Raw genomic sequence first — 144,179 nt, 5'->3', positions numbered from 1 at the left:
ACACCCCAGATGTTGTACATGCAATAAGGGGAGCTGGCTATATTGCCCTACATTCCCAATGAAACAATGCATGGGTATAAATTAACTCATTACTAACAAAAGTCAACTTCTTGTGCTGTTGGCTTTTGACCTGTACTTTTCACCCCAAAAAAGTTAGGGGAAGCTGGAGGACACTGGTACTTAGGCAAACTGAGCACATTTTGTACATACAGTATATTTGCAACTTATATCCTTTAATGTTGGCATGTGGGGGTGATAGGGTTAAAGTAGGAGTTTGGTTACAGGAGGTGAGGTGCAGCTTAGTAGTGAGCGCACACAAAGCTCTATCGGATGGCACTTTATTGCCGCTTGTTCCTAGCCTGGGGCCGGACAATTACTAGGCACATTGTTGTCTGGCAGTTTCCTGCTGAAAGACAGACACTTCTGGTTCTGCTGCTTTTCAGGATCACAGGCTAAAGAATGTGCATTTGTGGGGCTGTGTGTGGACTCGTTCATTGTAATCGTGACCGGCCCCTGGTAACTGGACACTCATCTTTTGATGGGGCTGTTATGGGTCTGCAGATTGTTATGGCTAAGTCAATGCGATAATCGACTTGGCAGGAGTGGGGCGTATTTAACATAAGCGACTGCCTGTGCCAAAGTGAACAGTAATAACTAGCGGTGTTTGGGGCCCTGAAACTAACAGAGCCAAGTACAAGTTGGACATGACTGGGCTCCTATAGACCCATCTGCAAACTTCTTGTTGCAGAGAATGGGTTAATATGTGATGATAATGCCATCTGCAGTTCTACTGGGGCAACTATATAGTCAGCATATAGGCAATTGCACAGGAACAGAATAGCATCTTACCTTTTGGCACAGAGATGACACAGTTCTGTCGTGGGAGGTTTCCATGATAAAGACAGGTTCTCAGAGTAAGTCTTCCTCACAAGTAATATGACACCAAATTCACATTTGCCCTGTACAGGTATGGGATTCCTTATCCGGAAATCTGTTAGTCAGAAAACTCAGAATTATGGACCCATAGACCCAAACTAATCAAATAATTGTAATATTTACATTATTTCCTTTTTCTGTTATAATAAAGCAGTACCTTGTACTTGATTCTAACTAAGATATAATTGTTATCAAAAGTAAAACAATCTTATTGGGTTTAACACCAGGCCCTGAGTATTCTGGATAATAGTTCCTATACCTGTACAATTAAAAGGTCTGTCTGCCCGTTTCCCTGACACAGCTGAATGAAACACAACTCAAAACTAACTTCAGCTGACTCAGATAGCAGAAAGGCACAAGCTTCATGCATGTAGATCTGGCACAGGGCTGGAAATGCTGAAGGAAATGGTTCAAGTATTAGGTAGATGGCAGGAAATAGAAGCTGATATATGCAGATACCCTAGAAATAAAAACCTATAACAGGTAAGTATTATACAAAACTCATGATGGTTAAGTCTGGAGTCAAAGAACCCCACTTTGGCACGTTGTTTGATTCCAACTTGAGCACTATCTGCAATCTTTGTAAGTTTTCTCTATGTCTGTGTGGGTTTCCTCTGGGTACTACAGTGGCCTCCCACCAGGCCCAGACTGGCAATCTGTGGATTCTGGCAAATGCCAGAGGGGCTGCTGTAAGATGCCATAGACACTCACTATTTATTGGACTAGGGGGCAGTTTGGGCCTCTGTGTACTTGAAATGCCAGGGCCTATATTCAGTCTCAGTCCTGACACTCCAAAAACTGTCTCCATATAAAACTCACCCTACTCAGGGTCGGACTGGGCCGCCAGGACACCGGGAAAAATCCCAGTGGGCCCCGGCGGGCCAGACCCGACCCTTGCCAGTGCTCCCCCTCCCAATCGCTCCTCCCCTGACGCGTCAAATTTACGCGCTCGGAGGAGGACTTCGGGAGGGGGGCCCTGCGAGGGGGGTTAGTGGGGAGGGTTAGGGGATGCACCTGGCTGGGGGCACCTGCAGGACCCCTGGGACAGGAGCCCAGGTGGGCCCTTCACCCCCCAGTCCGACCCTGACCCTGCTGTTTGTGCGAATGTGACAGGGACCTTAGATTGTAAGTTCCACTGGGACAGGGAAAATGTGTATGATAAACCATCTCTGTTTAAACGTGCTGGTGCTATACAAATAAAGATTAATACAAATAAAGTCACATTATATGTGGTATGAGAAAAGAGTCTGTCTTGACCTTTATATGTTGTTGGACTACAATTTCCAGTGTCACTTGGGGAACTTCACCTAAACACAACATAAGCTTTTTGAAAAGTAAACATAATTTCAACTAATACTGCAATATTCATAAATTAAATGCAAAAAATGCAGCCTTTTCACGAATTGAAATGTAATAATATAGTCGGAACTTTAATCCAACCTCAGCACTTACAAAAAAATTGTGTTAACACACAGTATTCAGGTATGGGATCTGTCAGAAACACTTGAGAAAGGCCATCTCCCTTAGACTCCATTGTAACCAAACAATTCTAATTTTTAAAACTGATTTCCTTTTTCTCTGTATTAATAAAACAGTACCTTGTACTTGATCCCAACTAAGATATAATCAGGGGCGGGCCAAGCCGACCGGGCGCCCTAGGCAACCCGGTCGGCGATTAGATCGGTCATTGCCTCCGCCGCTAATGACAAGTGGCGGAGGCAATGACAAAATAGCACTAGGGGTAGGCAGGAGAGGCTCCTGCCTGGCGCCCCCCAATGGTTGCGCCCTAGGCAGCTGCCTCTTCTGCCTACCCCTAGTTCCGGCCCTGGATATAATTTATCCTTACTGGAGGCAAAACAATCCTATTGGGTTTATTTAATGTTTATATGATTGTTTAGTAGACAAAGTACAGATATACCCCTTATGCAGAAAACCCTCGGTCCCAATCATCCCTGATTACAGATCCTGTACCTGTAGAACCAGAAAGTAAATGATGATCAGAAATACAGGCACCAGAGCAATTTTCTATGAACGCTGCACCTTCTAGTTAGGGGAAGTTGGCGTTAGTTAATGCGCGAGGGTGTTTGCAAGAGTGATTATGTGCAAATGAGCATTTGAAATATTTATAGGGACACTGAATAATAATGGTGGATCTCAGGACCCTGCTAATGAGCTTGCCTTCCTTAGCAATGACATTAGCAGTTAGCCATGCTCTGATAATGAGCAGATTGTTTTTTTTTTTTACAGAATGTGAGTCTATGCGGGGCTTATAAGCACCCTGCCTGGTATAATGACAGGATATCTATATGCTGATAATGGAAGTGCCATGCTGTATATTGATGCAAAGTATGCACTTAGTCTAGATGAGCAGTGCTGTATAATGACGGAGAATATGTATCACCCTGCTCTTACCGAGAGCGCCGCTCAGTACAATGCAGCTTATCTGTGTACTTAAAATAATTGTGCTGCTCTGTATAATGATGTGGGATATCTATAAACTTACATAAAGCATGCAGCACTCCAGAATAGAGATTTGTATCGATGTACTGGTGTTAAGGATTCCTGCAGTCGGAAACCAATTATACAAAGATAATCAGCTTACCTGTCTGAGAGGGTAATTTCATATGGCAACATTATACACAAAATGACCTACATATTTACCACTAGTTCTCTTTGGGTGAGTTACTGTGTATATTCCAGAGGGCACTCATATGTTGCAGCTCTACAAATGCCAACGGGCTGCAGTAAGATGCCATAGACAGTCACTATTTATTGGGATGGTGAGGAACTTTTTGGGCCTTTCTGTACCTGAAATGGCAGGGCCTATTTTGAATCCTGATGAGTATTCCAAGCGTAACCCCTCTGTTACCAACAAGGCAAAGGTCCCTGATCAGAGAAGTGGCTTGGATTGCAAAAGATTCTTGATCATAAAGAACCCCTGACCTCGAAAGAGGATAGCATTTAATCCAAGCGAGATGTGGACTAAAGATCTCTATAAATGGAGAGATACACACCTGTAGGGTGCACTACAAGTTGGAATGAGTTTTTGTTGACCTTTTTATAGGATCAGGAAATCTGTGAGTTAAAACAGAGCACAACAACCCTTTCCATGCTTTTACCTGGCTTGTTCCTTTGCTCACCTGTGCATAGTGATGAAGAGAATGAGTTGAAACGATCAATCCTTGCATTTATGCATTCTCTTTTGCAAATTGCTTGCAAAACACTTTCTAGCTGCCAATTCAGGATCTAAAAATATTGCAACTTGTTTGCGATGTAAAACACTTTTCTATTAAACATGTCAAATACATGTTCAAGAGCGACGTTACTAAACAGGTCATTGGCCAACTAGGATTGCTGACTCCATGATGTGCAAGAAGCACCCGCACCCTGTGCTAGGGAGTTTACACAAAGTGGCAGAGAAAGGACCAACTCGCTGAGTGAGTAGATTCTATTGATTACCTGGGCGTTATCCTTACAGGTTTAGGAATAACAACTCACACAGGGGCACAAAGGATCAAATAAACACATGAAATGGTAATTATCATTCAGCAAACACTCAGTTACAATGAGCAGTCCCACCCTCCCCCATAGAACTGCATTTCCTTGTCCGACCTAATTGTGCCATCTGTCCTCACTCTGTCAATATGTCACCCTGCAGGGACAGGGATGGGATATCTGGCAACTACCTGTAATGTCTAGACTCCAACTTTCTCTGTACCCTAAGGAAATGTTCTTGTGTAAAATACTTGTTTGGATTGGGTAATTCCTTGTGAATCATGCAATTTCGCCTCTTATAACTTTCTAGAACAAGTCATGGCACGGCTGTACCGCAGGTGCCCACTTATTTCACACAGTTTGCTCATGTCCAGTCAGGCTTGGACTGGGATACAAAATAGGCCCTACCATTTACGTACACAGAGGCCCCCCACCAGCCGGGCCATTGTCCAGCTAAACCATATGATCCACACTGCTTGCACAGCTTTCCTAGTCATAATTTGGTTTGATCAAGCTCTGGTGCTCTGGAGTAAAAGCTACCCAAGAATGACCAATGACCATTGCTATATGGCAGCTGTGTGAACTTTTTGTTATGTTCCTCTGCATAGCAACAAATGAACAGGCAAGTCAGCACTTTATCTTGCTTTTCATGAATGTGGGTAATTAAACAATTTGTCCCTGCTATAAAGTGAGTGGAGAACTTTACTCTAGGCCAGTGATCCCCAACTAGTGGCTTGTGAGCAACATGTTTCTCACCAATCCCTTTGATGTTGCTCCCAGTGCACTTAAGGAGGTGCTTTTTAGGTTCCTGACCTGGAGGCAAGTTTTGGTTGCATAAAAACAAGGTATACTGCCAAACAGAGCCTCTTGTAGGCTGCCAGTCCACACAGGGGCTACCAAATAGCCAATCACAGCCCTTGTTTGGCAACCCAAAAACATTTTTCATGCTTGTGTTGCTCCCCAACACTTTTTACATTTGAGTGCAGCTCATGGGTAAAAAAGGTTGGGGATCCCTGCTCTAAAATTGGCCAGATCTCGATCGGGCAGGTTTGATTTTTCCGTCGGATTGGGGACCACATTGGCTTGTTGATGTGGTGCCTGGCGTTTTACCATTTAGTCGCCATGTAACCAGACTATGCAACAGAATGAACAGATTCTGCCAGCATCCCTGTCTTTTACCAGGGTCCTTTGTAGTAATATTTCCTTTATTTTACTTGTCATATCAGAACTTTGGCCTGAGAATTAATGGCATGTCAGAGGGGTTTCTGTGTTGGGGCACATTAGCTGAGCTCTGGTTACATATTTCCTGCTGTTGACTAATAACAGGGGAAATTCAGCATTTGAGGTTCAGCCTCGGGGAGAAAAGACTGCAACTCTTTAGTTTATTTTAACACAAACAAATAAATTGGCTGCTGAAAGGGGGTGAGAGTCAGCAGGATTGGGGCAGAGACATCTCTTGAGGATGAAACCTGATCTTCATATTGACTCCAGGTATTTAATATTGAGAGGTTATGGGAGGGTAGACCTTCCTTTGAGGAAAGCCACGAAGGGCAAATTAGGCCAAATAAATCAGATTTTTCTTCTTTCTTGCTGATTGGTAGCAAATATACAGCACAAATGTTTTTCTTAATAAGATATGAGCAGTTTTAAAGCTGTTCTAGGTTTTTAGTTCATAAATAGGGCTTACATGCTACTTAATTGTCTATAAATAAATAATAAGTAGTTTGTGTGCACAAAATAGTCTTTCTTATTATTTATTCCATCAAAAAAGATTCCAAATGGATGTTGTCAAAATCACATGACCCGATTTCTTTTTTTAACATGGCACACACACAGGTTTTCAGCATACAAAACTGCACTTATTTTAAGCTCTTGTTTGTTGAAATTTATTGTCAATTGCTACATAATTTGCTGGCGCTATATAAATAAATGATGATGATCATCATCATTTATTTATATGGAGCCAAAGTATTACACCGCATAATACAGAGAATAAGTCACATTAGTCCCTGCACCGGTGGAACTTCCATCCAACGCACCTAGGTCAGTTTTATCAGGAGTCATTTAGCTTAAGTTATGTTTTTTGAGCATCGTAGGAAACTGGAGCACCTGGAGGAACCTCACCGAAACACAGGGTGAACATCCAATGGTGGTGACCTTGTTGGAATCAAATCCCCACTTGCAAAGCACTGCACCCTGTGCACCCATACTTTGACCAAGAGCTTTGTTGATGTCAGAAAGGGGTGTGATCAGGTTTTGACTGGGAGTCAAAATAGGCCCTGGCATTTCAAGTACACAGAGGCCCAAACAGCCCCCCACCAGCCCAATAAATAGCGACTGTCTGTGGCATTTACAGCCCCTCTGGCATTTGCCAGAATCCACAGATTGGCAGTCTGGTCCTGAGGTATGGTTACATACAAATAGCTGTCACTCACTCACTGACAGGCTATTCATGGTATCTCCAAGCCTGTAGTTCCCAAACTGTGGGCTGGCTTATAGACAGTGACTGGGAAGGACCAGCCTGAAGCCCACTAATAAGATTTGAGAAGAATTCATATTTGCTTCAATAGATACCCCTAAAGAGTGAGATTTGGGCAGAATTCCTATATGCTTTCCTAGATACCCACGGAAGGCCATCTTGAAGGACAATCAGTTTTTTTAAGCTTTAAATATTCACAAAACTATGGCTGAAACCCTGAAAAGCAATGTTTTGATCTCTGTATCACCCTGTTATCAGACGGGCTATAAGCTTAAGGACCATGGACCTTTGGGGTCAAGTTCAAGTTCACAGAGGCCCAAACAGCCCCCCACCAGCTCAATAAAGTAACCGTCTATGGCATCTTACCAATGCCCCTCTGGCATTTGCCAAAACCAACAGATTGTCCAACCTGCTCATAATAGTCATCAACGATTTGGTTCACCAACGATTGAATCACTTTGAGCAGACATCTGTCTCACCAATACATGGCGCAGTGTTCTGCATTCATCCTTAGGCTGTTGTGCTACAACTCCCAACATCCCACAGTATTTTAAGGCTTATGGAGGATGCTGGATGGATGTTTCTGCCCTACAGCAACATGCTACGAGGTTAATAAATAACTGGCCAGCGTTTACACAGGCACATGATATTATCCGAGCCGTCAGTATGATCAGTGGTTGTGTGGAGATCTCTTAATCCCTCCAGTTTTTCTCACCGCCTCTCTCGACGTACACTTTGCAAAACAAGCCTTTGAAATTCGCACATCTCTCTTCTGAACCTTTTTTCATCTCGCCAGGTGGAAGGAGACAGATTGCTTTCATTTCTAAATGCAATTTCACTTTATTATACTTTATTCTCCCCCTCCCTGGCCTCCGAGGATTCATTCTTAACCTCATATCCTTTCCTCGCATCCACGTGGGCAAGTAATCAGCTCTGTTTGCTTCGCCTTCCTGACTACAGGCCAGTTTAATTAAAATCTAATTTGTTGCCCGTGACAACTGGATGCAGATATTTCATTCTGTTTTCATGCTGAGCTCATTGTTTGGAGCGCTGGCTTGGCATATCAGGGCAAACTGGTTTGTGGGTATTCCCTGATAATTTGGCCAGGCATCGTTTTTTTTGTCACTCGTTTGCCCAGTCCAAGTCGATGATATTCAGTGCAATAATTGTGATGTTATTCTCAGTCCTTAGACACATTTGTTATGTTGACTGAGCACAAGTTGGTTCTGTTGAGTGAGATTCCCTCCGGATGAGTTAAACAGCCGCTGTAAAAAGCCAGTCTCATTTCTCTGGTGTGGGCTGCTGGCTGAGTGTCTTGTGTTCTGTAAAACGTACTCCAAATTAGACGCGTTCGCTGCCAAATGACTTTAGGAGCATGAAACATTTAAGATCATTACGTTTTATCCCACATTTCTCTCTAGGCCCAGCAGCCTTTTTGCTTTGAAGGTATAGTCATAATGTTCAGCTGCTGTCCCTTCTGGGATCCAATATGCTGCTTAGCAAGCTCCGATTCCCCCCCTCATTTTATATATACACAGCTTCACCTGCTTCAAGGGAACATGTAAAAAAACCAGAATAAGTCAGAAAATATTTGGAGAAAATCCCTAGGGTCGCATAGTGTGTATTGATGCCATTTATTAAATGTACCTGTGTTTACTCTTTCCCATAATTGTGCCCAGTGCTGGTGCATCTGTCCTTCTTTTCTGAATCATATGCAATGGTGGCCATACACAGGCAGATTTAAGCTGCTGATTTAGACCAATTTGGCAACTTATTTGCCCATAAATGGGCCCCCCTGGCCTACCCTATCGATATCTAGCCTAAAATGAGCCAAATCTCTATAGGGCAGGTTTAATTTTTCCATTGTATCAGGGACTGCATTGGCTTGTTGATGCGGTCCTTGGTCCAACAGCCCGTTTTAATTAGAACACTTCTATGTATTTGTTTGTATATGTATGAGAGTTAGCTATTTACCTAGCTTTGACATACACCTTAGAAGGAAAGTTTGGCCCCTGAAACATTTTTTACCCCTGCATCACTTTAATGTGAGCAAATTCTCATTTATAGACACTATTTAACACTGGGCAAATTTGCACCTGGGCAGTAACCCACAGCAGTCAATCAGTGATTAGCTTTTTCCAGTTAGCTGCAAGTTGAACAATAAAAGCAAACATCTAAATGGTTGCCATGGGTTGCTGTCCAGGTGCAAATTTACACCTGGTCAGTATTTTCTGCCCCCTGGGTAAATTGAATAATTGATGCTAATGGCAATAGGGAAAGTAAAAAAAAATATATAGGAAAGACTAGTGTTTTTTATTTTTTTGCAAAAAAGTGGCAGTTATAAGGAAGGTAGTACAAGAGGGATCTCCAATAATGACAATTGGGCTTAGTTGGTAGGATGATTATAGTGTTGAAGGAGCAAATGAACATTTGTTTCCATATCTTGCCCTTATTGGCATTCAGGCTGACCCCCCCCACTTATTGTTCTGTGCCCCCAGTTTGGGAAACTCCACCCTCATGTGTCTGAAATATGACATAGCGTATGCATGACTTTCTCTTGTGCTCAGCTTCTGTACTATTTCCATTCTAACCAATACATGAATATCTTTTTCCATGTAAATGAAAACCTTTATTCCAGAACACAACTCATCTCATTCTGCGGCTTATATCTTAATAATTCCTTTAGCCTCCAATTCACAGCTAGTCTCCATCTGCCCGTTTATATCACAGCAGTGCAATACCTGCCCTTTCTGGCACCAAGCGGCGGCTCTTATCCAGAGACTAGGCCTCTGCACACCCAGGCCTCACGCTCCATTAACAACTGACAGCATGGAGGCAGCCAGAGCCGGTAGCCTGCCAAAACAACCAAAACATTTGCATGAAAGGAAAACAAAATTAGACTTTATTTTAGAACTGACATGTGTGATGAGTTCCACAGTTAAGAGAGTCATTGATGAAACAGGTGGCAAGTTGCATTACTACTATAGTTGTTACCTGCAGGAGCCAGATTCCAGCCTGAGACAAATATGTGCAGAGGGGTTTGAAACAAAACAATTGCACCACAGAAGTTGGGTTAAGAAAGGGGGTAAAATAAAAATAACCCTTTCTCTGGTATACCAATGGATGTGTGATATCTTAGAATACCATAGAACAGGGGTCCCCAAACTTTCTTACTCGTGAGTCACGGTTAAATATAAAAAGACTTGGAGGAGCCAAGTAAGGGGTAAGATTGGCTATTAGAGGCAGCCTCTATGCACACTATCAGCTTACAGGAGGCTTTATTTGGTAGAAAATCTTGTTTTTATTCAACCAAAACTTGCCCCCAAGTCAGGAATTCAAAAATAACTACCTGGTTTGGGGGCACTGAGAGCAACATCCAAGGAGTTGATGAGCAACATGTTGCCCTGGTTGGGGATCACTGCACTAGCCCAATAGGCTGATTTTTTATCTTTAATGGCTAGTGCCCCCTCCCCGCGCATGCACAAGAAGTCCTCATTGCTCCGTATGGGAGCAAAATTTCATGCTGCCCTAGGCCCAGGCCTTTGTGGCCTCTCCACAAATCCGGGCCTGCAGATTCAGGAACCATGGTGAAACTTTCTTTGAGGCTTTGATATATAGTAGCAAACATAGGGTAAGAATACTGGCAACAGACTTGACAAAGAGAAGATCCGACCACATATGTCAGGGATCCCCAACCTTTTATAATTGTGAACAATATTCAAATGGAAAAAGAGTTGGGGAGCAACACAAATATGAAAAAAGTTCCTGGGGTGCCAAATAAGAGCTATGATTGGTTATTTGGTAGCCCCTATGTGGACTGGCAGCCTACAGAAGGCTCTGTTTGGCAGTACACCTGATTTTTATGAAGTCAAAACCTTCCTCCAAGCCAGGAATTCAAAAATAAGCCCCTACTTTGAGGCCAATGGGAGCAACATCCAAGGGGTTGGGGAGCAACATGTTGCTCATGAGCCACTGGTTGGGGATCACTGCCTTAGAATAACTATGCCAAGTGTAATCTCAGCCAACAGTGGATGAATTCATAACTAGGACAATGAGAGATGGTACACCGGGCATTCTCCAGAGGTGAGACTCAGCAGGTCTAGAATGGGGAGGCTGATTATTTTAGGTAAAGGTAGCTCCTATAATCAGGGAAGAAGCAACTTCTTCACTAATGTTTACTGCTGAGTACTCAGCAATTATCCATTAAACAAGAATGCAAACTGTCAGCTGGAGGGCACTTAGTGATGGAATCACAACATGAAATATGATGCAAAAAAATGCTCAAAAGTGAAAATATGTCTTTCCCATGGCAATTTCTAGTTTTCATAATGGCAGTTCTTGGGTAGATTGCAGAATTGTAGGGAATTGCCAACTATACACCACCATCACACACAGGCATCTGTTCATTAAAGTTCATTAAAGTTGTCTGTAACTGACTGACCATAATCTCTGCAGTACCCATGCTGGTTACAGTACAATGCGCCTAAGTTGTGTCATGATAACTTGCATTATTTACTGTACACAGTGTGAGTGCTAATGGCACCATTCATCTTTGGCGAGTTGCAAGCATTTTGGCAGAAATTCAGGACAACAACTGTTTCTGCTCTAAAAATACAGCAAAACACAAAGTACTTATGAATATTAGGTCATATGAATTATGAATAAAATGTATTAATTAAGTGATTTCCAATGTATCAATTTATTATCAAATGATTATGTTCATACTAGTTATCAAATGTTTTTATTTTATATTATTAGCCGTTCATTCACTGATAATGATAGGGGTACATTCATCAAAGTACGAGTTCGAATCCCGAAATGGGAAAAATTCGGATTAGATACAATAATTTCTGATGATCGCAAATATCAAGAAAATGCTTACGAAAAAATCGGAATAGTTACTATAATATCGTATTGGCGATCCGAAAGTCACAAAATTTTCATATTAAACGATCGTAAATGGTACAAAAGCCTTTCTGACTTTGAACCTTCAGTGTATGACTCAATGGCACTCTGCAGCTCCAACCTGGCCCAAGGAAAGTCTCCCATAGGGCTCAATGGCACTCTGCAGCTCCAACCTGGCCCAAGGAAAGTCTCCCATAGGGCTCAATGGCACTCTGCAGCTCCAAACTGGCCCAAGGAAAGTCTCCCATAGGGCTCAATGGCACTCTGCAGCTCCAACCCAGCCCAAGGAAAGTCTCCCATAGGGCTCAATGGCACTCTGCAGCTCCAACCTGGCCCAAGGAAAGTCTCCCATAGGGCTCAATGGCACTCTGCAGCTCCAACCTGACCCAAGGAAAGTCTCCCATAGGGCTCAATGGCACTCTGCAGCTCCAACCTGGCCCAAGGAAAGTCTTCCATAGGGCTCAATGGCACTCTGCAGCTCCAACCTGGACCAAGGAAAGTCTCCCATAGGGCTCAATGGCACTCTGCAGCTCCAACCCGTACCAAGGAAAGTCTCCCATAGGACTCAATGGCACTCTGCAGCTCCAACCTGGCCCAAGGAAAGTCTCCCATAGGGCTCAATGGCACTCTGCAGCTCCAACCCGGCCCAAGGAAAGTCTCCCATAGGGCTCAATGGCACTCTGCAGCTCCAACCCGGCCCAAGGAAAGTCTCCCATAGGGCTCAATGGCACTCTGCAGCTCCAACCCGGCCCAAGGAAAGTCTCCCATAGGGCTCAATGGCACTCTGCAGCTCCAACCTGGCCCAAGGAAAGTCTCCCATAGGGCTCAATGGCACTCTGCAGCTCCAACCCGGCCCAAGGAAAGTCTCCCATAGGGCTCAATGGCACTCTGCAGCTCCAACCCGGCCCAAGGAAAGTCTCCCATAGGGCTCAATGGCACTCTGCAGCTCCAACCCGGCCCAAGGAAAGTCTCCCATAGGGCTCAATGGCACTCTGCAGCTCCAACCTGGACCAAGGAAAGTCTCCCATAGGGCTCAATGGCACTCTGCAGCTCCAACCTGGCCCAAGGAAAGCCTCCCATAGGGCTCAGTGGCACTCTGCAGCTCCAACCTGGCCCAAGGAAAGTCTCCCATAGGGCTCAATGGCACTCTGCAGCTCCAACCCAGCCCAAGGAAAGTCTCCCATAGGGCTCAATGGCACTCTGCAGCTCCAACCTGGCCCAAGGAAAGTCTCCCATAGGGCTCAATGGCACTCTGCAGCTCCAACCTGACCCAAGGAAAGTCTCCCATAGGGCTCAATGGCACTCTGCAGCTCCAACCTGGCCCAAGGAAAGTCTCCCATAGGGCTCAATGGCACTCTGCAGCTCCAACCCGGCCCAAGGAAAGTCTCCCATAGGGCTCAATGGCACTCTGCAGCTCCAACCCGGCCCAAGGAAAGTCTCCCATAGGGCTCAATGGCACTCTGCAGCTCCAACCTGGACCAAGGAAAGTCTCCCATAGGGCTCAATGGCACTCTGCAGCTCCAACCTGGCCCAAGGAAAGCCTCCCATAGGGCTCAGTGGCACTCTGCAGCTCCAACCTGGCCCAAGGAAAGTCTCCCATAGGGCTCAATGGCACTCTGCAGCTCCAACCTGGCCCAAGGAAAGTCTCCCATAGGGCTCAATGGCACTCTGCAGCTCCAACCTGGCCCAAGGAAAGTCTCCCATAGGGCTCAATGGCACTCTGCAGCTCCAACCCGGCCCAAGGAAAGCCTCACATAGGGCTCAATGGCACTCTGCAGCTCCAACCCGGCCCAAGGAAAGTCTCCCATAGGGCTCAATGGCACTCTGCAGCTCCAACCCGGCCCAAGGAAAGTCTCCCATAGGGCTCAATGGCACTCTGCAGCTCCAACCCGGCCCAAGGAAAGTCTCCCATAGGGCTCAATGGCACTCTGCAGCTCTAACCTGGCCCAAGGAAAGTCTCCCATAGGACTCAATGGCACTCTGCAGCTCTAACCTGGCCCAAGGAAAGTCTCCCATAGGACTCAATGGCACTCTGCAGCTTCAACCCGGCCCAAGGAAATTACACAGGGTGCGTGGTGTTCTGCTCTACACCTGCATTTTGTACACAGATCCACTCCTATCCGCACAGCGGCAGCCTAAGTGGAGAGTGGCCCAAAAACACATAAAAGTGGACCCTTTCTGGGGACCAAGCACTTGTGACTGCAGAAAGGACTTGGATAATTACAGGGAATTGTGTTCAGATTTTTAGACTTATGTTTTTATGGCAAACAAAAAACCTAAAATGTCCTTATTAAAAATAAAAAAGTCAAAACTACTATTTCCAGCAAGGAATGACTAGTTATTGGGTCCCACAGCAAGATCATTGGGCCCCTAAATGTAAAGACTGTAAGTAACTTATTGAAAAACTTATATTACTTTTGTGGAAGGCAGTGTGACAAGGGCAGGAAAAAGGGTTTAACTTATGGCAAATTTAACTGACCCCTAATGAATTTACTGATTAGTACTTTAATTAACTATTTATATGAGCTACTTATTGTAGAGTAACGTCAGCTGTTTATATTGGGATCTATTTACTGAATTATATGAGTGTCTCCTACATAAACCTTTCAGCACTGGAATAACTAGTTATTGGGCACCACAGCAACATTACTGGGCCCCTGAATTTTTAGAACAAGACCCTTCTCCTTTAACATATATAGCAGCTGCTTATCATTCCCACAGGGCCCCCTATAATTCCTGGGCCATTGCATGGTGTGTTTCCTCTATAGTCACACCCCTGCTTTTCAGTAAAATAATTGGTGAGTTTGTACCATAGTAGCTGCGGTTGAAAACAAATACATCCAAGAAGTCCCACCTTTTGTTCTAGAAAAACCTCCTTGTCTGCTAGCTGATCATTTCTGTAGCGCACACACGGTACATGCATGCTTGTGTTCATTGGGGGTCCCATATAAATAATTTGTACAGGTCACCAAAGGTTCTGATGGTGGCCCTGGCAGCCAAATGCACCTCCAGTAAGACCCTAAAGTCATCCAATCCTTATTCCACTAGGCTAGCCCCTGAACTATAAATAAATGTTAATAATAATAATGTTAATAACTATACCCTCAGTGACTTTCAGTTTTCCTTGAATCACACACTTCAAGTTCTTCCTTCTCTCTCACCAAAATTACAGGAAGTAATATCCCATGAATCCTATGGACGGAGAGCTTAATAAAACATAAAAGAGTTAAATGTTACCTCTAGGGTTACATTTGTACACATGCAATCTGCTAGGAGATAACCAATTTACTTCAGGGCTGTCCAGCTTTAGGTGATGTGGTACTCCAATGCGTAATTATGGCACCTAGTTCCTTATGGACTCCATAGACTGATTTATTAGCATTTTGGTACGATCTGGTGTGCTAATATAACCTGAATAAAACATGGAAGAATTATGACAGCACTGTTTTACATTAGAGAACCCCAAATCTGCATTTGCATTAAGAATGTCCTTGGATTGTAGAATTCCTACAGACTAAATCTACATAAGATATTAGGCAATAGGTAAGTCACTTTGCCGCAGAGGGAAACCAGACACTGACAGAATTATCTCTAGATCTGTAGACGAGTCATTTTACATCGGTCTGAAGGACAGTATTCTGAAATGGCCACCTTTAGCTAAACAGATAAGTTTTAAACCAAAATAAAAAAAAAGGTAATTTAAAGTCATGTTTATGCTGGATTAGGGGAGGATGTCGGAAAAAGCACAACTCACCATGGACACTAGGATTCTCCCATAGATTATTATTCTTTATATTTGTTATTCTTTATTATTATTCTCACATCACTGACATATTTAGGCTAATGCGTTTAATGTGAATAAACGTAGGCCGAGAATCAGCCACTCTCCTGGCATCAGCCTTCTCCCATAAATGTACCTGGAGTGATTGTGTTGGCCCAGTGCAGGCAGGCATAGTGGATTTTGACACCGAACTACACATTCATGCATTTTGCAGCCAAAATCCAATCAGTGTGCCTGCACCCAGCCCAACATAATGGCTCTGGGTGTAGGCACAGGAGAAGGCTGATGCTAGCATAGGGTAGGGTTGCCACCTGGCCGGTATTTAACTAGCCCATCCTTAAATTCAGCCCCTGATTCACCTAGAATCTAGCAGAAACCTACCCTTTCTCTTTCCCAATCCCCCTTAAATTGCCCGTGCCCATCCTAGCTCCTCCCCCTTTTACATCCCAGATGGCACACTTTTTCACTGCCCCTCTACTGGCCAGTAACTTTCTTCTAAAAAGGTGGCAACCCTAGTGTAGGGGCAGGCTGGAATCAACATCAAAACCCCAAAGATACTGCATTTTGCAACTTCTTATGAAATCTAAGCCACCCAACTGCTACCCATATTTGTAGGGGGTCCAGTTTAGTATCGGGGGGTTGGCAATGACATTTAGTTACCCCACTGTTCCAGTACTCACCCACTATAATGTGCCATGCCTGGACCCCTGCAACCACTAAATAAATGCATTAGTAGCTAAGAAGATCCAACTGATCACTGCACAACATCCCAGTGTGAATGAGGCCTTATAGATAGGACAATGAAGAGGATATTCTGTAATCGTAGAGGACGGCTGGTCAAATTAAGACAAAAGCTAAACTTTACTAAGTATTTAACTAATGTTCTACCTGGGGCTAAAGAGGGGCTATTATGCTTGTTAGCTCAGAGCATATTTCAAGTGCCATTTGAGCAGGCATTTATCATACCGCTGTGATGAATTATCAGGTTCATTATGAAGAGAAATGGGTTCTATGAAAGATTACTGCAATAAGGAGGTCATGTTCAACCTTCTGATCTGAGGTTGGACATAGGATCAAAGAGAGCGTCGAAGCCCAGCACAATAACACACACTTAGTAGATTTGTTTATTGTATGGGAGATATGAGTGAGTCACTGAGACAAACTGCAGATGGTAAGTGGAAATTCTTCTGGGAACAATGCAGGAACAGGGAAAAAAAAATGTGCGTCCTATTAATGAGACTAAATTCATCTGGAAAACATGTAATTACAGTCAAGTTAAGATTAACCGTCTCGGCTTAACTGCTGGTGCTGAGCTTGTATTATTAGGTTCATAGGTGAGATGCAGGTTGGCTTCAAATATCCATAGGGAAAGGGTGCCATTATGGCATTTTGTCTCCAAAGGAGACTTACCAGGCCTGATATTTGGGCTATTTGTTGTGCAAAGCTGGACCATGAGGATTTAGTTTTGCTTTTTGTTTTAATTCAAACAGAAAAAGCTGCCCTAAAAATGCAATTGTTTCCTGCAGCAATAAACATGGTAAGTAACGGCCTAAAATGAGATGAATTGCTTTTTGATAAGTAAGACATGTCAATGTTTAGCCAACAAGACAATTATTAGTGGACCTAGCAGTCTGGGCAACAGTTGCAAGGTCTAGCAACAACATTGCTTGCAGCACATTAGCTTATCAGCAACACTGTCAGACTAGGCAATGACCTGCTCACTTTTCCCTTTCCTCTTTACATCTCCATTTATCAAACCAACTCTTGTTTAGCATAACATTGCAGAGATACCGTCAGAATCCCAGCTTTTCCCTCTGCTGCTCTACACTAGGGTGACGTTCAGCAATGCCAGCCTTCCCTAGAGTTCCTCATGGCTGCACTGAAGACTGATCTTTGTCACATAGTTATGAATGGAGAAGACAGATGTATGTCAAACCAAGAATGTGGGGAGCACTTTGGAGAGTCCATTTTCTATTTAACTTTGTGTAAGAAATATTGTAAACTCTGTGTACTGAAAGACACCGCCGCCCCTTCTTCATTCAAAATTTCCTTTGAAGCAACTTGACAGTGAATAACTCACTTTAAACTTCACAAAGTTCCTGTTAGGAGTAAGTCTATCCCTAAATTTAGATATAATCTGAACTTTGCCATCTTACCTTGCAAATGTGCCTTTGGACTTTGCCTGTCTGACAAACCCAAAGTGAAAGATGAGCTCATTATATAGTACATGCTGTGTGAAACCTGATCAAGGGGGAATGTGTTCCAAGTGCACATCTTCATCTGCTATGAAATAATTATTAAAAGTATAAAATGATTTTTAGCATTTTGCCTTGCTACACAATACACTAATTATGATGCTGTGTTGGACAGGGGACCTTACATCAGATTTATGTAGATAATTATAAATGTTATGGTATAATATAGACCTAATTTAGGATAAAAGGGCTGATGGGAACTGTCCTTGGCTTGTGCCCTCAGGCACATTTTCTTCTGCTCTGCCAGCACTTACAGCAGCCCCTCTGGCATTTGCCAGAATCCACAGATTGCCTGTCTGAACCCCAAACATGTTATATAAAGTAAAAGGTGGCATTCGGCTCTAGTATAGTATATTATATATTATATATATGTCTATCTATCTATCTATCTATCTATCTATCTATCTATCTATCTATCTATCTATCTATGTATCTATCTATCTATGTATCTATCTATCTATGTATGTATCTATCTATCTATCATATCTATCATCTACCCAAGGCTATTGTGATAAAAAAAATAAAATCTACAGTTAGTATTGATGTTTGTATATATAGTTTATGTATGTGAGTGTATAGATTGGTAGGTGTGGGTTGTGTGTGCTGGGTTTACTTGTAAGGGTTGAACTTGATGGACTCTGGTCTTTATTCAACCCTGTGTAACTATGTAACTATATCTATGTTGGTGCTTTATAAATATGTATTAATAGTAACAGGAAGTGGGCAGTGCATATGTATGGGGTGGAAAATAAACAACTTGAAATGTATTATTTATATTTTTGTTGCTTTTGTAGCTGTAAGATATATTTCACAAGCTAAATATGCAATTTGTGCCTTCAAAAGTTATTATTTAAACAGAAAACATTTTATAGTTAAAGATTTGCCTGTGCAAAATGAATTCTATTTCTATTCTATACAAATTGAATTTTGTCAGCATAGACCTAATTTAAAGTAATACTGACACTAAAAAACTACTCTTCAAAATATTCATGTACATAAAAAGTTATTACAATGGTTCTATGACATGCAGCATTTGAGATTCATTTCTAAACAGGCAGAGGGTTTGGTGTCACTGAGGAGTGTGTAACTTTTTTTTTTTTTATTTCACCTTTACCAGATTTCTTTCCCCCTTTTCAATTACCTTCTCACCTATTTTTCCTCTACCCCTCTACATTATGTTCCCTATTCTGCTCTATATTTCCTTGTCCTTTATTCTTTCTGTACCCTCAGTTCCTATTCATCTGTTCTCTCCTCTTCTATTTTCTTTTCTTACTCCTCCTCTTAAGATCTGTTCTTAATCTTTCTCTTCTTATGCTTTAATTTTCCCACCTTCCACACCTTCTTGTCACATTTCTCTTTATCTCCTTTCTTCCTGTAGTCTTTGCTTTCTCTGCAATCCACCTTCCTATTCCCTATTTCCCCTAACTAATGCTTTACCTTATCCCCTTTCCTTTCATATCACCCAATTTCTCACTTGCCATTGAAGCTGCACATTTTCATCTGCTATATCCTCTATTAACAACTTACAAATCTAATATACAGTACATTTGTCTAGTTTTTAAGCTTTAATCAGTTTGTACACTACTAATATAATACATTTCCAACAACAGCGTCACCTGCTGACACTAACATGTAGTAAGTGAGATGATGAATGAAGATGTTGCTCTGCTTAGAACTGACCAGAGATCAGAGACATCAGATGACTCTTCTCTGCTCGCTAAATTCATTTTCTCGAGGTGCGTGTGGGATACTAAATGCATTTTTAACCTTAATGAAATGTCAGCTCTGCCTATGTGTGAATGCAAATAAGGAGAGAAAAATTGTTCTTTCCTCTGCAAGCACCTTCTACCTTTTTGCTGGTTTAGGGATAACTGCAGAATGGAGGGGGCAGAAATTGTTTCTCCGTGGGCGCATTCATTACCCCCATAAAGTTTTGCTCTGCAGAATTCATTAATCATTTATGAGTGAAGATTAATAGTGATGGGTATTAAAGTTGTGTATCTTAGCGGCTTAACCACAACACGTAACATTAAATAGATCTATGGCCTAGGGCTGGCCACAACTGTTGCTTGTTTCCAAACAAGGCTTTAAAGGAAATATTAGACCTGATATTTTCATTGACTTTGGACTGGTTGAAACGATTTATGCGCGCAGCTGGCATGGGCAGATTGATTGGGGCAGACATTTGTTAGAAGAGGAGAAGTCATTTGGAATATTTCTTGCTCTTTTTCCTAGGGAGATTTATAATGTCCAGCAGTCTCCCCTCAGCCCCCCTCACCCTTGGTACCACGGCAATTTAAACAAGCTGTAACAGCTAGGATTAAGATTAATAGGACAAAGGTTTGTATAGATCTATGGGACTGTATATGTTTATGCTGTGCCTGTATATGTTTTCCTGCTCACATTTTTTTTTTGTTCTCTTTTACTTATTTATTTATTTCCTAACAAGAAAATATATTATATCAGTACAGATAGTGAAGCAATATCACTTTTTGTGTTACAATTCTGGGTTATTGTGTGATTATCTCTAATTGGGGAGGGGGGAATTAGTATGGGGAGTCACAAAAACAAGGGGAGGGAGGTTGCTGGTACCAGTTTAATCCACCTTCCCTGATGTTTATCGCATGGCCTTATAGTAAGTGACCCATGGATTCCATATGCCCGTATGTTTCTCTATGTTATCCGCTAATAAAGCCGTTAAATACAATAATTTTTGTATAGTATTGATCCTTTCCTTTACCCCGTAGACTGTAAAAGAGGTCTGTAGCCATTGTTCGGCCAGGTTGAATCTTGCAATAGCTAGTGTTTTATTTATTTCTTTTGTAGGAAGGCCTAAGAGAGACAGACGGATATCCATTGTTATGGATTTGTTGAACACAATTTCAGAATTATTTAAAAAATATCTTTTCAATACTGGACTGCCCATGGGCAGGAACAACATATATGCATGACTTTTCCAGTGTCTGTACATCCCCTGAAACAGATAGGAGGGAGTGAATTTATGCTTTCTTTTGGGGGTAATATATCATCTTGTCATCACCTTATAGGCTCATTCCTCGATTGCTGTGTTTAGGGATATTTTGGTATCTGAGGCCCAGATTCTATCCCATTCATTTTGTAACAGAGATTGCCCTGTATCCCTTTCCCATTCCTTCATATACTATAATGGTATATAAAGGTTTTGGGACAGGAATATATATAAGGGTATATATATATATATATATATATGGTATATATATATAAGGTATATAAGGGAAAGGCTCCCTTTTTAGTCTGCCTGCTTGTTGACAGCAAGTTTCAAGAAGTGTTGGTGTCTGTTTCTTGAAGGCTGTGTTAATTGTATTTAACAAGTGTTGTATTTGGAGAAATCTAAAATTTCCCTCTCTGGCATAAATCGGGTATACTGCATATATTGGAGGGATTTGATACCCATAGAGGTAAGTAGACCTTGCGCCCCTAGTAATATGGTTGTCTTGCCAGCAGCTGAAGACATGGGTGATATAACCTGGGGGAAAGAGTGGGCTGTTGTGGATGGGGATTAATGCGCTTTCCGGTGGCAAATGGGGTATTCTGTATTATATTATGTGGATGGAATGAAGTATGACCAAATTAGCTGAAGATGGTAATTTAATTTTTGTCTTTTTCTTTCACAGAAATGCTGTCTAGTCAGATAGATGAACTAAAATGCTTTTCTAATTGTACCCAGCGGATTTCTGTGTGGGGTACATGCCATTGTGTGGCCTGGCAGAGGTGCATGGCTATATAGTAAGCATATAAATTAGGAAGCCCTAAACTTCCGTTAAATTGGGGGCCTATATATAGTTTGTTTACTTATGTGGGGCAGCTTGTTGGATCAGATACACTTGTTTATTTTTGAAATATTTACTTCCAGGCCTGATACACAAGAACATTTCTCTAGAAGGGCAAATAAGCTGGGAAGAGGTATTTAAGGAGAAGGGAAGGTAAAAATCAGTTGGTGGTGCCAAATGTTAGCAACCCCAGTAATTTTAACCTTTCCTTCTTCTTTAAGGGCATAGTGATAGTTAGTGCAAATATTGTCAGCATAGAGCAGTGATCCCCAACCAGTGGCTCAGGGGCAACATATTACTCCCCAACCCCTTGGGTTTTGCTCTCAGTGCCCCCAAACCAGGGAGTTATTTTTGAATTCCTGACTTGGAGGCAAGTTTTGGTTGAATAAAAACAAGATTTACTCCCAAATAAAACCCCTGTAAGCTGATAGTGTGCATAGAGGCTCCCTAATAGCCAATCTTAGCACTTATTTGGTACCTCCATGAACTTTTATGGTGCTTGTGTTGCTCTCCAAGTCTTTTTACATTTGACTGTGGCTCACGAGTAAGAAAGGTTGGAGACCCCTGGGCTAGAGAGATACTTTGCTTTTTGTTTGTACTCTTGAAAGTTCCTGCTCACATTTGTTAACAATAGTTTACGTTTTGGGTTGAAACAGACCATAGCTGGCATGAAGGCAAGAGATGGAGCATAGAAAGCAACATGCAGAAACTGGAGCAAGGAAAATTGGGCAAGCTGTATTGTGTTGTGGATCTATATTTTCCCGCATTCAAGTTGAACTGTGTATTTCAGGATTGTATTTAGAGTGGTGGTGTGGCCCAGGGCAAAACGTCTTGTATGGGGCCCCATTATTTATGACCCCCACTCCAGCTATCCAGCTGTTATTGAAGGACGACTTGCGCAAGGGAACCTGTGACTGATTGTGACCAAGTTTGCAGCTGAAACAGTGAACCCTTGTAGGAAGTGAGCCATATATTATTGCTGCACTGTTTATTTGTTGTAGAACTGAATTGGGATTTGAAAACTGGTTACAGACTGACAGTAATCCTGGGCATTTCTGAGCCCCTTGCTGCCCGAGGCTGCTGATGCCCTCTCAACCCCCTTGCGCTTAACATTTCCATTCTCTACCAGGGAGAAGGGGGCACTTCACTAGTGCAAAGAGCTCACTTTTGGTTTTAAAGCTTGCCTTACATGGCTGCTGGCTCAGTCCTTCCAGTTCAAAAACATTAAAAGCTTATTGACCCATGTATGTGAGGACCATATCTTTCTTTCTTTTGAATATTTAAAAGTGGGAAACTATGGTGTAACTACTGGGATGCAATCCACCCCATGGGCCCTGTGGTGTGAGGTTCATGGGAAAATGAAAGTAGTAACACAGGTGTGTGTCTGGGGGATGGAGGGGAGTTTTCAGGGGCCTGGATGGAAATCCTGCACCCGAGTCCTCAGACCCCATTTACTTTACTGGTGGGACATATTAGTTCACACCTCCAAATTTACCACGCCCACAGCCATTTCCAGACATGCCCCCATCTGCTCAAATCATTGCCCACTAAAGGGACAGTAATGTTCTAACTGGGACAATAGGGACATATGGAAGCAGTGTTTCTCTCGTGGCTAAAAAAAGGATGCAAAACCCAAAATAACATTTTGCTTAATTATAAAAAAAATGTAATGCTAAACAACACATTTCAGTAAAAGTCAACCTTGCATGTTACTTCCCAGGTCTGTTAACCCGCAGACTTCTGCTATATTGTTTCAAAAGCCAGAACCACCAGTGCAGAGAATAGAAAAGGACAGGCAGATACTGCTTCTTCTGGGGGATTTTCAGCCCAAAAAGAAATCCCTTGGCATGTGAAGGAAAGGTTTGGCATACTTGTCGGTAGGAAAGCAACAAGAAAGGAAGCACATTGCCTGCATAAGGAATAACCAAACATAACTGTGCTCTAGTGCTAGTACGTGAGCCCAGCTGCTTACAGTGTGTTTGTATCAGGGAACAAACAGGCTAAACCGCACAGTGCGGCTGCACATAAAAGAAGAGTGCAGTTTATAGGAGAGCAGATGATTAAATATCTTGCTGGGCTGTGTGTCACATTACTGGTGTTTAAATGGAAAATATACACAGGGCCTCTAGCCTTTGTGTTCTGTTAAATAAACAGTGAATAATAAGCGTATAACTGGTTGTGCTTAGAGATCATTCCTTCTCTGCTTTTATATACATACTAATATAGGTTGGGGCTGACATATTACTTGTCTTTATAGACTTCAGCAGCACCATATATTTATGACTACAAGGCTTGGGCGGCATGGCAACTCCAATGCATGTATTAGTGCAGAGAAGGAATGTGCTTTGCCCTATCTATCTATCTATCTATCTATCTATCTATCATCTATCTATCTATCTATCTATCTATCTATCATCTATCTATCTATCTCATCTCTCCCTCTCTCTTTCTCTGTCTATCTATCTCTATCTATCTATCTATCTATCTATCTATCTATCTATCTATCTATCTATCTATCTATCTCTATCTATCTATCTATCTATCTATCTATCTATCTATCTATCTATCTATCTATCTCTTCATGCTTTAAAGAGATTGTTCCTCATACATTATTTCTTGCCCCAAAATCACATTCAAACAATATTTGTGTCATTTTATTTTCTGTACTGGAACAGTGTCTGACTGAGGTGTCCAGGGTGCACTGAGGCTGCCACCATAGGTGCCCCCCACCCCATTCTCAAGCTCCTCCATGCAGAACCCTTCCTTGTTCCCTGTACCTTCCTCGTAAACAATCCGTAGGTGAGGGGAGCACCAACACCCACATTTCCCAGTGGGGATGGGGCTTGGTAGGGCCCACGAAGGTAAGGGGCCCACCAGCTTTTTTTCTGGTGTCCTGCCAGCCCACTCTGACCTTGGTCAAGACAGCTTAGTCCATGGATCCCTTGCACAAAATGGTTTAACTTTTTCTTTTTTCTGCAGAATTCTACAGTGCAATTCTAACCCATGCAACCTGGAACCACACGGCTCGGCTGATTAGTTGTATTGTGTGTAAAGCGTGAAACCTCTGACCCAGAGCAGTCAGTAATAAATGATTGGGCATGGCTTGTGTTGACAGACTTCTTTACCTGTAGTGATAAACTTTTCCCATAATTGCACGCTGGTCAGCATAATTTACGACTCAATCCGTTGGGTCAAAAGTTCCAGGCAGGGAGAAAACTACTTTCCCAGCTGTGAAAAAACAGCACATGAATTCTCCAATATCCTAAGTTCTAATAAAGTCCTAAAAATAACAAATTTGACAATGTTTTGACCATTAATAATTGCCAGACAACAATTGTACCAAAGTTTTAGGTCACCCATGGATATAGGCAATACATGCACAGATATTATTATTATCCACCGAAATTTTCTAACCTTTCTGAACGACTAAACGACCAATCACCATTGTAAAAAAATAATTAGAAGCCAACAAATTGTGCATGGTTATATTTGTTTGTGTATGGCCACTGTGCCACAGCCTATTTCTAAACTGTTTCTTTTGCACTTAAAGGACAAGGCAACCCAAAAGATATATTTTTTTTTACCTAATAAAAGAAAACATAATTCTAAGTAACTTTGCAATATACATTCATTACAAATTCGTAATGGTTTTTGAGTTATTTGTGTATATAATTGTTATTAGAAGCAGTGTTTGCCTGTCCTTTTCTATTCCCTGCCCTGGTGGCTCTGACTGTTGAATCAATGTAACACAAGGCAGCAGACTGACAGACCTGTCGTGCTGGGGGAGACTGACCTTTGCAACATTGTTTAAAAAAAATCATAACCAGGAGTTCATCAAATGCTGCTTTCAATAGCAATTACATTTACAAATAACTTTTACAGCACAAAAAAAGTTGTAATAAATTCATATTGGACAGTTGCTTATAATTGTGTTTTCTTTTATTAGGCAAACAAATTATTTTGGGGCTTGACTTGTCCTTTAATTTGTGCTACAACAGGGTTCTAGATATACCCTTCAGGGTTCCAGATTTATCCTTACAATCAAAGCATGTCTCTCAGAATACAACCAGCAGAATCAGCATTATGTTACTACACTGCTGTTTGGGGAGATCTCTAGAGGAGGGTTTTCCAGCTGGCCGGCTTATGGACCAGATATATTTTTTAAGTTATTGTAGGGCGCCTAAAAGGGTTAATTCTACTGCTCAGGAAGTCTAAGTTCTGTTCCATGGGAAGGAATTTTCTCCAAGTGGCCCTTGTGACCAGTCCTTGTCCATAGGTTATACAATGGGAAGGGACACATGGCTGTTTCTCTTTGGTCCCCACCTAGTAACTGGGGTGGATGGCTGGGAGCCTGAAGTATAAGGTCCCTGTATCAAGCTTTGAACTCTAAGGAGACCACAACCTTAAAGTGGACCTGTCACCCAGGCATAAAAAGCTGTATAATAAAAGTCCTTTTCAAATTAAACATGAAACCCATACTCATTTTTTATTAACACATCCATACCCATTATAAAAGCATTTAAAAATCCCAGCTGTCAATCATATATTGCCTGCCCCGCCTCTATGCCTAAGGCAAAGAGGCGGGGCAGACAGTTACTTTCACTTTGAATTCAGAACTTCTTAGATGTTGCTGCCCTCATCACATTCCCCCTCCCTCCTCACCATCTAATTGTGTAGCCAGTGCATCGGCATGAGCATCAGATCCCCCATACTGGCACAGAAACAAGATTTTGGCAAGATACAAAGCTTGCCTAACTAACAGTGTCCACAAAATGACGACGTCTTCTTGCTGCAATTGGGAATTCCAAGGCTAAAGAAAATAAGATTAAAATAATTTTTATAAGTGAAGGTTATTTTTTTTTTTTTTTTACAAACACAATAGAAAACAATTAAAAAAATTTTCTTAGGGTGACAGGTCCCCTTTAAAGAACTTGGGGGAACAAGGACACCAGGAACCTAAGTCACCATAGAATTATGGCGTTAAGGGCTGTGGCACATGCTCAGATTAGTCGCCCGCAACAAGGGAGATTTGTCGCGGGCGACTAATCTTAGCGTGTGCCACAGCCCTAAAACTCCAAGGCCACATCCAACAAAGTGTATGTAAGTGTAATCACAGACCGGAAAGGGATTCAGGCCAGTTTTATCTCTAGGAGGCTTCACTGGTGGAGATCCATTACATGAGAGTGATTGAGTGGCAAGACTGTTCCTTCACAAGGTCTGTCTCCTAAGAGTATTGGTGCCCAAAGCTGGCCATACACCTACAGATCTGTTCATTTGGCTCACCAAACAAGCAGATCTTTCCCTAATGTGCCCACATTAAACCAGATAATATTGGGCTGATCTGATCATTTGCCCCTGGGGCTGATGCAGTCCTCCCCCGCAGAGATTTTTAACCCCGTTCACAGTGGTGTAATTAGGTGGGTCCATACACGGGTGCAGGATGGCAGGCCCCATACATGAGTAGGACTGAAGAAGCAGCTTTTATCTGCCTGTGTATGCAAGCTGCATAACTTTTGCTATAGAACTCTATTTCATATTGCCTCATTGTACTCAGGAAGCACCTTTGCTATTGGTCACTGACGCCTCATTTTTTTCTTACAGTTCTTATATATTGAGAATTACAGTTCAGCTTACTAAAACCTTTTCTCCACTATCTTGTGAGGGCACAGCTGAGAGGGTTTCAGTGTAACAATACTATGCTTGTCATATTATAATCCCCCTTCTACTCATGACATTATTTTGATGGTTCCTGGTTTGCCCAAGGGTTAGCCTTTCCTTTGCATGACATTCAAATATGTAATATCTTCAAATATGGCCTTTAAATACGTAATATCAAATCACACAACCGGGGGTTCCTCACGCTGAATCTTGAATAAAAGCTGTTCTGCAGGGTTTTTAACCTTCAGCAATCATAGAAGGAAGCTTTTTAGGGCAGTTTTGTTTAGCATTTTTGCAAAAGATTAACCCAATAGTGAGGCCTGGGTGATACCCTCGCGGATCAAATTTGGCTTAATGCTCCTCTGACCAAGCAACCATACGCTCATTGGATCTTCATGTTATTTATCACAGTTTTGTGTTACAGGAGCAGTACATCACACTATAAAGCAAACAATACTGTGGTCATGTAAAGAAATAGTATAATCCATACTGCACCTTTACAGCAAAGGTACCATTGGGATTAGGCATTGGTGTGATTTATGGAGAAATTATATATAAATAGCACAAGAGGCATGTATTTAAGTCTTCACTGGTGCTTGAGCTGGGAGGGTTCCATGGATTCCATGAAGTTTAAGCGAGGCTTACTGGTAGAAAAAGGACATGATGGTGACCGAATCCCATAGGGTAGTTACTGTTGAAATTAAACTGATTTCCAGTTCAGCATAAGGGGTATTAGGTTGCACAAGTATAACTATACAGAAATAATGGGCTTTGTAACATTTTTCCTGCCCTAAACCTCACCAAAGTCAACTACATCCGCGGCTAGTCTTACAGGATAGTTTCTTTTCACACTCATTGCTAGTCGGTATTCTTTTTATATCTATATTTTACAAGTTGGGGTTTTGCCATTTTCTTCTAATGCCTCTATGAAGAGGGTGCTCGCTACTTCACGAGGAGTTAAGTCTAGGGTCTCTCAGGCTCTGTCCATCTGTCCTGCATCTGGCGGCCATTTCTCTTCCATGATGTGGACAGACCCCCCAGAAGAAGGCGAGTAGGTCGAAGGGAAGTGTAGGATAAACAGGGCGTCCATCCAAGGATGAGCAGAGGCCTGAACAGTCACTGTCCCCGTCACCAGGCAGCATCTGCCTCCTGTTTAAACACTGAGTGTGAGGGAAGGGGGGGGAGCCGTGTAAACAAAAAACAGGCTTTAGATAAACAGGATGCAGGAGAGTTTCTGGAAGTCTTCAATGATCGGAAATAGGATATTGGGAGCAACCCTAGTGGTTAATTCTTACACTCTACCTCAGTCTCGCCTGCTCCCAATTACTCTGCTGAGATAAGGCTGATGACACAAATGCGTCATTCCCACCTGTGACACCTGCCATCGACTATAATGGAGACAGGAATGGAAATGGAAAATGTACATGTTTGGGCCTAAAATCGTGATTCAATTAAAGGAAATGACAGGCGGCACAGGCAATTTTGGACACTTCTCCTAGGCAGAATGTGCCCCTTGTACTATAGCTATTAAATAAAGATTACAGCCTGTAGGGTAATGACAAATGACAGGCTATGACAAATGCCTACTCTGAATGGAAACCCCTAGCGCCTGTTAGATATGCTTTCAAAATTAAATAAAACATTTTAAAAAGGCACATTTGTATTGGCTGACCCTGTAAAGATTTTACATATTGATATTCTAAGATCATTTCTAGTTGGTCTTCCTTTTCTATTCCTTGGTTGTTAAGATAATAAGAGCCCTAGCAACCTAGCAACATATTATGTAGTAAAGAAATTATTAAAAAACCACAAGGAATGATAAATTAGGACCAACTGCAAATTATCTTGTAGATCATAAGATTCTAAGATAATTTGCAGTTGGTCCTAACTTATGTAGATTCTACAGCATACTTAAATTTAATTTCAGGGTGAACTGAACTAAAGCAAGTCTGTATTTGTGTATTCTGTTGCTGCCTTTTCATGGAAGATCATTTTCTCCTTTAGTTTGCTATAGGATTGTCGAGCTGATTACTAACAGCGCAGTTCTGCTCTGATCAAGACTCAAACGGAAAATCCAAGGACCATTGGAAATAATGAGCTGCATTCAGCGTCCCAAACCCACCCAGATAGTTTCACCTAATAGAAGACAACTGAACTACAGAGTGCCGTTAGTCGTTATTACAGTGCAGATCTTGGCTGGTAATCAAGGAGAGATTAGACCACAAAGCTTCAAAGCCCCATGCAGCTGCATTGCTCTGTGTATACTGGCATTGATGTTAGAATCCCCTATATATATATAAATATATATGTAATCCCCCTCCCATTGAGATGGAGAAGAGAGGCCTGTCCCCCTTATACTGCACCCCAGGAGAGTCTTTAGCGCAGTGTTGTGCTTGGATGCACACCCTTACAATAGCGCTGCACTCTCAGCAGGTCCTTCCGCTCCCATTTCCAAAAGACCACCATTAAAGACCGAACGATTAACCATCTCAGTGCTGGTATTAGGCTCCCACAGCCATGGTTTTTTAAATTTAAAGTCCACGTGACACTTTTACTTAATGAAATGTCGCGCTCGTTGTTTTTCAGCCATAGAAAAAGGAGTTTCTGATGGTGGAACACTGTCAGCTACAAACCTAAAAACAGTTTCATTTCTGTCTGCAAATGCAGTGAGCAAAGTACAAAGTACAAAAAAATCGCCATGATTTTTCCCCCCACAATGCACCATTTTTCCCACCACTAAGGCATCATTGCAGAAGCAAAGAAGTGATTCTTTTGACAAAATGAATGCAACTGTGTATGCGCTATGGCCTGGGGTACCCCACTTTAAAGCTGCTACACTTTAGTGTACGCCTCCCCCCACAAGGTACCACGCTTCCTCCTTGCTGTCGCAATTGCAGGGGGAGGTCGCAGTTATCGGTGCGTGTCGGGGGGTAGTAATGGGCCTGGGTCGGCGGAGAGGGGGGGAACGGCCCATTTCGACACTGGTCGCAAGTACCTTCAATGAAAGTGGTTTAACACACACAACTGACTGTGGGGAAAAGTACAAGTTGCCCACTGTGCTTGTGCAAGTAAATGAGCCCTAAAGTGTATTTCTATGGAAGCCAATGAGCTTGGTATGGGTGTCCAGGGAGTAGAGATAGGGATTAGAGAAAAGCCAAAGAAATACAAATTGCTGTAAAAAGTTTTAGAGCTGTCAAATTAGCAGAAGTTTAGCTGTTGAACTACAACTACCTGAATGGCACCAACACTGACAGCTACGTTTGTTATAGTTGAACAACAGGTGAAAGTTAAAGCCTGGATTTCTCCGACTGAATTGTCTTTATGAGGGCTGACAGGGATATTTAACCTGGGTCAATTACAATTTAAGGTTAATGTAATATGCAAAGGTGGCCCTTTTCTAGTAACCACAGCAACAACCCAGTAGGTAAAATGTGTGAAAACAAGCCTCTGGATACTATGAGTTACTAGACCTAGTAATGTAAAGTTACAATGTTAGTTACAATATTACAGTTATGCAACAATGTAATCTGTTATTACACTTATATCAGCCTTCAGAAGATGACGGGGACCTGCAAAGAATGTTTTGCCCCATGCACCACAAAGACTAAGTAGCAGCCTGGTCTCCAGTAAAGGCCGGAGCCTTCATGCAGTAATACATCTTAACTGGAGTTCTGCATGTTGTCATCCTACTTTACAGGCAACTAACCACTAGGCCAGGTTTGGAGTGGGACTTATTTTGTACTTTAGTACTCACAGGTTGGTCACAGGTTCTAGGGCCAATCAGCAAAAACATATAATTAGGAATTACAGTAGAGCAACACAAAGACAAAAAGCATGTTTTGCTTGCTTGAGGGACCTGTAGCTTTCCCTTGCTCTGGGAAAATGGAGGACCTATGTTTGTAGGGGTCATGTATGATTGCCCAAGCACTATGTGTGACCATTAGCATGACAATTACATAGCATTTGCATCTAGTCCCTGTGCAGAGCAGTTGCCATTGTATCTTTGATAGGGCACCCAGCACAAGGTACATAGTGCAGCACCCTCCTGGCCAGAGAGCCCTGTACTTGGCACATCCTTTAGGGAAAGTAAGTGCAGTAAGAGCAGCATTAGTAAAGAGCATTCATGTAGTTGTCCATGGGCTTTTAGGGGATGGGGGGGGGGCTTTGCAGAACATGCAGTGCCTCATTTATTTTGTAAATTCAGTCCCAAAAGCCCTCTATTTATACTTATTGGCGAGTTATTTCCCAATTTTGCATTTGCTGTTTACAGAAACTGAGATTTGGCGAGTGTTAGATTTGTGGTTTAAAGGGTGAAGGCCTGATGATAGATGTTTGGACAGGGTTCTAATCTTGCATCTTTGTCTTTAAAAGATCTTCCCATTAATTTTTTTTCCCAAATATTTGAGCTTTAGGTGTAAACCCAGAATCTGCAGGGTGTTGCGCTCAGCTGTGAAAGATGAATCAGATTGTTATTGTGCGAGTGCAGTTCCAGCTATTCATATATCAGGCAGGGAGAGGCTGACAGCGGGGCGCAAGGAACAGATAAATAAATATCTCTCGGACAATGGTATGTGAGGGAAGTCCAAAATCCACAAATAAATTCTTAGTCTGTCCAAAAAACACAAAGATTGTGTGGACTGTGCTCTTAGAGGACTCGTGGACTTTTCTGTTAGAAGACAGCAGCAGTAGAATAATAGGGAGTGCTTACATAATGATTGCTATGGACCCTGAACTCCATTCATCCCCCCATATGCTCAAGGGTCCACAGGACATGATACCCGGCCCCCACAGGGCATAACCACACACAGAGTGACTGAGATTCCAGCAAAAATTTGCTCTGCTGCTGAAGTTTCACAATGGGGTTATATCAGGCTATGGACAGACTGCCAAGCCCAGTACGCCATAGCAACCAATCATGAGAAGTATAATGCAGTTAGACTAAATGAAGGGCTCATTTATGAAGTGTAACCATTGGGTGGATTTACTCTATTCATTAAAGGTGCTTGCTTCCAAGGCCACTCCATACACTTGGTACCACTGCGTCTGACCTGTGTCCTGTTACAAATGTTGTGCCTATTGACGCTGGGGAATCCTGGACCTATGGTCACCTTGGGTGGTGCCGTCTCCAGGGTTTCTACAGCAGCCTGCATGTACTTGCGCTCAAAGAGTCAGCCGCAGATGTCATTTTCATACCAAGCACTAGAAATGGAGCAATCCCAACTTTGGTGCATTCGCCATAACAGTGTCAGGCACATCTTTCCAGTTTGGCTTTAATGATTCTGGAATTGTAGGAAGAAACACTGCTTTGTGGGTAAAAACATAGTGACTTCATGGTACACTTTGACTTGTCAATGAACCCTTCTTACAGGTTGCTAGAAGTTTCAGCCCAAGTGGTCCTCAATAATGATCATATCAATGTAGGCTTCCAGTGTGTGGCCACGAGGGGGAAGCCAATGTGAGGATCCCTGGGACCCTGGAAAACATAGTGGTGCCATGCTCAATAGATAGTACCTCAGGTGAACTTTTCAGAGACCAGAAGCACTGCCCCAGGCTATAAGGAAAATTATTATATTGACTGTAAATTGCATAATGTATAGAATTTGCCTTGACTTTTCCATCAATGGATCTCTTTTATCCGTAACTCTGCATATACAGTATAAATCACCTTCAAATAACAAACTTCCAAAATTTTTAGCCCAAAATGTAGCAATAGTGGCTAAAATCAAATGTTAGTAAGGTGAGAGGTTGAATGTTTGCCAAGAAGCATTGAAAGTGAAATGTTATTGGTCTTTGGGGGCTTATTTATTATGGCAACTCCGCAATCATATTTGGGATAGCACATGCCATGACGTACAATTTGTGCCTCCCGAGCCAGTAACCTGTGTGGCACTGTAATGCTAGGAGTATGCGCTCAGAGCTTTTGCAGGAAACACTGCACGATTACTCACCTCTTTCTAGGCCAACACTTGGCTCCATCTGCAACTCAAAGGAGGACTTTGCTTAGGCTCATGAAACAATTTCCAAGGTGGAAATTTTATGGTGACTGGTGCCAAAATCTTACTGTCTGTGTCGATTTCTGTCATCTTCTTCATAAATGCTCCTTGAGTGACCCCCTCAAACAGTGACCAGACTTGGTTTATTTCTGTTAGAGCTCCTAGTCCTACGGACATTTTTATTTTCCAGGTGCTCCACTATGATGATGTGTCTTTCACCATCTTGTCCTACTATATACTTACTAATCTACCCTGTCCTAACTTAACCTAAGTACAGGGTCCTGGGGAGACCCTTGGAAGACAACTATGAGGCCAATCATAAAATGGCTGGATGTCCAGTATAGAGAATATTTGTAACAGTAAATAAAAAGTAAACTCCTTTCAATAGTCCATGTGTATATGTTCTTTTGTTTCCCTAATCCTGCTGTTGGTGCTTTACAGTCATCAAATTATTAGTATTAAAAGCATCTACATTGCCATATACATATTATATGGCAATGTAGGCAATGTATATGTATTTATATATATATATTTCTAGGTACACTGCTATATCATAAGACATAAAAATGACAGCTTCATTCTATGGGAAAGCCAAGCTTCAGGCACTTGGGTTGATGGATTTTCCATAGAATGAAGCTGTCATTTTCATGTCTTATGATATAGCAGTGTACCTAGAAATATATATAAATACATATACATTGCCTACATTGCCATATAATGGCGTGAAAGTACTCGTGCTAAGGTGGTTTCTCTTTGCATTGTTGTTAGATGTGGCAAGTCCCAAGCTGCTTTTCATTGGACAAAGGTTAATAGTGACATAGGAATGAACTGAATGGGGTATGGAGCTGGTACAAACAATCTTATTCTCTAGTGGCTGAAATGCTAATGCTGCGTGTTGTTACGCCTTACAAGCTGTTCACACTCTGTTTTCTGGAAATGGTTATACAAGGGCACTAGTAGTAACCCTATAATCTATCAGCCCATTCCTCTCACGTCTGGTTCCCGTTAGGCACATGGAAGAGATGTTAACATTTCTTTCATGCTTCCCAAAGGGGAACGGGGATTTTGCTGTGTTACTTGTGACATTCTTTGAAAGTGAGTCTGAGGCTGCCAGTCTGGTGACCTGCTTTGTTTTTTGCTGATATCAGGTAGTAAGGTCACCAGGGTGGCACTATGGAAGGGCATAGGCTAAAAAATGTAATCAGCTATAATAACAACCTTGCTATAATAACTGTACTGCTTGCTGCTTACTGGGCATTCCTCCTGTTGGAAATCAATTTTATCTTGATTTACATTTTAATGGCCGTTCATAGATTTTACAAACAGAAGTGAGAATAGAGTAAAAGTCACAAAGTTTGCATGTTGTCTAGTAACCCATATCAGCTAATCAGCGTATTCTATTTGCTGGTCCCCTGTTTGAAACACTGGACTGTTTGGCATTCTTTCTCACTGTTTCTTAGGCACACCTAGTGACATGATAATCTCAAATTCTGAGCCGCCTCTTCTGTTTGCTGCAAAATTCACTGTCCCAGGGTATTAAGTCTAGTGAGTAACACTCCTCCATCTGCAAGTTATACACTAAATGGCAGTGTGTTGGGGGATCCTTAAGGATCTGGGGATTTTTGTGGATAACAAGCTGTGTAACTCTAGTCAGTATCATTCCATGGCTACTAAAGCAAATAAAGTGCTGTCTTGTGTAAAAAAGGATTGACTCAAGGGATAAAAACCTAATTTTGCCTCTTTATAGGTCTCTGGTAAGGCCTCACCGAGAGTATGCAGTGCATTTTTGGGCTCCAGTCCTTAAGAAGTATATTAATGAGCTGAAGAGAGTGCAGAGACATGCAACTAAACTGGTAAAAGGGGAAGGAAGATTTAAACTATGAAGTTAGATTTGGTCACAGTTGGGGTTGTTTTCTCTGGAAAAAAAAAAGGCACTTGCGAAGGGACACAGAGCAGTTTAAATTAAAAAGGAAGATGAATTGTAGAAAATAAAAAAATGAAGACCAGCTGAAAGGTTGCTTAGAAAAGGTCCATCTATAAAATACTAAAAGACAATGTAAAGTATACTTCCCCTTTAACTTTGTGCTTTATTTATAGTTACTGGTGTAAAAACTGTTCCTATCCAGGAATGTACAAAATACTGTACATAAATAATAGATCCATTGAAAGATCACAGGGAGGGGGCTGATATGGACTAATTACTCCCATGTTAGTTTTACATGTATTGCCCAAGGCGTTTAACAGGACTTAAGGGACTACATGGGAGATTATTAGTATTTTAAAAATGAGGTTGGCTGTAATATCTGTAATCATTGGCGGCAGTCACTGCATTACTTAATAACATTAGTAATCATCATGTATGTATGTTTAAAATAATCTGTTGTTTTATGGGAAAGCTGCCAGATTGTGTTAGCAAAAGAACCATAACCACCTCGTGTAGAAAACAAAACAATTCTGTTGGCATAAAAGAACCCCTGCAGTCAAATCACTCCTCCGCTCCTGCAGATTTCTTTGTATTACATTTAGTGACCTGCAAGAACAGATCGGAACTGGAGAGCCCTGAGCCCATGTAGCCTTCATAGGCTCTAGTTTATAAACTAGTTATTTTCATATGTATACAAGTACATTGAGACTACAGAAGGCACAACTTGGCACTATTATGATGTGGTCAATATGGCAGCAGTTCCCATGGGTAAAGTTACTGCTGCAGTGCTTTCTAGTGTGAGTAACAGGGCCTAGTGCCACTTAAACCATCACATTAATTAATTAATGCCCTGCAATCCAGTTATAACTGTAACCAAACCCCCACCCAAGTGTACAGTAAGGTAGAGGGTAATGGTATATAAGCTAAGGGGTTGACATTGTCCACCAAACCCACCTCCAAGCCTGCAAGCCCCAACCTCTACTCAGTCAGTGGGGCCCAGTTCAACAGTTACAGAGGATTGATGCACCATACAGTGAAATCTGTATGAGCAACAGGCATTAAATATCCACTATAATTAAAGAGCATGTTTATAGCAAAAACAAAACACCTTTTGTAGAGTGCTTAGGGGGCAAAATCGAAATTGCTGTAATGCAGTAAACAATACCTCCTGCCTGATCCACCCAGGCATGCCCAGTTATGTCCCAACACACAGCCCCAGATTTAAGCTTTGTAATTCTTGACTTTGCCAATGAAATAGGGTCCACTGGGTGGTATGATCAGAATAGGTGCTCTATCCTTACTGCCTACCGGTCCTGGACCGGCAATCTGTGGATTCTGGCAAATGCCAGGGGGCTGCTGTAAGATGCCATAGACAGTCACTATTTAGTGGGCTTTGGGGGCTCTTTGGACCTGTGTGTACTTAGAATGCCAAGGGCTATTTTGACTCCCAGTCCAAACCTGTTGCCAACCATAGGACATAAGGACAGTTGCCTTTTACCCACCAGTACTGCGCATTGTACCTCACACTGAACCCTGATGTTAATATACAGGCAAAAGCGCATTTGCCCAGGACCCACCTGGGTAGGGGGCCCACCAGCACACATTTCATGTCAGATTACTTTTGGTACTTTTGCAAAGAAAGGCAGACCCCCCATTTTAACCACTATATGGATATTTTAATTTATTTGCCTTTTTTTCTTTTGGAATCACCATTTGTAATTTCAGTAAGCGTAGACTTGTGATGAGCGAAACGCATTTGTTGCGTGATTTTTTTTTGTCGCCCGCGACTTTTCTGTCGCCCACACTTTTTGATGCATCCGCGCCCAATTTTTTTTTTTCACCAATGGCGAAATGTGGAAATTCGCTGCAAATGCATGCCTGGCAAAAATATTCGGTCATCGCTAGCACAGACCATTTCTTCATTGCCTGCCTTATTATATTTAACCATGCTTGAGGGTTATATTACAAGACATCACAAATATCTTGGGGCAGTGGGGGCCCACCTATTAAATTTTGCCTTGGGCCCACTTGTACTTTAAAGTGGACCTGCCTACCACCACCACCCTCCATTAGAAAGAAACCCCCACCTACCACCAAGTTGGTAAAGTTGAAGTTCATAGAAATAAAAAACATCCCAGTGTGACATTATACGCAATCCAATTTTTTCTTCAAAATTGTAAATTAAAACTAAAATGTCAAACATATGGAACAGCTTCCCAGAAATGCTGACACCCAATAAACAAAGCTGTGCATATGTGTGCCTTAATGTGACAATCTCTGTTCATGTTCCATATAAACTGAACCCTGACTCACCGCCTCCACTCAGCAGTATGACCTTTACTGTAATAATTCCGCTCTTGAAGGAATTCCTAGGTAGGTGGGACTTGTCATTTCTGTTTTAAGCGGAAAGTGAAACAAAAATTGCCACCTTGCCCCTCAGCAAATCACGAAAACATTTTTTTTGGAAAATAATGGGGTAATGTTTCAAATATCAGCAAGTTACAAGTGCAAGTCTCATTACTGGCTAAACAAATGTGTTTGATGGGTACTGGGTAATCCGAATGGAACTGATTAAGAGACAGCAAATGTGTAAGGAGCTTTGCTTGTCAGTTCACAGAGGGAGGTGATCCCACAGCAGGGAGCTCTTGTCATTACAAACACTCAGTCACTAGGAAATATGGAGAACTGAGCTGTGTGGCACCCCTGGACATCATTTCAGCTGGACGATATTCAACAAATAATAAATTAATACAAATATTACTTAACATGTGTTTTACAAAATATTTAAGATTAATAAATGTAGGGACCCATAGGGTTAAGCTCCCTATGGTGTTATCCCCTATCCTTATCTTATCTGTGCTGTTATAGGGCAGAGCCCTCTACACTCAGATTACAGTTATTAGGCTACCCCCTATAGGTTTAGCCAGGTTGACCACTCCCCTTGGCAAACTATATAGTGTCTTGCACAAGGAAGTGTCTTCCTCTTTGGCTGCTGTTGTCCTAAGGCTGCACGTCACTGAGCCTGAGGCATTCGGCCCCAGTAAGGAGAACCTGCCATTTTGTAAGTCGGGGACAGGGCCCCGTGAATGAGAACAAGCCAGCACAGTCAGTTATATGTAATAGCACCCTCTAGGAGTGGTGAGCATAGATAGCTTATTTAGTAAGGGCAGCACTGGCCCCATCAAAGGAGACTGTAAGGGTTTAGTCTAACCCAGGCTTTGTATGCCTTGCTGTAGGGACCACAGTTAAGACGTAGGTTTCAGGCAGTTCCTTACCCTGAACCATAGTTGGCTGGAGGGGATCCGTTCCAGTAAAGGGCATCCATTCCTGGTATACAGCTAATACTCTGCATATCCTTTCAAGTGGGTTATACTGTTCCTTAAGGGTCACATCTGCTGTTATCCTCTGTGACCATCTACTGCTGTGTCTGTGAGTATATACCCTGCTGCACTGTTCCACTTGTGCCTTGTAAATAAACCAGTTGTTAAGACATCATAAGAATTCTCTGGCGTCCATCTATTCTCTATTTGCACTACACACCTCAGCTAGTGGTAGTTCAACTACACCCTCGCTCCATCCTAATTCTCCCATTTAGCGGAGGCTCACTCCTTTGTGTTAAGTGTCGCATGTAACCCATGCTCTCCATTTCACTACTAGCCTGGATTTGTCCTTAGATAGGCCAAATAGGTGTTACATAAAGATGTAAGTTAGAAATGCTACATATTATTTTTGGGCTTCTGTGGCAGCCCAAGGCAGCCACTGCCCTTTACTGTATCTGTGCATCCAAAGAGGGGAACTCTGACTTCCAAAGCAAAATTTGTTAAGGAGCCCCACACAACATAGGAACCCCTAATATTCCTATCACTGTAATCTGTTCCTTCAAAAAGTATGTATAAATACAATTTTTACATGCTGAAATCCAGCTGCAAAACAGCCCTTCTCTTTCTGCATCATTTTTCGCAGGGGGGGAGGTACTAAAACATTGATGTTACTTGGATTGAACGGTCTATAGGGCCGGGACCTTCTTCCTACTGTGTCTCATTCCACATGGCACTTAATCTCTCTGTAGTATCAGCTACTATGACAGCAATTCTCATTTTCTACTAGATGATTTCTGACACCCCAAAGCTTAGCTTGTCAACAGCAGCCCAGACCACACTGAGCATGTGCAGTGTCACTGACACTTAAAACTAAACCCAAGATGGCAAGTTTTCCACATTTCTTTTTGTCTCTCTTTTGCCTATTGTTATCTACAACCTTAAAAGTATACTTGTGTTTTATATAAACCTATGATATGGTATAGAAAGTGACATTCTGACACGTCTGACAAGTCTTCACTTTTTGTTCAGTCAACTTCCTGGAATTTCAGCAGCTATTTGGTTGTCAGGGTCCAGTTTACTCTTGTTTGAATGAGATACTGGAAGATGAGGGCCTGAGTACAAAGACGAGTAATGAAGGGTAACAGTAACAATAGCTTGTGCCCTCACAGAGCAAATGGTTTTTTGGCTGCCTAAGCATTCCTACAGATAACTTAAAGTGAACTACACCTTTAATTTCCTGTTGCCTTTGTCTTTCTGTCTCTTCTATGTCTTTTGGCATTACCTTTTGCCCTGACTTCCACTCCTGTTATCTTCCATACATTTTTTCTTATATCTTCACTTTATTCATCCCATTTTTTCTAAACTTCTTCATCAGCTTTCTTCTGTTCCTTAATATTTTCTCCATTTGTTAGCCTCTGCTCTCTTGTTTCCCTCTTTCTTGTTCCCTCTTTTTCCTGTTTTCTGATCACTTACATTACCTTTCTCCCTTTCTCTTTTTCAGCTTCCCTTATCCCTTTTCTCTTATATTCTCACAGTATTTATCTTTTATGTTATCCCGCTTCATCACTCAAGAAGTTGATTTCATATCTGAGACAGCTTTTTGCCCAGGCTTGTCTGTGTGCATGGGAAAGTATATCCTATGTTGTGACTGGGGTGTTTGGTGTGAGAAGATGCATAAATAGAAGGATTTTGGCCATAAAGTTAGCAATGATTACTAGAAAAATAGTATTAAAGGGATTATGTTGTGATTTTTATGGTGTACTTTTTATTTTTAAATTACACTCCGCCATTTAAAATTTTATTCTTGAACCAACAAATGTATTTTTTAGTTGTAATATTGGTGTGTAGGTGCCATCTCAGTGCATTGTGCCTGAGTCTGAGCTTTCAGAAGGAGCCAGCACTACACATTAGATCTGCTTTCAGGTAACCTATTGTTTCTCCTACTCCAGTGTAACTGGAGGAGTCCCAAGCCAGACTTGGATTTCTTACTATTGAGTGCTATTCTGATATCTACTGGGAGCTGCTATCTTTCTCCCTTCCCATTGTTCAGCTGATTGGCTGCTGGGAGAGGGGAGATATCACTCCAACTTGCAGCTCAGCAGTAAAGTGTGACTGAAGTTTATCAGAGCACAGGTCACATGACTGTGGCACCCTGGGAAATCAAGAATATGGCTAGCCCCATGTGAGATTTCAAAATTAAGTATAAAAAAAAATCTGTTTGCATTTTTGAAAAATCTATTTCAGTGCATGTTTTCCCATAACAGTATTCCTTTAATAAAATGAAAGTGAATAGTTAATTAATAACTGCATATATGAAGAAATAATTTATGTTACAGACCTTTGTTTCACTAATAGGTACAGTAATGCCTAATTAAATTGGCAACACTAAGGGGCAGATTTATCAAAGCACGAGTTTGAATCCCGAATGGGAAAAATTCGTATTGGAAACGAAAATTCCTGAAGATCGCAAATATCATGAAAAAGCTTACGAAAAAATCGTATTAGTCACAATAATATCGTATTGGTGATCTGAAAGTCACAAAATTTTCGGACTGAACCATTGTAAACAGCGGCAGAGCCTTTCCGAATTTTTCGCGCTATCGTCTGAAAAATTCGTGCGGGCGGTCGAAAAAAATCGTGCGGGCATTCGAAAAAGTTGCGCGGGCGTTCGAAAAAGTTGCGCGGGCGTTCGAAAAAGTCAGCGTAAACACGCTCGGAGCATTCGGATGAACGCTCCAAGCTTTCGTGTCTTGATAAATCTCCCCCTAAGACTCTACCTTGCATCCAAGTACCATCGCCCAACAGATGCCAGATCTGCCTTACCCATACTGGTATGTATAGATGTAGTGCCAATGTGTGTATCACTTGTACAGAGGTGTCACCCTCCCAGAGGTGATTTCCAGCAGTTTTTTTGGACTCAGCCCCAATTATGCTATGCCCCATTACACAATTTAGTATATAGAATGTCCTATTTTTTAGCAAATTTTCAATTGGTCTTCATTATGTATTTTTATAGCATTTTTTTAATTATTTGCCTTCCTCTTTTGTCTTATTTCAGCTTCCAAAACTGAGGCAGTGAGGCTACAATTATTCTGTTTTTAATAAGACCAATATCAATATCTACATCATACTGAAAGTGAATATAAAGTTCCTTTTAACTGCCAGTTTAGACTGAATATATAGGGCAGACATCACAGCTCTTAACCATGTGAACAGGTAACATTTGAGAAGTGTCAGGATGCCACAGCTCAGATTGCAACATTGGGAAACTTTTGGGACCATGTATTAATGGGGATGTTTCTGTGCTACAAGTAAAAGCACTTGTGTGAGGAGGTGATGTCACTGGTCACATGACATGCGCTCAGGTTAAGCTAATGCTCCATTAAAGGTTAACCTAAAGTTGAACTTACCCTTTATTGATCTAGTTCCTATGCTCATTCACTTATATTTATATGCATAAGGAGGGAGAGCAGCCATGCAGGGAAAGTGATACAGCTATGCCATGGTGCGTGCAATGACTTTATGCAGACAGAAAAGTTTCAAGGAGAAATAGCAGAGATAGCAGATGAAAGGGAGAGGCAGAGAAGGGGGTAAAAAGTTGTTTTTGTTAGAGGAAATGTGTTAAGGAATCCAGACAAGCAGCTAAGTTAGGCATGAAAGCAGGGAGATAATGGAAGACACAATGCTGAATATTAATGGTATTTGTGGGTGATAATAATATTTTGAAGAATCTGTGATTAAAGGGCTACTAACATCAAGACCCAGAAAAGCTTCCTATGTATTCAAATATCAGATCTGCTAACTTGTATAAACAGAGCAAAGCTATTTATTATTTTTTATCATTATTTGTTTCATCCTACCAGTGTGCGCACTGCCATGAATATCATTTGTCCCTTGCCTGTTCTTCAGGTTTTGTCCCCGAGCCTGAAAAACAAAGCACAAAATCCCCTGCCCACAGATGAAGCGAGGCAAAGCAACTATGCACTTACAGTGTGACCCTTGTCACAAAAATGGGACGTATGGTTTATTTGTACGAGAACAGGGAGTGTGCGGTGACAAGCGGTGTTGGGTGCAAGAGAGGCTGGACTAGAGGTAGGCAGAAGAGGCCACAAAGGTCCGGGCCTAGGGTGGCAGAAATTTAGGGGCAGCATGCCGCCCTGCCGCATCAAAATTGTGACATTTCGCTCCCATTCGGAGCAATGGGGACTTCGCCCCACTGCTCCGTATGGGAGTCTAAATGCCCACGCATGCGCGATTGCACGGTGCGCAAATGGGGGGAGGCCTAGGGGCATCTGGATTTGAAATCTGGCGCTGCCTGCTAGCGCCCCCCCCCCCCCCCCCAATTTTTATGTGCTGGGCATATGCCTCTTCTGCCTACCCCTATTTCCAGCCCTGGGGCCTTCTATAAACTGTACAGAATTGTCAAGAATTCCATTGTACACTGTAACCCTAAGATTTACATTAAATAGAACCAGGAGACCCAGCCTAAAACAAGGAAAAACAGTCCCAGACCACTGTTCTTCCTCTGCCAAACTCTATTGCAAGCATTATGCATTCAGACAAGTAGCATTTTCCTGGGAATGAAGGTTTAGGGTTAGGTGTAGGTGTGTGGGTCTGGAAATTCCTGTTCTGCTCTTATCTGCACCCCCCTGCTGACACAAACGCTTGGGGTACAATTACACCAGTGTTCCCTGTAAACTGTGTGCTTGTGTGCACACACATTTTGAGACTAGCACACACAATAACTTGTGGTGCATACAAAGAATTTTGTATGAAAACTCAGAATTTTGTACACCGGTTTTTAAAATGTGCACAAAAGAAAGCCAGAAAGAAATGAGAGGGAACACTAAATTACACCATTTCACAGTGTGGAAGATGCAGACCAGCTGAGACAGATAAAAAGAGACAAGGCCAAGTAATGCTACTGTGCCGACCTGACTTTTTATTAAGGTGTGTTGCACTGTTATTGACAATAAAACAGCAATAAACTACAATAAACATTTTCTGGAATTGTGCCCCCCACTATTTCCCCCAAATGTTTGCGCCCTAGGAAGCTGCCTTTGCTGCCCACCCCTAGTTCCGGCCCTGCTTGCCCACAAGGCATTGTACTTGTGCATACTGTGCTCTCTTTAATAAATGAGCCCCATTCAACCTTTAATTCAAGCGCCAGAGGGAGATTGTCATTTCCATCCCGCAGGGACCCCCTATGTTTGCAATATTTAGTGTATGGTGCTGTGTATATTAAGCAGCACAACATCAGAATAAAGATAATGATAATATGAATCAGTCACGCTGTGTTCCTTAGCAGCAGCTGCAGCTTGGCGGGTGTTGGACTTGGGGATGAATGAATGTGCTGCCAACACAAGTGCTGACAAATAAAGGGTTCTTTTCTGGAGTTCAAACACAGCGAGGGCAAATACCTGGGACGTGAGGTGTTTCCAAAGCTCCTTAAGTGTGCAAGGAAATAGCCCACTTACTCCAGGCCTGACAGTAGCAGAAGTGACAAGGAATGAATGGCGTCCTGCTGCTGCTGAATATCAGCCTCGGCCCAGCAGAGCTGTTTAGCTTTGGGAGTGTTGGTTTTTATTTCAGGTGTCCTGGTTTTGACAGATTATAATCAGCCAGAGATAAGGGGTGAGCTGTTGGCAGATAAAAAGGTTTTATCTGAGGCAGGGGATCAGCGGCTGTCAGTAAATGGAACCTGAGGGATGTGGGGCATAGGGTGTCAGTGCAAGGAGGATGTTCGGCTCCCTGCGCTTGCCTGGCACACTCACAGTAATGAGGTGAGTAAAGGGAGATTAGAGGCAGGGGGCAACATTACAAGCTGAGAGCAGGCCCAGGAGGCAGAGGTGAATGGAAGTGTGGAGAGGGGGGAATGGGCTGGGGAAGCAAGCAATACACTAAGCATTTGTATTAAAGCCTATGCACTAGCCTGAGTTTTATATCAATGTCCCTATCTCAATGGACCTCAGTGAGGCTCCCTAATTGAAAACTGCAGTACAAAAGCAGAAAGGTAATGCCTGGCTGCTAATAGCACATTTTGGCCAAAAACTGCAGCCCATCACAGAGCTGCTGTATATGCTGTTAAGGTGCCCATACATGCACAATATTATCATACGAAACCAGGTTTCATATGATTTAATATAAGTGCGTGTATGGTGGATTGACGAGGTGACCGATATTACAAAAGCCTTGGATATGGGTCGTCTCATCAATCGGGCCAGACAGAAAATTTTGATTGGGCACCTTTGAAAGCGCCTGAGCAAAGGCGCTGAACAGGCAAACAGCTCACTATAATACAGATTTATACAGATAAATATATCCAGTGAATGATATCCTCTTATCACTGTTTGATTGTGCCAGAAAATTGCATGTATCCTAAGGGGTAATGTACACCCTACTGTTAGATATAAGGATATTAGAATTCACATTAGAGTCCCAATAACTGATATACAAGGACTGGCATATAAATACAGCTACATGCTTTTATATAGAACTCCTCGGTGCCTCCTAATATTTCATGTGTGTACCAACAAAGGATTACGTTATCCCTTATATTTCCATTTTATAATAGTATTCTATTTATTATAAAATGTTGTATATTATGTCCCATGTACACAGCAATGTAACGTGATGTATATGTACATGTATATTTGCGTCTATAACATTTCCTATAGGAATACCTATGCTTACAGACAACATTAAATTTGTTTCCACAACTGCTTTTATACCTGGAACTTTCTGTTACCGGCCATTTTCAGCTGTCATATCCCCAATGACACCACGTCACCTAGTGAAGAACTTATTGGGTGCACAGGAAATCAATTTAGGAACCCCCTAAACCTTCAGAACTGCTTAACAGTTATTGCTCCATATGGCCCTATATACCTCCGGGGCCACAGGCAATTCCAGGGTCTGCTGCCTTTGTAATTACACCGCATGAAGCCTCCACTCTCATGTATGTACAGTGGAGGAAATAATTATTTGACCCCTCACTGATTTTGTAAGTTTGTCCAATGACAAAGAAATGAAAAGTCTCAGAACAGTATCATTTCAATGGTAGGTTTATTTTAACAGTGGCAGATAGCACATCAAAAGGAAAATTGAAAAAATAACTTTAAATAAAAGATAGCAACTGATTTGCATTTCATTGAGTGAAATAAGTTTTTGAACCCCTACCAACCATTAAGAGTTCTGGCTCCCACAGAGTGGTTAGACACTTCTACTCAATTAGTCAACCTCATTAAGGACACCTGTCTTAACTAGTCACCTGTATAAAAGACACCTGTCCACAGAATCAATCAATCAAGCAGACTCCAAACTCTCCAACATGGGAAAGACCAAAGAGCTGTCCAAGGATGTCAGAGACAAAATTGTAGACCTGCACAAGGCTGGAATGGGCTACAAAACCATTAGCAAGAAGCTGGGAGAGAAGGTGACAACTGTTGGTGCGATTGTTCGAAAATGGAAGGAGCACAAAATGACCATCAATCGACCTCGCTCTGGGGCTCCACGCAAGATCTCACCTCGTGGGGTGTCAATGATTCTGAGAAAGGTGAAAAAGCATCCTAGAACTACACGGGAGGAGTTAGTTAATGACCTCAAATTAGCAGGGACCACAGTCACCAAGAAAACCATTGGAAACACATTACACCGCAATGGATTAAAATCCTGCAGGGCTCGCAAGGTCCCCCTGCTCAAGAAGGCACATGTGCAGGCCCGTCTGAAGTTTGCCAATGAACACCTGAATGATTCTGTGAGTGACTGGGAGAAGGTGCTGTGGTCTGATGAGACCAAAATAGAGCTCTTTGGCATTAACTCAACTCGCTGTGTTTGGAGGAAGAAAAATGCTGCCTATGACCCCCAAAACACCGTCCCCCCCGTCAAGCATGGGGGTGGAAACATTTTGCTTTGGGGGTGTTTTTCTGCTAAGGGCACAGGACAACTTATTCGCATTAACGGGAAAATGGACGGAGCCATGTATCGTGAAATCCTGAACGACAACCTCCTTCCCTCTGCCAGGAAACTGAAAATGGGTCGTGGATGGGTGTTCCAGCACGACAATGACCCAAAACATACAGCAAAGGCAACAAAGGAGTGGCTCAAGAAGAAGCACATTAAGGTCATGGAGTGGCCTAGTCAGTCTCTGGACCTTAATCCAATAGAAAACCTATGGAGGGAGCTCAAGCTCGGAGTTGCACAGAGACAGCCTCGAAACCTTAGGGATTTAGAGATGATCTGCAAAGAGGAGTGGACCAACATTCCTCCTAAAATGTGTGCAAACTTGGTCATCAATTACAAGAAACGTTTGACCTCTGTGCTTGCAAACAAGGGTTTTTCCACTAAGTATTAAGTCTTTTTTTGTTAGAGGGTTCAAAAACTTATTTCACTCAATGAAATTCAAATCAGTTGCTATCTTTTATTTAAAGTTATTTTTTCGATTTTCCTTTTGATGTGCTATCTGCCACTGTTAAAATAAACCTACCATTGAAATGATACTGTTCTGAGACTTTTCATTTCTTTGTCATTGGACAAACTTACAAAATCAGTGAGGGGTCAAATAATTATTTCCTCCACTGTATATATTTATTATTACATATATAATAAGTATGTGATCTGTTCCCTGGGAACCTGTTACCCAGAAAGCTCCAAATTATGGGCCATCTCCCATAGATTCCATTTTAATCAAATCTAATTATTAAAAATGATTGCCTTTTTCTCTGTAATAATAAAACAGTACCTTGTACTTGATACCAACTAAGATATAATTAATCCTTATTGGTGGCAAAACAATTCTATTGGGTTTATATAATGTTTAAATGATTTTTAGTGGACTTAAGGTATGGAGATCCAAATAACAGAAAACCCCTAGGTCCACTTGCATAATGCTCCTGCATACATTTACAGAGCAGACATAATATACAAATATACAAATACAAATGGGGAAGAGGGATCAACAGTGCAACAAAATAAAAATGGAGATAGTAACAAATACAGAGAATACAATAGAAATTGCACATTAGACCCTGCCCCTGTTGCCCTCTCTGCTTCAAGGCACTAGTGCAGATTTTAACTCCCTTATAAGTATAATAATGGTGTGTCATGACAAAATGTATTTGATATTCCCGTCTGTCAGTTTCCTTGTGCAGACCTGATTATTCTTGAATATTCCCAGCTCTTTTGTCTGCCACTTGCCTGCTGGGTGCCAGTAAGAGAGAGGTTAGGGCACCCCTGTCCTTGTGATTGTATTACCGATCACATACTGTGTGCAAGGGAGTAATGTCAGCAAAAGCCTGCTTAATATACATAGCTCTGCCATGTAAGCGGAAACCATAATCAGCTTAGATTTTTTAGCTTTCTTGTTAAAATTCATTTCCCAAAATATAAACGTTACTTATGTATGACAACTGATTTAATGTAGAGAGCCATGGATACTAAGAAGCCCCGATAACAATTGTTGGTGAATACATTGAGCAAATACGATTGGTAAAGGGAAAATAAATCCTATTTATATGCAGGGGTTATTTATTTTTCTATTAAGCAGATTGCATAGGAAGGTATTGCTTATTGTGTGCACAGACACTTTCCTCTTTGCATGAATATATACATGTAATACAGGAGAGCCATGAATGTACTTGTAATATATATATATATATATATATCATATATATATATATATATATATATATATATAGGAACAGGTGAAAACAGGCACTCACGTATAATGAAGTAATAATTTGCCTGGGTGCAGTATAAAGTGAGCATACAAAATTAGAAAGAATATGCCGCACACTCAGGTCTTAGATGCAAAAAACAAAATTTTTTTTTAGTCCTTGATCCAAATAAAAATTTTTTTTGTTTTTTGCATCTAAGACCTGAGTGTGCGGCATATTCTTTCTAATTTTATATATATATATATATATATTTATATAGTCTTGATATATATCTATTGTCATATATACAATAACACTGGGCTGATTATCGGCCTGCAGAGTTATCATACAACATCCTGGGCTGCAAGTTTTTATAGTCTTGTTATAAAGTGCAAGTGCCGCTATCTTGCCTTACTGTAACACACTATCACACAACAGGGCTCATTTATGCCTGAAAGTGCAGTAAGCAAAGCACAATTTCACAGCAAATATGCTGCACCTATTGACACAGGGAGCTGAGGGAACCAGCAGCATAACAACCTGGCTCTGGGCCCCGTCACAAAAATCTTCAGAGGTGACTGACCGTCTGCAAACAGGGCTACCACCAGAAAATGTTGGGCTCCGTACAAGTTATTTATATGCCCCCCCCCCCCCATAAACACAAGCGCACAGTACTAATACTAGTCAGTATTACTTCAAAATGTGTTCATAAGTCAGTCTTTAAGTTTGGGAGGGGGCAGTGGAGTTTATAAGTAAGTTGCATGGGTTTAAAGTAACACAAGTCTTTGAATAAGTTGCATAAATTGCGTAAGCATAGGGGCCCAATGATGTTGCTGTGGGGGACAAAAATCAGCCATTAACCTCCTGAATACACCGAAAACATCAATAGGCAGGCACTCCGGGATTTCAGGTATAAAAAATTGCAGAAGTTCACAAAAAATAAAGTAAAATCAAAGTATATTTATTTAAAGCTAACACATGTAACAGCAGGCCTTACGCGTTTCGTACCTTACGGTACTTAATGATTAAGTACCGTAAGGTACGAAACGCGTAAGGCCTGCTGTTACATGTGTTAGCTTTAAATAAATATACTTTGATTTTACTTTATTTTTTGTGAACTTCTGCAATTTTTTATACCTGAAATCCCGGAGTGCCTGCCTATTGATGTTTTCGGTGTATCCATGATGGCTCCCTCTGGCTGAAGGTCTGGGGCATGAGCACCTGGGCCCAACTACACTATGGGTGAGATTTGATTTAAACCCTCTCTTCTTATGAGCATATGTATCCCCCTTTTTTTGTTTCACTTATATTAACCTCCTGAGTTTATGTGGAAAATGCTCATATACCCTATATACTCGAGTATAAGCCGGTCTGAATATAAGCCGAGGTACCTAATTTTACCTAAGCAAACTGGAAAAACGTATTGATTCGAGTATAAGCCTAGGGTGGGAAATGCAGCCGCTACTGCTAAGTTTCAATAATCAAAATAAATACCAATACAATTACATTAATTGAGGCATCAGTGGGGTAAATATATATTTCAAAGAAAAACAATAAACTAGCTCTGTAAGTGGAGAAGAGGGTCAACAAAAACAATAGGCACTGGAGGGTCTGGTAGCGGGGGGCCTAATTTGCACACAAAGGACAGAGGGTGCTAGTCTGGAGGCACCCAACTCGAGTATAAGCCGAGGGTGACTTTTTCAGCGCATTTTGGGTGCTGAAAAACTAGGCTTATACTTGAGTATATACAGTAATTCAGTAAACAGATCCCACTATATTTAGCAGATGTTACTCTATCATAACAGTCCATAGAAATATAGAAATGTGCTATAAAGGTGCCCATACACCTTCAGATCCGTTCGCTTGGCGATGTCACCAAGCGAGCGGATCTTCTCCCGATATCCTCCACCTACGGGTGGGCGATATTAGGCGAATCCAGGCTAATTCAATCGTTTGGCCCTGGGACCAAACGATCGAATTATAACGTCGGGTATAGGCAAAGTCGGTCTGGGGACCGCATCAACGAGCCGATGCGGTCCCCGATCTGACTAGATTTTTTAACCTGCCCGTTCAATATCTGGCCGATTTCAGGCCAGATATCGGTCGGGCAGGCCTGTCGGTAGTGCCCATACACAGGCTGATTAGCTGCCGAATTGGTCTAAAGGACCGATATCGGCAGCTAGAATTGGCCTGTGTATGGGGACCCGTAGTCAGGCTGTTCATTGGGGTCAGTGGAACATACCTTAAGTTTTTAATTCATTAGTGGTCAGTGGAGTTTGCCCCCTGCCTGGCCACTCAAGTTTCTAGGCTGGTTATGTTAAGTTTTTGGGTAAGTTACGTAAATTGCATAGGTTTAGCCATAACTTTATATGTAGCTTCTGCAAATTGCATAACTTTCACAACATGGCTGGGCCCCCGTCACATGCAGATTTCACCGGTGCCAGCACCCCGGAAGCCCCTCTGCCTCCCTGATGGTGCTCTTTTTGCAAGTGCCTCCCTGTCCCCCAGCCTACTTGTGCACACTTCCTGCAGGCAGTAGACACATACATTTTCTCTAGGTAGGGTGATAGATGAAACTGACCCCGCAGTCTGGACCCTACTGCCCCCAGGCCTCCCTTACCATGGGGTCCGCATCCTCTATAGCTAAGCCACTGGAGGGAACCCTAGAGCTACATTCTGGCACAGTGGTGGCAGTAGCTCTAGGATGCCTATATGTCAATAGGTGCAGCAGCACTCAGTTTGGAATGGCTGGCAGAAAGGAATGAAGGTGTCGAGTACAACTATACAGAAGTACAAGGAGCGTATTTTGACCCAAATTCTTTTAGGTTTTCCTCTGGCAACTCCTATTGTTGCTGGTGGAAAGGCATTTCAGAGCGGTTAGTCACTGCGACAGCATAGATCTACCTTTGGCGACTAGACCACTCTGCGGGACATCAGCCTTAATGTACAAGTAGCAGGGACTGCAACTTCACTTGCAGACGTACATTAGCTCTAACATCTCAATGTAAAGTATTTTCTTTTTTCTCTTTGCGTTCAACAATTTCCCTGCAAGACTGCACATAGCAGGGTCCTAAGCAATTGCCCCTGTTTGCATTGCAAAAAAACAGCTTGGGGTAAAGTTTGTTGCTGAAGAATGTGTCAGATAAAGCAAGCAATATGGAAGCTCCGACAAATAGGAGAAGGGAAGGAGTACTCTGTTGACTCCTGTTCAATGCCTTATACTTATATTTTCCCTTTCACACAAATAACCATTAACTCAATGACTGCCATCCTGGCTCAGCCCCTTCAGCCTCACTGGGGGTCTCTGGTATTCACCATGGTACCTTAGCAGCTATGCCATTTTGTTCTCCGGATGTGTAAATGCATTCACAGTGGGAGAGACATTAGTGTAATGGCAAACTTTGTGGCTTTGGCTCACTACGCACGCCAGATATTTGAGGAGGATGATGCACATTAGCAGTGAAGAGCAGGGAGCGGTAACAGCAGCGTCTATCAAACACATTCACACAGCTTCCCGATCAAATATCACAGCAGATTCCCCAGCCTTTAACTTCCTCTCCACGCCTCAGCTCTCCCTTCCATCTCACATGTCCTTTATTCTGCCACATAGCTGGGTTTTAGGTTTCCTATGCCCCTTTCTTCTACTTTACAACCCTCACAACCTCTGCCCTGCTATCCAGTTTGGTCCTAAGGGATAATCTGGAGCTGGGTTCAGCCTTGTAAAGACTTTAATCTGGCTTGATGTGCCTGTAGCTGGAGGTGCCTGGGGAGCCCTTAAGGTGTTGACTGTACTCATGGATAAGCCACAAAGATGTAACTTTACACCATCAAAAGGACAAAGAGCTTTGAGCAGCAAGTTCCAGGAGATTGAGATGTGTTTGTCAAAAGGACACCTAGGACAGGCCATTAGCATCACAGAAACGCTGAGGCTTTGAGCAGCCATTCACATTGATGGGTGCCGGAAACAAGCATCACCAAAACTCTTGCGCCAAGAGGAATTAATTTTATAAGAAGCAGTTTTTTCATCCTTGTGCAGTGCCAGGAATACAGTAGCTGAAAAAAAGCTAGGTATAACCTTACAGAGATCCAATTTACACTGACATAGAGTGGCTGTTTTTGGACTTCCAATCCCCATTTGAGTTCCAACACTTAGTCAGGGCTCCCCTTAGCTCTGTATTAAGGTTACAGATACACATTGGCAGCATGGTGGTACAGTGTTTAGCATTGCTGACATGAACCCTGGGCTCAAGGTTTAATTCCAGCCAGGCTAAGGCGTCTGTGTGTGTTTCCTCTGGATGCTCTGGCTTCTTCACAGGGTACCAGTGGAACCAGTGGTCCAGCTTGGGTAATTCTAGTGTTCTCTGGCATCCATGCATGCTATTCATCGGAATATCCTGAGCAGGCACCTTGGTGCTTGCCCCAAGCTGCTGGGAGCACGTATGGGTGCAAATATCAATGCATGCTCAGTTTTTGTGTTCATTATAGTATTTTACACTTGCATTTATAAATAAGTCCAAATGTCTTTGTTTAGCATATACTGTAGCACGCATGCTTATCCAGTGCTTTGGTCATAGACCTGTGCCAGGGATTTTCAGGAAACCAGTACTCCAGAGAAGAGGTAGGCAGTCACAGTAGATCCACAACAAGGCATTGTAAAAGAACATATAAAGTACAGAAAAGCCTTACGGGTTTAATGCTCTAAGGCGTTCAATCATAGGCTTTCTTGGGAACGTAAGCACTTCAGCAGTAAGCAGTTAGCCATAAGTGCCGCCAGCATTGCCTTATACCAGGGATCTCAGAACCAGACTCTCCCTAAAAGCTATTACGTCCCTCTTCAGCCGTATCACAGTGACATAACCAGGTTTTCACTGCAGGCGTTGCAGAAAATGCATTAATCCAACTAAGCTTCTCTCCATGGCTCCAATCATTGGTGGGGGTCCCACAGCTCTAGATATTCCATTATTATGTATGAAGCAATCTAAATCTTTTGCCGCCTTGCGAACAGATGGTGCCCACAGTATGCTGCACTTTTCTAATAATTCCCCGGAATTACATGGCATTGTGTATGTATGAATGTATGCATATTCTTATTCATAGATTGTGTTGCTAAGTACACGGCACTTCGAAAAACAGAAACGGAAAAGTGCTATTGATTGGGCAGCAAGGGGACTGGCTTATAGCCAACTGTTTTGCATTGTCGTCCATATGCTGGGACTTCAAATCTGTGTCACTCTTTTCTTTGTCTTATTTGCCCACAGCCGGATTTATTACAGGGCGGAGACGGTATTTAAGCTCTGAGTCCCAAGACTCAACCCCCCCCCCCCCTTACAGTAAGATAATGTCCTTAGTAAAAGTACAAATTACATGTTAGTATTTTGAGTGAGAACTTAATTTAGTTTTTATTTATTTAAGGATCTACATATCCCAAGTGAACAACTCTCATTTATATAGTTTATTTTCAAGGGGGGCAAATCCTTTGCAATCACACTAGAGTTAAACCAGCCTAAGGGTATATGGATATCTGACCTAAAGAATGAGAAGCCCATAAGTTAAGAAGCTTGCAAATCCAATCAGTGGGGGAGAATTGTTCTGCACTATCTACAGTGGCTTGCAAAAGTATTCGGCCCCCTTGAACTTTTCCACATTTTGTCACATTACAGCCACAAACATGAATCAATTTTATTGGAATTCCACGTGAAAGACAAATACAAAGTGCTGTACACGTGAGAAGTGGAACGAAAATCATACATGATTCCAAACATTTTTTACAAATAAATAACTGCAAAGTGGGGTGTGCGTAATTATTCAGCCCCCTTTGGTCTGAGTGCAGTCAGTTGCCCATAGACATTGCCTGATGAGTGCTAATGACTAAATAGAGTGCACCTGTGTGTAATCTAATGTCAGTACAAATACAGCTGCTCTGTGACGGCCTCATAGGTTGTCTAACAGAATATTGGGAGCAACATGAATCATGAAGCTTCATGAAGCAACCATGAAGTCCAAAGAACACACCAGACAGGTCAGGGATAAAGTTATTGAGAAATTTAAAGCAGGCTTAGGCTACAAAAAGATTTCCAAAGCCTTGAACATCCCACGGAGCACTGTTCAAGCGATCATTCAGAAATGGAAGGAATATGGCACAACTGTAACCCTACCAAGACAAGGCCATCCACCTAAACTCACAGGCCGAACAAGGAGAGCGCTGATCAGAAATGCAGCCAAGAGGCCCATGGTGACTCTGGGGGAGCTGCAGAGATCTACAGCTCAGGTGGGGGAATCTGTCCATAGGACAACTATTAGTTGTGCACTGCACAAAGTTGGCCTTTATGGAAAAGTGGCAAGAAGAAAGCCATTGTTAACAGAAAACCATAAGAAGTCCCGTTTGCAGTTTGCCACAAGCCATGTGGGGGACACAGCAAACATGTGGAAGAAGGTGCTCTGGTCAGATGAGACCAAAATGGAACTTTTTGGCCAAAATGCAAAACGCTATGTGTGGCGGAAAACTAACACTGCACATCACTCTGAACACACCATCCCCACTGTCACATATGGTGGTGGCAGCATCATGCTCTGGGGGTGCTTCTCTTCAGCAGGGACAGGGAAGCTGGTCAGAGTTGATGGGAAGATGGATGGAGCCAAATACAGGGCAATCTTGGAAGAAAACCTCTTGGAGTCTGCAAAAGACTTGAGACTGGGGCGGAGGTTCACCTTCCAGCAGGACAACGACCCTAAACATAAAGCCAGGGCAACAATGGAATGGTTTAAAACAAAACATATCCATGTGTTAGAATGGCCCAGTCAAAGTCCAGATCTAAATCCAATCGAGAATCTGTGGCAAGATCTGAAAACTGCTGTTCACAAACGCTGTCCATCTAGTCTGACTGAGCTGGAGCTGTTTTGCAAAGAAGAATGGGCAAGGATTTCAGTCTCTAGATGTGCAAAGCTGGTAGAGACATACCCTAAAAGCCTGGCAGCTGTAATTGTAGCAAAAGGTGGTTCTACAAAGTATTGACTCAGGGGGCTGAATAATTACGCACACCCCACTTTGCAGTTATTTATTTGTAAAAAATGTTTGGAATCATGTATGATTTTCGTTCCACTTCTCACGTGTACACCACTTTGTATTGGTCTTTCACGTGGAATTCCAATAAAATTGATTCATATTTGTGGCTGTAATGTGACAAAATGTGGAAAAGTTCAATACTTTTGCGAGCCACTGTATAAAGGTCCCCATACAAGGGCCGATTCTAGCTGCCAATATAGGTCCCTTAGACCGATTGGCCCGTGTATGGGCAGTACCGACGGGACTGCCTGACCGATATCTGGCCTGAAATCGGCCAGATCTCAATCGGGCAGGTTTAAAAATCTAGTCGGATCGGGGACCGCATCGGCTCGTTGATGCGGTCACCAGACGATGTTTCCTATGCCCATCGTAATAATTTGATCATTTGGCCCCAGGGGGATATCGGGAGAAGATCCGCTCGCTTGGCGACATCGCCAAACGAGACGATCTTATGGTGTATTTAGCCTTGGCATGAGCAAACCTTTACACTCACACACCTATACAATATACACTATATGGCAGTGTTTTTCAACCTTTTTTGGGCAAAGGCACACTTGTTTCATGAAAAAAATCACGAGGCACACCACCATTAGAAAATGTTAAAAAATTTAACTCTGTGCCTATATTGACTATATATAAAGTAATTCTCTTGAATAGGAATCAAATAAACACAAAGAAAGTATTTTCCGGGACATTTTCTCCACAAACCCACCCCCCCACTGATTTTTTTTTTTTTTTTTTTATACACACAAAAATTTTATATTATTATTAATTGTTTTCTTACATGTCAGGCTGCGGCATCCAGGGGTGTCCCGGGATTATCCTCCGGTGGGGAGTAGGGCGGCTGTGCATGGGCCTGGCCCCTGGTGGATCTGGTCTGTCGGGGCAGGGCCTGGGCAGTTGCTCCCCCCGGTCGGGTTGTGCCAGGGCAGGATAGTGCTGCCTCTCCTCTCTGGTTGCTCCGCCCTCCTGGATCCGATGCCGGATGACGTCACAGGCAGTGACGATTTCCGGGCATCAGGGAGCCAGGAAGTGGAAGGTGTCCCAGAGGGGACCGGGGGAGTCTTGTCTTCACCTACGGCACACCAGGCAACATCTCGCGGAACAGCGGTTGAAAAACGCTGCTATATGGGATTACTCCAGTTCATTTTGCCAACAGGGGGAGCCTGGCCTATGTGGGCCTCCTAAGTTTTGATCAAGATTGGGTTTCCCCCTTTCCCAAACTCAAAATGGCAACATGTAAAATGTATGCAGGCCTATAATATTTTCTAGCCTTCCCATTCAAGTCCAATTTTTTGCCCCATACACATTTCAGTGGGCTGTTGGTTTTCACCAGGTTAGCAGGCACATATCAGCCCTTCTATTCCAATAAAAGGGTAGAATTTAGGGGGTGCAAGTGTAAAAGCACTTAAGGGGTGCAGAAGCATGCCCCTTAATGCTCATTTGTGCCACCCTGCTTGCTGTGCTCTGCACATAGCCAGATGAAAAATCTGGAGCTCGGTGCAGAGAGCAGCACCAGGACACACGGTTAAGCCCTGTCCTTACTGCCTGCCTAAAGGTGGCCATACACGGGTAGATTTCAGCTGCTGAGTTGAGTCCTTTAGACCGATTTGGCAGTTTATTTGCCCATGTAGGGGCATCCCCAAAGGGCCTACCCAACCAATATCTCCCATCAGATCGGGGAGTGCATCAGCTCGTTGAAGTGATCTTCGATCTGACGGTGCCTATGCCCGCCCTAGGGCCAAATGATTGAATTAGCCCAATATTGGCCACCTTAGGAGAAGATCTGCTAGTTTGGAAATCTCGCCAAACCAGATTGCAGTGTGTATAGCCACCTTAACACAGGTAACATTCCATTCAGGGAGCAGTCTGCAGGTCTCTGAGCTTCAAAATGGAGAGCAGAGGCCTGTGACTATTTGAAAAATGCCCTATGCAGTGGGCAAAGTGCATAAAAATGGTGAATTGTATCCTTTTTTTTAATTTTTTTTGCACTTTGCATGCTTGCCATCTTGTGTCTGCTAACATGGCAAGAGGGGTCCTATAAGAGGTTAAATCCCATAAGGGATGCATATAAAAAGGTAATAAGAGTGGCAAGAAATAAATCACTGGTATGAGCTGTATTTAGGGGAATTATAAATACATGCATATATTATATATAAGGCCAGTTAAAAGAGGACACTCTGGTTCTCGTCCATGGTGTTGGATGCCTGATAAACACAAAACCTCAGTGTGACCCAGATAGGATATGGTGTATGGGGATTGTTTTTCCTGTTTCTGTTGCACAAATAAACAGGCAATGTGATACACTTTGCAACTGATGGGGATTTGCCTGCAAAGAGTCAATATTCACTTCCGACTAGTAAAGTTTGCACAGTTGCTTACCTGGCTCTCTGGGGATGGTACAGAGGTCCCTGCTGTCCATGTGTCACAGATGCTGGCATGCTGGCTTCCATTACTTTATTGTCTAGAAACATCAGACAGATCCTGATTTGGTTAAAAGCACACAAGGGTGAATTCAGTACCTTAAAATAATTAGTACAGAAGAGCAAACGGTCATTTAAAAACAGGGCAGGGCAAGGCTGGGGCCCATATAATGTAACTCAGTGCCCTCAAGTCCATACTACCCTTGAGCAGCCTACAACAGCTGGAGGGCTGTAAGTTAAACTTGGCTGCTGGTCGGTGCGACGCTGGCCTAGGGCAAACACTCTCTCTGCCCCACCCTAAAGAATTAACAATAAGGAAGCATTTTTGACAAAGGGGGATGAACGGAATGCACAATTTGAAGCTGAAGGAAGGACAAGAGGTGGCCAAATGGTTTTATTATTAGACCCCAGAGCAGAATTGCACTACCCTTTATCTAAATGGGTAACATAATGGACCACAAGTACCTCTGCAATATCAAATTTAATTTTTATGTTTCTACATTTCCAGGATAATCCAGGGACCATAATCTGTGACCGAATGTAATTATTTGCTCACTAGAGAAATGCAAAATGTAACTTTTAATGACATACGCTCAGACGATTCATCTTGAAACGTATTAAAGGCTTGCGTTAAATTAAAAAATATGTTTGTTTTGCGGCTGTTTCTTTAGGAGCCACCGTAGCGATCATTCTTATTCCTTACCGTAACTGTTACTGAGTGTACTAGTAATATATTTGTCATCTTGTTTTGTGTAGATGTTTTTTAACTCCACACAGGGATGTTTCACAATAAGAGCTGCAACACTGATAAACGCGCGGTGCAATTGTGCATTGAGTAGGTGAGATGCGCTACATTAAAATGAATAATGCTGGCTCTACAGGCTGCACCTCATACCCAAGCACATTTTATAGAACCAGTGACCTCTTGGCTTGTATCCTGTGATCTAATCTACTTTTCTGTGTTTGATCAGTTTTTTGTGTGTGCATGTGGTCAGACATACTAGAAGAAGGAACTCAACAGGAATATTGACACAAGCACCTAATAAACTGCATCAATATGAGCTCTCCATTGCGTACATTTAAGCTCTCCATTGCGTACATTTAAAACACCTGAATTTGCAGGTGTTTTCAGAAATGACCAGTAATACTGGGAGGTACACGCAGGCCCGACATGAGGGTACTGGGGGCACTGTAGGGCCCCATGTCAGAGGAGAGGGGCACAAAATGAAAAAGAGTAATTTGAGGGCTATAAGTGGGTGGATTGTGGGTGGGGTTTTGACATAAATGGGGAGTAGTTGGGGTATATCAGGGCAATGGCAGAGTACAAGGAGAATTTTTTTTATTAGGATCCTTTTAACTTAATGGCAGTGCCTACATCCCAGGGGACCCAGGTGACCAGTGTGCTAATTATATAGGCCCCCTGGGAAGAGGGCCCTGTTAATTGAGTAGTAAGAGGCCCCATGATTACTGATGACAGCCCTGGGTACATATCTTCCTGTACTGCAAATACAAATAATGGCACACAAAAGCCCTTGAATTTCTGGCAGTTTTGGCCTGGCAGCAATTCTAGGGTCCTGGCTTGTGCCAGTGAATCGGATGCTAACCAAAACTAGTGCCGCAACTTGTGTGCAATTTACCTAAAACCAACCCCAAGTTGAGTCCAAATCGGTGTAAGCATGGGTGCAATTATGCTGGTATTCCGGGGAAAGCACTGCATGGAGGCTAAAAAACATGGCAATCACAAATGAGGTCTGTGCAAGCCACTGCTCCATAGGGGGTATGTAATAAAAGGCACTAAGTTTCCCTAGGAGCAGTAACCCATAGCAACCAATCAGCAGGCAGCATTTACTGGTCACCTGTTTAAAAGCAAACATCTAATTGGTTGCTAAGGGTTACTGCTTCTGGGCAAATTTAGTGCCTTTTTTTTTTACATATGGGGGCATATGTTTTAGTCAGAACCCATCCATTTTATTAAATTATGAGCAATGACCAGCGGACAGAAGCATCCAAACACCCCTCATGCCATTAGCCTTAGGGATTGCTGCCATAGTTTGGGGTTTTCTTTGGGTCATTTCTGTCCCTTTTAATTGTAATGTAGCACTTTTCCTTGAGAGGTCCCATGCCTTAATATGCGCCTCCTCCCCCTTCTTTTTTAATGGATTGTTTGTCTGTTCAAAAGCCCCAAATCCTGAGGACATGAAAAAAAACTCTGAAATACATCACACATCTCTCTGGTTTCAACACCATTAATCAACTCCTCATGAATAGGTCACAGGCTGTGCCCTCTGACCCGAGAAAAACTTTACAATGCCCAAGGTGTGGCTGGATCACCTCATGCTATGGAGCACATTCCAGTCCCAGAATACACTGGGGCAGGACTAAACTACCATACAGCAGATGGTTAGCATTTTAATCACAAAATATGATTTATCTTCAGGCCATGCAAAGCCAGGCGGGGCTGTGTGAAAAAAGGCGTGCGTTCTCCTTATTCCCCAACTCAGCACAACCAGCTATTAGTAACTAAATACTAAGTGGTGCAAAAGTGCTAATTCAAAGAGCACTTCTGTCCCGGGTCTGGCAGCAATCTGCATCATACGCTGGGTAACGAATCCACAGGGTATGTGGTATATACAGGATTCTCAGCCAATTCATTGATGTGCAGTGCTAGGTGCAAAGTAGAAAAAACATGGTAGTTTGTGCCCAGGGTCAGACTGGGCCACCAAGACACTGGGAAAAATACAGTGGGCCCTGGCTCTTGTAGGCTCCACCGACCCAGGCCTGAACCTTGCCAGCAATTTGGCCCTCCCTGTAAGAATGTGACACAGCTAAGGAAAGTGACACGGCGTGTAACGCTGTGACACGGTGACATGGCATAGTTACCCACCATTGATCTATGTCATCTCACACTGCTTGAGGGATATGCTGAAATTCTTTTACATTGTGAATTCTTTGGCTGAAACCTAGTTTTTTCTTTTATTTTCTGTTACTTGTCTTTGCTCTATGGTCTCATTAAAGAAAATAAATTCATTGTTTTCCTCTAGAAAGCCAAGCGCAAAAATCTTTTGAATAAGGGAAGCAATTCGCCTCTATGCTCAACATACTAATCTTCCTGCCTTCAAGCCCAGTGGCCTGTTAAAGTTTTTGGGCCCTGGTGCCATTGGAGTGGCATAGATAATTCTGCATCTATTTTTGGATATCACAAATAACCTCACAGCGATTTGCTGTTTTTAGAACTTTTTGACATTATGATTTGGTGTTTCTGTCCCTCTGTGTATTGTGCAACACATCACATTTTTAAAAATGATTTCCTTTTGCTTATTGGAGGAAAAACAATTTTTGGTTCATTTAATGCTTACATGATTTTTTAGTAGACTTATGGAGATCCAAATTATAGAAAGATCCCTTATCTGGAAAACCCCAGCTTTCTAGATAACAGGTCCCATACCTATACTTTTTACTGGCCAGTATTGCACCAGGGCATAGGATAGACAGTGCCCCCTTAGAGCAATGGTCACACAAGGTGTTTTGTTGCCTTCGTGATATCTCAGATGAAAAACACCCCAAAGTACCTTTTATTAGTTAAGCATTGTAATCACAATGTCAGTTCCAGGCCAGACTGGCAATGTGTGGATACTGGCAAATGCCAGAGGGGCTGCTGTAAGATGCCACAGACAGTCACTATTTATTGGGCTGGAGGGGGGCTGTTTGGGCATCTATGTACTTGAAATACCAGGGCCTATTTTGAATCCCAGTCCAGGCTTGGTCAGTTCAGTGCAACAGGACGGCCTATACGCCATTGCCCTTATGCATCCATATGGCTGTGCTGGACAAGGCAGGACTATAAGGTTTTGTTTGGACAGCAGCCCCCATGTACAAAATCAAACACTATTCTAGTTCTGTATTTAGTAAATGTGTTTGTAAGCATTAATGCTGTCAGAGTCCATGAAGCACTCTAATAAACACATAAAGAGAGAAAAAAGGAGTGCACAAGAGTGAGATTACACATATTATATTCCCTGTCTCCATGTAAAATATCTGTGTCTGGGAGCAGCAGGACTTTCCCTGCACTAATTGTCTGTGATTAATGAGGGAGTCAGAGAGCTGCTGTAACTGTCTGAAGGTGACACTGACAGATGGGTTCCTCTGGGCTAATGTGGAGAGGTGGGACGATGGAGCGGAGGGACACTTTTGGGAAGCACTTAAAGTGTAGGTGCCTCTGTACTGAGAGCAGTGTGGGGGTGTAAATTGTATCATAAAACTATGTATATAATTGGCACCACATGGCCTTAGGCATCCTGTGCAAATACCTATGTCCTTTGGCTCCAGTTTTTGGAGACACACTTTATGCCAAAGGCAGGGAATAAAAAATCTATTTGCTTGGGGTGGAGATGTTTGGTGCTCTCTCTTGGCATCGACCAGTTTAAACAGAGAAATGTCTGTGCGCCAGATGCTGCATAACTTTGACAGAATGCTTATGAATAACACTTTTTAAAAAATAAAATCTGTGTTGTTTATTATGCCACTTCAAACTGAACCTAACAAAAAATGAATTTTCCACCAGGTCCTACTCCCCCTTTACGGTCTCTATTGATGGCATTAACCCAGTAAAGTCTGCACATTGTCTGGGGGTAATGTTTGACTCTTCTCTCTCCTTCTCTGACCATGTTAACACCACTGTCAAAACCTGTCACTTTTTCTTATTCAATATTGCCCAAATTCATCCCTTTCTTGCACCTACAATAGCTTAGATGTTTATCCATGCTCTCTTCCTATCCCTTCTAGACTACTGTAACCTGCTGCTAATAGTGATGAGCGAATCTCTCCCATTATGCTTCACTGAAAAATTCGCGAAACTGCTGAAAAATCTGCAAAGCGCAATTGAAGTCAATAGTCGACTTCTTTTACGTGCAACATTTTTTTACACAGGCGACATCTTTTACGTACCACTTTTTTTTCAAGTCATGTCAAGTCAGTAGGCATTTTGTTTTTTTAATCCAAATGCAACGGGTATTTTTTTTCTCACTCCAATATCTTAAAGTCAATTGGGGTTTTTTTGCAGCAACATTTTTGTCTCAGCGACTTTTTCATCTCGGGGACATTTTTGTCTTGGCAAACTTTTTTCATGGAAATTTTTGCCCCAGTTTTACAAAAAAATTTGCCATTGGCAAAATGCGGAATTTCACTGTGAATCCATACCTGGCAAAAAAAAAAAAAAAAAAAAAAAATAGCTCATAACTAGCTGCTAGGCCCCCTAACTCCAGTCTCTCTCCACTAAACTGTATTAAATACTGTTGCCAGAATTTTATTCCTCTTATCCAAGAGAGAACAGGCCCCTCCTCTGCTGAAGTCCTTATTATGGCTTCCCATAACACAAAGAATAACTTATAAACTCCTTCTCATAACCTTTACAGACCTTCATTCATATGCACCTCACCACATCTCTTCTCTTGTGTCTCCATACATTCCTTGCCAATTCCTCTTAGAGCAACCCCTTGCTTGTACCCCTTTACTATTACTGCTGTGTCCCTCCTTATACCTTTCTTCCTTTATTTTGAAAACCATCTATGAATTTCTCCGGAGAAAAATCCTTCCTCAGTCTCTTCAGAGATGAACTCAAAGACCAACTTATGCGTCTTGGCACACCCACATAGCACCTGACCCAGTACTGGCACTTATAATGCATTGTATTGTATTAGTGTGATAAATAACCCCCAAAGTCTTGGAGATGGCCTATTCATTTATCAGGACCCATACAATTATTTTATTTTATTGGAGTAGGCTTGCTAAAAATAGTGCCCCAAGAAAGAGTCCTGTTAATAATTTTTTTACATGAATATATCAGGGCATGGACACATTCTTAACATTTCAGAGATGCTTCTATCATGCTTTTTTCTGATTGGCTGCAGGATTCATAAGTGTGTTTCCATAATTAAAAAAAATACTTAACTCTGGAGCGCCCTCCTCTGCCCAGACTTCCCAGATGAGGTCTTATGGGGTAAAATAAAATAATAAAATAAATAAATAAATAAATATAGCACAATACAGTAATATGATATTAATAATCACCCGTCTAAATGTGTTTGTATATAAAACAAATCTAGTGAACACCGCTACTGAATTTACTTCACTTCAATCCACTGCAAATTGTTTAAAGTTCGTGTCTATTTAAATAAGTGAACTTCCGTATTTCGACAGCAGCAGGATAAAGTGGAAAAAGAGAAACTGGGAGTTATAGTTCAACCACGAGGGAATTTGTTACAAGCTCCAAGACCATAGTGTTGGTCTGTAAGTATATGCACAATTGGTTAAGGATAAAAGGAAGTCACGGAAGAGTGTGAAATATGGAAGTTCACTTATTTAAATAGACACAAACTTTAAATAGACACGAACTTTAAACAATTTGCGGTGGATTTTATTCATGTGTTTTCACAGAAAAGTGAAGTAAATTCAGTAGCGGTGTTCACTAGATTTGTTTTAGATACAAACACGTTTAGAGGGGTGATTATTAATATCATATTACTGTATTACGCTATATATATATTTTTTTATTATTATTTTATTTTATTTTACCCCATAAGACCTCATCTGGGAAGTCTGGACAGAGGAGGGCGCTCCAGAGTTAAGTATTTTTTTTTGTTTAAACCGAAGCACAAGGTATCTGGAGTGGGTTATACATTTCATTCACACTGAAAAATTGTTGTGTTTCCATAATTAACAGAGATAATCTTAGCATTTTCAGTGAGCCAGTCATTAATAACGTATTCCTAATTGGTGAACCTATGATAAGGGCCAGGGTTCTATAAGGGTAGACCAAGAAACATCAAAAGACAAAAACTAATGCTGACATTACATAATTAGCTAGATCCCCAATGTCAGCTCTGCATCTAATGGATAACCAACACCCTAAATCTTTAATGGAAATTTATATAATTTGAATAGAATATTGGCAACATTTTTAAAGATATTTTATATTCTATATATTTAAATAAAAATTAAAGCACAATGGCATAGTTTGTTCTGTGCACACAAAAAAAGAGGGCAGCCATAGTGACCTACATGGTAGACTGCAATGAAAACAGCACACATAGTGGCACAAGCCTGGACTGGCAATCTGTGGATTCTGGCAAATGCCAGAGTAGCTGCTGTAAATTTCCATAGACAGTCACTATGTATTGGGCTGGTGGGGGCTGTTTGGGCCTCTGTGTGCTTGAGATGCCAGGGCCTATTTTGAATCCTAGTCTGGAACTCTACTGACACCAGAGATTGAAGTCATTGCCTATGGAAAATATGTCAGCTGAGGCATGAAAATGGTGGCTACTACATTTATGTAACAAATCATATATGCAGAGACTACTTTGTGGACAGAATAATTGCTAAGTAATATATACAAACTGCTCTCCAATTTTGGCCAATTTTTTTTAGGCAGATATCGTTTAGCACTTGTTGTAGTCATATTCCATGCATTCCTCAACTGCATAAGTTAAATGTCAGGGTCATCCAATAAAGTGCGGTACATTTACCCTCACTTATCGATAACGAGCAGTTAACTGGAATGTTCATTTAACATAATTGACGTCTTTGCTGCGATGTCACTGGAGAGGTGTCTGCCTTGTGCTATGCTTTCTGTGACGGGGGCTCATGCACCGACCTGCACTGGAGAGGAATTCACTGATATTATCTGCCGGCAATGAGATCCCAAGAGAAGTGGTGGGAGGAAAGGAAAGAGTAGAGAAAAATAAAACAATGCCTGGAATCCCACACGCCTGGTTGTGTTTGCACCAGAAAGGCCCAAATAACAGCTTTTTTAATTGATATTTATTTTGCAATGTACTGCAAAAGGCCATAATACTTGGCAGACGTATATATTATAGCAAGCAAGTCCATCTGGTAGACAAAGCCCTCTCCTTCTTGTTTTAATCAAATTTGGGCATTTTTAACCTAAGGATGCTGAAAGGGGCAACTGCCCTGGGATTAACTTGAAAGGGGGTTTCAGGGCCCCAGACTGGTGTTGGGTCCTCTGGCTATCCAACGGCTAATTTGGAACAGATCCCTGGCATGAACATAAACGTACATATACTGATAAATGTCTTTTGCTCTTTTTTCCTGTTATCAGTATAGGAATGGTCTGGCTTTGTACCATGGTATTTTCCTGGGGTGCAAAATGGATTAAATACAGATTTTCAACACCTACCCCTTACCCCTTCAATGTCAGATATTCATCATTTGCTCTTCTTTATATTGCTTTTTGCCCTCTCTCTTATGTATTTCTCTTGATTTGAAACTAATTGTAATTTAATGCTTCGCCGTGAATTCACCCGCCTAATCCAAGTTTTCAAGAATTCTATAAATCCTCTCCTTATGTCTCTAATTTGTGTATGTTGACAATCCGCAAGGGGGCAGTATATTCTTAAGGGCTTGCTATTTCACCTAGCCCCCGCTGTGTCCTCACCTCTGGCAGTGGGGAATGGGGAGCTTGGAGAGGAAGGACGGATGGAGTGGGGGGAGAGGAACTGGAATCCAGAGGACGGATGGAGCGGGGGGAGCTGGAAGAGAAAGGACAAAGCAGGGAGCAGGAGAGAGAGGATGCAAGAGCGGACCATAGTCTGACCCCGCAGCAGGGAGTTGTGGCTTAAGGACCATGAACTGGCCCCTTGCTTAAAAAGTCTGAGGACCTGTTAGTTCCACCATTATGCCTTTTGGGGAATAATTTGCTTATTTGTAGTTATTTTATCCATTTGAGAGGTTGCTCTTCTTCTGTTTAAGGGGAGGATTTATGGTGCTATGCTAGGGCCTAACGACTGCATTACAATGAAGAGGATACAAGAAATTGGAGGGAGGGCTGCATAAATGAGCTGATGCGGTCTTTGATTTGACAGAAAAATCAAGATTGCTTGATCGACATGCAGGATGCTGCCGCTTTGCAGAGAAATTTGACAAAATTAGAAAACTGGGCAGCAAACTGGAAAATGAGGTTCAATGTTGATAAGTGCAAAGTTATGCATTTTGGTAGGAATAATATAAACGCAAACTATCTACTGAATGGTAGTGTGTTGGGGGTTTCCTTAATGGAGAAGGGTCTAGGGGTTTTTGTTGATAACAAGTTGTCTAATTCCAGGCAGTGTCATTCTGTGGCTACTAAAGCAAATAAAGTGCTGTCTTGTATAAAAAAGGGCATTGACTCAAGGGATGAGAACATAATTTTGCCCCTTTATAGGTCCCTGGTAAGGCCTCACCTTGAGTATGCGGTGCAGTTTTGGGCTCCAGTCCTTAAGAGGGATATTAATGAGCTGGAGAGAGTGCAGAGACGTGCAACTAAACTGGTTAAGGGGATGGAAGATTTAAACTATGAGGTGAGACTGTCGAGGTTGAGGTTGTTTTCTCTGGAAAAGAGGCGCTTGCGAGGGGACATGATTACTCTGTACAAGTACATTAGAGGGGATTTTAGGCAGATGGGGGATGTTCTTTTTTCCCATAAAAACAATCAAAGCACCAGAGGTCACCCCTTTAGATTAGAGGAACAGAGCTTCCATTTGAAGCAGCGTAGGTGGTTTTTCACGGTGAGGGCAGTGAGGTTGTGGAATGCCCTTCCTAGTGATGTGGTAATGGCAGATTCTGTTAACGCCTTTAAGAGGGGCCTGGATGAGTTCTTGATCAATCAGAATATCCAAGGCTATTGTGATACTAATATCTACAGTTAGTACTAGTGGTTGTATTTATAGTTTATGTATGTGAGTGTATAGATTGGTAGGTGTGGGTTAGGTGTGCTGGGTTTACTTGGATGGGTTGAACTTGATGGACACGGGTCTTTTTTCAACCCTATGTAACTATGTAACTATGACATCTGGCCAATTTTTGCCCAGATATTTGTTGGGGAGGCCTATCAGGGGGCCCCATACATGATCAGATAAGGATTCAACATCATATAATATCTTAAGGCCCCCATACACGGGCCGATAATAGCTGCCGATATCGGTCCCTTGGACCGACTTGGCAGCTTATCTGCCCGTGTAGGGGCAGAAACGAGCGGACTGGCCGACCGATATCTGGCCTGAAATTGGCCAGATATCGATCGGCCAAGTTAAAAGATTCAGTCGGATCGGGGACCGCATCGGCTCGTTGATGCGGTCCCCGAACCGACTGCCCCATTGCCGCCTACATAATCTGGTTTTGCCCTGGGGCCAAACGATTGGATTATTTTTTTTTTTTAAACTTCAAGCTGCCCGATATCGCACACCCGTAGGTGGGGATATCGGGGGAAGATCCGCTCGCTTGGCGATCTTGCCAAGCAAGCGGATCATACCGTGTATGGGGACCTTTAGTCAGGGTAGGTAATGAGAAGGTAGCTGGAGAGTCCTTGCATATATGTAAGGTCCTTCTGCTGATCTAGCCCTTTCTTTAACCAGCAAAATTGAAACAAGCTTTAGAAGAGATGTATTCAACAAACAGAGCACAGAGAGTAGAAGAACAAAAGGTGGGGAAGATAGCAGGAGAGTACAGTGGAGAATATGAAAGACAGGGAAAGAAGAGGGAAGAGGATAGACATTATCTAAGTGTTGCTGATTTTTGAGAATTGACGAAATCCAAAGTGAAACCTCATTGAATTGGGAGAAAATCCAGTGATGGTTGTGGGTTTGCCAATATTTGAAGACTTTTAAGTAAACTGGAAAAAAGCCATAACAGAAAGTTTATGTCCTTCTGGAGCGAACTTAGAACAAGTGAATTTAAAATAGAAGTGATATTATCCCAAAATAGTTGAATTACAGGACAGTTCCAGAATATAGGGTTGATTCACTAAAGTGCGACAAAACGAGCGCTATTTATAGCATGTGTTAAAAATGTTATCGCGTCTTATTTTTCGCGTCTTAACGCACAATTCACTAAAAGGATATGTGCGTTAATTTACACGCGATGCTTTTTGCGTTATTTAAGTCACGAAGACTATTTCCGTGCGGTATTTGATGCAACGCGCACAAACTGTCGCTGCGTGCAAAAAAACACACGCCATATTAGCCATACACGCCATTACTTTTGTAAGACTACTGTTCTGAAAATGATCATTTCCCTGCAAACTGGAGGCTGCATCACTCTAGGGCCAAAACAGACTTGAATAAATCACACTGAAAAGTCCATATTGTGTTGCCAAAAGCTCATCTTTCATTGGCTATGCCTACGAACGTTAATGTGGGATAAAATAATGTGGGAGGTGTGCTTTGTAAAAGGCAACATCAAGTGTGTTGTTTTGTGTAGCAGATCTTTGACTATTACAGATGGTCGCACGATCGTCACGTGTGTGGCCACCTTTACTGTAATAGTCAAAGATCTGCTACACAAAACAACACACTTGATGTTGCCTTTTACAGATATTGTGGATAAATCACATGGAACATGTATTAAAATGTTTGAGTAATTTCAGCTTTTGGCATAGGCAAAGCACACCTCCCACATTATTTTATCCCACATTAACGTTCGTAGGCATAGCCAATGAAAGTGGTGACTTCTCCCCTGGCTACAGGTATAGGGCATCGGCACCTGGACCACCATTAAGATCAGGTGAGTTACTGCTTATTTAAAGCTTCTATGGCACCCAATCAAAATCTTTTGACCTGGCCGATCGGCGAGTCGTCCGATATCAGCAGCCTTCTGCGATACCGGTCGACTCGCCGACTTGCCATACACGCACCGAATATAGTACGAAACGAGGTTTCGTACGATATTATCGGTGCGTGTATGGCCAGCTTAAGACCTGGAGTGAAGTTCGGGTTCTTAAGATAAATAATATTTAAGGGGTACGATGATGTCAATTCATGTTTCATTTTTAGTCTGTTCCAAACACGTAAGGTGAGAGCTTAATAGCGTTGGGGAGAGGGCAAGGGGCTTGATAGTGGACCATGGTATTGAATTTAGATGCCTATTAGTAGAAAGCATGTTTTCAGTTTGGGCCCATTTGCTTGCAGGGTCCCAGTGTGACCAGGCTAATAGTCAAAGATGGGCAGCTTCATTGTATTGTATATTATGCTATAATATACAATAATAATAGGACTTGCTAGAATAGAGGTATAGGAGCTATGAGGTACTTGCTGTGGGAACATATAAATAAGTGTTGCTCCTACTCCAACTGCATTTTTATTTTTTTGCATATTCCAGTTCTGAATGCATTTCAGATATTTTTCTCTACTAAAAAGCCAATAGTGCTTTGCCTTGGTTCCTTAGAACAGTTCTGTTGGCTGTGTGCATAGTGCAAAGTGGTGCCCCCGATGGGGGCTAAACAGGGGGTACTATCAGCCCACAGACTTGAGACGGTAAGACTGCTCATATAGGGGGCTGGTCAGATACCCCTGTTCGATTATTTCAGGAGAAGGACCACAAAAAATGATATCTCACAGCATGCAAAAAGGCATTTGCCTACTAACGTTGCATCGGTGCCCGCTAACATGGCATCATCAGAGGAAATGTTCGGTTTGAACATTTGGTCTGTCAAAACTGACTTCTAAAATGCTATTCATGCCCAAAAAGTCAGGAAGTAAAATTAGCCAAACTACCCACTTAAATCTGGACCTGTAACTTCCTAAGAAGTATAAGTAAAGCATCTGGTCTTACCACAGACTTATGTCTGTGTTTAATGTAAGTAAGTACCAAGACATAAGGCTGTGCAAGTACAGTTATCTCATGTTAATTATGGTACTTGTGACTCCACAATAAACTGTTTTCAGCCTGAGTCATATGCATCACAATAAATATGGGATAACCCCACGTGTACAGCATTACATGTTGCTGCTGGCTTGTTTACAGTTCAGATGTACTTTGTTGGAATGTATATTGCACAGGTTCTTTTTATTTTTTCCTTTCTGATGTTATATGAAGGGCTCCCTTCTGTCTGTGAAACCTGTACCTTTGTACATTGCACCTTATGTAGGAAATTTGATGCCTTTGCATGCACGCAATTTACACTGAACCCTGAGTTCATTTCATAGGCCCTATATTGTACAGTTTCTAGAAGATTTACTGGGAAGTTAATAAAGGAAGTACTAAAAGTATTGTACAATTTGTTGAGGATTAGGCTTATGCCACACGTGGCGTAGGGCTGATTTTTTCGGCAAACGCTTGCCAAAAATTCAGCCCTACGCCTGCTACTTCTGCCTGCACCCGAATGAATGGAATACGCCCGGGGGCAGGCACATGTAGCCGATATACGCATGAAAACGCGAGAGAATGCAAAGTCTCGCGTTTTCATGCATATATCGGCTACATGTGCCTGCACCCGAGCGTATTCCATTCATTCGGGTGCAGGCACAAGTAGCAGGCGTAGGACCGAATTTTCGGCAAGCGTTTTTCTGCTGTGTGGCATCAGCCTTACTAAGTATACACTTGCTGACTTTTAAAGGCCATTGATATACCTTTGGGCCCCCTGCAGTAGCATCCAACCCCACTCCAGAACTGCACCAAGCCAGTGCATTTCCCTGTTTTTGTTAGTAAAATGCAGAGTAGTGCTGAGGGGTTAGGAGGTGCCATCTCTGGTTGCTGGGCTTTCTTGGTTCTAGTGGCCTGAGCATGAGCAGTTGTATCTGATCTGGTCCTGACTTCAACTGCACAAGCTCCTGGGTGGCAGTCACTGTCAAAGTGTTGGCAAAAAGAGGTCAAGTTAGACCCCAGCTGTGCTTCTAAGCATATAATTAAGGTGCGGCCAAACCAGGCAGTATTGGGGGTCCTGTATGGCATGGTTTAGGGGGGAGGCCTCAGCAGGGGGCCTAAGTTAAGTAAAATACATTTGTATTTGACCAGTATGCCTGTGGGCTAAACAGAGAGATCCTGGAAATTGTGACCATATATACAAGTTACAGCCACCAGCAAGGTGCATTAGCGGGTGAAATCTTCACATTGAACAGGCAGGTTGTGATTCTATAGTGACGCAAGATGAAACTGCCCTCTTGAGTTGACATAAATGCCTAGCTGGTCAAGCACTATGATTGGCTAAGCTCTTTTGGTCATTATGTAATTTCAGGAAGTGAAAATAAGAACTACTGTACAGTTTGGGAAAGTTACCCTGATTATTATACAGTTTGGGGAAGATGCACTGAGAAGTAGAGTACAATTAAATGAACTGTATAATTTGGGCAATGCATTTTAAAGGAGGTATGAGCATGGTGTCTGGGCACTGTATGTGCCGGAATATGAGGAGAGATAGACTAAGATGTCTTAGTGCTCTTTAGTACACATATCCCATGATGCCTACTCATTCCCCTCCAGCTGATACTGTATTGTGGTGCTGGGCTTGGGGATGTATGTACAATAGAGAAACATCACCATAATTTATGAAGAAGCTGTATGACACATAGTAATTAAAAGCAGAGAAGCACTAGCCAGATGGTGAGAGTAACAGACTGAGAGGTGGGAGAGAGCCAGGTGGGCAGGCAGAAAAAGACCACACAGAAGCCAAGTACTGTCAGTACAAAGAAATAAAAGATATCCGGACATGTACCTACACACCTGCCCTCCCTTTGCCCCAGGGCGATGTGCAGTGCTGGCAAAAGCTGAAAAGGGGCTTGGGAATAGGAAGACTGAACTGAACGGGGGTGACATAACGCACTAGGTGCCATAATGGCATATCAATCCTTGCCATGTCATTACGGACAGCAAATTGATTCAGAGAACATCATACCTATAAACAGTGATTGATAGTTTGTGTTTCAAGTTTGTGTTTCAATGTGTTTCAATATGGACTGAACAGAAACAGCAGATCTGAACTCACTGGGTCTGGGATGGGACTAACAATATAATCTGATAAGAGAAAAAGCCTCCTCCTCTATTTGCAAGCAACTAATAAGATTTGTGATAAATGAAGATACTGATCACAAAGCCTGAAAATGGCTTAATTGTGCCCAACACTCACAGACACATAAATAATCAGATCCAACTGCATGGTGCTGATCTGTGCAATTATCTCCCTTGCATGACTTCCCCTTTCTTTCCTATCTCTGGCAGACTCACTTTGTTCTGTTTCTTCCTACCACACCCACAACTTGTGTTTCTCACAGCACTGGCCTGCCATTAGTGTAGGAACACATGCAAGTCATGGGAAATCTTTTCCATTCTATATGATTCTTATGAGTATCAGCTTTTTCTGTACTCACAGGAGGTCAATGCTGGACCCAATACAATTTTGATTGTGTTCAGTTATGATGTCCTCTCCCCATCAACCTGAGCTTACTGGATCATGGGTATGTCTGGGAGTAACTGAGCATGGTTTAAACTTTCCTGATTTTTCATTTTAAATTGTTGAAAGGAAAGCATAAAAGAGGCTTATTAGCAAAAGTGCAATGTGCTAAAGACCTTGGCACTTTTGTAAATGAACCCATACATGTCCAAATCATACCTCTGTTACCGTCAGTACATTCTCTTATTGTTCTGCTGTACCTGCGCCACCTTCTGGTCACTTACTCTTACTGGGATGCCAGTGTATGTGCCCAGCTTGTCTTGTGCCAGTAACCTTTTACCTTCCATTAAATACCTAGGAAATAAAATGCCAGTCTTCTGCCGAGAGCTCGAGTGGCTGAAAAAACAAACACTGACCTGTTCTGCTGAAGTAAAAATCATCTCTTTGTGTACCACTGCTTTCTGATTGGACAGAAAGTAGTGGTAAAAACGAAAGATGGAGACCTGAATGCAAGGCCATGCCTATGGCCCCATTTGGCTCTACTGCCAATAGCTTGCCTTGATGTTGTTTTAAGCAGATCACCTTTTGCTTTAAACCTTGCATTTTTATGGGTAACTATGTGCACCATAAACTTCACTCCCAGATTTTTTACTGTTTTGAATAAAAATGAGTTGTACCATTAGTCATGTTTTGTGTTAAAGGTGTGATACTAGGTCCCAACTGCAGTTAGAATCTACCAACCCATCCTACCCTGGTTGTACCCAGTGTTTGGGGTTGAGCTTTACCTTTTGATTAATATTGTCCTTGATACTGTCTCCTCTTCTCTCCAGAACAGGTTTCTTGCTGACTTGCAGGGGTCAATTCACAAGCAAAGGAAGCATGCAGTCTATAACCTGCATTTCAACAGATGGGCCTTCTCCAGTATCTGAACTAGAAACTCTCCCTTTCTATCAATCATCTATCTATCTATCTCTCTGTTTCTCTAGCCCTAGGGAAAGGAGTAAAGTAAATATATCAAATAAAAGTATGTAAGTACAGCTTAGGGCTTGTAGGGAACTGGCCCACCACAGGTGCCCTTGTTCTGTCCAGCAAGCATGGATACTGGAGATGTTAGTGCTGCACTCATTGAAAGGGGGAAGCATCTATGGATTCTGGGTGTTTCATTGGTCGGTGCATTTTATTTATAGGACTGGCCATTGCACTGCACACTATATAGGACCTACTACAACTCTACTGTGGGTGCTGGAAGAGTGATTCCTTCTGTGCATCTTGTTGTATCCTGTCCCCTGGGAAACTCAGATGTTATCTCTCTCAGGCTTAGTCCCTGAGTCCCTGAGCAGTGGAGGCTGCTGCATTCCTGTTCTGCCTGAAGAGGCCCAGGTATGTACAAGCTTACAGCCAGCATATCATCCCCCACCCAGCCCTTCCATCATGCACTCTATACTTCACTCCCACACAAACAATCTGCCCTGCGGGAGGCTGAAATAAGAAGCTGCCTGGATAGGAAGGAAACTTCGGCCCAAATAAGCTGGATAAATAAGCTTTGTCAGTGTCCTGCGCAGCCCACATAAAGCGTACCAAGCACCCCAACAGCACACTGCAGGCTAAAGCCACACAACCCCTTAGTGTAGAGAGAATACCCATAGCCCCCACACTATACAGACATCCTCCCCACAGCCACAGCATGCTACAGGACAACCCCGGACAGCTCCTATATGTTGTATCAATTACATGCAAAGCATTCCTCTGTTATTTCCCATTCTACTATATAAAGCATTCTCTGTGTATGGGTTTCCCTTTAAGTTCACACTAAGCCTCAATTTTTATTCATGCTACTTGCATACATTCTACGCCAGGGGTCTCAAACTCGCGGGCCGCGGGCCATTTGCGGCCCTCGGTACAGTATTTTGTGGCCCGCACCAACGCCTTCTCAAAAGCAATGAATGGATCGAGATTTTTATTGCGATTCAAGGGATAATGCAAGGCACAGCGGGCGGGAGCTGCTGATTGCGGAAATGACGTTATACCATCATAACAGTTATTATGGGAAGATGTTCTGTGTGCACAATTAGCTGCTAAGGAGCTAATTGTGCACACAGAACTTCTTCCCATAATAACTGTTATGATGGCATAACGTCATTTCCGCAATCAGCAGCGCCCGCCGTGCCTTGCATTATCCCTTGAAAGACAATTTTTTGTGAAATCCCTTATGCGGCCCAGCCTCATCCTGACTTTGCCTCCTGCGGCCCCCAGGTAAATTGAGTTTGAGCCCCCTGTTCTACGCTCACAAAATTCAGTGCAGCTCTATGATACTTAGTTGGGAGGGAATGCGCTAATAATATTAAAGGGTAATGCATGTGCCTCCTGTAGTTAAAACTGGAGTTTGCATCTCAAGCAAATGACTAGTTTCAACTCTGTGTTCCAGAGTGGTTTTCTCTACATTGTCAGATTTCTGTCTTTGGGAAAAGGCAACATCGATCTGAAAAAAATTGCAGTGTATTACCTAAATGTGGCAGTTGGGAGCGCTGTTGTTCCACAATTAAGTCAACTGTGCCATGCTGAAAAAAGTGAATGACAAATTTACTCCTCTAGTACTGAAAAGGAAAATCCCAATGAGAGGGTGGAGAGAACTGGAAGATTTGGTAGAATGTATCCTGAAGGGGCTGCATTCATATCAGAGATTTATTGTTACGTTATCATTCCTTAGTAGGAGTGCTGTACAGTGGCATTAAGCAACACGCTAACATGCAGTGCAAGATAAATGTGAAAGGGAATCATTTATATCTGGACATCTTCTCCCATTGTAAAATATATACTTTTACTAGACATGCAATCATTAGATTGTAAGCTCTGTGGGCGGGAGCACAATTCCCTGTGTTTGCTCTGTACAATTAGTCTTGAGTACAATTAGTACACAGGAGCAAATACCACGGTTTATCAGCAGATTCTTTAAATACTTCCCTAATTACATATTATGGTACAGACTCTGAAAATCATTTGTCTTGTTGTTAAAAGTGAATTAACCATTTCAAAGCAATTTCAAAGCCCTGTGTATCTTAGTCCCATCTGGCCTGAGGTCAGAGGCTTTAATCCACCTATTACCTACAGAAGAGGCGGCTTTTATGGAACTGTTAGCTTTAACACCCCACAAAGGGCCTTGCAGATCCTAATCTGGGGCCTCCCAGCAGATAGCTCGTAAATCAGATACCTACCAGAGGGGACTTCCCTTCTATCAGCACTGAGATTCCAAGGCCCTCTCACTGCTTTCCTGCCTGCTGACACCCCCACCCTCCTCCTTTTCCCCACTCACTGCCTGTGGTGACTTCACAAATCACAACCGCCTGCTAATCTGTTTATCCAATGTTTTTAGCACTTTCTTAAATTCTTAACTGCTCCTCTCTCTCCTTTCCCAAGAAAGCTGGGAGTGTATTAGCGGCCTAATGGGGCCACGCTGAACCATTGTCGTCCTGCCTTAACCTGTCAGGGACGCATAAACATGGGCAAATTCATGGTGCGCTCACATTTTCCACTGTCACTTGCGCACAAATATTTAGGTCTATTTTGTGCACACAGAAAGCCACGTGCGCCTGTCTCTCGCCTCCTCGGTATTCATTTTCTTTCCAATTAGCCGACACCAGAAAATGGCCGGTTTATTTGCTTTCTCAGATGCCTGTGATTACAGTTTGTGCTACGCCAAATCATTTGTCACTTAGACAGCGGCTACGAATAGAGGGTGAGCCTGATTGGGAATGATACGAGTATTTAGTGGCTGTACAACATGCAAACGACATTCAGTGAACGGGTTTCCCTCATTTGTTAAATAGACTGCGCAGGGGCAGATCTAGGCGTTATAGGGCTCCACAGCAAAATCATTTTAGGGTTCCCTAATCATTAAGAATATTACATTTTTAATACACATGTATTAAAGATGATTTTCAGTCAGTGCCCCACTGGGCCCCCAATACCTCCTGGACCCCATGGCAGCTGCAGTACCTGTGGCATCCCTAAAACACACATACCCCACACTTTGTAAGATAAGTCTAGGGTTGCCACATTCTCTAGGAATAAAAAACAGCTTTCTGATCTCTCTTCCCTAACAATTCAAATTCAATTTAGGGTCCCAAAATATTGGTTAGTTGACCTGTTCTACCAAGATATATTGAAATAGCTCATTAATTAACCCTACTGGGCCCCCTACACTCCTGGGCCTCCTGTTATGCCCCTGCATGCACTTTAAAGAGACATAAAACATACCAAACTGTATCTGCTTTATGGCAGAGCATCCAACCACTTCAAGGGTGTTGCCTTATTTTAAATACATGCAAATATATAAATGAATTAATATTTAGGCCAATGCCCTCTTGTTTTCCATTCTATTTAAAGGACACACAGAAGATTAAGGAATATTCCACATTTTTTGGGTGGAATAAAGGAGATCAATGTACAGGGGGAACCTTCTGTCTGTTTGCAATAAAAATACTTTCACTGCAAGGAAACCACACAAACACAATCCCTAGCAAGTCCCGGCACCTGGATGTGAGCTTATAAATCAGAGGCATAAAACAGTCACCCGGGCATCTTTTAATCCCTCTAATGTGACCTCAAAATCAAGGAAGCCTTTAATACGCCTATAAACGTGTCATTATTTACCAGGGAGATTCAGACCTCACCTAGCGGGAATTGCGTTGCTGCAGATTCTAAGGCATACATATGGGAAATCCACCCCCCCCAACAAAACTCCAAAAATATATAGGGTGCACGACCTGTTTTATTGGGGTCACCAAGCTGCAAAAAGACATTAGTATCTGTTGTATAAAGAAGCTGATTACTGCTACCCACTGTTATCTAGTGGAATTCTGGCAAGTTTATAGAGTGGTCGGCTTATTGTTATGGCATCCCATGACTTTCTCTGGCCCACCCATTGGGTATCATATATGGAAAGCCATGCTCTGATTTTCTAGTCACAGTGACCTGGCCAAGGAGTATGGGAACAGGAGGGAGGCCAGGGGAGTTATTACTGCCACATTCACAGGATGTAGAAGTGCAGCCACTATAATTATTGCCATTAACTGCTGTAAGGATTCAGGTTTCCTGGGAAAGGTGAGGAGATACCTGAGAGGGATCCCTGGCTGCCTGATTAGGGTGTGGAATGACAAGGAGCTCAACCAACAAGTTTACACAGGGTTGAAAGGCTCTTCCTCTGTGCAGGGGCCTGGGAGAGAAGGGGCCAGGCAAGAACACGGCTACTGAGGAAATGGCAATAAAGCTAATGGCATGAGTAATATACTGTTAGTATTGTAATGCATGGGACTCCCGGGCAAGTCCGGACTGAGGTTCCTAACAGGCCCTTGCGGTGCATTTCAAGTCCCCAAACAGTGACCCTCTATGGCAGCCTACAGTAGCCCCCCTGGCATTGGCCAGTCACATGTGCCCACACGGTAAAGGAAGAGGAATACGCTAATGTGGCATGTTATTTCATTTTCCCAAACTGCTGCCCTTCAGGTGCTCAGCCATTGTCCGTGCCCAGGGCAGGACATGAGCATCTCCTTGGCTTGTCAGCGATTACGTTAGATGCACTGGGGCAGGCTGCGCTGAATTCCGTCGATGTACGCACTACCTATAGAGATTAGTAATACTAATAAAGAATAGGCAGCAATCCCTCAGAGCCCATAGACTATCGCCGTCCCTAATGATACTATCTCACCCTAGAGAAAAGCGTACGCAACAAGACGCTGAGTGCGCCACAACCTCAAGCCCGGAACATTAGAGTTTCTCACAAGCAAACTGGCACTTCGCTACCTACAACTCCTCAGCGGGCGCTTTTAGGGGGAGGTTCTTCCCGCTCCAATCACGCCCTGATACAACCTAATAAGGCGTGGCCTCGCTGCTAGCCCCCAACTACTGCGCTCTGATTGGCCCATAATATAGAAATGGAGGGAACGCCTAATAGGGGCGGGAGTTGGAGAGAGTTGCTGGAGCTCTGTGCCTCAGTCTGAGCCGGGAGGCTGGAAAGGAAAGGACTTGCTGCACTTGGCTCCTGTCATTCTGGGATCGCTGGGACGCGCTGGGCTCGCTAGGACCTTACAGTGTGTGTCTGTGTGAGTTGGGACTCGGTAAAGCGCCGGAGCCGTGTGACAGGGAATAACATTAAGGAAAAGTCCCGGGCACGGAATGGAGCCGTGAGGAGCTCCCGGGAGTAAGGCGGATAGTACAAAGCTCGTTTCGGAGCCAGGGGATGGGAAGTGCGGATACCTAAGGGAGTTCTCTCCGGGCCCGGATCGGATTTTACAGCTGAGGGGAAGTTTCGGATCCACGTTGAGCCACCTGTGCGGATGGAGGGGCTCCGGCAGCTTCTCGGGCTTCTGCTCGTTCTCTACCGGCTCTGCTCGGCGCTGGGAAAGAACTTGGAGCCGGTGACATGGCACTCCCAGAACCCGCGGTAAGGGGCGCCTCTAACCTGCCCTGGGTCTCCAGGGCTCTGCGATCAACTCACTTAGGTTGGCTGAGGATGCTGGGAGTTGTATTTCCACATGAGTTTTCTCTTTATGCCCCCTCCCTGGTGGAGGGCCCTTCAGCTGTCTGTACGCTGCAGCACCCCTAACACCCAAAGGCTTGCCAGGGGATGCTGGGAGTTGTAGTAAAGCAACAACAGGAGTCTGGTTGGTCATATCTGCTGTAAATTCCCTGTAAGCCTTGTTCACACTACAGCTATTATTCAGAATATTGTGCCTGTCTGATTCCAGTGGCATGGAAATCGCATCCGACTGATCCTCCTGCCATGCACCCTGTGCCTAGGGCTGATCTTGGATTTTGTTTGAGATGTATGGAAAGTCTGGCTGGTTAGTCGCAGCTGCCTGCAGCTTTATTGCGATTTCCGTGCAACTCAGAAGGACAGTGCAACTGCCCCAATGTTCCCTTAGCGCTCACAAGTTCTCTGTGTTCTTCAACTCTTGTCACCTGCATAGGGGGAACCAGCAGCGTAACTGGGACTTACTGGGCCCCAAAGCAAAAAAAATCAATTTTTAGGGTCTCTTTAAACTTTGGATAGAAGGCATTGTTCACTGCTTATTGGTGTTTCACTGTGGCCCCTTGTTCCCCCCACTGGTGGCTGGGACTGATTCCTTTCTAGTTAAGCCCCACTGTGAACTGACCAGTGAAACAGTCATAGAAGTAAATGGGATCTAGCGAGTCAATCTGTAGTGGGGATAAGGCCTTGTGGAAATACAGCTTCCATCGTTCTCAAGGGGCTATGGCTGAATCTGTCTAACCTTCACTATAAGGGGCTGCTGGGAGTTGCAGCGAAACAGCCTCTTAGGGGGACGGCTGGCTGCACAGTCTGCTCTCTTCAGCCTGTGTGTATAGGCCCTTCTTATTACTAGTTATTATCTTCCATTACATCTCTTATCTTGCCCGTTCCTCCTTGAGAAACCATACAATGCCCCTTGCTTTTGCAAACCCTTCTATACCCTTGGCAGTCCATTACCAAGCCCAGTGTGCGCTTTCAGAACTCTCATGTATCTCAGAGGATGCAGATGCTGGCACTTTCGCAGAAAGAACAAGTAATACAACCTTTCATCCTTTATAGGCTGCATGCTAGAGCTCACCATCTTTCTAGGGCATTATCCTTTTGGGCTTATTTTGTTATTTTAAAAATAACAAGTCACATTTCCATACCTGTTTTTTTATGTACTGTGGATATAGGTATATATTAATATGTAGGAAGATCTATATCTGGTGTTTAGCACTTTCTTATGTAGTGGTTGTAAGGTTAGATTAGTATTAGAATGGCATTGGTTGTACCCTGAAACTCATCTTGGTCTTTAATACCCCGCTCAGTGGCTGGAGAAAAGACCCTGGCTACATAATGGTGAAGTTGTGTCCTTGTATATCTTTATGGTGTGATGGCAACCTATTGTACAGTGTTGCTCTGTAAGAACCTCTGCCAGCACACACACACATATATATATATATATATAATAAATATAGAATGCTTGAACAAATAGTTGTAAAACCTTGTTGCCTCCAAAATAATGTCTGGCTTGATTTCAATGAAATAAGCTTGTAGATGGGTGTGGGATCTCCTTTGTGTCCTTGTGCAAGGGAGCTTACACTCTGGGGAATCTGTGAGAAGGCTGCTGCAAATGTGATATTTACATGGAAAGTGGGCCTGTGCTGGCCCCATAATGTGTCCCGCTTAAGGTGACCTCTAAACATTAGTAGGAATATTTGCTATGTTTGCGCTACAGGGTCCTCAGATATGTGTTATCAAACAGACATTAAATTGTTAGATAGTTAAAGGCAAGGCTCACAGTTTTCTGTTGGTTTTAACGTTTTTGTTTTATTATATTTATAAGTCCTCGATTTTATTTTTGAAAAAGTAAAATAGGTTTGGAAATCATGGTAAAAATACTAAAGACAATTTGTAGGGAAAAGTGTGATTACTCTATTAGTTGTTGTTTTCTCCAACTCTTGCTAATTAGCTGCCATGTCTGGGAGTTGGGTAGGACTTGGTCGGCATGTACAAACTCTCCCCAGGCATAATCCATAAGGCCGCTGTGTCGTTTGTCTGCTGTGCTACTTGTCGAACAAGTTGCATTGGGAGCTGCATGAAAATGAGCCTGGGGCAATCCTATAAAAGTACTGTTTACCATGGATTGGGGGCACAATAATGTTCCTTGGAGTGTGGAGCATAACGAGAGCTCTGGATTTAATTGGGCCTCTTGTAGTAGCCCTGCTGAGGCCATTTGTAATGGGGAAATGCATTATGTCAGTGGAGTTGTGATGGCTTTGCCTTGGTGATAAGATCTATCCCACCCCCGTCCTTTTCTTTCTTTATGGAAGGCTTTTTTTTTTTTTTTAAGGAAACCTCTCAATCCTGTGTACTTAAACAAAGTGTCATTTCGTCGTCTTCTTCACTTAACTGTCAGACTGGAAGAAACCCAGAAAAGCCGGAAAGGCTAAAATCAGTCAAGTAGAAACTTGGGTTGTTATCTTCTTTAGTTCTGTGTGATGGTCATGCAAAGTAACAGTTAAGTCTTGGCTAGTGGGTGAAGTAGTGGCCTTAGATCTATTTTTGATGTGGTCCCATGACTTACTTGAAATAATATTGCCTTCAATAATGCCAGACAATTTATATAAAATTAGATTTGGTGCCAGTTTTTACAGCATTTTAGGTATATGTGTAAAGACTTGTTATTTGGAGGTGTTCTCTTCTGCTACTGCTTTTCTGCTGGAGGGCCAACATTTAGCTACTTTGAACAATTAAGGGTGTGGGCCCATTTCATTAAAATACTATATTTACTATGTGGGGTGATGCTTTTAATTGTCTCTACAACATTTTTTAAAATTGGTTTTGTTATTCATCTGTAACATTCGATTGTTTGCACCTTTGCTTTATATGCGATAGGAGATAAAAGCCAAGGAATCCATGGTTCTTTTCTGTCTCTGAGCCATACGCTCAAGTGTTTTAGGCTTGGGAGTAAATGCATCTTTCTTTTGCTCTGTCTTCGTTCCATTGACCTTCGCTCACTGGCAGCGGTCTCCACGTCAGACTGAAGTGCTAGATGTTCTGCCTTCGAGAGAGAGAATCGCCCCGGGCTTGCTGCTAAAAATGCATGCTTCTGATATCTCGTTTCTTTGTTGCCTATTGTGCAGCCATATTTTTTTTTATCTTGTGTTGCTCACAAGCAGCATTAGACAGTACAGTAAAGATACTTATAATGTGTATCTTCACTTTGGAGTATAGAAGGCAAAACCATTACTGGTAAGTTGGTTTCACCTACCTCCTAATAATTGCAGGAGAGTGAAATTCTGAAAGGAGGAATGAGTTTGGGGTTTTACTATTGATCCCATTTAAAAGTCAAAGTGCAGAGTACACACTAATGTAACATTAGACAACTGAAGCCTTTACCTTGAAGGGGCCTTTATAATTGGTGTGACTGGAAATGAACCACTTCGCTGCCAGAGGGAGCTGTGCTTGGTTGGGAGAGTGCAGCGTTATTCCCTTTGATAGTAAACTGCGTTGGTGGTTAATGGCTCAAGTGATACTGTTCTTTCTTATTCTTTCTACTGTGCCATTGATGTATAACCTCTCCTTTTGAACTGGCTTCACGGCTTTGTGGGCGCCATGGCCCAGGCACTTGTTTCTTCTCATTTAAAATAACACTGTAAATGTCGGAGACGTTTGCTATCGCTTGACCATGGAATATTTTCTCCACATGTAGAAACAAAGGCCGGGTAATTTGCTTTCATGTTGGTTTAAGTTCATATTTGCACTGGGCTCTGCTTAATAAGTGCTAACTTGTAGCCCTAGTGATGCTCCTTGGTGGCTCACATAAGTTGTTTGGGCTTGGGCTCTAATACACAGTCTGTGAGATGATAAAATGGCATTTAAGTTACTTGAGGGTTGTACCATTCCTGAAGCTTTATTACATGGAGATAGCTGGATACACCATCCTTAGTTTTGTGGCTTTTTGCAGTATTTTTGAGTATTTAGTATTTCATGACATCATTGGGAAAATATACCTTTTATAAGTACAGCAGGGAGGTCACACTCTTACATTTATTATATTCTTTTTGGCCCTCTTATAAATAATACAGCCTGCCAATATCACAACTCCTTTTATTTTATCTCCTGACAACCCTCAGAGCAATATCTATAAAGAAAAAAGCTACCCTCATGTGAATGTAAAGGAAGCAGATGCTGTTGAATAAAGTAGAGTAGTTCTGTGCCACCAGCTTCCCTTGGTTCCACCAGAAAATGACCTAATATATTATAAAGCATCCGTTCTCTCCCACTGAGGATAAATCCGGCCTCCGGCAAACATCTAAACAAAAGATCACCCTTCTAGTCTGTCATTTCAGCTTTAATATCTTAAAGTCTTTGGGCCCTGTTTGAACAATGGCTCAGTAATATCATTAGTTAGTGCTTATAGGGGTATGTTTCATTAAACCTAATTAAACTGAAGGACTCTGACAGCAGAGGCATCTGTGATTGTTACTTTATTGCCCTGTTAGTTGCTCAAATACTGTACTTACGCAGTAAGTATTTGTACTCCCACAAATATAACCTTTACTCTGAGATCATTACTTGCAGTGAAAGTTTAGCATATGTTTTAGAGCAAGTCCCAAAAAAGCCTATTCCAACAGGCAACCTTAACTGATTTTTTTTTTTTTTTTTCCATTTTAATGGATCTCAGCTTTCCTTTCCCAAAATGGCCACTACTTCGATAATATCCAGGCACAAGCTGCGGCTTTAATTGTCCACTGGTTAGACTTGGTTTCCCAACCACTGAAAGAAATGTCTCTTTCCACAGTGAAAAAAAGAAGAAATCTATAAATAAATAAATACATTACATTTGCTGTAAATGAATTTTTGTTTTGTTTGGCTACCACCATCAGATTTCCCCCACCTCCTATTAAGAATTGTGCATTCAGACTTGTCTGCAAACACTTTGGGGCTTGGTGGGTTCTGAACTTTAGAACAAGTATTTTCTGAGCGTCCCACCGTATCACTTCTTTCTTGTCTGTTATCTTTTAAACGCTCATTGGGCGATATCTCCTTACGTATTTAATTAGCGAAGATTTATTTTCAAGCTGCGCCGTTATGATCGCCAGGTTTATAAAAGCTTAAGTAGAAAGTGCCTGCTTACGACAGACATTAAAGTTTAAATACGGTTTATGAATATGCTACTTGGCTTTTTATTGGGCTTTTTTTTATATTCCTGGGTCCTAGGCACCTGTTTTTAATCAGCTAAATATTTCGCCAACATTAGTTTCCTTGGGTCTTTACATGAGAAGTCTGGATGTTAATTAAACTCTATTTGGGACAGACTTTAGGATTTTGTATAACTGTTCCATGCTGAACAAATAGTCATTTTAGTTGCTAATTTACAAGCCTTTTTCTTTCCCTCTGGCACTGAAAGGGTAAAACTATAAGCACTCGCACCCCTTGTAAATTCCTTGTTCTTCATACAATCGATCACAGATTTGTGGTATGTCCCAGTGTGCAGTGCCAGGCTTTCACTCAAATGCTGGATAAAATATATATATCAAACCCACTATAGCCAAAATGTTTCCTTTAGACATGGAGCTTTAACCCTTGACTGGCTGCGATGCTGCCCTGACTGATGAGCTAGCAGTTCATAACCGGTAAAACAAATGAGACTCCGTATGGAGTATGCACTCTGTGGGTTTAAGCAGTGACATTTCTGCTGCCGTGGCGGTTTTTGTTACAATTGCGGTAAATAAGACAATAGGCTTCTTGTAATTACCCTGTGCTGCGTTAGCAGTGTGTGGCAGAAGCATTGCGACGGGAGCGGATCGTTGCTCTAACAAGCGCTCATTTGCAGCCGTAACTATTCATTTCCCCCCCGCCCATATTTCACTCGGCAGCACCTGGATTTAATGGCTTCTGCTTTCATTTACTTTGCTCCGGTTTATTCTCTATACTCTGTTCTTTCAAATGCTTTTGTATTGCAACTAAATTATACAGCGCTCTAGGACTGACAGATTAATATTCTGCGTGTCATTCTTGCAGGTAGCAAGCGCTAGGGAGAAAAAAATTCCCACTTCTCTTGAGTCGAAATGCAATAAGGCAACCCAGGGGGATGACGTGCCCACCACCCCCCTGGCACGCTCTTCTGTAAGAGGATGTGACAGGCTCCACCATGCAGAGACTCCTTGCAAACACGCTTCACAGAGCGCTCTCAGGCTGAGGCCTGCAATATTGTGTGTAAAGCTTGTGACTGCTGCTGCTTTTCGTCCTGTGCCTTGGTCTCAACAGCCCAGCCATGTAACATCCTCTATTCAAAGCTTTCTTATGAATGAACTCACTTCTCCGGCCCTTTAATTTACATTTATGGGGATAATGCTTTAGTTCAGACCTTTTGACTGGGGACAGGAAGCTCAAGTCCACCAAGACTTTATTCCCTACACAAAATATAAATATTATACAACACTATTATTATTATTATTATTATTAGGTAGTTATATTTCCGCCAATATATTGTGCAACACAGTGCAGGTATAGGATCCCTTATCCGGAAACAAAATACCCAGAAAGCTCAGAATTAGAGCAAGGTCAACTCCCACAGAGTCCCTTTTCAATCAAATTATTCTAAGTTCTAAATATGATTTCCTTTCTCATTGTAAAGCAATACCTTGTACTTGATCCATGAATCAGTATTGGTGGCAAAACATTCCTTTTAGGTTTATTTAATGTTTAAATGATTTGTAGCAGAGTTAAGGCATACTGATCCAAATTACAGAGAGATCACTTATCTGGAAAACCCCATGTCTCAAGCATTCCAGATAATAGATCCTATACCTGTAAATATAAGGTATATATGTCACACAAACAGATTACATACTAGTTCTGACAAGTAAGGTCTGGCTATTTGTAAGGCTTTGATAAGTTACCACCAAAGTTGGCGGGGAGAGTAATGAAGTAGTCGTCAATGCCAGACTGGAAACGTTACTGAAATCCAGTTCTTTTAAAAGCATTTCAGTGACAACAACATTATTAATAGGTAGGAAATGGCAATTTGCGAAAATCTGATTACTATAAACCAATAAAGGGGATATTTGCCAGTTCATTGATTGTTTGTTAGACTGTTCTGCAGAAATTAATAGGAACAATGGCTTTCTGCTGATTATAGAAGTTTTATAGACTGTATTGAAATTAAATCTGAGAACTGTAATAAGCTTTGCCAGATTTTCCGACTTCATCTTTAATAATTTCTACGCCCTAAATATCCAGTTAGAGCCAGAAACTGGTTATATAATGCATATAGAGTTGCTGCAATAGGACTCATTGTATTTGCTAACTATAAGGGAGTGCTCCTGTGCTTGTAATCTGTAGCCACCCCTTGACTATTTTAAGAGTTTTTAGGCGTGTGGGCACAGGAGTTTAACTCCTCGACTTTTCTTAGGAAGTTTCTGCCACGCGTTATTGTAGATAATAATAAACTACAAGAATGGCACATTGATTAAATTCTTACTTAAAAATACAGGATCAAACAGTAGTTATCCCCGGGCTGGGATTCAAAATAGGCCCTGGCACTTCAAGTACACAGAGGCCCCACCAGTAAATAAATAGTGACTGTCTGTAGCATCTTGCAGCATTTGCCAGAATCCACATATTGCCAGTGCAGGCCTGGCCCTGTGTCCCATTCTCATAAGATGCTTCCCAGTAATGTTGAAGGGAATTGATCAGGGTCAGTTTTTTGGGGCAGCGGAACGGAGCCAATTTGCCTCTTGTTACATAGTTACATAGTTACATAGGGTTGAAAAAAGACCAGTGTCCATCAAGTTCAACCCATCCAAGTAAACCCAGCAAACCTAACCCACACCTACCAATCTATACACTCACATACATAAACTATAAATACAACCACTAGTACTAACTGTAGATATTAGTATCACAATAGCCTTGGATATTCTGATTGATCAAGAACTCATCCAGGCCCCTCTTAAAGGCATTAACAGAATCTGCCATTACCACATCACTAGGAAGGGCATTCCACAACCTCACTGCCCTCACCGTGAAAAACCACCTACTCTGCTTCAAATGGAAGCTCCTTTCCTCTAATCTAAAGGGGTGACCTCTGGTGCGTTGATTGTTTTTATGGGAAAAAAGAACATCCCCCAACTGCCTATAATCCCCTCTAATGTACTTGTACAGAGTAATCATGTTCCCTCTCAAGCGCCTCTTTTCCAGAGAAAACAACCCCAACCTCGACAGTCTCACCTCATAGTTTAAATCTTCCATCCCCTTTACCAGTCTAGTTACACGTCTCTGCACTTTCTCCAGCTCATTAATATCCTTCTTAAGGACTGGAGCCCAAAACTGCACTGCATACTCAAGGTGAGGCCTTACCAGGGACCTATAAAGGGGCAAAATTATGTTCTCATCCCTTGAGTCAATGCCCTTTTTTATACAAGACAGCACTTTATTTGCTGTAGTAGCCACAGAATGACACTGCCTGGAATTAGACAACTTGTGATCTACAAAAACCCCCAGATCCTTCTCCATTAAGGAAACCCCCAACACACTACCATTCAGTAGATAGTTTGCGTTTATATTATTTCTACCAAAGTGCATAACTTTGCACTTATCAACATTGAACCTCATTTTCCAGTTTGCTGCCCAGTTATCTAATTTTGTCAAATCGCTCTGCAAAGCGGCAGCATCCTGCATGGAACTTATAGTTTTGCACAATTTAGTGTCATCAGCAAAAATAGACACAGTACTGTCTATGCCCACCTCCAGGTCATTAATAAACAAGTTTATTTTCCTTTTCCTTAAAACTTGTGGCATATTGGGGTAGCACACTGTGTTTTTAGATGGTTAAAAACGTGTCGGGGGTGAAAAAGGCCCAAGAATAGGACCATGTACCATAGGCCTAAGTAGTGCAATTGCACTACTTAACTTTAAACAATGAAACAATCCTGTTTACGCTGAGGGGAAATTGACAATAAGTGCCATTAGCAGATAGCCGCTAACGACTACAAAACTCATATTAAGAAGTCTTCTGCACACACATTTACTGAGGAGTAAATAGTAAGTCTTCAGTTTGTATGCATCTTGTTGTAAAACTATTGCTATAAACCTTTTTTTTGTTGGTGGGGTTGGGGGGATAATTCTTCCCTGTTCTGTTTGCTTGCAGCCTGTAACTGCTCGGAGCTTTGTATAGCTGCATTTTGGTGTTTAAAACCACAAATTCATCAAAATTGTTTGATGGATTTGGCCACAGGAGGTCCGAGCTATAAAAAAAAAAATAACTGTAGTTAAATCATTTGTAAATTAGAATAGTTTTGTAGCAGTTGCACTGTCAGTGAGATTAAGAGCCAATCTTAATTAGTAGATTTCATTTGAATGTACATTGGGGATATTGATTGTGCTGGGCCCTCGGTTTCTTTTTGTATTAATCCAATATCTCTCTCTGGTTTTTCTTCGGGTTTCTCTCCTGCGCTGCTCAGTTTATCTGTTCGGGACTCATCTTTCACTCCATATTTTCCTGCCAGAAAGACTTGAGCACTTGGCGAGGGCTGTGAACTGCGTGAGGCACTTTCTATTCACGTAGCCCCACAGAAGCACACAGTGCAACTCTACAGAGGTGGCCCTTTCATAGCAGGGTCACAGTCCCGCCTAGCAGGCAAATTTTTAATACTGTTCCTATCCGCAGAAAGCATTTTCTAAAGGCGGAGGAGATGTTTCTTGTTTGAAAGTTTAAATGGGCCCATGTTAAGTGAACTCATTGCCCCAACTTTTACTGAACTGCAGCCTCCAGCATCCCACTAAGTAGTGTTGTAATTCACCAACAGCTGAGACCCACAAAGAGCTGGCTATTCTGTTTACAAGACCACTGGTTCTTAAATTTGAATACACAAATAGCAGAGGGTGTTTGTTATAGTTCAAGATTTGAGGCCTGTTATTAAGAAGCATAGATCTAGACCTTTGTGTTTCTGGGTACTAAAACTGCATATTTCTGAGAATTGAGTGAGTCTGGCTTGGAAACGGTCTTCGTTTGCTCAGTGGCTAAGGTCTGGCTAGTTTTGTAAATATGGTAAATATGCGTATTTGTTGTGTCTCGTCTGTGCATTTGCCAGTGTGTTAACCTTGTCGTAGTCTTGTTTACTATACTGCTTATGGCAAGTGCGTTCTGTTACACTGGCAAAGCATAGGTGAGATTCCCTTTTTCGCACTGCTTCAGACTTTTTCCAGGATGCTCTTTGTCTCAGCTTCCGGTGAAGCAGCAAGCAATTGTGTCCTAGACCTACGTTCTGGGCTTTGCTTTCAGTAGTGTGTGTGTGTGTCTGGCTTGGCCCAGACATTACGTTATTAACCTGGTTCTGTAAATCTAAGGATATTAACTTCTCCAGAAACAAGAGTGTACTCAAAGCAAGGTTAGCATGATGTTTACAGTGGTGCTTTGTAAATCAGCTTTCCTTTTTTTAAAAAAAAAATAAAATGGTTGCTAGGGTGCCAGTGACCACAGCAACCAGTGAGTGGTTTGACTGGGAAACTGGAGGGTAAATAAGAGAGGGGCTAAATAGAAAAAAGTGATATTTTTGTTGTTTGTTTTTATAAGTGTTGCTGACATGGGCAACTTCAGGTTATAGAGGGGCAGAAAAGTGCATACACCAAACTTCAGTTCTTACAACTTCCCTATGTATTGTTACAAGCTTACTAATGGGTTAAACAAACATAATTAAAGGCTATTATGTATAGTACGTTGGAACCAGCAACTGTGACAAACAGCAGTCTGGAAGAAGTGTACTTTGTGTAACATTAATGGTGTATCATTTAGTTTATAGCTTTCACCCTTTCGTGAATACTGCTGGCCGTGTTTAATACGTCTGCAAATAGGAATTGATAGTCAATTTAGGAACATGTACTTGCTGGCAAAATAAATCTTTGCCATTTCACATTCTAAACAAGTAAGTAATAAAGTGTGGTGGCATATTTAATATTATATATATATATATATATATATATATATATAATACACACAATATACATTTTATACATATGTGTGTTGGATTGTTGGTATTGTTCATTGGCATGCATCAATAATTTCCGTTCACTTTTGTGTGTGCCATTAATAATACAGTTTATTTAAACACCCATTCATGTAATAGTTAATAAATTGCGTGTGCTCAGAGAGCCTCTTGTTTGAGGCAGTCTCACCCTAGTTAACCTTTGGTGATAGCAACATTTAAACAGTAATTTATCTTTCAAAAAAAATAACATTCTTATCAGCGGCAGAGTGCATGTCCAAACACTCATGTGCCGGTCACTGTTATAGTATTACAGGCTGGAAAGCATGTTTTGAATGCTCCGTTGGACGCAATCTCTTATCTGGAATAATTTACCCATTAAAAATCAATGCGCCTGGGATCTCAGGCTGCCATATCTTATTTATTTATTTTTAACTGCATGGCTTCTATGGCAAGAATAGGTCTTGCTAAGACCCATGCTGTAGGCCAGCTCTCACTTTCTCGACGTTGTTGGACTGCAACTTCCACAATCCCACTTGGAAGTTGTTGTTTGCCAGCGTCTGGAGAATTGCCGGTTGCCCAGTAGAGCAATGTATACCCCTTACCATTTTGAGAACAAATATACATTTAAAAAAAAACACAAAAAACTGTAACCACAATTCATTTTAAAATAAAAAAAAATATATATATAAAAAAACAAGTTTAGCTGAATTTTGCCTCTTTTAATTGTATTTTTTTCCTCTGTCAACTTTGCATTTTCTATCTATTTTTGAAGCATTAAATGTATTCTTATTTTGGGTTGGAAATATATATATATAATATAATATATTTAGTGAGAGGATGTGTCTTACTGCAGTTTAGAAACTTGTACGGTAACATCATAACAGGGGAGTGGGCCACATGACTGCTTGTAGTATAGAATCGTGTACAATTATACAGGGATGGGACCCGTTATCCCGGAACCCATTATCCAAAAAACTTTGAATTATGGGGAAAAAACATCTCCCATAGACTTCCTTTTAATCAAATAATGAAAACATTTAAAAATGATTGCCTTTTTCTCTATATTAATAAAACAGTACCTTTTACTTGATCCCAACTGAAATATAATTCATTCTTATTGGTGACAAAGCAATCCTGTTATTTAATGTTTAAATGATTTTTTTAGTACACTTAAGGTATGGTGATCAAAATTATGGAAAGACCCCTTATCTGGAAAAACCCAGCATTCTGGATTGTAGCACTTGTATATGTTCACAAAGAGTTTATCTTTCCGTGCTTTAGGGGGGCTCTTGAGCCCAGTAATTTGTAGTTATGCCAATGTGCATATATAGTATTCCATTTAAATCGTAAGCTATCCAGTAGATATTCTTTTTCTTCTATTGTGCTTTGTGTAACCCTTGCGTAAATAATGTTATAGTGCTCAGCAGAGCTTGCAATCTGATTTACCCAGGAAATGACAATCGGTGCCAGACATTGTGCAGTCCTCAACCCTTGCTCACTCTACCTTAACTTTCAGAGAGTCGCTTACCAGCCCTAAATGCCATTTGGGAAATCCATTAGAAGAAGAGAGCTTCTGCCAAGGCAGAAAAACAATGAAACAAAGCAGTGACTTGTAAACGTGTTAATTAGTCTTGAGACTGTAAGGCAAGCTGCACCAAAGCAGATAATGAACTTTCCCAAAGAGCTGGGGCATAGCAAGAGTTAACTGGCAAAGTATTTTCCGGGTAAGAGAAGCACTATTGCCCAAAATAAAATCTATATGATTTTATAGAAATTATCTATATAAGAGCTTGTAATTCTTACTTTAAAGGGGCAGTTAAAAATGAGATTATCTTGTGCTTATCTGCTAATAAAGAGACTGGGAAATATCTTCGGGTGCATTTATCCATATATATCCATTCCTATCCTTTTGGTCAATGTAGGAAAGCAAATACATACATATATATTATATTTTATGGAAATTAATTAACAATAAGGATTTGTTCACGTTTTCTTAAAGAGGAATACATCCATTACAAAAATCAATCATACTTTTTTTTTTTTTTTTGACTCTCACTCCCCTTGAGCTGCTGGTGTGCTCTTCATCCAGTTATAAGAAAAGGTGTTATATGTTATATATTACAGTGTTGGATAGATCCATGACCGCATAAGTTTGAATTTTATTTTTTCCTGCACTAATTGAAGTGTTTACTTGCTCTTAGTCCGTATTGACTTCATTAAGCAATCTAAGCAATCTTCATGAGTGTATAACCCTTAACAAGCAATTGCACCACAAAAGAGCCTAAATGGCTTACTATTCACTCGAGATAACATCCGTCTGTTTTTTCCCTCCCACATTCATCAGTGATGTGCATTCTAGGGCAGGGAAGAAAGGCTTCAGAGGGCTTTTTATTCACTCCGTTTATCAAGTAAAGTCTGATCGGAATTCTTCAGAACAAAGGCAACTCATTATTTTAACTCACTCTGTCGTCTCTTTATAGAGATCCAGTATATACCATTAAACTTGGACCTTTAAGAAAACAATATCCAGTATCTGGCAAAAGTATTTCCACCCATAATCAATATTCTTTATTTCAAAGAACTGAAATACAAAACTAGAATTTTTTTGGTGAAAATTTAAAAATGTCACTTGACAACAATTTATTTCCGTGATTGGAAAAAAAAGTAAAGTTACTTTGTGCTATGTTTTTTGTTTAGAAATTATTTTATAGAAAGTTCAAATGATTACAGGAAATGCACTGAGATGCCACCCCTCCTTAAAATCCATTTTTATACAAGCTTAAGTAATGCTGTGTAATGATGTTTTACATAAGATTTAAACTTTTCATTAATTATTCATTTTATAAGTAGTTTGGATGTGTCCTTGTTTGCTTCTCTGTGTTTGTATATATTTATATAAGAATGCTCAGGACCTGGGGTTTGCCAGATAAAGGGTTTTTCCGTACCTCTAAACAGTGGTTAAACCCAATAGGATTGTTTATTCTCCGATAAGAATTAATTATATCGTAGTTAGGGTCAAGTAAAAGGTCCTGTCTTATTAGTAAAGAGCAAATCATTTTTTAAAATGTGAATTATTTGGTTTTTATGTGATGTATGGAAGGTGGCCTTTCTGTAATTTGGAACTTTCTGGGTAATGGGTCCCATACCTGTATATCTATACCCAATAGAATTGTTTTGGTTCCAATATGGATTAATAAAATCTTAGATGGGATCAGGTACAAGATACTGTTTTATTATTTTAACATTTTGAATTATTAGATTAAAATTGAGTCTATGGGAGATGACCTTTGTAATATATATATATATATATATATATATATATATATATATATATATTAGGGCTTATTTATAGATACATTTGGTTACATATATAATCATATGTAACCAAAAATCTGCAATCTGGGTGTCCATATTTAAAAAAAAAAAAAAAGGTGCAATAGCAATTCTCGCAGGATTTTATGCAAATAAATAAAACATAAAGTTTATTTCAACATTTCAAGTTTATTATCAACATTTCGGCCCTCCCCAGGGACCTTTCCCTAGGACCAGAAACAAACAAACAAATAGACCCTTTTGCTTATTCCATTAAATAGGTAACTGATGTGTTCTTCTTGCCTGAAACAGTCATGTAAACAGTAGGAGCCCAGAGTCTTTTTGAGAGGGGTCTGTGGTTTTTTATAATTGTGTTCTGTGGGGATATCTATCAGTGCAAGCCAGAAGTCCTGTTTATTTTGTCTTTTTTATGGAAAGAAGTAGACACAACTGCAAGAGTGTCGTTACCCCATGCAAGGAGAAAGTTTTCTTGCACTATTTTATTTTTTTTCTTTACTCTGAATTTGAAACATAGACTATAGTAAAAGCCATCCACATAATGTATGCTGTGATTTCAGTTCTGGACAATGTCCCTTAGAATTTGGCCTTCCTGACCAGGAAATGAGGGAAGTAGCTCCGTCCTGGTATGCACACGTTTATCTAAAATATCACAAGCTTGACTTGTGCCCTCTCTAAGTATAAATATGCTACATGGTGTTATTGTTTCCAGCCAGTGCTATTTTAAAGTCCGAAAGTGTGCCTTTATAGACAATATTGTGACAATTGTTGAAGCAGGAGGTATGTTTATGAGTCCAGGGACGTTTTAAACCATAAGGCTGATGTCACACATGGAGTTTTTATTGCTGGTAGGAAAAATGCAACAGTGCCTGCGACTGCTGGTGCCTAATTCTGACTACAGTTGCATCCACCTTTCATTGCACTCACAGGCTGGAATACAGGCCTAAAATTCACACTTGTTCATGGGTGTATGTGACATTTGCTTATAGCTGGCAATACATGGCGGATCGACGAGATGTCCGATATAACAAAAGCTTCAGATATCGGTCATCTCTCCGATCGGGCGGGACAAAAGATTTTGATCGGGTGCTGTTGAAGGCGGCCAATGGTCGCAGGAAAGATTATAATTGGTATGTGTATGGCCACCCTAAGGCCTAAATTGTTGAATCAGACGCACTAGGTGGACCTCTGCTCGCATGTGTATGTGGATTAACTAGATATGGTTGCTCATTGTTCATTATATTTTGCACACCAATGAAAGTAAATGGATTGTCTTCCTTTTAACATTGAGGAAAACAAGTGGATTTGCTTTTGTTGCGTTGGTTATAACCTGTTTGGTGGCTTTTGTGCTTGTTATCAAACCCTCAGTCTCGCTTCTCAGCAGTCATCCCGTGCCTCCTGATTTTCCACTCTGGCCTGGGAGTTCCCAGTGTCACAAGGGTGCCTTGTGTTAGTTAGATCCGAAGAACAACTTGAGATGGAATGCACGTCACCCTGAACTGTTGGGGCCCCATATACATCTCTATTCAGACCCCCAGTAACCGTATATTTGGAACTGTACAGACATCATTCTTGCTTTATGACCTCATTGCCATTAATACGTCTTCACATTTTGCAGGATTTCGACTTTGGTTAGGGGGAGGGGGGTGCTGGGGTTTAAACTCTCAACACTGATGGCGTGCAGTAATTTGTTGGTCAGAGATATTCTGCCGTTTTAAGTAATCCTGTTAAAACCTCATCATCTAGCCGTGGTCAGGGATTGCACGCTTAATCTCCGCTCCAGGCTCAGCCAAATGGGAACATTTTTTCCTTGAATTCTTGACACCAAATAATAATGCTTTGTTTTTAATGTAAACACATTTCCAAAAATTCAATTTATTGGAAAGGTTACATTGTGTGTAATATTGTTCTACATGTTGGGAAAATCTAGTTTTAGCTAGTGTGTTTCCAGGGTCTGGAGTATGAAAGTGTCTTGAGATCCCTGATCCTAACACTTGATGTTATAGCCTCACTGTAAAGACATTTGCTGTTTAGATATAAGCTCTTATTCAGAAGCACTTGGTGAGATGAGAAAGGACCTGGGTGGGAAAATAGCTTCTAAGAGCTTCTATTGAATCAGTGGTGTGCAGGAATGTTAAAAGGATAGGGTTGCCTTTAATTCACGTTTAATATGTTACAGAATGCCGTATTAACTGGTTTTCAGTTGATCTTAATTAAAAGACCTGTGTATATAAAAGCAAAAAAAAAATAAAAAAAAATATATATGTATATGTATGTATATGTGTGTATATATATATATATATATATATATATATAATGTGTGTATATATAAATATATATATATATATATTTCAACCAATTTTAGTGTCACTTTTCATATGCTTATCTTTCTATTCATATTCCAGTCTCTAATTCAAACCTCTGCCTGGTTGCTAAGGGTTAGTTGGGACCCCTGCAACAATATAGCTGCTGAAATTCCAAACTGCACAGCTGCTGAACAAATAGCTAAATAATTAAAAACCCATAAAGACTAACAGTAGCGTTATCTCCTGTCTGTGACAGTGCCATTTGGAAGCCCTGTTAAATGAATATGACTGCAATTTAAGTTATACACTAGAGGTGCTGTTTCCTTGGCTTGCTAGGGAAAATTTCTTTATGGAGGCAGGGAGCGTACAAGTTAATTCTCTTGCATTGATACCCAATAAAAAAAATAAACCAACTCTTCTTCCTCTTTAGCCTGGTATTGGATCTGACCCAAGTTACATTAAAATGCATAACTATGGATAGCAAAAGAGCTTGTCTTTCTTTGGATTGAAATGTCATGTCCGTATATTAAAGCTGTGGCTCTGATCACCATATGGATGTTTGTGTACGGATTAATGATAACATGCATTGCGCTCTGTCCGTTCAATAATCTGTGTCCTTAATCTGTGACAAATCCACCCTTTTTCCCCTTCATGGAAAGTCATGAGTCGGGCACTGTAGGTTCCCTGCTGTACTTGTGGCTATTTTCATCTGTCTCTGGGCTGCTGGGAGTTTTGTTTACTTAATCATCCCAATACCATGCCAGTCCTACTCGCGTCCCATTGGTGGAGATTTGCAGAAACACCATTTTGAAGCTAACTCTAAACCCCGCTTTATGTATAAAGAGTGTGTTTGTGGTAGGGGTTAAAGCGTGTGTGTGTTGTTCAGTGCCTGAGCGCGGGGGCACAAAACTAATTGACACACACAAGTTTACACATGCCTAAGGTACTCTTATCTTGAAAAAGAAAGCATTCTGCATTTTCCCTTCCATTAAATGAATCCTATGTATATATAACTTGGTTACATGTATATATAACTTGGTTGAGGGCTGGATTAAATTAAAATGATGGTCATATTGTGAAGTCTATGGAGCCAGACTGGGGGCCATTAAAATCCTTTAGAGGGCTACATCCAGCCCACAGGCCTCTAGTTGGACAGCCCAGCCCTATAGAGCATATACCTGTATGGTGCATAGCTACATCGCAATCAGCCCTCCTACCTTGCTCATGGCTCGTACAAAGAGAGAAGATCAAATACTGGAACTGGGTTAAAGTTACCCTTTTTTCTCCCCTTTACTGCTTCTGGGTTTAATCCTCCCCTGTACTCTGCAGATGTCTGGGGGGAGAAATCCCCTGCTCGAAAGTGGAAACTGATCTGATGAATTGAGCTGAAAAATGACCTCTTAATCTTCACCTCACATCTCTGGATTATGAGCACAGAAAGCCGAAATCTGCCCGCTCGGTCTGTATAGGAGCGGAACAGGGGCATGGGAGTTGGATGTCATTAATAACTGCACCACTCAAATGATGATCTACAAAAAAAAAAAAAGCACGAAACCCCATGTCGCCTTTTTTTCTGTTTCAATGAATAGCAAAGAATGTGTGGCATGAAGCTCGCAATGCTAAATATCTGTTTGGGGAGGCTTTTTGCATCCTGTAAGCAGATATGTCGTTGGTCTGTTAGAATACTGTGCCGCAAAGTCTGTGTATTTATAGTATAAATGCTGTGCTCTATAGTACATGGACTTGGAAATTAACTTTAATTTATAATCTGTAACCTTTTGAATAGTGATGAGCAAATCTGTCCTATTTTGCCAGAAAATTCACAAAATGGCAAAAATTTGCAAAATGTTTTAAGGTCAGTGAGCATTTTTCACAGCTACTTTTGTCCATTCCGCGCACATTTTTTTTTTCATCCATTGGAGCCTATGGGTGTTTTTTTGCAGCGAAACCTGCTAAAAAAATTCACTCATCACTACTAAAGGGGTCCCCGACAAATCAAAGGGGAGCATGAACCAGAAAAATCAGAAAACCACTGTGCTAGCTTGTACAAGCCCTATTGTACCTGGGGCTAGCAAGTTCATTTCTCTGACAAACACTAAATATGTGTAGGTCAGTTTGCTGAGTCTTATTTGCTTTACATTTCCAAACCCCTGATTAACCGGTTTGCAGAAAAATTTATTCTACTACCAGCTGTGACTCTCTAGTTGCATCACTTACATAGGGAAGTAGCTTCTCCAGCCATGGCAAGTTCTTTCATTTTATTAGATACACGTATTACAGGGTGTTTCTTACATTAAATGCCCAGTTTAGAGGAAACTTTCTGTTTCCATCAGTTAATTTTCCAACCCAAGCCACTGAGTTGCAGTTCAACAGCCTTCAGAGCAACAAATGTTGATGCTTTGGCGATATTGTGTTCAAATTACATTGTATAAAAAATCCCCTGCTTTTCTGGATACCATTGTGGATTCTGCATTCCACCTGAAGATCCTATAACCTCATGTCTCTACAGTGAATGTTGGGTGCTTGTGAATGAGCTACTTCATCCCCAGTGAGTGTTTGTGTGCCCATTAAAAGGTGTTTTCATCATTGGAAGGTGTTCTCGCTCCCTCTCCGCTGCGCCAGTGATTAATACACACTTTTCTTGTTTGAAGAGCATGTACTTGGCTTCTAGGTTTTACCCCTCAGAACAAGCGTCTCTTTGTTTTGCCTCTTCCTGGTTCTATTAACCCAGAGACATGGGAGTTGTGTGAGATGACAGAGGTGTGCCTTGTGTGTTTGCCATACAGAAGCACTCCTCTTCGTTATTATTACCATTTCCCATTAGCTAATGCTCCTCTCGTTGGCAAACAGACTTTATGTTCAGTTTTAGGAATATAGCTAGTTCTGATGATTTCTCTGTGCTATATTGGGATTGCTTTATAAATACATGCATAAAAATAGTATGACAGACCAGCTTCTTGGAGGTTTGGGGAGCCACGAAATAAAAGTCTTGTTGCAGAGGCAAGGAGCGTTTAGTTGCTCCACTGATGATGAACATCTCACTGCTACAGAAGAAGTTGCTTTATAAAGACACAGTATCCAAGTCTCACTCACCTGTCCCTTCCAGCTGCCCGTCCAGATGTATACAGTACAAGTAATGGGGTAAGGTAGAGCATAAATTCTCCAGAAGGGTGCATTTTTATATTGATAAAATACATAACTATTTTTTTTATTTATGTTTAAAACAAGGTGAACTGAAGCACGTTCAGCCCATATAAACTTTACAGGTTTGCTGGAAATTAATTCAGTATCAGATGAAATCTACAGTGTAAAGCTGGCCCAACCCAGACCTACGTTAATGGAGGAAAAAAGGTAATTGTAGTTACTTTCCCAACACCCAGGGCCGGTGCTGCCCTTAGCAGAAAACTGACCTGGCCCAGGGTTCTTCTCAGCCAGCACCACAGTGCGATCCTCTTCTCTCACTCTTCTCCCTCATTTATGTGCAGTAAAGTGATGATATCCCATAGGCTGATGTCCCATAGGGAGATTAGTTGTCCGTGGTTAAATCTCTGTTACTGCAGGCGTCTAATCTCCCTGAAATGGCTTGCCATCGGCAATAGTGAATTGCTGCTGGATAGGCATACGCGTTGCTTCAAGTTTCCACCTGTAGGCAACTTCGTAAAACAAAGCAACACATATGCACCCACATGAAAAAAGAATAGTCCGAAAGAGGATCGCTCCGTGGTGCTATCTGAGAAGAACCCTGCACTATGGGCATTTTTTGCTAGGCTTCGTGTAAGTAAATACTGTAACTGGGAGGTGCCTAATTTTGGTATAACTTCTTTAAAAGTCAGCATGACCAAGTTGGCATCTTAATGTGGCAACCTCGCCCAACAACTGGATCGTACAGTGTATGACCACCTTTACTCTTCTGTATAGGACCAAAATTGTGCCCTGCCCAATTGATACATGGCCAAGTCACATATCTGGAAGGTTCCAGTAACCCCATTGGCTGAGAACACATTGTCCATTTACATGGTGCTCTATAGACAGGTCTGCATAGGATTTGGTCCTTGCCTAGTGGATATGTGGTGTTGTGGCTAGTGTGTATGATTGTATGTATATGTAAATACAATGCATGGCACACGACAGGAAAAGTGAAACTAGGGAAGCCTTGTGTTTCAGAAGCAACACAGGATGGGAGGTAAATGACAGGAAAAGCCACTTGAAACAATAGCGTTTTGGAATATTCCAGCCCTCTCATTACCAAAAGGATATCCATGGGCATGTAGCACGCCCGACTGCAGAAGGTTACCTTTATGGAATTTTTTTTTTTAACTGAGGGGTATTTACACTTCTAAAACATATAAACGAAGGAGTGCAAACACAGCCCCAAGAAGAAAGCCCTCCAAAAATAAAACAAAAATTACTTTTATTAGTCCATCATATAAAATGTACCAACCTTGCACTTCCCCTTGCCTTATGTGTTTCGTGCTTGTTGAACAGTAGCGTTTTGGAATATTCCAGCCCTCTCATTACCAAAAGGATACCTATGGGCATGTAGCATGCCCAGCTGCAGAGGGTTCCCTTTTATAGAAACCTTAGCAAGTAAATATTTACTGTGTGCCTTCATGGATAATTCTTATGATAGCTGATCATCCTAAAAGCCAAACTCTCTTGCCCTTTGGGAACAAACACTATGGTCCAATCAAAGTCAAACTTACTCTTTCATTTGGGCCATACCATTAAAATGGCATCATAGGGATGTGAGTGCCACAGTACCAGAGTTCTCACATCTGGTCCCAAACAGCTGGTCCAGATGCAGTTGGTTTGAGTTATGTGGTGTATTCAAGCCCTTAAAGTCTTAAGTGAGTTTACTGTACTTTCTGTGTATAACTCTGAGGTGGGGGATGCTGGCCTCCTAAGGGGCAAATGCTAAGGGTAGTTGTAGTCTAACCCTAGATTTCAACCTAAAAGCAAATGTTTTCCCTGCTGCAGGATCTTTCCAGGCAGAGCTCCCCCTCCCTCCCTCCATAATATCATCTGCTAATAGATCTTCTTAATTTCTGTTGTGGGTAAATAGCAGATCAGAGTTGGGACACATGTATATGACCATATGCATTATGTTTCTGACATCAGTAATCTGATCTTGCTCCCGCAGCGACTAAAACTAATTAATTTGGATCCAACGACATGTGCTGCAAAGGCTAAAAATGACACGCACCATCTGACAAAGAGTTGCGGGGCCCCCGTTTCACCAAATCGAGGCAACGACATGATGGCAAATAGCACCGCATAACACATTTTATATGTCACAACAAAAGTCCACACTCCCAACACAGCCACAGGTGTCTGATGTCAGTGCCGTGACTGTGTCAGTGGGACGCCTGTTCCCCCGCTGTCGGGGCGGCCTGTCTGGGCATTAGGTCTGCAAATTGCTCAGTATATTTTTAGGTCCTCCTGCACTCCTTGTGCCCTTTTTTTGCCATATCTGTTATCCATTTGTGGGACATTTCGTGACAAGCTGGGCCCAATCGGCACTTTGTTGGCATGCACAGAGATATATCTGAGATCGACCCCGAGGTGTTCAGTTCCTCTTGTGTTCTCATCAGCTTTTAACTGGGAATTGATCTTGTTTAACACAGCAGCTTGTTACCGTATATTGCAATCTTAATTATTTGAGTGGCGATAGAAGCGCCCATTGGCTTGTGCGGAATGAGTGTGTGTCAGGGCATTCAGACTGTGTGGGTGTCCAGTTGTTGTTAAACTACAGCTCCTGGCTGTTGAGGGACGGACATCACTAATTAAAGGAAAAGAGCAGGTCTGCCCTCTTCAATTAGTGCAGCTTAAACTCCAGTAAGGGCTGCTCAGATTGCTCATTCCTGCTCATTTTCCTTCTCTGAAATGTAATAATAAATAAAATGTATGCAAAGGTTTCAGTAGCTGTTTAGAACTCATGACATTTGTGACAAAGCAAGTTACAGTAACAGGGTCAGTTTTTGCCCTGGTCCAGTAACCCATAGTTACCAAACAGGCTTTTGTTATTCTAATTGCAGTAGACTACCTCTGATTGGCTGCTATGGGTTACTGGAATAGAAAAAAAAAAAACTAAAGCTACAAAACCAAATAAACTACACAGCATAATAAACGGCAACCAAGAATAACCCCTACCTTGGCTACAGCACAAACATGTTGTGAGCAGGTAACTGGGACTGTATGAAATGTATGGCTATGATTCTAGAATCATCTCTCAGCTTAGATTTAGATTCCCTTTTGAGCTGCCCTTCCTGATCACGCTGGACACTATTCTTTCATTTGTGGCTTTGATGCATTATATATTCAATTCATATTTATTTTTTTCTTACAACCAAGATATGTCCACAAGAGGGAGCACGTCATGTTACCCAAATGCTCTGTGATGTGTAAAAGATGGAATATGCTGCATTTAGTCTTCTGTCTCTTCTCATTCATCCACACTCATGGGATATTATTATTATTAGGATTAACTCCTCCCATCTTGGGCCCGTTTGTCTTGTTCTTATATAGCGTCCAGCCCTGGGAGAGGATCCAGGGAAGTGACAGCATGTTTCGAGGGTGTTACAGACGGACTCCTTTCATGTTCCCTAATGGGCTTCTCTGTCTGTTTTACTCATTACCAATTCATTCCATCCCCCCATGCCTCTTTCTCCCTCTACACTCATTACTTTTTTGAATTTGCTCAAGCTTGCTTTTTTTCCCTTTTTATGACCCCTTCCTCCTTATTTTTTGCCTGCAACAATTGTTCTCTGTTGAGCTTGAACCGTGGAAATATTGCACAGCTAAGCGATGCCAGAAATTCTTTGTTTTCTTTTCCTCGTGCTTGGCCTGAGCGCGACTTTCTGGCTCTTCTGGGAGCTTTCTGGTGTGGTCTTTGACTACAAAACCCAGAATGCTCTGCTTTACCTAGAACTAAGTCATACCATGAACCAGCACTTCCAGTTTAGCAGAGCTAACAATCATCAAGTTCCTTGTTGGAGATGACAGTAAAACTGATACAGAACCCATAAACCAATAATTGTCTGTGAATCAGCCAGAGCAGTTTAAGACATTATGGCAGACAGCTAATGAGACCATGTGTCGGTGGAATGTTTTTGGAGACGTGAACATAGACTTGTTTCTCCACTCACTGGACCCTGGCACTTTCTCCTTTTGAAATGTGTTCAGTATTGAGAGATTCCCTAACACCTTTTTCTGCTCCCCCTCTGCCCTCCCTTGGTGCGGGCTTGGCCTTGCCGTGGTCCGGTTATGAAGAAAAGTCTCCCTGTGGGTATGGAAGTGTTTGGTCTTCCCAGGACTCTTTCTTGGCCTCCTTTTATGTGAGTGCTAATCTATCCCAGCTGGGCTGCTGCGTGGAATCTGGCCTGCTGCGCCTCCGCTTTCTCACTTTTGCTTCAGCCCTTTGTTTCTCTGCTTGCTGTTGCTTGACTCTGAACAGCTGAGGAGATCTGCAGAACGCACAGGGTGTCAGCTCACTGGGCACCTAGCGCCCAACAGTTTCTCAGTTTTTTTATTTAAAGTAGCTCAAGTAACATAACTTGCATTATTGGCCAGGGATCAGAGCGAGGGCACGGCTGAACTGGTGAGGAGTGAGAGGGTCCTTATGCATTGCGCCTCCTCCGGCTGAGGGAACGTACAATGGCTGCATTCCAGAGCATGAGTACCGTGTCCAGAGGACATTTTTCAGAGCTAATTAATACAGTTGAAATATTTAAATTTAGTCCCCCAACCAAGCCTTTCATTGCATGGAGAACACTCATCTCATGGCTGAACTGATTCATTTTAAGTAGGAGATTCCAGACAGGGTGGGAGGCTGAGTGCCCACCAGAACCCACTAAACCTTGACATTTATTAGGAGGCCAACATCTCTACGGATTTGACCCAGAATGTGGCTTGCCAAATCAAGCACAGATCTACTTGTTTGCCACCCTTAAGACAGTATGGATGTTGATCATCCACCAGGGCCTACAGAGATCTGTTGGATGTGGCCAGAATTTTCAGATCTGCCCATATCTCGTCATAATTGCCTTTCAGAGTGGGTGGAGAACCACCTTTTGGCTAAAAGTGTTTAACACAAATATTCCCCCAGATGCACATTGTGCCTTGTCCCCTTGTGATGTCAGCACTCCTTATCCTCTCATCACCCATTAGCTGCCCAGGATTCTGGCTTATCTTTATGGCTTTGGCCATTTATCACTCAGTTAAATGATACAATCTGCTGTGCAAATTCATGTATTTATTTCCTTTAAGGGTTCCATTCTCTACCTAATGAACTAGATATTCCAAATGCATGATTCTCTCTCTCTCTCTATATTGGTCTTGATAAAGGTCTTATTGCTCTGACACACGGGGAGATTAGTCGCCCGCGACAAATCTCCCTTGTTGCGGGCTACTAATCTCCCCAATATGACATCCCACCGGCGAGGCAACTTCTGCGATTTACGCAAATCGCACCGCCGCGTATGCCATCCCACCGGCGATTTACATTTTCTCTAGTGGGATGTCATATCGGGGAGATTAGTCGCCCGCAACAAGGGAAATTTGTCGTGGGCGACTAATCTTCCCGTGTACCAGAGGCCTTAGGGCTGTGGTAGACGGGGAGATTAGTCGCCCGCGTTTCCTCTCAAGGCAACTTCCGCGAAAATTGTGGCACCGCATATGCCATTCCATCGGCAATTTACATTCAAGCCGGTGGGGTGGCATATAGAGGAGATTAGTCGCCCAAAACAAGGGAGATTTGATGCGGGCGACTAATCTCCCTGTCTACCACGGCCCTTAGGAGGAGACTGAAATGTTGGCCTGGTATTTTAATGGAATAAACGAATAAAACATTTAAAGGGTCCTGGTGTGCACCTATTTATTATATATATAAATAAATATGAAACTATGCCCATGGTGACACCTCCATGTGTATAGTGCACATACATTTATGTATAAAGAAGGCATGGTAAGCTTTTAGCGGCGCTTGTTAACTTCCCATAATCTGCTTGTAATCATTTACCATTTGCCTGATAATGTGTTCTGTTCAGGATCACCCTTAGCAGACGGAGCTCTCCTTTTACCCCCTCCTCTTTTAATTAACAGGGATTCATTATGTGCTGTTGACGAGCGGTGTGATTTGGGAGGGCTACCAATAATGCTACCTTGGACTGGCCACAACAGCCCTCTCACCCACTGAGTCCTGATATTAAAAAGAATCTGGTTTGAATCTGGTCACCAAACCTTAAAGGGGATTTTTGTACCTGGTCTCTTATAATCACATTATCCTGTGCATGCTGTGATCATAGCTAGAACTAATGCATAAGCCGGAAAAGGAAAGGGAATCGCCAGTTTTATTTTCCATTTTAAGAGACCACATGAATACATCAGTCTTTTATTTACATAAACAAATCCATCATAATAATGTTAAGTACCCAGATGGTTTCTCTTTCTAATGGGGCTGTTTGATGCAGTGACATGCTGATATGAGGTACCATTATATAGCCATTGAGCCACCCATTTTACATTGAGTAGAATTTTCAAGCTTGGTTAGCAGTATGGTAACTCCCTCTCAGATGCAGCACACAATAAATGCTTGGTGACATAAGGAAGGAACTATATAAATCATCCCTCAAAAAAGTTAGGAGCCATAGGGGCACATTTGGGAGCCATGGCTAAAGGCAGATACTGTGTCCTGCTGGGAATCCTGGGAACTGTAGTTTAACAGCAGCCATCTTGCTCTGAAATATTATATATAGACATTCACATTTGAAAGTCATTAGCAGATTAGGACTAGTTCATCCCAGTCCAACAAAAAAGCCAGTGTATCACAATCTTTACAGATTCCAGAGTAACGTCCTGCTGGGGTTTACATCAGCTTTAAGAGGGCCACACACGAGAGGGCTTTTGGGATACACGAACTGCTGGATATTGTATAATTCGGCCACACATGTAGATGGGAGCGCTGTACGGAGGTGTGCGGGGCACATTCAGGTTGGCCAATCACCCCTCTTATGTGCCAGGGGGGCAGATAATAGTATTAAACAGGGCTGTGTCCTGCCTCTCTCTCGTTGTGAATGTGAGAGGCGTATTTCTTAGTATTTAGTGTGTCCTTTAAAAGCACCTGATGTTGGTATGGTGCCATACGTGATGAAGATCAGAGTGTCCTTAGCCCAGCACGGTGCTCTCCCGACACATCTAGTGCTGCCTATAATGTGACTAATTACCCCCAATGATTATTACCACTGCCCGCTGGCAAAGGTCACACCTCTCCATCCTCTGCAGCGTGTCCAGCTGTTGCCGTGAATGTGTTTTATGGCAACATTAGGGCACCTTGCATCCTTCCCTCCTCCCAAAGTGACAGCCTACCTCTCAGGCAAGTGTCAGGGGAGCGGTGTCTTCCCAAATCTCCTGATAAAAAACAATTTAAAGCAAATTGGGATTAAGTGAAAGAACATTTTCACAGGCACAAAGGCCTTTCATTAGTTCCATAATCCTTGCTGTTTTTTTTTTCTAGAGTCCCAGGAAAGTCTTGTATTTGGAGATCTTGGGCATCAGATGTTAATTTAAAGATCCCTTTGAACTTGAGTTTTTTTACGTGCTGAGTCATTAAGGCAAAACCCATCATTTCCTGTGCGGGGAATGGCAGCTGCTACTCTCCTGTGCCCACTAATCTGGAAATTAGAGGTGGCTGCCTGCTTTTAAATAGGACAAAATACACGTACAGTGTGGGCTGTTTTTACATGCACACACGTACTGCTGAGAGTCTGGATTTTGGATAACAGTTGCATTGTTCTTTCCATCCCTGAGAGCACAGGTAGCACAGACAGACGAGGAGTGTCCCATTATCCTGAACCCATTGTGCACTGAAAGGGACAATAAATATGCTTTACATTATTATCCATTATTTATATAGCGCTGACATATTCCGCAGAGTTTTACATTTCAGATAAGGTGTCAGATTATGCATCAATCACATCACAGTAGAGTTTACAAGCTCAAGACTTATGTTGAAAGCTGCATATTGGCCATAATAAAAAGAGCCAGTATCGACTGTCAGTAGCATTGATTAAATGTGTCATACAAAAGCAAATACATAGATGTTTCCACGCAGGGGAGATGTAGCACTCCATACACAGAACGGAGAAAGAAAATATCTGCGCCTTCCAATGGCAAATAAAGAAAATAGCTGAGATCGGCACTTCCAGGTCACTTTAATGTGATTTATTGAATTAAAAAATAGGTCAGCGTTCTGGCTCACTGGGGAGCCGTTATTAAAACAAAGGCTTTCTCTCTCCTTGCCTGTATGGGTATATGTGCCCACACGCATCAGGGCTGCCATGCTCATCTTGTGATGCTGAATAGAGAACTACTGTGGTATTATGGTAAAGAGGATGTAAACCCAAAGGTAAACTTTTTCCTAATGAAAGAAGGCGTCAGCCAAAGCAGCCGTCCATTATACATTAATTACATAGTGTTAATGGTTGCACAGTTATTTCTAAATGTAATTGCCATAGTAAGCAGTATTTGTTGCTTTCTGCACTGCTGGGTCTGTCTTCTGAAACAATGTAGCAGCAGTCAGCCTTGCATGTCTCTTCCCAGGGTCTGTTAATCAGCTGGCTTCTGCTACATTGTTTCAGAAGTCAGAACCACCAGGGCCACCAAAGCAGCATCCGTCTGCTTTCAGTTTAATAATTTGACGGTAATTTACAGATAACTTCATAACAATGTGTAATGAATGTAAATTGGTTAAGTTGCTTAGAATTACATTTTTTGTCATTAGACAAAATTGTGTCTTTTGGTTTTCTTTGCCTTTAAACATTGGAATAATTTTCCCCGCAGAAGTTATTTGGGGAAGTGGCCAAGCAACCTACAGCAATATGTACAAGGAGCAGTTTGTAGCCCTGTAATGTGACCTGCATTTAGGGATTGCTACAAGGCTGACCTTTACACTTTGACCTTGCTGCAGGCCTCACCCCTGAGGAGCCACAGGTGGAGGCTGTTGAGTGACGAGGATTCCCCAGGAACTTGTCACCCCCCCTTTCCATATCAAGAATCAAAGAGATGGAATGTGTTTCTTGGGGCGAGGGAGGAATTTTGACCCCGAAGTCTATCCATTCTATTATTAATGAGCTAATGGATGGTGGGTGGAGGGGTCACTGCTTACGCTGCATATCGCTCTTTCAGAGGCAACTAATGTGGGAGGCTGCTGGCCACTTGGAGGCGGATGGGCGGTAGGCAGCTGGCTTTGTCTCGCTGCACAAAACTAGACTTTTATTTTCCCCCTCTTTGGGGCTTTGTCTACTTTTTGCAATAAGTCAGAATCAGACTGCTGGGTTTTGTTTTTACCATATGAAATCCAAATAAGCATCTTAGTCTTCCTTGCACGCCAAGTGAGTGTGGAAGGGGGCTGCGTGGGAGGTGGGAGAGGCAACGCATTGTTTAGCCAAATTGAGTTTGTTTGTATACTGTGATTACTGCTCGCTTAGAAATCATCAGGGAAACAAGAACAATAAAGATCTCAGGAATGTGATATTTTCAAATTTGTGAACTACAACTCAGTGGCCTTGCTAAGGATGCTGGGGATTGTGGCTCATCAGTGTGGAATGGCCATGAGATGTGTATTCCATGGGAGTAAAGTTTTTAGTGCTGACTATTGGCAACTCCCAGCATGGGTGTGGGATGCTAAGAATGTTATAATAGACAGTAAACATTTACATTTGTAAATGGTAGCTTGCATCCTGGAGCAATGTTGTGAAACTATAACTCTAAACATAATATCATCAGCCAAAGACTGTAGGGCAGGGATTCCCAACCTTTGATACCCGTGAGCCACATGTAAATGGAAGAAAGTGTTGGGGAGCAACACGAGCATGAAAAAGGTTCCTGGGGGTGCCAATAAGAGCTCTAATTGGCTGCTTAATAGCCCCTATGTGGACTGGCAGCCTACAGGAGGCTCTATTTGGCATTGCAACCAAAACTTGCCTACAAGCCAAAAATTAAAAATAAGCACCTGCTTTGAGGCCATGGGGAGCAACATGTTGCTGATGAGCCACTGGTTAAGGGTTCACTGTTGTAGGGAATGCTGGTAAAATGAGTGTTGTATTCATGTCTATGAATTATTGTTCCACTACAAAGCAATATGACAGCTCTCACTTATATATAAGTACAGATAGGCAGAAAGTTCTGGTCCCTAAGCACCGTATGCAGTTGGAATTGGATCTGAGGGCAGTGCTTTGCATCCAGAGGGTTTATATTAATATAGTGAATGTGGAAAGGGGATTTTTGCCGATGTCACCCAGCAGGGGCACTTTGTAATGCGGAAAGTATATCAAAGTCAGATTATGGGAGGTCACATTGCGCTATACAGGTTACACGCCATTGTGTCTGGCACACGCATGTCATAACATTTCTTTGTTTACGTTGGCTCTGGGAATTACTAGGAGCCCCCTGGTCATGCTTGTCGTGTTCCATTGGGTTTAAGTGTTCCATTGGGATGTGTGGGGCCTGTAAGGAATAAAACCCTAGTTTTCCCTTCATGCACCTGCTCTACTAATGGCAGGGACCCCCAGCTAAAATCCCAAGCCTTTGGCTCTTCCTGTATACAAAAGTGGGTGCCTGAGTGGGCATGGGCACATGCCCTGGGGTGCTGTGATTTCAAATGCTGATTCCATTCTTGCTGGCGCTATAAACACATACAGTAGACCAAGAGAAGTGGCCTTGCCTTATACAAAATGAGGGCTAGATGCAGCCATCCAAGAGACTTTTATGGCCCCCAGCCTGCCCAAGGGCTCCCATAGCATCCTTTGTATGATTTTATCCAGCCCACAAACATGTGGCAAATGAAATAGTTGGCCCGGCACATAGCAAACGTTGGAAAGAAGTGCCATATAACATCTGTAGTGTTGGAAGGGCGGGCTCATTTAGTGTTTAGCAGGCCGGAGCTGTGAGCTGCCATTGTCATGCCAAATCTGTGGTGTGAATTCCTGGGCATGGGCTTGAGCTGGGGAAGTAACCAGGGTGCGCCTTTTGCTTCACTGCTTGCAGCTGCCGCTCTCCTCTTCCAGCACCCCCCGTTCTGTGACAGGTGGACTTTGCACATAAGGCTTTAAAGGACAGATGTTACCTCTTTTCTAAACAAGCGGCCCTTAATTTTGCCACCTTTTTTTGGGCTAGAGGAAGGGTGCTGGCACATAACCACTTTATTCCTTCTTTCTGTGAAAGGACTAGCAAGTCTGTGCCTTGTGTAAACTTCCAGCGCTGCCGGGCACACTCAAAGCCCAGCTTTCCACTCACCTCTGGCTGCTGTGACATGAAAGGGCCCCAAAAAAAAGATAAAAGAGGAGGTTAAAAATCCAGCGTGTCGGAGCTGCCTTTGTGATGCAAATGGTTCCTCTGATGCACTTTGGAAAGGTGGCAGTAAATTAAAGGCCTGTCTCCCTCTGTGACTTTTCAGTATTTATTCCCTTCAGGTCCCTGTGTTCCCTAGCAGTGGGAGGCTGAGTTGTGTGGGTTTTCAGATTCTTGCTTTTGAAGGATATGAGCATTTAGCGCTCCCAGTCTGTCCAGCCATGCCCCATAATCTCATGTCACTCCATCTCTTTTCCCCCCCTTTCCCCCGTGGCCTCACGTCCCAGCTCACAATAGGCAGACACTTAACAGGATTGGAGATGCTCGCTTTACACGCACAATAGCGGCAGATCTGTCGCCAAATACGGCTTCTTCCTAAGTCTGCCACCCGAAAAGCAACGGTTTAGCAAATTGTGAGCAGTCTGGCGTCTGGGGCGGCTTTACCCTTGCCTTTTGTATGGGAGTCTGACTGCACAGGGTTCTCTAGTTCAATAACTTTTAGTCATCTGAGTGCTATGAACTACAATTCCCAGCATTCTCTGCCTCTCTTTGTGTGTTTAAACTGGAATTTTAGATACAGTACAGGCTTTTATCCTGTGAGTGGATGAGAAGGTGTTGGCATGCACAGAAACGTATCTAACCACATCTTACTAATGATACATATTAAGGCAATGTGTCTAATCATAGTGCTGAGCACACCTTTCAGCAGCACGCAGCGGTTCTAAAATATGGGACTAGAACATTAACTCTTACAGGAGCACTGATGCTAAATTATTTGCCTTAACACCCCATTATAATGCCCCCTATGGGTTTATAATGGGGGTTTGAGTATATATCTGTGCCCTATATAGTAGCAGTGGTGTAGGCTGTTAGTAAGGAGGAAGGGAATAGTAATACAACATACAGGTCTGTTTGCTATTGCTTAAGTCACCTATCTGATCCTTAAGGACCTTTCTGATCCTAAACACATTATCAGCAGTTAGCGTGTGGCACGTGAGAATGGATGCCCGGAGGGAGAGAATCACACATCATAATATTAGAAAGTTCTTATCTCTGCATGACTTGTAGGCAGGAAGATGTTTATGATCAAGTGCTCCACAGAATTCACTTATGACAGCATGATTTCCCATCATTTGGCCCCCAAACCATTGGCATATGAGATATTTGGCCCTCATGGAACGAAGGTGGGCGGCACTCGGTGTTGGCTGCTGGCTGCCAGCTGTGGTAAGGCTGATAAGGAAGCCTCTGTTTGCTCAAGGATTCTGCAATCCATTGCAACACATGGAACTCCTGTTTATATGGCTCCCTTTTATTGTATTTGCTTGGGACCTTGATATATGCTGGAGGTCTGTCACAGTTACCCCGGCAGTGCCCCGCTAATGCCCTCGCTAGGTTAATCATTGAGCCGCAGGAAGTGAGGGGGGAAGCCCTCTAAGTCAGCAAACAAACTTGGGGAGAACACATCAGGGGCAGATGCTAAGTATAGTGCTTTCCGCAGGTGAGAATCCCAATACATGGATATTGCAGTGACATAGCAGGACAGATGCCAGGCAGACATGCCAGCGTGGCCTGCTTTCTTCTATATATCTGCTCTGGGTTGCTGGGTTATTAGTCTGGCAAATGATTGTTTCTCCTCAGTCTCTTTATAATACACAAAAGCCATAAATATTCTTTAATTTATATCCTTATAAATGGTGCTTAGTGATGTCATCATTTATTGGTGCTTAGTTCTGTAATTTCTGTCACATGACAGAAATTCGGCCTTGTACCTTTATGTGGTCATGGAACTCCTCAGTGACTTAATAATAATGCTTATATTTAACAAAAGGGGGTACATTATTTACTATTTGTTCGCACCACTGCATAAGAAATTAGATTGATTACCCAGCTCAAAGACAAACTAGTCATATATAGAGATTTAGACAACGGGCCCTTGGGCCACATTCGGGCACATGACCGTTTAGGGCATTTTGAAGCCTCCATCCATATGGGCAGATGAGTTTGTAAGGCCAGTGAGCCATAAGGCTGGTATACATAGCGAAGGGGTCTCCCCTGTGTTTGGGAGGTTCCAGGGCTCTGTTATTACAGCGTGGGCGGCACAGATTTTCCCTTTATCTCCATTATTCCAAGGGAAGAGTTCATCTCACAATGCAGCTCTCTTGCTCCCTTGCCCTCTGCCTTTCACATGCTTTTAACCCCATCGCCCGTCATGTGTTCTTCATCCCATGCGCCAGCTTGCGAGGAGGTCATGATCTCATCCAACCAGACCTCACTGCATTCATTATTTCATTGGCTGGAGAGTCTCACGTCATCGGAATGGAAACCGCTGCTAGCTTCAAGGTGAAAACCACGAAATGTGCTCAACTTGAGCCACGTTTACTTGCAGAGGCAGCCACGTAGGCCCACGTGGGCTTAACTTATTATAGAGAAAAAAACCCATATGGATTTTTTATTTACAGTGTGCGGTAAAGTTTGGGGGCCAATCACCCCCCTCGCTGCATCTGAGATCTGTGTCCCACAATTCTAAGAGGGCGGATGGGTTGGGTTAGCCCTGTGCCAGGCACCCCCACACGTACTCCCTGCATCCCGCACAGCTTAGCTGCCCTGAATACAATCTCCTTCCCTCAAACCTTTTCATAAAATAAAGTCTTGTTCTCCTTTATTGAGGCTCACAGGCAAGGGTGGGGGCTTTGTGAAATTTGTCATGGTCCCTGCACTTTATCCATCTCCTTAGTAAAAAGAAATTGTTAGGGTACTGGGGGTGGGGGGGGGGGGTGTATAATGCCCTGCTACCTCCCCCTGTCACTCTTGTTCAGAACCCTCTCACTCTCAATGAGCTCCTGAATAGAAACCTGCAGTAATTGGATGCAAATTATACAGAAGGTTCCTGGAGCTGCCTGGAATTCCTTTGGGGGGACAGGGAGGCGAGGGTATAATTAAGATGGCAGGAATTAGGAAGGGGAGCTTTGAAGAGGGGCGGGGCAAGCATTCATTTGGTTTTTAATCCCTTCATTGTCGCAGAGCCTGGGCACAACTGCTAATGAATGGGTTAAAAACACCTGGCATTATAGCTATAATAATGAATTGCAATGAAGAAAGATAAAGTATATACTGCTGGTTATGGCTGCTGGGCATTTCTTGCATAATGCTATCTGTGCCAGTGTAATTGCCTACATTATTAGCCTCTCCTCAATAACAGTCCCACAGAACCCTTTAGGCAAGGAAGGGGGCCTCTGATTCTGTTGGAGGGCTTTGGTTCCCACAGTCCTGTCTGAGTGACTTGGACTTTGTGGCCACATCATCGTGTCTTGAAGTTCAAGTTCAGTCTCAGATGGGCATAAGAGAAAATGATGGCACCAGTCAGTCACCAGTTGCCCATTCCTATGTTAAAAATTAAGAAAATCCAACATTCTGCCACCTTTGTCACTGAACGTATGGTCATGGGAGGGAGCCTTTTCTATAACTGAGCATTTGTATCAGAGTAATTAGTATGGCAGCTCCCATTGCTATAGGTTTTATGAATAACATGTTTTACTGAAAATTTCTGGACACAATTATGTAAATGTACTTTACATGTGCAATATATATATGTATATATGTATATATATTTTCCCTATAACGGCTCGACGGTGTGTAAAATTGGCCATTTTCATTTGTGGCAGTTAATTGGTTGCTTGGGGGCAGGATTAGGGAGCAGAAGGTTCAGACAAATGGTGCTATGTTCCATAGCAGCAATTAATTTGTGACTTAATATTTTAAAGATCTTTTACGCTCAGAGTCCCTAGGTTTGCCAGAGCTGGGACGCTCGGGTACCTCGTGGCACTGTACTTCCTGCCTTATGTTCTGTTGCTCAAACAGTAGCTTTATGATGATTTCATGGGGAAGCCAATGTGCAATAGGTAAACAGTGATAAAAAAAATATAAGTGCTGAATTGCTGGGAGTTTCCAAGGGCCAAACAGAACTGTTAGAAGTGCCGCACGTACCCACAGCTGGATCAACCAGTTTGTTTCACAACTATAAGCATTACGCAGCTGGTACCTGTGCCCAGTTCGAGGCAGCACCTCGCCAACCACTGCATCCCTCCCTTGGTATTTTTACGTTTTGTTTTACTGCTCATGTATTTAATTCCTTCCCTATACTTTGATCTTATCATCGTTGTTATTATTGTTATTATTATTATTATTATTATTGTATTAAACATAGACATTAAAAGAGGTAAAGAGGGCTCTATTGATCTATCATCATCTATCTATCATCTTATCTATCTATCTATCTATCTGCTCTATATATCTATATCATAGATCTTTCTAGCTGTTTATTTGCCTATCTATCTATCTATCTATCTATCTATCTATATCTATCTATCTATCTATCTAATAAGATAAAAGATAAATACAAAGTATAACAATAAATACAAATAAATACAAGATACAGTTACAGTTGCAATAAGCTAAGAGTCAAAGACACAAGAGGATGGAGGTCCCTGCCCCGTAGAGCTTACAATCTATATGGGAGGGTAAATTACAGATACAAATAGGCAAATATAAGTGCTGTAGGTCACAGTGGGTGACACTACAATATAAGTGCTGTGAATATCCTGTAAATTATAAATGGTGCTGAGCAGTTTCATCAGTGATGTGATTTGTGTCATATGACACACCAAACCTTGTGTATTATAATAAATAATATCCTTATATTTTACAGCAGGGGGTACATTAAGTCACAGAGGTGTTTCACGACCATATACATGTTATACAGGTCATGCAACTTCTCTGTCACTTACAATATCCTTATATTTTAGAATAGGGGGTGCATTATTCCTAATATATTTTTTCATTGGGCAGCTTGTGTCCCTGGTACCAAGAGCAAGAGCTGATCTGTGCAAGCAGCCCTTCTAAAGTCAAATACACCTCCGCTTTTCCAAGACACTTGTTTGCGTTGATGTTCAGCTTCCCCTTTCCTCTTTGGGAAGTTTCTGTTTAACCTGCCGGCAATATTTGTCATCTCTTTAATGGGCCTTTTTCAACATTCCATAAAACACTAAGTGATGCCTCTGTTTGATTGCTTTGCAAACAATCCAGTCTTTTAATTAGGAGGCACGGTAATTACCACTTGGTTTTTATTATGGCATCTGAGTTTCAGATTTTCACAGATATTTACATTTAAAGTTATTGCACATTGTTATAGTAGTTCAGCTACTCCAACAGTTTGGCCCCAAGTAAACTGGTTAAACTTGGCATATTCTGACACTCGCCCATCTTTACTAGAGTTGGCTTCACCCAATTTAGTAAGTTAGTTCCTTGGGATCCTAGACGAAGTACAGGCCGGGAACCTGTTATCCAGAATACTCAGGATCTGGGGGTTTCCAGATAATTCCGTAATTTGGATCACTCTACTTTCAGCCTACTCAGTAACTATTTAAACATTAAATAAACCCAATAGGCTTGTTTTGCTTCCAAGAAGGATTCATTATATCTTAGTTAAGATCAAGTACAAGGTACTGTTTTATTATTATATAAAAATGAAGTAAATTATCTGTAAAAATCTAAATTATTTGATTAAAATGAGTCTATGGGAGATGGCCTTCCTGTTCCTGAGCTTTATGGATAACAGATCTTATACTTGTACTGAGTTGAGGGAACATAGGGCCACATTTGCTTGCTTGGAACCAGAATTGGCCCTGGTGTTTCAAGTACACAGAGGCCCAAACAAGCCCAATAAATAGTGAGTGTCTATGGCATCTTACAGCAGCCCCTCTGGCATTTGCCAGAATCCACAGATTGCCAGCCCGGGCCTTGGATCCAGCTGTGTTCTACAGAAAGGGATAACAAACTCATTGCTTGTGGACTTTAGGGAGCCAAGGAACAGCACGCTTTTCCAGAAAATAACCCTGTGTTCTCTTAAAATTACATTAGGCCAGCCAATTATGGATCGGGAACATTGATTTTGCATGGCTTTTCTTGCAGCAAAACAAAAGGTGCACCCATAACCATAGATGAGAGAGGAATGGTTAGTTATTTCTTCCTAATACCCAGCATACACCCTAGCAACCTTGGCTTCACATATGTTGCAGAACTTCAACACCCAGACTGAGCCTTGATTCTTTGGTGGATGCTGGGAGATGTAGTCAAGCAACAACAGATGCATGCTAAATTACAGCAGTAGAGTTGCCAATAGCAACCAGTCGGCTATTTTGTTCATTTTCTTGCAGTAAATAGATAAAACTGTCTGCTAAAAACAAGGTAATGTAGAAATATCTGCATGTATTTTGCTGTGCTGAGAAAACCGGGCACAGCTGCTTGTTGCGCTTGCCTACCACTAGGGGTCACATCACATAAGAACATTGTATAAGGGGATGTGGCAGCTGATAATATATTAGCGTATATAGAGCATTGCAAAGTGTAGATGGCCGGTAAAACAATTCAGCATTGGTATTTAGTGTTTTTGTCCCGGCGCTTGTTGTTCTTGGCTGGCCTTGTACTGTGCAGCCATATCTGTGTGTGAATGTTGTGGCAGGACAGTTACCTGTGCACCCAGGGCAGAGTCCTTGGGAAAAGCAAACTGTATCCATCCTACATAAACAGAGGCCTCTCATCCCTCCTCCCACCAATCTGACAGGCTTATTCTTTGCTGCCCTGGCACAGGCCTATGAGCTTAGCAGGGAGAAACATGGATCAGGGGCTGCTAATGGCTGCCTTCTGTTTGTTTTTACTAGGCAGGAGCAGGTTCTGACACTGCGTAGGGTTATATGGACCAGTTCTTTGGTTGTTAGCAGTCAGCAAATGGTAAAAGTGGACAATGGCCCCTGGTACATTGCAGTGATTGTCAGTATGTGGCTGCTCAGCTGTTTCTGCTTTGGATACAACTCATAGTTGTAATTAATTCTATGAAGTATTTTGTGAGTGAATGGATTTATGGATTTTCAGTGGGTGCTTTGGGTCTAAAACATGTGCAGAGGGTTACTTCATTGAAAAAATGGTTAGGATTGTTGTTTTTGCCCCCCACTGCTGCCATACTGGTCCCCTCCCTTTGTTTCGACAAAGATTGATGCTTGGCTATATGGTGGCATTTTCACTTGCATTGCAGCAGCCAGTCCACTTGAACTTTCCCCGGGTGATGGAAGTGACATGCTGGGTGCATGCCTACAAGCTCACCCCACAGTACTCTCTAAAGGTTAACCTGTCATGTTCTTGTGCTGTACCATGCCCTTTATACAGTGCCCAGGCTCACACGTCTGACACGTGCGTTGCAACCGTTTTGTCGTTACATAGCTTAGCAGAGGTGTTTGGCTGAGGATGCTGGGAGTTTGGCTCTGTGTTTGTGTAAATGTCACTGTTAGTCCAGCCTAGAATGTGTAGGTGCAATGGCTTTGTTGCTGTGTACCCCCCATATCCCCACTCCTCCTATCCTCCCTTTGGGGCACAGGTTCAGCCCCTATTCTGAAGCTGTGAGAGGAGGTTGCTATAGGGAGGGCATGGAGGGGTACCCGAGCAGAAAGAGAGACGGCCCTTGACAGGAAATGACATTGGGGGAACAAAACCCTGAGAGGGAGTAACAGGCTGGGCTTTTTAATTAGAGCTGGAAGGGAGACAATGAGCTGGGAGTCTGGTGTGCAAAGCGTGCAATCCTAATGGAAAATGGGCTGCTGCTGCCATACTGGACTGCAGTAAGGTTTTGTAACAATAGCTTGTTTAACCCCTGGTGCTCCCAAAGGGGTCTTAGTCGTCTCATTCTGCCAAAATGCACTCACGCCCTTATGAACATTTTCTTAAATATACTTATAGCAATTTTATTTCCTTCCTCCAGGGAGGGCCGCACACCTGTGTCCTCACGGTTGGACTGCATAGGCCCTGGTGTAAGGTGCCACCTCTTAGTATAAAGAAAGACACCCAAACACACATCAGGTGCCAGGGGCTTTGCAGTTGTGGATATGTTTGTATTTCTCATGTGTGCTCCTTTCCCTCAGAGGTGAGAAGCTGCCGCGCCGAAGAACAGGCGGAGATGTCACGAAGGGGGAGGAATCAGGGTGGCAGAGGAGGGTGAAAAGGAGCAAAGGTTACCATGGAAACCTGTTTCTGCCTCACTGGTGCATCTTGTAAATCCATTTAGAAACCAGAAAGTGGGTGTGTTGGGAGTACATCAATAGGGGCCGGTGTGTGAAAGAGAAGAGAGCTTAAGTGTGTCTATAAGGGGGGAGCCCCGTGAATAAGCACAGAGAGCCGGGGCACAAAGACAGTCCTGCTTGTCCCTTGTCTTGGACAGTCCATTAAGAGTCGCCCTTTAACCCTGGACAATAGAACTATACTTGTCTCAAGTATATAGGCTGCCTCATTCCCCCTGTCCTGGCCCCTGGGTGGGTTCTCTTTTAATTAGCAGGGACGGGGTTTCGTTCTCACAGTAAGGATGCTCTCCGCCCCGCTTTTGTACCTCACCTCATAAAAGATCCGGTGCTTGGGAGCAGCAGCCATAGAGTGCCATGTTGGAGGGAACAAGAAGCGGCTGTGTCTGTATAAGCTACATGGCAGCTCGCCTCTTGAAAATGATCCCAGTAACAATGATCCAGTCATGATATAGCCTCCACATTATCTTTCTGGCCTTGGGCCATGTTCTACTTGTTGAGCTGTAAGAAAAGGGTTAATAGTCCCTTAGAACTGGCTCCTGGATGGGAATAGAAGAATGCCAACTATCTGAGAAACACCCAAACAAAAACAACCCTATGTAGGTTATGAAAACAATTGGCAGGTATCTCTTGGTGCCAAGGTGCCAACTAATTTGGCTTTAGCAAGTGACAGCCCTTCCGCTAAGGCAGGAATGCAACTCCTAGAACCTCCCAGGGGGCCTGCCTTCCCAATATGACCTACCCCTATCAGAGTCTGATGTGTATAGATAACAGTAAGCACATTCCCATACTATAGCTCTTATAGCTCATATAGCTCTTCATGCCATCGATGCCTGTCAGTCAAATGAGGGGGCTGCCGTTTTATCGTCTTTGGGGGGCACCGTGTGGGATTTCTTTGTTCTCTTGCAACTGTGCCGCAATAAGCACATCTTCAGAAAGCGAGACAAATGGCTGTGGGCTTATTTCTTTTCTGTGGGAGAGAAGCGTGCACACTGCTGTTTTTATGCTTACCTTCCTGAAGGGAAACTTTATGTCTTGGGATGTACAAATTCACTGTACTTGTGGCTGTATCATTAGGCACCCCCTACAGCCAGGCTTAAGTCCTGCAACTGGTACAAGCTGCCGCTCATGCAGCTCAGTAGTGGCCAACTGAGCTGATTATTTGGTTAAAGGGAGAGTGAGAATGTCATTTACATATAAGCATTCTGCGCGTACAGTAATCAGTTCATTAATGTGTTGCTATACTGTACTGCCGCCAACTTTATTTTCTCTTTTGTCTGTTAAAGTTCTCCCCAGAATCCTACTGTCCGCAATTCTGCATGATCCCTTCCATTTTGGCAACGGGTGCCTTTCGCTAACCTGCAGGGTTGGGTGACCACCTCCCCCCCCCCCCCAAAAACAGGTGCTGCACCCATTAACAGGGGACGGCGAGCATAAACCGAGGTCTGTTTCCTGTTGGAACCGGCTTTATGCCAGTGCTGGATGTTTCCCTGGAGTTTGTAAAGAAAGAAGCCAAATGGTTATTTTTAAATAAGGTATTTTTGGCTCCGTCCTGCACAATTTACATTGTAGTTGCCAGACAACTGTTCTTTCCATGCACAGGAATGCCAGTGCCGGGGCAAGACACACTGTATTAAACCTTTTTAGCTATATATTACGGGTATGGGACCCGTTATCCAGAATGCTCGGGACCAAGGTATTCTGGATAAGGGGTCTTTCTGTAATTTGGATCTCTATACCTTAAGTCTACTTAAAAAACAATAAAACATGAATTAAACCCAAGTTTTGCTTCCAATAAAGGTTAATTATATCTTAGCTGGGATCAAATACCAGGTACTGTTTTATTATTACAAAGAAAAAGAAAATGCATTTTAGAAATCTGAATTATTTCATTAAAATGGAGTCTATGGGAGACTCCGTAATTCGGAGCTTTCTGGATAATGGGTTTCTGGATAACGGATCTCATACCTGTACTTGGTTTTTAGCTGGGTACACTCGGTTGAACTACACAATAGACAGACAGATCAATCTCCAGCCAAACTAACTAACTCCCAGCATCTCTCTCTGATGACTGGCCTGTTTGGGCTCTTTGCTCATAATTTCAGTATATTTCCTAGGTGCTGGGGGGGTGATTAGTGGTGGGGTTGCCCCTTCAAGTGCAGTGTATGTTTCTTTCTAGGATTTTTTTTGCCCTTTATTGAGGTGTTTATTCATCTTTCCTTACACCCCCCCCCTACCCCATGCCAACCGGCTCCTTGGTCCCTCCTCCTCCGTGCCAGTCTTTATGCAGCTGAATTGGCCAGGAATGTAAGCTGCGTTGCATGCCTTTGATCGCTAACTTCCCCACTTCACCAGGATAAAGAAGAGTTGTGAGGAATTGAGAGGGGGGCTTGTTGGGCCTCTCTCATATGCAAATGGGGCCCATTGAGAGCCGAGGAACGTAATGAGATAACACGGCTTTAGAGACCCCAGCACAATTGTAGAAATCCTAAAACAAAAGCCAAGCTGGGATGTGAAAGGGATTTGTCAGGCGGAGGAACTTGGGGGGGGGCTTGTTCTCCCCCTCCTACCACACACACAACAGATTTCTTTCCCACCCCCAACAGAGCCAAAAGCCCCTAAGGATATGCTAATTTCCAGCGTTAATATTCATGAGCTTGTTAAGCAGTAGTTCCTGCCTTGCAAGTTTTTGGGCCTTTTCAATAGACTGATGTATGTTGTTTTTTTTTTTTTTTTTTTAACTCTTTCCCTTCGGGCGAGCCTGGAATGTCATGCTTGCTGAACCCTAATGTCAACTTCCTCTGTGTTTGTGTTTGTGAGGGCCACACGGGTATTGAAACTTAGTAGCGTGGCTCCGGTGGCTAACCCAGTGTCAGCATTGGCTTCCATAGGGATGCAGTGGCTTTATGAAGCATTGCCATGGCTGGCTTTAGCACACACACAGGTCTGTACACGTCAACACACACATTAAACGCATGTATTTATCACACAGCTTGTGAATCCGGCCGGGCAACAATGCATTTCTTGTTTACCCAACTCGGAGGGATCATTTTTCAGACCTCACAAATCCCCTCTTCACCTTTCCCATCAGAAAACACCTCCCAGAACAATAAGAAAATTGGGGCCTGCCACCTGATAGCTCTCCCAAGGAACCCGGCACAGTGGAATGTGCACCAAGAACCGACTCCTGTGAGACAGCCTTTGTGTTGTGCCTCTCAGGCTGCTGCTGGGGGACGCCCTGCCGGGGTTTTATCCCTTCCCCCGGAGACAGCAATATATATGTTGGAGGAGAGAAATATAGCTGTTTTTATGTAAGCCTGAGACTTTTCCCGGCTGCCGACAGAATAACACTTTAACTGGTTCCTAACCCATGGGACGCTGCTTTCTATTGCACCAGGAGGCAAAATACTATGGCAGGCCATGAGGAGGTTAACCGAGGCTTTGACCTGTAAAACTTTTTATTTTAGCCAGTCAAAATTATTGTAGTGGTCGTCAAGAAAATGACAAAATATTATAAGGTAAAAGTATGCATATGTACTTCTTTGTATTCATTGGTTAGGAAGACATCAGGCTCTGCAAGTGCAATAAACAGGAGAGGAATATTTAAGAAAGGCTTGGGTGGGTTCTATACATGTGTAATTGGGTGGATTTCTGAAGGTGGCCTTGTGCACTCTACTTTATGTCTTGTGTGCAACACATGGCTCCTTACTGGCCTATGTGTACCTGAGTGCTTGCACTAGCTCTGATGATTTCACATTATTCCATAGGCTGGCTAAGAACCCTGGGAGTAGTACTTGCCTAAAAGCTGGCGGGTGAGTGGCCAAGTTGGCCAGAAAATCGAAGCCTAGAATGCTCATGAATAAAGTAGAGCTGTGTTTCCATTACTGCTGTCTACATCTTGTTAAAAGACAGTTTGGGATGACCATCCCCTTCAGACTTTATATCAGAATTCGGCTACCTCACACCATTACCTCTTTTTCCCCTGCCAGTGGCTTTAAAGCAGTACCACCGATAATAGTGCCAGAATCCTGATTATTATTCAGCCCTGCCCACTGTAGTGGCCCCTGTTGCCCCCTACTATATAGCGTGCCATTTTTGTTGTTGGAATGCCAGGGCAATTAGTGCCATGATTAGCATAGCAACCAATCTGTGCCCGAGGGGAGATCAGCCCGCTGCACTGTAATTTGTTTTATTGTTTTTTTTTTTTTGTTTTTTTTTTTATCTTCCCTTAGTCACCTCCTGTAACTGAAGGATAAATACTAATCATGTGATATGTATCAATAGTCATGCTTTATTCCAATAGGAATTGGTTACAGCCTTAGAGAGTCTTTGTGGAGTCTCCTAGGGTTGTTCCCTGCGTGTGATCACACGGCGTGCCACGGGATTGGCGCTCACCTTAGGCTTCTCACTGTTTATTGATGAGCAGGGCCCACAGGGTGCAGACAGGTACAGTGAGTCACGCCTAGGTCTGTCTGCACCCGCACGATTTGCTGTCTGACTATGAAAACATTCTCCTTGCTTCCCAGACACAAAAGTATTCCTTCGGCAAACTGCGCTCCCTTCTTGTGCCTTCTCGCCGTCACTTCTAAGACCTGATCATTTGTTTCTTTTATCTCCAGTCCTCTCTTGCACGCAGATGTGGGTTCACCGATCGTAAGAAATTTCCCTGTTGCCAATTTTTGATGAAAGAGAATTCTGTTGTCCCTTTCAGCTGCCTTCCCCCACAATGCCTTGCTGGCCTAGGCCATGTGATTGCAAGGCCCTGTCAATGATTGACAGCTGTACATTGCAATCTAGGTGTAGAAGCCTTGAGCCAATGGGTGGTTCCTGTGAGTCAAACATGGCTTCTGTCCTACAGTGTACTTGAATAAAGACGGCATTAAGCTAATCGTTTCTGTGTTTTACAGGCTGCCTTGTATTTTCCTGCACACATTCTCTTTGCCTTGGACTTGTCTCCAAACACTTGAGGCACTTGAAGTCCTCTTGAAGTTTCTGGATGAGGAAGGAGGGTGTGGGCATGGTACCCTGGGCCTGGGCTTTGCCAACACCCTGCTTTTCCTCTACTTTTTGTTCATGTTGGTAACTGTCCAAACCCCCTTTAAAAGCATATAGCTGTCAAGTGTCCAGCCCTACCACCGCCCCCTCCTTGCTGCAGTTGTTTGTGTCCCCTGGCCAGCAGAAAAAATAATTATCACGCTCTTTTCTAGGCTGTTTGTAAATGGATATATATATATATAATATATATGCTGGTAACTGGTCCAAACATATATTTCTGAAAAAAGTGTAGACTTGTTTGTGTTGCATTATGGGAGTCTATCTCCTTCAAAAGGCAGGCTGAGTATGCACATAGAGCTACCACGGGGGTCACATAATTACCTCTGGTGTCTTTCCCCAAGCTTTGTACTTGCCTGTGACCCCCCCTGACTTAAACCTTGGCTTGACAGGAGGGGGCACACCTGCACGCTCCGACAATGGACCTCAGTGTAAAGAGTCGGCTACTATTGTTTATCCGGTGAAACCAAACAGCACAAGTGAAGCCTGAGATTGCAAGCTGAGCTGGCTGCACCCAGGCCATTTTGTGGCTTTGTGGAAAATATCCCATTATATTCATAGGGGTTGTTCATTTATTTGTATGTTAAGCTTTTCATTTCTGCTCTAGTAGAGCAGCCCAGTTTTTTTGCCTACAACTCTTCTTTATATATTATAGCATCTCTGTCTTCTCCTTTTAGTTTGTAAGCTCTAATGAGCAAGGCCCTCTTTACCTCTTGTGTCCGTATTTATATGTTTATAAAGTGCAATGGGTATGTTTTGTTGCAAAGGGAATTGCATGGGTTAATGATCGATCTCTGTGGAAAAGCAATTATTTATTTTCTTAATCATTTATATTAATATGTACGTCTTTGTTTCTCTGCAGGTTTTTATCTGGAAAGGGCTTGGTTCTGTACCCTGAAATTGGCGACCGCCTGGACATTATCTGCCCTAAGGGGGACCCTTCACAGCCTTACGAATACTATAAATTGTACATGGTGCGCCGGGATCAGTTGGAATCGTGCAGCACGGTCATGGATCCCAACGTTTTGGTGACGTGCAACCAGCCTGGGAAGGAATACCGCTTCACTATTAAGTTCCAAGAGTTCAGCCCCAACTACATGGGCCTCGAGTTCCGAAGAAACGTGGACTATTTCATCACCTGTAAGTGTGCTCTCCGCTTCTTTCGGCTATAGAGGATTGCGTATAGGGGTGCAGCGGCCCCAGTGTTGAGTGTGTGTGAGTGAAGGGTATTCATCCTGCTGTATCATTATTCATTTATCCAGGGCCGCTGCAGTGTTAAAGACCAGAGTTTGGAACCTGGAATCACTTTGGGAACCTCAAGTTAGGCAGCCCAAAGTGATTTCTACTGGCCGTTATACTTTGTGTTTGTAAAGTATAATTTCCTGCAGCCCAAGCAGTAGATAATGCCTGTATTTGCGCTCTAATCAGTCCTTCCATTTCCTTGGAGTCCCTCATTTTTCATCTTGGCTATGTTCAATCTGCTCACACAGCATTGCTGCACACATCTCTTACGTTCTCTCCAGTGGGGCTGGTGGCCTGTTAAGCAAAAGGGTTTCTGCAACTAGGGTCATACTAAGGTTTATTGCAGCCCAGGGCACTTTTAATAAATGTAAACCCGTCCCCCCCCCCTCCTCCCGCAGTAGTAATTATTTTATTCCTTAGACTGTGGGAACCGTATGAAAGGTGGATTGATTCATGCAAGTCCTTTTAGAATTTTTTTTTTCTGTTTTAGGGAAATTTGCTTACAAATGGGAGACCTTGCACTTAGATAACCAGCTGAATTCATGGGGCTCGGCTGCAGTTCCAATCAAAATTGCCACTGAGCTTTGTAGCTAGCCACCCATGTTTGTCACATAGACATAAGGTAGATGGTAACCCACTAAAGGTTTTGTGAAATAACCAAATTGTTTGTTTCATCAAAAAAGTTTCTTCAATGGATGTCCGAAACATGGTGGTGGTCTCTTGGTGGTGTATGCCACAGGTTGGTTTATTCAGCTGCCTTACTGTTCAACCAGTTACCAGTAAAAGGGTGGCATTATCTGTTCAAACTGTGCTGAAATATAAAATGTATACATTCATGTAAATTAAATTTACAAATTTCCAACATCCAGGATATTACAGTGGGCACAGAAGTTTAACTGTGCCACAAGTTGCCTAACATTAAAACTACCCCCCAGGTTTGAGCATTGTTGGAGACACCCTAAGGGTGAAGACACATGGGGTGATTAGTTGCCACAACTAATAACAGAAACTTTGCCATCATAGGCTAATGTACAAGTCACCACGAATTGCAAGGCGAAACGATTTGCGACATGCTAATTAGTTGCCCCGACTTTTTAAAAAGTAGCAGCAACTAATCACCCTGTGTGTCTTCGCCCTAAAGCTGCCCATACATTAAAAGCTTTGCTCGTTTGATTTTCGACCAGAAATTGGCCGGGCAGGTGTGTCCGAGAGTCGATAGGCTGCTGACTTGGGACAGTCAGTAGCTTTTATTGGCCTGTGTATGGCCACCTGAAGCCACATCTAGATTAGTTGTTCCCCTACACCAAGTGCAGCTCACAAACATACTTAGGAGCTATAATTTATTAGAGCCTTCCAAAAGCTTCTAGCTCTCCTTTCATTTTGATGTAGAAGCCCTGAATATTTTCAGCTGCCGCTTGCTTTCCTCTGTTACACATAGAACACTTTAGAACATCTGACTTAGCAGTTCCCTTCGTAATATAAAATATTTGGGGTGTGATTCAATTGTACCGAGACCAATTCAGTTTCTCTACTATAAATGGGCTGCCGTTGGCATCTGTGCCGTGTTCTAATAAACAATGTTCTTATCGGTGCCAGGGAAAGATTTAGGATTGAGCAGAGCAGTGAAGCGGTCAGCACTCAGCAATGCATTACCCAGCTTCCGTGGCAGTTGAACAGGGGAAAGTGGCTTGGGACACATTGCTAATGCAGCCCCCCACCCGCCCTCGTGTACACGCATGTGACACGTCATGCCCTGGTTCTGGAAACTGTCACCAGCTGAATTGGGCCAGAAGGAGCAGTGAAGCATCCCTGCTTGTGAGGAGAAGTTTGTTCGCTGACCCAGCCGTGCCAGCCTCCTTACTGCTGGGATTCAGAGCTCACAGAGCGTGAAATAGCAGAGCAGGGTGTTGCAGTGAGCGTTTGCCTGTGTGCGCTCCGGCAGCAACTGAAAGGGAGAGAATTATCAGAGGTGTAGGGGATGGCGAGCAAATTACGGAGATTGTTCCCTCATGTCGCTGCTATCATCATGTTGTCTTTTTCTCCTCAGCTGTCATTTTCTCTAAGTTATTTCTAAATCCTTTTTTTTTTTTTTTCATTCTCTTTTTTTGCCTTTATTTTTTCTTCCATAACTAATAGCTGGGCTTCATTTCTAGAACATATGTTGCAGTTTATACTGCCAGAAATAGTTTCCTTAACGTGCAAGTTCTCTCTGCCAGATGAACTACAATGCTCAGAAGCACTGAGCCCACCCTGGGCCTCTATAAAACCCGAGACCATTTGGCACTGTCTGTATCTCATTGGTAAGAGTGGGCTCAGTGTGTCAGGTTCTCTGGTGGGCCCTAGGAGACACAGCCTGATGCTGATTTATCCTAGGAAACTTCTCATTGGGCCCAACTTTACCTCTGCTGTTCTGACCATCCAAGTTTCTGAGGTCAGTATTAGATGAGTAGTATTCAACCAGTCTCCAACTAATCTGTTTCCAGTGAGGCCCCAAACACAAATGTGCGCCTCTTTTTGATGTCATTCAACTTCTTTATTTTTTATTCTTTTCATTTCTTACTCCATACTTTACTCACGCATTTCCAACCTCCCATTCATGGCTACAGCTCTGTAGCCGATCCTTAGCCTCTAAACATTGTCATATGTTCTAGTCAGGCCTTGGGCATTCAACTGAGAATTGAAAGAATTGTTGCATCAAGCAGAAGACATGGCCATATAAATACCATGTACCAGTTGCTTTATTCCAAAGTCTGGGCATTATCACTTCTATCCAGTGTCCGAGCAGAGTAACATATCTAAACACAGTCTAATACATCCCAATGGATCCTGCACATTTCAACTAACGGGATTGAACTTGAGGGGGTCCCTGAGAGGTGAACAGAACAGTTTAAGGCTGAGGTCCTCCTCAACATGAAAAGAATCACGTTGCCCTGTGGGCCTGTAAAATATGGTCCCATGGAGGCTCATGGTAGAGAAAAGCTGCTTTCATAAATAAGGGACCTTTGATAGGTTAGTGTTGTGCTTTCTGACGGCCCCTCACAGATGTCTTCCTGCTGCCTTCTACTGTGCTGCCCCCAGCCGGAGCCTTCTCCCATGTTTGGATGGTAACTTGAGGGAGTGACATTCTTCTGTATTTTCCATGAATCTCTGTACAGAAGCCCATCTATTCATAGCGTCCCTAACCTTTCATACGACCCTCTCGCTCTCCTCCGCCTCAGGACCTCACATTGTGCGTTTCTGGGGCACAGAGGTTGAAAAATAACTTACATTCCGCACCAATTTCTTTTCACCATATTTGGGGCTCTGTATTTTTGTTCCTTTGTAAACGGTGTAGAGCAGGGCTGCCAAGAGCACAAGGGTAGCTGTTGTACAAGAGCAGCCATCGCTGAGGTCTTGTCTGCATGTTATGCGCGCTATATGTCAGTGCCACCCCATAAAGCATGGTCTTTTTAATGCAGGAAATGCAGCCCTGTCAGATGTTTAACTACAACTTTCAGCACTACATTTATTCTATTGACCAAGCATAGTTTTAAAAACAATACATGCCATGTGAAGTACCCACTTAGTGCGGAAGTTATTGCTTGGTATATGTATATTAGGCGTTTTGCCAGGCTGGCCACCTGAGGGCACTTCTTATATACATGATTATAGCTCCCTGTGCAGGATAACCTATGTTTTATTGATTGATTGATTGGAAAATCAATTGAAATAGGAAAGTGAATGTATCATCCCTTTATTAATAGTAGTGTGGGCGGAGCTCTGGCTGTCTCGGAGTGACTCAGGCACTTATTGATTGAAGCCCATGGGAAGCGCAGTTGTGCGCAGCCAGCAGTCCTGTTTCCTGTCTTTTGTTTTATTCCAAGCCATTGAGGTGTAATTGGAAGGGCCTGAATGTCTTCTGGAATCCCTGCCTGTCTGTTCTTGCCTAATCAATTCTAGTAGCTGCTCCAAAATTGTCCCTATTTACTAAGCATGCTTTCAGTCGTCAGCATAAACCAAACAGGATACAGCAGAGCCTATATATTTCCTCAGGTGAGGAGCAGATGGCAGCCCCGCCCCGTTCCCCATGGCGGCCTAGTTCTGGGCTCCCATCAGGGGGTACGCGTGCTTCCCAGTGATTGGCATGCTCGGCCCGGCTCATTCCTGCACCGTGGGGATGGAGAAGGAATACTTGTGAAAATACTTTTGTTTCCTTCAGTCTCACATTCTGTTAGTTCTTACTGCCCCCCCCCTACACACACATGGGAATGCTTTGCAGCCGCACATGGAAGGGCAGACTTTAGCGAATGAAAACAGAAGCCATTGGTGTTGTAGGGGGTTAGTGTATATTCTGCTCCTGCCCCTAATAATCCCCTCTGCCTCCTTTCTGCTTTTGCCCGGAGCCTTCCGATGCTGCTTTTTATTTCTTTCTCTCCCTGCAAACCCCATGATCTCCTTTCCCAGCCCAAGACAGAGCTTTAATTTCCTGTGAGGGGGTATCCTGCAGAGATGGGGAGGAAAAGCACAGATTAACCCTCCCACAGCCAGCTACCGCTCTAAACTCTTGCCAGGTATTATGGCTCTTAATGACAAACTTTTTTGCTATGTATATTCTAGGCATTGTTAACGTTTGGCATCTAAATATTTTATTATACTAACAAGAATGCCTTGTATGCCTGTCCTTACTTCTCCCATATAAAAGTTGGTTTGTCCAAACAGTGTTGTTTGGTAATGCCAAGTTATTATTTCACCAGGCCACCAGAGGGCACTCTGCATAAGAGTCTGTTGCAGGAGGTTTCTTGGTCTGAGCAGTTATGGCTGCTCCCTCTCATATAAATCCCAATTCCAGTCCAATCAGTAGATGAAAAGTATCTTACTAATGCCCCATACCCCATATCTCTCTTACTGATACCCCATATTCCCCTTATTGATGCCCCATTTTAGCAGCAAGGACTGATCACATCATTTGGGTTACTAGGGTTAGTAATATGAGCAAAGTTGGTTAGTCTCAGGCCATTAACCCATAGCAACAATTTTCATTGTAACTAGACCATCAAATGGTAACTGCTGATTGGTGGCTGTGGGTTAGTGGGGCCAGTACAACGTTGCCCCTGTGACTCCGTATATGTTACAGCTGCGAAAGGCTGGGAATGAAGTTTCTGCTGAGTACAGACGAGCCTTTAGCTTTGTTCTGGGCCCCCTGGCAGTGACATGTTACATTAATGAATGGCTTTTGTGGAATCCATATGTATTTTTGTATGTGGTCTATTTGAAAATCTTACCACAACCCCCCCAACCTGACCATGAGATTCTTTTCCCAGAAGATCCTAGAAAAATCTGCGCTTTCTACTGTGAGTCTGATGCCCAGTGTAAAACACGCAGCTGCCGCCCGCAACTTGTCATTTGCCCAGTGGCCTCTTGTTTGTTCTGGACGCCGTATCTGCCACTTTATCCGGCATGGCATAGGCTACCTCTCGTTCCGCTCCTCCCCGTCTGCTAATCACTTTCCCTCTGCCATCACTGGAATGGGAAGTTACCAGGGCTGCTTGTGCCAGGTGCGCCTATAAACACCCGGGGCAGGGACAGCTGGTGAGGCCTCCGGCACACATGCCCCCGCTGCACACACAAACACACAAATCTGAGAGCTATTTTAGTGTGAGTGTGTTTGTGTGCCCTATTTTCCATGGGACCCCACACAAGGACAGGCTGAGGCTAGGGGAAGCCTGATATGTGTATGTAGGGCCATGGGTTCAGTCTGCAGGAATGCGACAACACTATGCATTTCATAGAGGCCCCTAGAGATGCTGAGCGTTATAGTAGGGATATTATATTGAACAGATACGGGTTAGAAACAAGGGCAGTGGGAAATCCCTCATTTTGTATCTGTATTACATACTAAGGCCAAATTGTGCATCCTGACAGTTTACATGACAATCTGACCACTAGAGGAGGTTGTCGTTAGCCCTTGTAGCAAGGGTTCCTCGTTAGAAAAACAATGGCCGCTCCCAGTCCCAGCTCAGGCCGTGGCTGTGTGTGCAGAAGAACTTGTGCCAAGACGTTATACTGGTCATTTGTTGCAAACCATGCATAGGCCTTTAACACAGGAGATTTTAATTTTATTCATTGGCCCTAAGCATTATGATTCTTTAATTTTGCTACTTTTAAATATGTAAATATAATTTTTAAATTGTTTGTAAACGAAAGTTCGCCTTACAGCAGTACTGTATCTGTCTGCCTGTTTTATGTTCTCTCCACTTCTGGCTCTGACTCCTGAAACAATGCTGCAAGCCAGCTGCCTTCCAACAGACCTGAAGGGCACCTGACTCCTTTCACAATGTTTTAAGAGTCAGAACGTTGGCTGGAAAGTTGCTCAGAATTATGATTTCTTTGGGTGGACAAAGGGATACTTCCCCTTTAGAAGATGGCATTGCTGCTTAGAGAACATAAGATAAAGGTTGAGTTTATGGCCCTAGTCATGTGATGGGGCTGTGGGTTTAACGGGGGCACATTATGGATACACGCAGCGTTTCCTGCTGAGAAGCTGCCTTTATTATTGCTCAGTGCCGCCAACTAAGCTGTCTGCCGGCTTTTATGACAGTGCCATTATAACCTGGACATAGTTGCCTCGTAGGCAGGCAGACATTAGGATGAAGGAGCATATGGAAAGTTACAAAGAGATGGAAATGATGCACATTTGTACTAAAGCTGTGATGTATGCTGTTTCACTGGGAGTTGGGGGAGCCATTTTTCTCTTTGCACGCCTCATTTCTTTGTCAAGAGTCTGGAATTTTGTTTACACATGTCTGTAATAAATGATATATCAAATCCAGATACCTTTTTTTCTTTTCTTGGTTAAGCCTGACAAAATATTTTAGCTTAATCCAGGAGGAACAATCATTAAGTCCTGAGACTTTAGTCCCTACAACCTTGATATTGTGATATCATAACTATCATTCTACTAAGTGACTTCCCTCGTGCTTATTATTTAATTAAGTACCGAGAATTGTCCCCCGGCTCTCATTTGAAATCCATGGCTTTTGCTGAAGCTTACCTGAAGCTATGCGGCAGCAGACAGTGCCGAGCTGTAAATGTGCAGCAGCAGACAGTGTTTGATCTGAATTTTGTTTAACTGTTATTCCAATAATTTGTTCCCTTCCCAGGCCTCTAGGCACAGGCAGGGGAGCCTTGTGCCAGGGAGATTGCATCTTCCTATATCTAATCCAGTTACAAGTCCCAACAGCCTTCCTTGTGATGGATTTATGATTGCTTGTGATGCTAAGGCTCTGCCTTTATTGGGTGCATTCCATTATGGCTGCCTTGTATCGTATAGGCATGCGCGTCAGTGTTAATACCGAGTGGCATATGTAAACGTCTTGCTGCAGGCTAAGATGGTAGCTCCGAGTGGTGAACTAGCACTACAGATTAGAATGGTTGGCAGTATTTTGCTTTTTTTTGGTTAGTTGGGCTTTAACATACCAAGGAAGCAGGGCAATAGGACCATTATTTCAGCAATTAATGTAGAAGCCAACCTGGTATTCCACTGTGGCCTCCCAGCTATGTGCAAGAGTTAAAGGTCCAAATGTGTTAATATTTTTTTTAATTTGTTACGTATACCTATCTGTGGGCAGCCAGGGTCCTTATAGGCTGGAGCCTAAAGAGTGTGCCATCCAATTGGAGCATTGTGCTTCCTCTTGCCTGGCTGAGGTTCCACTGACTGCATGCTAAGGGTAGGCCAGGGTAAAATCCAGAAGCTATCAGTAAGCTTTGGGGATGGATGTTTCTGGTGGAGGGGTTTGTCGGATACTGGAATGTTTCTTTCATGAAAGTGTTTCTTTAATGGAGCTAAATGGCTTGCGTGTGCGTGGGCAGGGATGACATATTGCTGATTAGGCTGTGGGTACCAGACTGACATTTGTGGAATTAGATTTCATTTCTTGGTGCCTGGTTCTGTGTATGATCATCTCCCCGTAATACTATCCCTCTGTTCTCTTCTAGCCACCTCCAATGGCACTCTCCAGGGCCTGGAAAACCGAGAGGGGGGCGTGTGCCAGACACGATCCATGAAAATCATCATGAAGGTCGGCCAAGGTGAGTGAACGCACGGATCTCGTATTTTCCCTGTTTATTTACTGCCAAAGAGCAGCGAGGCAGAGCCCATTGTCTCTAATGTTTTAAAGGCCAATGTGAGACCTATAGGCTTCCTCTGTTTATCAAGCAAGCCTGAAGCCAATGGGATGTACTGCAATCATTCTAGTGTGAGAGGTACCAGCTTATGGATCCATCTGCTGATAACAGGCGTCTGCATTGTGAGTTTGGCCTGAAGAATGGGAGCAAAGTTAGGAGACAACAGCTCTTAATGGCCCAGTAAAGGGGTTGTTTGCCTAAAAAATTACTTTTAGAATGATCTCCAATTGCTCCTCATTTTTTGGTTTATTTGGCTTCTTGTTCAGCTTCCCAGTTTGGAATTTCAGTTTTCTGATTGCTAGGGTCTAAATTATCCTAGCAACCTGCCAGTGGTTTGAATGAGAAACAGGAATAGAACGATAAGTAATAAAAACTAACAATAACAACAGTTTTTGGCTGTCAGGGTCAGTGAACCCCCATGTGAAAGCTGCAAAGGGTCAGAAGAAGAGGGCAGATAATTCAAAAACTATACAAAATAGAAATGAAGATCAACTGAAAAACTAAGAATTGGCCGTTCCATAACTAAAAGTTAATTATAAGGTGAACCACCCCTTTTAATAATGACATCGCTAGCATTCTTTGTTTAACCTTCCTTTCTCTTATGCCTAGATCCTAATTCAGTGGCGCCGGAGCAGCTCACTACCACGCGCCCCAGCAAAGAGGCCGATAACACAGGGAAAATCGCAACGTTTGGGCCATGGAATGGCGCTGAAAACCATGGAAAGCCAGGTGAGTCCAAGGAAGATGTGTGAGACACGTTACAGTGCTAAGGATGTTTCTCTGCACGTCTAGTTAGCCAGAACCAGCTAAAATCCCTATAATATACCTTTTTTTTATTTTCTCTCCTCAGATACGAACCAGTCTGATAAACCCACTTCAGGTGGGGGTGTCGACGGCTTTTTCAACTCCAAAATTGCAGTCTTTGCAGCGATTGGAGCAGGATGCGTCATCTTCATCCTCATCATCATCTTCCTGGTAGTGCTCTTAATTAAGATCCGCAAACGTCATCGCAAGCACACGCAGCAGCGGGCGCCCGGCCTGTCCCTTAGCACACTGGCCAGCCCCAAATGCAGCGGCAATGCAGGCACCGAACCAAGTGACATCATCATCCCGCTGCGGACTACAGAGAACAATTACTGCCCACACTACGAGAAGGTGAGCGGGGACTATGGCCACCCTGTCTACATCGTACAGGAGATGCCACCTCAAAGCCCCGCAAACATTTACTACAAGGTTTGAGGAGGACTTCAGATTTTACCCTGCTCCCCATCTGTGGGGTGGCCAATCCCATAACAGGAGCAAAGGCCAAAGGTCACTCTGCATCAAGGGACTCTGGGAGACAGAGCAATAAGACTAACTTTTCCTATGTTAGGTATTTTTATATTGTTTGTCCTCTTTGCTCTGCTCCATTTCCTGCCAGGGGAGTGTGAGTGAAGTGCTTCTGTCAAACATGTCTGTACCTTGCACACCTGCTGTGGGTATCCCTTCCATGGAAGGCCAGAGGAGCAGCTAGGATCTGCTATGGTTTTTTATTTTATGTGAGGGGGACAGTGATCTCAGTGGTATTATTAGCTGTGACCTCATCATGCAGTGCCCTGCGGGGTATTAACCAGAGTGCTCGGAACAGGCTGTTACCCGGGTGGTGGCTGCAATGCCCCTGTCTTGCACAGACTCTGCATCCAGACAGACTTCTATGGATGTTCCTAGGGCACAGGCAGGAGCTGCTGCTCTAATAAGTCTGTGATCTGCACAGCTCCTGAGTACTGTGGCTCCTGGATGGTGGCCCCTTTCTCCTACTTCTGGCCCTGTTTAGGTCCCATATTATCCCAACTCCTGCAGTGCCTGATACACTGGGGCAAGAACAGGTTAGGAGCCAGAGGGAACGAGTGTGCATCTGAGCAATCTCACACAAGCATACACACAAGCTGTGCATTGGTATATTTACTACCTGTGCACTTATATGCACTTAATTGCACATCCCTTCATGTATCCCATGTTCCACGGCTTATAAGCCCTAGTCTTGGCTATAGGCTTCCTGTGCTGAGACATGGACCTGAACCAGTAGCACATCATCTGTGCCATTAGCATCACTGACCCAATCTAGTACACTATGCTTCCAGGCCCCTCACGTGCCGACTGCCATCACCTGACGACAAAGGCCAATCCAAGGCTTTGTCCCAATATCATTTCAACATCTAGCGTGGGGTGTTCCATTTAGCAGAATGTGTATAGGGCCCATTCTTTCAGAAATGGGTCCTGTCTAACAAGGTTCTCATGTCCAGACTTAAGCTGACTGCTGTTGTAAGGTATTAGTTGTGGGCACCTTTGGCAGTGTTGCTTGCTCCTTTGCCTTTATCTGTAGGGGCATGCTGTGTGGGAGCAGCATACTAGACTATGGCACACCATGACATGGTTGCACAGGGCATTGTGCATGTAATGATATAGAAGTAGCAACATGTCCCATGAGGTTGCAAATGCCCTGTTGTTCACAGCAGTATGAAACCCAGCAGATGGTAAGACATGAAGGCATGAAGTCTGAGCTCTCCAGCCAGTTAGTGTAGGGCTGCAGAAAGCGAGCACTCACCTGTTCAACTCTGCATAGCATTAACGCAAATCTACTCGCTTGCACCAGCACTCACTCACCCGGTGCACTTATCTACATTCTATCTGCTCCTAAACCTCCTCACGTCCAGCTACATCTCTGTGCAAACCCACACCTGCTCTCTCACACACACGTACAGTCTGGTACACTCCCTCCTTCACAAACACACACTCTCCCTGCCATGCTGTCCGTGTGATTTACAGCAGAATCCATTTCAACAATGTGCTGCGTGTCTGCTTTCACACTGGCGTGCTTAGTATGTGACTGTATGTGACCAGTGGCTTGCACTCACACACTCACTAGCCACATCTGTGCAAACTTACTAACACACACACAGCCAATCTATGCATCTGTTGCCTCACCTGGTGCAGAGACCCTACAGCTTCAAGCAATGACTGTAAAAGGGATGTTGGAAGTCGCAATTTGCATTATCCAGAGGTCTGTAATGGTGACTACTCCCCCCTGTAAGTTGCAGTTGGGATGGAGATGGTCCATGGCTTAACTTGCCCAAACTACCTGTCTTGCTATAGCAGTGCCATCAGCTCATCTGTACCCATGGGCAGCACCAGAGCCACATTTACTATGCAGAGTTGTATCTGGTGTCCTTTTGTACTGAGGCAGATTAAAAGGGCTTGTGTGCTCTGAGGCAGCAGCTGTCTGTCTGCCCGGAGGGGCTTTGAGACATTTGGTCTCTTGTGACAAGGAGAAAAGGCCTTAAAATAGAATTTAGAAAAGCACCATACACTTGTCCCTTTGCCCCCCCAGTCACAGAGAACCCCACTTTAGGCATTTTTTTTAATTCCCACCACGTCTGAGGTCGTCCTTCAGATTTTAGCTGGCATCCAAGGTGCACAGTGCTTTTAGCACATCAAATACTCTTTGTAAACCTTTAGCGCTCTTATTTAGCTTTTTTAAAGTCTCTGTACATACATATTCATTTAAACACTAGGCTGCGAATCCTTGTTGTTATTCTCTGTTTAAACCGCATTGACACCTTGTTCCACTATGTGATCCAGGGTAGGGGAGCAATGTGAATCTTAGATATAAGCGGCTGCAAACTGGGCATGGCGCTAACGATCAGCTGACCCCGCTGGTCACTGCGATGCCATTGAGCCTGGCCGCATATTCCCAGTCCGGCGCAAAAACACAGCAGCAGGGCTTGAATTCCCCTTTAGCATCATTAAACCCCTACATTTTTGTTTCGCTCCCTGATGTCTCTGTAAATATGTGAAAAAAAAACAAAAAAGGTGAAAATTTAAACGTAAATTTATTAGCACCTTTTACTTTTTTTAAAAGAAAACGATAAATTGAGTTCCTTCCTGACCTTTAAAAGATTAACTTTGATATTTTTTGTAAATAATGTGTTTTTTCTTAAAAGAAATACTGTAAAGCTGTTTTGTATAAACTAAAATTTATTTTCATTTGTTTTCTTAGTAAAAAAAAAATCTAGATTTTTTTTTTGTTTTTATTTTTAAAGCAGGTCCCTCCCCCCTCAACCCCCCCCCCCCCCCCAGCGCATATCTATTACACACATCACCCTAAATGTTTCATATGTATTCAGAGGAAATGAAGCGGGCTTCAGTATGGAATGGTCCCAATGTGGGATACGCCATCCGCCATTTAGGGCTGCCACTGCAAGGAGTCCATGTGCATTATTTATAGACTGATAATCACATTGTTTTTATCTCACTGGAATTGGCATGGGATCTGTGCCCACTAGGGTGCCAGTGCGATGCCTTGCAAAGCAACAGCTGGATCTGGCAAGCGCTCCATCCTTGATGGTCCAGGGTGGCTTTGCACTTGCCTAAATCTTGAGGTGGCTTTCCTGTTATCTTAAAGCCATTCTGAGCAGAAGTCAGTATTATTGGTTTGGTGGAAAACTGTGAAAATGAAATGTTCGGCCCCTCTGCGTCCATTCTTGTTAAGCTGTTTAAGGTTCACAAACTGACCTATGGCAGTGCTTTGTCATGCATGTTGGCTTGGGCCCATTCAGCTCCGTGGGCTGTGGAAACAACGCCAAAGCAGTGCTGGTAGATAAAAGCTACACTGGATATCATTAGCTTGCCGTGCCACTTCCTAGGCTTGGTTTCTGGGTCTGGTCAGAGGAATGGGGCATCCCGATGCAATCTGTGATAAAGGAGCACATAGGTTCCTCTTCACTGAGGTCTAGAAATCACTCTTTCAATCCATTCGAAGTAAATCTTTCACACCCTGGCTCAGTAGTATGAGCTAAAAATACCCTTGCTGGCACGCTGATTACATGTAGGATTGTGGGTAAGGATGGCATTACTACAGCTCCAACCCTGCGGGTGAGAAACCAAGCAGCTGGTACATACTATGGAGGCAACCTCTGTTTTGGAGAATGTATGGCTGCCTTTTTATTATGTTTATTATCTATTATATCAGTAACTCCAGCTATGATTCAGATATCTGACCCTTGATGTGCTGCCATTCAAGCCTTGCCAATGGTTAGCTCTGGTCTTGCTGCCATGAACTGTGAAGTGCAGATGCCGTTGCTGCAGTGATAGGAATGGGTCTCAATCTGTTAGGGATGCTGTGCCACTCCCAATGGGCAGAGTAACCTACTGACTGTTTCACATGCCTGGGGTAAAAGTTGCCCATTCATGATGAAGTGCTATGGTATTGTTTGGGTCAGTATAAATATGAGCCAGTTGGCAGGGCATTGCTAGGAATTACTCATTAAACCATTGGGGGGGGGGGGGCTGATATCTTCTGCTGTACAATCAGTTCTGCTACTAAGGGTTATATTCGGTTCCCCTCCCTCCCGGACTCTCTCTTTCTGTATATATGAGCATATGGCTAGAGAAAGGTCGGGCTATTGGGGCATGAAGCTTGCAATTGATCTGTAATGTGATTTCTTAATCCTCTCAGGCCTAGATTGTTGGGCAAGCATCCCAGCATCTTTGTACTCCACCGAGTCACACGTTCTCTCCCCTTTCCAGCTTTGCGATGAAACCAGTTACATGTTAGCACACGGTTAGGAATAAACTGATTAAAAACACATTATTTTATATGTATATTATGTATCCTTCCCCACCCCCCACACCCATCCTCAAATTTTGGACTGTGCCTTCTGGACCCTGAATTCTCGGACGGGGCTTTTGGCTCCAACCCGCTATGCACGCCATTTCATGTCCGAGGCCTCCGTGACGGGATGCTTGTCTCATATCACCTGGCGCAGGAGGCGGGGTTCGATTCCATCTCTTTTAGGGAAGAGATTTCCGTGCACATGTTGAGTTACTCTCTTTTTTCCTTCTCTCCATGCTCTGATAGTGTCTCTGTTCACTCTTCATTCCTTAGGCACTCTCTTTTGTTTTGATTTCTTTCAATCTTGTTTTCACGTTTCACTTGAGACTTTGTTTCCTGTTGAATACATTTTGCCTTCCAGCTCTGCGGTTTAAACCACCCCATGTCCATGTTTAATGCCTGGAACTCCAGTTCCCTGGAGCAATGTTGAAATCCTGATTATATTGTTAAATAAAGTTTTTTTCCTATGGAAACACACTTGACTTCTTATTTCATGCGCATTCTGGGGTGTCGAACAGCGCATTTCTGCACTATGTGGAAATTGTATAAATCCATATCCACTTGGACATTGCTCACCTACAGGTTATAGATTGATCAATTCATAGGAACTCTTCATTTGTTTTTTATTTATTTTTTTAGTTTGGGAATTATTTACCTTCTTCTGACTCTTTCAAGCTTCCAAATGGGGGGTCACTGACCCAAACAGCCCATATACTATTGCTTTGTGAGGCTACAGTTTTATTGTTATTGTCATTTTGTATTACTTCTCCTTAACTGGAGAGATGCTGAACAAACCAAAGCTAAATTGAAAAACTTCAAATAACTAGAAAGGAAGACCAATTGCAGCTTGTCTAAAAATATCACCCTCTACATCATACTAAACACTCATTCAAAGGTGAACAACCCCGAAGTCAGTCACTACAATGTAAGATATAAGTATAGGCAGGTATAAGTGCTGTCCAGTGTATGTAGTGGACCAATTATTTTTTATATAGCATGTTCAAGGGCCGGCTTAAATTAAAATGATGTCATTCAGTGAAGTCTATGGAACCTGGGGGCCAGAAAAATCCTTTAGTTGGCCACATCTAGCCCCCAGGCCATAAATAAATATACATTATAAAAGCACCAGCTCTGAAGCCTTCTGCCCCCAGTCATGAACCCATTAGAAGTCCCTATTATCCTTATATTATATTGTAAGTTTATATTATTTGCTAAGTACTTAGGGTCATCTTAGGATACATGTAAGTGGCAATGGGCAGATGAGTACATCAGTGTATGCTGATTATGTATAGGAACATTAGAAGGAACTGGTAAAATTTTCAATAATTTTTCCCATCCGTTTTTTGATCCGGCATTTTGTGTATGGTCCACAGCACAGCACAACATTTTCTGCTAATGTTCAGTGGAACAGAATGCTGATCACTTCTCCTCATCTCCCCATCACAGTAACGGGATAAACTTGATTCTGCTGACCTACTTCTTGACTGAATAAGTAAAAGAGCAATTAGGTTAATTGGTACGAATATGGGCAGAAAGCAGGAGGTCTTTCTCTGCACAAGAGGTCCCTGTAAGATCCCAAGCAAAGCTTTAGATAATGGGAAGGCTAGAAAAGATCTGATTCCAGGAATCGCAGACCTTCAGTTGGCTTAATGCTGTGTCACTGCAACTCAGGAGTCTCAATTTTTGGTGGTGCTGAAAACAAGAGTTAAGCAAAAGTGATATGATAAGGAGCCTTACCCTAATTACTTTCTGAAGATGATGGAAAAAAATACAAGTCTGTTACTAATGAGAATCCTAAGAGCACAGGGATAGAATTCACTGGCATATGGGATTCGTTGATGACATTTAGAAAAAAAATAAGAAGTCATGTTAGCAAGAAATGGCGGTTACAGTTGGCGTTACTAAAAAATTAGCCGTGTCTAATTCTATGATATTTTCAGGGACCATTTGGGACCAGTAATGGATATCAGTAAGGCATTAGCTGCCACTCATGAGTTATGGGTTTTTATCTTGTTTGGAAAGGAACTTGATGCCTTTTTCAACCTCCTATACTAAGTATAAGAGAATCAGTGGCTTCTATTTCTCATCTTTGGGCACAGGGCTTTAGAAAAGGGAATTCTGGGGAATGTAGTCTAGCTTACACTTAGGTGAAGTTTGGGCAGTGAAGATCTGTGACAGCAGTTATGTAATTGGTAAAAATATATTTTTTTATATTTGTAGAAAAGCCAAGCTACAGCCCCTGTATAGCCAGGGGGCTCCATACAGCTTCATTCAGCAGCAAAGCAGACTCTTCTCTGTCAATAGCACAGTGTAATGCTCCCATTGGCTGGAGTACATTTTCCAGTTTAAAGGAGGATCACCGCCGCACTACTGACTGAATCGCTGGAGAGTCCCATGGTAACACACAGCTGGGGGGATTGAGAAAGAAAATGAAGGATATGGCCCTCCTTTGGAGCAGATACTGATATAACTTCTGACACAGTCCAAAGTAATTGCATTAGGAATTCAACTGTTATATAAAGTGGCTCAAAGTAGGTGGAGGATGTCAATTGTTTTTCTTTTTTTCAAAATATGGCAATTTTTAACAAAGACCAAAAGTCAAAGTGATCCCTCCGCAACCCCCAGCAGAGGAGTGCACTGTAACCCCCAAGATTGAGCAACTCTTTGATTCTGACAAATCCACCAGAACACCCGGTGCCAGGTTAGGTAGGAATTGGGCACCCTTCCAAAGGCCTGTTAGAAAAAAAACAGGACACTGGTGCAAGTGCAAGTGGGATACCTCCCCTACATGTTTATTGCATCACAATGCAATGTTTTTCGGGGCACACCAATTCCTCAAGAAGAGGGGGTGCAATCAGGGGTTTGCTTTTGGGCCTTCACCTGTAGGCCCAGCACTTATCTAGGTTTATGCCTCACAAGGACCAATTTTAGATTTGCTTCTGTGTACCTGTTTGTCAGCCCCAGCCCTAGCACTCATATTGCACAAGGGGAAATACTGCCACTTTAAGTGATTAGCCATTGGTGGGGGAGCTCATGCTAGAGTGATGCCCGTGCTCACAACATCCCAAGCACTGTGCCAGTTCATTGCCATGCTGCTGTAGCCACATGCTACAAGGGAACATGGCAGCCAATCCGGAATGTCTCACAGGTGAGCAAAATATAGATTTTCCACCCTAAATAGCACTATAACAGATACTAGAGTATAACAAAGAAATGGCACAATAGTATAAAATAAAAACACAGTAATGAAATATCTCTGCACATTAGATATGTAGTTTATCGTTTCTTGACTAACATTTGGCCAGCACTCTCCATACCTAATAACAGGGTTACAGAAACATAAAAATATTGTTTTATGCACCATCCTCCTACAGTTCCAGAGGATCCAGCACTGCAATAAGCCTCACCTTAACTCGCCTTTAGGCCTATTGCACATGGAGCACTTTATCAGCCGTTGCACAGAAAAGCGGTGGACCAAACCCCACTTTGCCTGCCATTGATCTGAATACTAGTGAAAGAAAATTCCCCCACTGAATGCATGCAGAGCAGGGACAGGCCCTAGGTACCAAGATTGCCCCCCCCCCCACGGTCTCCCTCAATTGGATTTAGGCAAGCATCTAGAGGGTGCTGGGGAATTTTTTTAGCACATTTTTTCTATCTACCCATGGTACCTGTGGCCCACTTCTACTTCATTATCCCTCTGCAGGTTAGTAGGTTTAGTAGGTTAAATAGTTGAGTGTGGGCTCAAGCCCTTATTTGTATACATTATCATGATATTGTTCCTCATTTAAGTTACCAGTTCAATATTCACTCCCAATATTCACTCCCAATATTCACTCCATGTCAATTTAACATGGCCCCTCCTGCTCCAATGACTGTGCAACCAGGAGGGTGAGTGCTGCCTGCCTGGAGGATGTAGGCCCTGTCAGGCCCCCCATCTTCCCATCCCCACGCTTGCTGGGTATGCTGATAAGTATGCCATTGATTTGAGGCTTTTGGCCCACAGTAGGATTATTCAGGAAGCTCAAAAATGTGGAACCACAAGTCACCCTCCATTGCACCTATGAACATTGCTATGGCCCCAGTGCTTATGGGATTCTCACCTCTCTCAGCCATAAAGAGTGACAGAGTACTGCTGTGTAAACTAATGGGCTAGGACTTTAAATCAAATCTCCATATGTAAGCTCAAATATATAGAGTTAAACATTGGCCAATATCCAGCAAACAATATTAGAGGCCTGGTGCTTCTTATTTCCCTAAATGGCAAGACTAAATGTATCTCTCGTGTCCTGTTTTTTGTTTTTTTTAAAAAGTATAAATGTATTTGGAATTGAATTTTCACTAGGAATGGTTTCTCATGAATTGGCTGCTCTGTACTTTTTGTATACATTTGTGTTTATGAGTCTCTGTTTGTTATTCTCTTGGTTGGGCAGCGCAAAGGAATAGGTTGGGCGCTGTACAAATAAGCTTTAATAATAAATTCCAGACCTTTAAATATCATGTGGGAACAAAGCATTTTGCACTTTTTAAGGTTCCAGCACTGTATCAATTAAAGTTTTGGCATATACTGGGCTAAATCTTTGGGCTGGGGCCTACCCTCACAGTGCAGGGATTCTGATAGTGTCACTATCTAATGCAATGTTGTCCAACTGGTGTCCTGTCGGCCCGATCTCTCTGGCTGCTGTGACTGATTACCTTTGTGTAAGGGCTCTGGCACACAGTCTTTTTCGGCGATTTCCTGAAATCGCCCCGCCGCGTCTGCCATCCCGCTGGCGACTTACATGTTCGCCGGTGGGATGGCAGGGTTGGCAACTCGGGGAGATTAGTCGCCCGCGAACAGGGAGTTTTGCCGCGGGCGACTAATCTCCCCGTGTGCCAGAGCCCTAAGGATTAAATGGTACCAGTACTAAGATTACCTGTACATGCATTCCTCACACCTGTAAAGATTTTGGGGAGAATGCTTTCCTAGATACACCATAAAGCCCAGCATGAAGGTCAGTTAGGGTGAGAATTAGAGTTAAGGGTGAAGACACACAGAGCTACTAGTAGCAGCTACTTGACGTGGCTACTAAAATAGAAAATGTTGGTTATTTACTGATAATTGTCTCTACGTGTGTTTTAGCAGAAGCAATTCTCAGTATTGTCTATGGCAGGGTATTTTCTGGAGTTTTTTAGCCTTGAAAAAGTAGCTGCTACAAGTAGCTCAGTGTGTCTTCACCCTTAAAATATATAGACAGATAAGCTTGGAGCTATGTCTGATACCACTCTATATCTTTAGATCTATAACATTTTTATGCCATTAGTTGGGCCTTGACCAAAGGATGGACCTCAAAGGGGACATTGAATGGGAAAGTTTGACAACCACCGAATAATGCTTATATGTGACACGTGGGATAAATATTTCTATATTGTGCACAAGGGTGATAGAGACAGCAGTGTTTAAATGCATCTGTCACTTTGTACGGAGGATCCCTAACCAAAGCTGGTCCACCAAAGTGGTTTGGATTCTAAAAACCTAAAATTAAGTTTTCTACACCGTCAAGAATGTGCGGAGGGGCATTATCTTCATTCAAGATTTTGCATGACTATTTGGGACTTTCCCATCCCAATCACAATTCCTATT

General features: G+C 42.7%; 1 protein-coding gene across 1 annotated transcript; it reads left to right on the top strand.

Moving 5' to 3' along the window:
- The first annotated feature begins 78,795 nt into the window (after positions 1–78,795).
- On the top strand, positions 78,796–139,031 carry efnb1 (ephrin-B1). The gene is made up of 5 exons (XM_002934895.5): positions 78,796–79,284; positions 124,364–124,641; positions 132,718–132,810; positions 133,516–133,635; positions 133,757–139,031. Exons 1-5 carry the CDS (start codon positions 79,178–79,180, stop codon positions 134,143–134,145), a joined length of 987 nt encoding a protein of 328 aa, XP_002934941.1. The 5' UTR covers positions 78,796–79,177; the 3' UTR covers positions 134,146–139,031.
- Positions 139,032–144,179: the final 5,148 nt, after the last annotated feature.

Source organism: Xenopus tropicalis, chromosome 8, assembly GCF_000004195.4.
Source record: "Xenopus tropicalis strain Nigerian chromosome 8, UCB_Xtro_10.0, whole genome shotgun sequence".
Lineage (NCBI taxonomy): Eukaryota > Metazoa > Chordata > Amphibia > Anura > Pipidae > Xenopus > Xenopus tropicalis.
This window is presented reverse-complemented; position numbering and strand designations above follow the sequence as displayed.

Bases quoted from the DNA above. Each gene is read 5' to 3' on its own strand.
- efnb1 (XM_002934895.5), top strand. From the start codon at position 79,178: ATGGAGGGGCTCCGGCAGCTTCTCGGGCTTCTGCTCGTTCTCTACCGG. The intron at 124,642-132,717 runs GTAAGTGTGCTC...GTTCTCTTCTAG, and splicing joins CGTGGACTATTTCATCACCT to CCACCTCCAATGGCACTCTC. The intron at 132,811-133,515 runs GTGAGTGAACGC...TCTTATGCCTAG, and splicing joins CATCATGAAGGTCGGCCAAG to ATCCTAATTCAGTGGCGCCG.